Source organism: Bombina bombina, chromosome 4 (genome assembly GCF_027579735.1).
Source record: "Bombina bombina isolate aBomBom1 chromosome 4, aBomBom1.pri, whole genome shotgun sequence".
Classification (NCBI taxonomy): domain Eukaryota; kingdom Metazoa; phylum Chordata; class Amphibia; order Anura; family Bombinatoridae; genus Bombina; species Bombina bombina.
The window spans coordinates 107,873,130-108,017,308 of NC_069502.1; the positions used below are offsets into that span (position 1 = coordinate 107,873,130).

Consider the following 144,179-nt stretch of genomic DNA (forward strand, 5'->3'; position numbering starts at 1 on the left):
AAATCTATTAACCCCTAATCTGCCGCCGCCAACGTCCCTGCCATTATAATAAAGTTATTAACCCCTAAACCTAAGTCTAACCCTAATACCCCCTAACATAATTATTATTTAAATAAATCTAAATAATATTACTATTATTAACTAAATTATTCCTATTTAAAACTAAATACTTACCTATAAAATAAACCCTAAAATAACTACAATATAATTAATAATTAAATTGTAGCTATTTTAAGATTTATTTTTATTTTACAGGCAACTTTGTATTTATTTTAACTAGGTACAATAGCTATTAAATAGTTAATAACTATTTAATAGCTACCTAGTTAAAATAATTACAAATTTATCTGTAAAATAAAACTTAACCTAAGTAACAATTACACCTAACACTACACTATCATTAAATTAATTAAATAAATTAACTACAATTAGCTAAAATTAATAAAAAATAAACAATAAACATAAACAAAAACTTAAAATAAACTATAGTACAAAAAAACACTAAATTACAGAAAATAAAAAAATTACAAGAAGTTTAAACTAATTACACCTAATCTAAGCCCCCTAATAAAATAAAAAGCCCCCCAAAATAATAAAATGCCCTACCCTATACTAAATTACAAATAGCCCTTAAAAGGTCTTTTTACGGGGCATTGCCCCAAAGTAATCAGCTCTTTTACCTGTAAAAAAAGAAATACACCCCCCCAACATTACAACCCACCACCCACACACCCCTACTCTAAAACCCACCCAATCCCCCCTTAATAAAACCTTAACACTACCCCCTTGAAGATCACCCTACCTTAAGCCGTCGTCACCCAGCCGGGCACAAGTGGTCATCTGATCCGGGCAGAAGTCTTCATCCAATCGGGGCAGAAGAGGACATCCAGACTGGCAGAAGTCTTCATCCTATCCGGGCAGAAGAGGACATCTGGACCGGCAGAAGTCTTCATCCAAGCGGCATCTTCTATCTTCTTCCATCCAACGAGGAGCGGCTCCATCTTGAAGACATCCGACGCGGAGCATCCTTCCAGCACAACGACTACTCGACTAATGAAGGTTTCTATAAATGACGTCTTCCAAGATGGCGTCCCTCAAATTCCGATTGGCTGATATGATTCTATCAGCCAATTGGAATTAAGGTATGAAAAATCCGATTGGCTGATTGAATCAGCCAAACGGATTGAAGTTCAATCCGATTGGCTGATTGGATCAGCCAATAGAATGCGAGGTCAATCCTATTGGCTGATCCAATCAGACCAATCAGATTAAACTTCAATCCGATTGGCTGATTAAATCAGCCAATCAGATTTTTCCTACCTTAATTCCGATTGGCTGATAGAATCCTATCAGCCAATCGGAATTTGAGAGACGCCATCTTGGATGACGTCCTTTAAAGGAACCTTCATTAATCGTTAGTCCGTCGGCCAGGAAGGATGCTCCGCACCGGATGTCTTCAAGATGGAGCCGCTCCTCGTCGGATGGAAGAATATAGAAGATGCTGCTTGGATGAAGACTTCTGCCGGTCCAGATGTCCTCTTCTGCCCGGATAGGATGAAGACTTCTGCCGGTCTGGATGTCCTCTTCTGCCCCGATCGGATGAAGACTTCTGCCCGGATCGGATGACCACTTCTGCCCGGCTGGGTGAAGACGGCTTAAGGTACGGTGATCTGCCCGGATCGGATGACCACTTGTGCCCGGCTGGGTGAAGACGGCTCAAGGTAGGGTGATCTTCAAGGGGGTAGTGTTAGGTTTTATTAAGGGGGATTGGGTGGGTTTTAGAGTAGGGGTGTGTGGTGGGTTGTAATTTTGGGGGGGTTATTTCTTTTTTTAAAGGTAAAAGAGCTTATTACTTTGGGGCAATGCCCCGCAAAAAAACCTTTTAAGGGCTATTTGTAATTTAGTATAGGGTAGGGCATTTTATTATTTTGGGGGGCTTTTTTTATTTTATTAGGGGGCTTAGATTAGGTGTAATTAGTTTAAACGTCTTGTAATTTTTTTTATTTTCTGTAATTTAGTGTTTGTTTTTTTGTACTATAGTTTATTTTATTGTATTTAATTTTAGCTAATTGTAGTTAATTTATTTAATTAATTTAATGATAGTGTAGTGTTAGGTGTAATTGTTACTTAGGTTAGGTTTTATTTTACAGGTAAATTTGAAATTATTTAACTAGGTAGCTATTAAATAGTTATTAACTATTTAATAGCTATTGTACCTAGTTAAAATAAATACAAAGTTGCCTGTAAAATTAAAATAAATCCTAAAATAGCTACAATGTAATTAATAATTATATTGTAGCTATCTTAGGGTTTATTTTATAGGTAAGTATTTAGTTTTAAATAGGAATAATTTACGGCTAGATTTAGAGTTTGGCGTTAGCCGTCAAAACCAGCGTTAGAGGCTCCTAACGCTGGTTTTGGGCTACCGCTGGTATTTAGAGTCAGTCGGGAAAGGGTCTAACGCTCACTTTGCAGCTGCAACTTTTCCATACCGCAGATCCCCTTACGTCAATTGCGTATCCTATCTTTTCAATGGGATCTTTCTAACGCCGGTATTTAGAGTCGTGGCTGAAGTGAGCGTTAGAAATCTAACGTCAAAACTCCAGCCGCAGAAAAAAGTCAGTAGTTAAGAGCTTTCTGGGCTAACGCCGGTTTATAAAGCTCTTAACTACTGTGCTCTAAAGTACACTAACACCCATAAACTACCTATTTACCCCTAAACCGAGGACCCCCACATCGCCGCCACTCTATTAAAATTTTTTAACCCCTAATCTGCCGACCGCACACCGCCGCCACCTACGTTATCCCTATGTACCCCTAATCTGCTGCCCCTAATACCGCCGACACCTACATAATATTTATTAACCCCTAATCTGCCGCCCCCGCTATCGCTGACCCCTGCATATTTTTTTAACCCCTAATCTGCCGCTCCGTACACCGCCGCAACCTACATTATACCTATGTACCCCTAATCTGCTGCCCCTAACACAGCCGACCCCTATATTATATTTATTAACCCCTAATCTGCCGCCCTCAACGTCGCCTCCACCTTCCTACAATTATTAACCCCTAATCTGCTGACCACACTGCTACTATAATAAATGTATTAACCCCTAAAGCTAAGTCTAACACTAACACCCCCCTAACTTAAATATAATTTAAATCTAACGAAATAAATTAACTCTTATTAAATAAATTATTCCTATTTAAAGCTAAATACTTACCTGTAAAATAAACCCTAATATAGCTACAATATAAATTATAATTATATTGTAGCTATTTTAGGATTAATATTTATTTTACAGGCAACTTTGTATTTATTTTAACCAGGTACAATAGCTATTAAATAGTTAATAACTATTTAATAGTTACCTAGTTAAAATAATTACAAAATTACCTGTAAAATAAATCCTAACCTAAGTTACAATTAAACCTAACACTACACTATCAATAAATAAATTAAATAAACTACCTACAATTATCTACAATTAAACCTAACACTACACTATCAATAACTTAATTAAATACAATACCTACAAATAAATACAATTAAATAAACTAACTAAAGTTCAAAAAATAAAAAAGAACTAAGTTACAAAAATAAAAAAATATTTACAAACATTAGAAAAATATTACAACAATTTTAAACTAATTACACCTACTCTAAGCCCCCTAATAAAATAACAAAGACCCCCAAAATAAAAAAATGCCCTACCCTATTCTAAAATTAAAATAGAAAAGCTCTTTTACCTTAACAGCCCTGAAAAGGGCCCTTTGCGGGGCATGCCCCAAAGAATTCAGCTCTTTTGCCTGTAAAAAAAACATACAATACCCCCCCCAACATTACAACCCACCACCCACATACCCCTAATCTAACCCAAACCTCCCTTAAATAAACCTAACACTAAGCCCCTGAAGATCTCCCTACCTTGTCTTCACCACGCCGGGTTCACCGATCGATCCAGAAGAGCCTCCGATGTCTTGATCCAAGCCCAAGCGGGGGGCTGAAGATTTCCATGATCCGACTGAAGTCTTCATCCAAGCGGGAGCTGAAAAGGTCCATGATCGGGCTGAAGTCTTCTATCAAGCAGCATCTTTAATCTTCTTTCTTCCGGATCCATGGTCATCCCGCCGACGCGGAACATCCATCTTCACCGACGACTTCCCGACGAATGACGGTTCCTTTAAGGGACGTCCTCCAAGATGGCGTCCCTCGAATTCCAATTGGCTGATAGGATTCTATCAGCCAATCTGAATTAAGGTAGGAAAATTCTGATTGGCTGATGGAATCAGCCAATCAGATTCAAGTTCAATCCGATTGGCTGATCCGATCAGCCAATCAGATTGAGCTCGCATTCTATTGGCTGATCGGAACAGCCAATCGGATTGAACTTGAATCTGATTGGCTGATTCCATCAGCCAATCAGAATTTTCCTACCTTAATTCCGATTCGCTGATAGAATCCTATCAGCCAATCGGAATTCGAGGGACGCCATCTTGGATGACGTCCCTTAAAGGAACCATCATTCGTCAGGAAGTCGTCGGTGAAGATGGATGCTCCGCGTCGGCGGGATGACCATGGATCCGGAAGAAAGAAGATTGAAGATGCCGCTTGATAGAAGACTTCAGCCCGATCATGGACCTCTTCAGCTCCCGCTTGGATGAAGACTTCAGTCGGATCATGGACCTCTTCAGCTCCCGCTTAGATCAAGACTTCAGCCGGATCATGGACATCTTCAGCCCCCCACTTGGGCTTGGATGAAGACTTTGGAGGCTCCTCAGGACCGATCGGTGAACCCGGTGTGGTGAAGACAAGGTAGATAGATCTTCAGGGGCTTAGTGTTAGATTTATTTAAGGGGGGTTTGGGTTAGATTAAGGGTATGTGGGTGGTGGGTTGTAATGTGGGGGGGTATTGTATGGTTTTTTTTTACAGGCAAAAGAGCTGAATTCTTTGGGGCATGGCCCGCAAAGGACTCTTTTCAGTGCTGGTAAGGTAAAAGAGCTTTTCTATTTTAATTTTAGAATAGGGTAGGGCATTTTTTTATTTTGGGGGCCTTTGTCATTTTATTAGGGGGCTTAGAGTAGGTGTAATTAGTTTAAAATTGTTGCAATATTTTTCTAATGTTTGTAAATATTTTTTTTTTTTGTAACTTCGTTCTTTTTATTTTTTGTACTTTAGTTAGTTTATTTCATTGTATTTATTTGTAGGTATTGTATTTAATTAATTTATTGATAGTGTAGTGTTAGGTTTAATTATAGATAATTGTAGGTAGTTTATTTAATTAATTTATTGATAGTGTAGTGTTAGGTTTAATTGTAACTTAGGTTAGGATTTATTTTAGAGGTAATTTTGTAATTATTTTAACTAGGTAACTATTAAATAGTTATTAACTATTTAATAGCTATTGTACCTGGTTAAAATAATTACAAAGTTGCCTGTAAAATAAATATTAATCCTAAAATAGCTACAATATAATTATAATTTATATTGTAGCTATATTAGGGTTTATTTTACAGGTAAGTATTTAGCTTTAAATAGGAATGATTTATTCAATAACAGTTAATTTATTTCGTTAGATTTAAATTATATTTAAGTTAGGGGGGGTGTTAGGGTTAGGGTTAGACTTAGCTTTAGGGATTAATACATTTATTATAGTAGCGGTGTGGTCCGGTCGGCAGATTAGGGGTTAATAATTGTAGGTAGGTGGAGGCGACGTTGGGGGCGGCAGATTAGGGGTTAACAAATATAATATAGGGGTCGGCGGTGTTAGGGGCAGCAGATTAGGGGTACATAGGTATAATGTAGGTTGCGGCGGTGTACGGAGCGGCAGATTAGGGGTTAATAATAATATGCCGGGGTCAGCGATAGCGGGGGCGGCAGATTAGGGGTTAATAAGTGTAAGGTTAGGGGTGTTTAGACTCGGGGTACATGTTAGGGTGTTAGGTGCAGAGTAGGAAGTGTTTCCCCATAGGAAACAATGGGGCTGTGTTAGGAGCTGAACACTGCTTTTTTGCAGGTGTTAGTTTTTTTTTCAGCTCAAACGGCTCCATTGTTTCCTATGGGGATATCGTGCACGAGCTGGCCGCGTCCATAAGCAACGCTGGTATTTAGAGTTGCAGTGGCGGTAAATTATGCTCTGCGCTCCTTTTTTGGAGCCTAACGCACTGAAAACCCAGCCATTCTGTGAACTCTAAATACCAGCAGTATTTAAAAGGTGCGGGGAAAAAAAAGCATGCGTTAGCTACGCGGGTCGTTACCGACAAAACTCTAAATCTAGCCGTTAGTTAATAATAGTAATATTATTTAGATTTTTTAAATAATAATTAAGTTAGGGGGTTTTAGGGTTAGACTTAGGTTTAGGGGTTAATAACTTTATTATAGTGGCTGCGACATTGGCAGTGGCAGATTAGGGGTTAATAGATTTAATAGGCTATGTGGGCTATGGCGGTTTAAGGGTTAATACTAGAATAGGTTTATTGTGGTGTGGGCTATGGCGGTTTAGGGGTTAATAATTAGGCTTATTGAGTTGTGGGGCATTGTCGGTCTAGGGGTTAATACATTTATTATTAGGAGTGAGAGGGGGGATTGAGGATATAGGGGTATACGTGTTGGGCTTATTTTTGGGAGGCGTGTTAGACAGTTATGGGAGATTTAAAATTTTTGTTACTTTTCTTAAGTGCAGGCAGTTTCTAAAGTGCCGTAAGTCACTGGCGACTCCAGAAATTTGTATTTACGCTTATTTCTGGACATCGCTAGTTTATCAGACTTTAGGAACTGCCAGCGGGGTATATCTAATACCCGATGTGCAAGGTGAAATTACGGGCAGCGCGGGTTCCCTCGCTTGTGCCGAAACATGCGCCGTATATCAGATCGCGCCCCTGTTCGGCACTAATATTTGGTATAACTGTTGGCCAGCACTAATATTTGGTACAACTGTTGGCCAGCACTAATATTTGGTATAACTGTTATAACTGTTGTTCAGCACTAATATTTGGTATAACTGTTGGCCAGGACTAATATTTGGTATAACTGTTGTTCGGCAGTCAGCACTAATATTTGATATAACTGTTGGCCAGCACTAATATTTGGTACAACTGTTAGCCAGCACTAATATGTAGTATAACTGTTGGCCAGCACTAATATTTGGTTTAACTGTTGTTCGGCAGTCGGCACTAATATTTGGTACATTTGCTGTTCGGCACTAATATTTGCTTTAACTGTTGCCCAGCACTAATATTTGATACAACTGTTGGCCAGCACTAAAATTTGGTATAACTGTTGGCCAGCACTAATATTTGGTGTAACTGTTTGGCATTAATTTTTGGTATAACTGTTGGACACAGCACTTATATTTGGTGTAACTGTTGTTTGGCGCTAATATTTGGTATAACGGTTGGACAGCACTAATATCTGGTGTAACTGTTGGACAGAATATAACAGTGTTCTGCAATTCCATTTCCAACATGAACTGAAAAGCTCACAATGTCAAAATGGAATTACAGGAAAAGGGGCCAAAATAAATAATGAAAGTACATTGCAGAGGTTTTTTATATATATACAATTTATCATCATTTTATATGCGGTCTGGGAGCCATGGTATGGTTGTGTTAAGTAGTACTATTCTTAGCACTTTAATCCCTTTTACTCCCCCTATTGGGGGAGGTCTATATGGCCTGCCTGATTACCCTGACAAAATATAACAATAAGACATGCGGTCTGGGAGCCATGGTAACTAGGTTGTGTTAAGTAGTACTATTCTTAGCACTTTAATCCCTGTTAGTCCCCCTCTCGGGGGAAGTCTATATGGCCTGCCTGATTACCCTGACAAAATATAACAATAAGACATGCGGTTTTGGAGCCATGGTAAGGTTGTGTTAAGTAGTATTATTCTTAGCACTTTAATTCCTTTTACTCCCCCTATCGGGGGAGGTCTATATGGCCTGCCTGATTACCCTGACAAAATATAACAACAAGACATGCGGTCTGGGACCCATGGTAACTAGGTTGTGTTAAGTAGTACTATTCTTGGCACTTTAATCCCTGTAACTCCCCCTATCGGGGGAGGTCTATATGGCCTGCATGATTAACCTGACAAAATATAACAACAAGACATGCGGTCTGAGACCCATGGTAAGGTTGTGTTAAGTAGTACTATTCTTGGCACTTTAATCCCTGTTACTCCCCCTATTGGGGGAGGTCTATATGGCCTGCATGATTACCCTGACAAAATATAACAACAAGACATGCCGTCTGAAACCCATGGTAAGGTTGTGTTAAGTAGTACTATTCTTAGCACTTTAATCCCTTTTACTCCCCCTATCGGGGGAGGTCTATATGGCCTGCCTGATTACCCTGACAAAATATTACAATAAGACATGCGGTCTGGGAGCCATGGTAACTAGGTTGTGTTAATTAGTACTATTCTTAGCACTTTAATCCCTGTTACTCCCCTTATCGGGGGAGGTCTATATGGCCTGCCTGATTACCCTGACAAAATATAACAATAAGACATGCGGTCAGGGAGCCATGGTAACTAGGTTGTGTTAAGTAGTACTATTCTTAGCACTTTAATCCCTGTTACTCCCCCTATCGGGGGAGGTCTATATGGCCTGCCTAATTACCCTTACAAAATATAACAATAAGACATGCGGTCTGTGAGCCATGGTAAGGTTGTGTTAAGTAGTACTATTCTTAGCACTTTAATCCCTTTTACTCCCCCTATCGGGGGAGGTCTATATGGCCTGCCTGATTACCCTGACAAAATATAACAACAAGACATGCGGTCTGGGACCCATGGTAACTAGGTTGTGTTAAGTAGTACTATTCTTGGCACTTTAATCCCTGTTACTCCCCCTATTGGGGGAGGTATATATGGCCTGCATGATTACCCTGACAAAATATAACAAGACATGCGGTCTGGGACCCATGGTAACTAGGTTAAGTTAAGTAGTACTATTCTTAGCACTTTAATACGTGTTACTCCCCCTATCGGGGGAGGTCTATATGGCCTGCCTGATTACCCTGACAAAATATAACAACAAGACATGCAGTCTGTGACCCATGGTAAGGTTACTTGCTTTTGCACAATAGAGTACAGGTATGGCATCGATTTTAGAAACCCAAAGATAATTTTTAAGAACCGGGAGATGGAAAAAGATGCTTGGACACCCAGTACAGGTCTTTCTCCTTCAGCCTTTTTATATGAGGGTCCTGGACCCTCAACAGAAACAACAGCATGAAACACCACATATGCCATCCTTTTGCACAATAGAGTACAGGTATGGCATCGATTTTAGGAACCCGGAGATAATTTTTAGGAACCGGGAGATGGAAAAAGATGCTTGGACACCCAGTACAGGTTGTTCTCCTTCAGCCTTTTTATACGAGGGTCCCGGACCCTCAACAGAAACAACAGCATGAAACACCACATATGCCATCCTTTTGCACAATAGAGTACAAATATGGCATCAATTTTAGGAACCCAGAGATAATTTTTAGGAACCAGGAGATGGAAAAAGATGCTTGGACACCCAGTACAGGTAGTTCTCCTTCAGCCTTTTTATACGAGGTATCCGGACCCTCAACAGAAACAACATATGCCATCCTTTTGAACAATCCAGTACAGGTATGGCATCGATTTTATAAACCCGGAGATAATTTTTAGGATCTGGGAGATGGAATAAGATGCTGTGACACCCAGTACAGTTCGTTCTCCTTCAGCCTTTTGATGGAAAAAGATGCTTGGTCGGTCCTCCTACTTCAAATTTGGGGCACTGCGCGTGCAATCTACTGTGCCACCAGATATGAGTGGTGTGTTTCTCCACTGTACTGTTATCCTTGTACCCATGGGCAGTGCTGCGGAATCTGTTGGCAATTTATAAATAAAGAATAATAATAATATTCTTAACACTTTCATCAATGTTATGTGCCTTTTTTTTTGTTTGGGTTTTGTAGCCACAGTGCAGCACAAGAGGCCAGAAAAATTAGGCATGTCCAAATGCCTGAAAAATTAGGTACAGCAGCGGCCCGAAAAATTTATGTTTGTAAAACAGTTATAAAGTGCCCTAAAACCTTGCGGCTTGAACACTAGTTGTTGGCGGATAAGTCACGCAAGTCATCCGGCATTCGAAGATAAAATACAGCAGTGTGTGTACCATTTGTAGCCCAAGGCAGCTCATCTCATCAGGCCTTTTTTACTCAAATGTATCGCCCAGTGTCAGTCCCTTCGGGATCCATCCCTCATTCATTTTAATAAAGGTGAGATAATCAAGGCCTTTTTGACCTAGGAGACTTTTCTTCTCAGTGCCAAAACCTCCTGCTGCACTGAAGGTCCTTTCTGACAGGACACTTGAAGCGGGGCAGGCCAGAAGTTCGATTGCAAATTGGGATAGCTCAGGCCACAGGTGAAGCCTGCACACCCAGTAGTCAAGGGGTCCATCGCTCCTCAGAGTGTCGAGATCTGCAGTTAATGCTAGGTAGTCTGCTACCTGTCGGTTGAGTCTTTCTCTGATGCTGGATCCCGAAGGGCTGTGGCGATTCATAGGAGTTAAAAAGGTCCGCATGTCCTCCATCAACAACACGTCTGGAAAGCGTCCTGTCCTTGCCGGCATGGTTGTGGGAGGAGGAGGAGGATTACTTTCATCTCTTCCCCTGTTAGATTCCCGTTGTGCTGTGACATCACCCTTATACGCTGTGTAAAGCATAGTTTTTAATTTATTTTTGAACTGCTCCATCCTTTCCGACTTGAAGGAATTTGGTAACATTTCAGTCACTTTAAGCTTATACTGGGGGTCTAGTAGCATGGACACCCAGTACAGGTCATTCTCCTTCAGCTTTTTTATACGAGGGTCCCTCAACAGGCACGACAGCATGAAAGACCCCATTTGCACAAGGTTGTATGCCGAGCTAATCATGTCCCGTTCCTCGTCCTCACTGATGTCACTGAAGGTATCTTCTTCCCCCCCAGCCACATACAACACCATGGGTACCAGATAGGTGACAACAACGAGCACACTGGGATGCCTGTTGTGGTTGTCTTTCCTCCTCCTCCTCAAAGCCACATTCCTCCTCTGACTCCTCTTCCTCACAATCCTCTTCCTGCGTTGCCGCTGTTCCAGCAAGCAATGCTGATAAGGCTGTTTCTGGTGGTGATGGAGACCACAACTCTTCCTCTTCCTCTTCACGCTCATCTACGGCCTGATCCAGCACTCTTCGCAGGGCATGCTCCAGGAAGAAAACAAATGGTATGATGTCGCTGATGGTGCCTTCGGTGCGACTGACAAGGTTTGTCAACTCCTCAAAAGGACGCATGAGCCTACAGGCATTGCGCATGAGCGTCCAGTAATTTGGAAAAAAAATCCCCAGCTCCCCAGAGGCTGTCCTAGCACCCCGGTCATTCAAATACTCGTTAACAGCTTTTTCTTGTTGGAGCAGGTGGTCAAACATTAGGAGTGTTGAATTCCAACGTGTCAGGCTGTCGTAAATCAAGCGCCTCACTGGCAGGTTGTTTCGACGCTGGATATCGGACAAGTGCGCCATGGCCATGTAGGAACGCCTGAAATGGCCACACACCTTCCTGTCCTGCTTCAGGACGTTCTGTAAGCCTGGGTACTTATGCACAAAGCGTTGTACAATCAGATTACACACACAGTGTCACACCAGTGCAAGTCATATCTGCTAAAACAGTAGTGTACATACATTTAAAAAAACCCACCTTTTTTATTGTGAAATAATAGCAGTCAGTTTCCCTCACACGTGTGCGCTCCAGGTCCTGCCAGGGCACAGTGTCACACCAGTGCAAGTCATCTCTACTAAAACAGTAGTGTACATACATTTAAAAAAAAAACAACAACCTTTTTTTACTGTGAAATAATAGCAGTCTGTTTCCCTCACACGTGTGCGTTCCAGGTCCTGCCAGGGCACAGTGTCACACCAGTGCAAGTCATATCTGCTAAAACAGTAGTGTACATACATTTAAAAAAAAAAAAACTTTTTTATTGTGAAATAATAGCAGTCAGTTTCCCTCACACGTGTGCACTCCAGGTCCTGCCAGGGCACAGTGTCACACCAGTGCAAGTCATATCTACTAAAACAGTAGTGTACATATATTTAAAAAAAACAAAACCTTTTTTTACTGTGAAATAATAGCAGTCAGTTTCCCTCACACGTGTGCGTTCCAGGTCCTGCCAGGGCACAGTGTCACACTAGTGTAAGTCATATCTGCTAAAACACTACCTCAACGATACAACATCATACCTGATGTTTTAAAGCACGTTATTCTAAACAATTTAGGAATGTTAGGTGATTTATGCCCTTTATTGATTAAAACCAGACTTTGCATCAACTATGTAATTTTCCATGGGAGTTTGCCATGGATCCCCCTCCGGCATACCACAGTACAGGTGTTAGTCCCCTTGAAACAACTTTTCCATCACTTTTGTAGCCAGAAAGAGTCCCTGTGGGTTTTAAAATCGCCTGCCTATTGAAGTCTATGGCGGATCGCCCGGTTCGCCGGTTCGCGAACTTTTGTGGAAGTTCGCGTTCGCCGTTCACTATATGAAACCCAATTTTTTTTCTATCATGATTCAGATAGAGCATGTAATTTTAAGTAACTTTCTAATTTACTCCTATTATCAATTTTTCTTCTTTACATTTAGCCACCAATCAGCAAGCGCTGCCCAGGCATTGAACCAAAAAGGGGCTGGCTTCTAAGCTTACATTCCTGCTATTTCAAATAAAGTTGCCAAGAGAACTAGAAAAATTGATTATAGGAGTAAATTAGAAAGTTGCTTAAAATTGCATGCACTATCTGAATCATTTGGGTTTTATATCCCTTTAACTAATTGAGTTACTGCTTTTTGTTTTTCTTACTGTTTTATTTGGTATGTATTTTCCAGAAATACAATAAAGAACAATAAATACAATAAAAGTATTTAAAATTGTAAATTTAGGACGTAAAACTTATTTCTACTCATTTATTTTAAACAAACATTCTGCTAGATTACGAGTCTTGCAGCGTTGAGAGGTCCCAACGCTGCTTTTTAACGCCCGCTGGTATTATGCGTCTGGCAGGTACAGATGTGCCGCTCACTTTTCTTCCGCGACTCGAGCTTACCGCAAATCCCCTTACGTAAATTGCGTATCCTATCTTTTTAATGGGATTTTCCTAACGCCGGTATTACTACTAGTGAGCGGTAGACCCTCTCCTGTCAAGACTCCTACCGCATTTAAAAGTCAGTAGTTAAGTGTTTTATGGGCTAACGCCGTAACATAAAACTCTTAACTAAAGTGCTAAAAAGTACACTAACACCCATAAACTACCTATTAACCCCTAAACTGAGCCCCCCCCTGCCACATCGGAAACACATAAAGTTTTTAACTCCTAATCTGCCGACCCTAAAATCGCCAACACCTACCTACATTTATTAACCCCTAATCTGCCGACCCCAACGTCGCTGCTACTATTTTAAATTTATTAACCCCTAAACCTAAGTCTAAACCTAAGTCTAACACCCTGTAATGATAGTGTAGTGTTAGGTGTAATTGTAATTTAGGTTAGGATTTATTTTACAGGTATATTTTTATTTATTTTAACTAGAACGTTATTAAATAGTTATTAACTATTTAATAACTACTGTACCTAGTTAAAATAAATACAAACTTGCCTGTAAAATAAAAATAAACCCTGAGATAGCTACAATATAACTATTGTTCCAATCAGCCAATAGAATGCAAGCTCAATTCTATTGGCTGATTGGATCAGCCAATAGGATTTTTTCTACCTTAATTCCGATTGGCTGATAAAATCCTATCAGCCAATCGGAATTCAAGGGACGCCATCTTGGATGACGTCATTTAAAGGAACCTTCATTCGTCGGGAGTTGTAGGAAGAAGAGGATGCTCTGCGTCGGCTGGCTTCAAGATGGACCCGCTCCGCTCCGGATGGATGAAGATAGATGATGCCGCCTGGATGAAGACTTCTGCCCGTCTGGAGTTCCTCTTCTGCCTGGATCGGATGAAGACTTCTGCCCCTCTGGAGGACCACTTTTGCCCGGCTGGGTGAGGACGGCTCAAGGTAGGGTGATCTTCAAGGGGGTAGTGTTAGGTTTAATTAAGGGGGGATTGGGTGGGTTTTAGAGTAGGGTTGGGTGTGTGGGTGGTGGGTTTTAATGTTGGGGGGGGTATTTTTTACAGGTAAAAGAGCTGATTACTTTGGGGCAATGCCCCGCAAAAAGCCCTTTTAAGGGCTATTTGTAATTTAGTATAGGGTAGGGAATTTTATTATTTTGGGAGGCTTTTTTATTTTATTAGGGGGATTAGATTAGGTGTAATTAGTTTAAAATTCTTGCAATTATTTTTTTTATTTTCTGTAATTTAGTGTTTGTTTTTTTGTACTTTAGTTTATTTAATTTAATTGTATTTAATTGTAGTTAGTTTAGGTAATTAATTTAATGATAGTGTAGTGTTAGGTGTAATTGTAATTTAGGTTAGGATTTATTTTACAGGTATATTTGTATTTATTTTAACTACGAAGTTATTAAATAGTTAATAACTATTTAATAATTATTCTACCTAGTTAAAATATAAACAAAGTTGCCTGTAAAATAAATATAAACCCTAAGATAGATACAAATGTAACTATTAGTTATATTGTAGCTATCTTATGGTTTATTTTACAAGTAAGTATTTAGTTTTAAATAGGATTCATTTATTTAATTGTAGTTATTTTCTTTAGATTTATTTAAATTATATTTAAATTAGGGGTTGTTAGGGTTAGGGTTAGACTTAGGTTTAGGGGTTAATAAATTTAATATAGTAGCAGCGACGATGGTGGCGACAGATTAGGGGTTAATAATTGTAGGTAGGTTGCGGCGACGATGTGGGGCAGAATAGGGGTTAATAATTGTAGGTAGGTTGCGGCGATGATGGGGGGCAGATTAGGGGTTAATAAATATAATGTAGGGTTCGGCGATGTTGGGGGCATCAGATTAGGGTTCATAAGTATAATGTTGGTGGCGGCAGTGTCCGGAGTGGCAGATTAGGGGTTAATAATATAATGCAGGTGGCGACGATGTCGGGGGCGCAGATTAGGGGTTAATAAGTGTAAGATTAGGGGTGTTTAGACTCGGGGTTCATGTTAGGTGTAGACATAACTTTTGTCTCCCCATAGGAATCAATGGGGCTGCGTTAGAAGCTGAACGCTGCTTTTTTTCAGCCCGATCTGCCCCATTGATTCCTATGGTGAAATCGTGCATGAGCACGTTTTGCAAGCTCGCTGCTACCGTAAGCAATGCTGGTATTGAGGTGAGATGTGCAGCTAAATTTTGCTCTACGTTCACTTTTTTACGGCTAACGCAGGGTTTAAAAAAAACCGTAATACCAGCGTTGTCTTAAGGGAGCGTTGAAAAAATAATGCTCGTTAGCAACGCACCCCTGTTACCGCAAAACTTGTCATCTCGGTGATTGACTGTTAACTGATTTAGCTTAGCTTTATTTTGAATTTACAATTTTGTTTGTCAGGCATTGTGGCTGCCAACTACATAGTTAAATAACGTCTAAGGTTACATAAGATCCTAGTCAAAGGTGCAAGTCAGTGACGCATTAACTTTACAACATTATTTTCATCGATAAATGTATGGCTACTCTAATCAGAGGTTGTTTAGACTTAAAAGAGAGATCATTGCTGTACGGTAGATGCAAGTCTGTGATTGGCTGCATGTACAATATTGATGAAAAAAGCAAGTAAGGGGTGAGCTTACAATACATATACATTTTTTTTTTTTTGTTTAAGTAAAAAAATCAATAAAAGAAGCAAATAATGTTATTTCTTCCATGTCCTCATAGCTATTGGAACACAGTTCTAGGCTCACAGAGCAGGGATTCTCATAGACAAAGTTTAAAGGTGTTCACAAGCAAACACTCCATGTAAGTCATGGTCACATCACATTTATTTGAGCGTATTTTATTTTTGCTTACACTATGCTCAAAAGTGAGCTACAAAATTTGTTTGTCTCTTTGATTAGCACATTTTAAACTGAGCTATGAGAGATACTTGGGCGCCAATTTAACAAATAGCGGGCGGACATGATTTGCTGTAGCAGATCATGTTCGTCCGACATCGCTAAATGCCAACAGCATATGCTGTCGGCATTTAACATTGGACAAGCATTTCTGGTGAAATGCTTGTGCAATGCTGCCCCCTGCACATATGCAGCCAATCAGCCGCTAGCAGTGGGTGTCAATCATCCCTATCGTATCTGATGGAGATGATTGCATTCCGCCACCTCAGAGGTTGCAGATGAGTTAAGGAGTAGCGGTCTTATGACAGCTGCTTCTTAATTTATGTTTCCAGTGACCCAGAAACATCTGGCGGATCAAGCAACATCTGCTGCTTGATAAATCTCCCCCATGGCCTTGACATCAGACATGTGGGTCAACAATATGGTACTCTATACCCCACAATATTTAGAAATACAGCAATTCATTTAGCTGTTTTCCATTTGAAAATGCAATCTTGGATTAAATTTGTGCTTGTTAATAGCTCAAGCTTAATCCAAGATTACATCTGGTAAACCTTTATAAAACTGTGCTTTTAATTTATACTTTTTCAGGTTTTACCACTATGTACACATTTATTATTTTTTACGTACTACAATCTCTACAGAGATTTTTCTATGGATGAAGACTATGAATATTATATATGATTTTGTATTACTCATTAGGACACTTTCTGTATTGGAAACCTCTTTTGGACACATTTTTTACACAGCCTTTGACATTTTTCACACATTTCGGACATTCCTATTACTATATGCGCATATATGTTTAAGGTTTTCTATGGTATCGGTCCATACAACTATTAAAGGGACAGTAAAGTATCTGGCAAATATCTACTGTTAATTACCTTTAAAGATGATCTGCAAATGCCTTTGTAAGTTTTGGACATTCAACTATTTGATGCATGACTATTAAAATAAAATAAATAAATAAATACTAACTACCTGAGCAGTATGTCAGGTCAGTGCCCAAAACTATACATTGTGAAATGATCAGGTTTGAAACAATCACACAAACTTTAGATTGAAATAACTTAAAAGTTTAATATAAAAAATATTTTGATCTTCCCAAAGTCATTTTACAATTAATAATGATCTGAAAGAAGAAAACTGCAACAGTGCATGCTTACGATATATACATTTTTCTGTGTGTTTGTTTTTAAACCATGCTTGTACTAGAAACACTAAACAAGAAATATTGCCTTAAAACTTTATATCTCTGGAACTAATTTTTTTTTCACCAAATAAAAAAGAATAATTGAAAGTATCTAAAAAACACTTGATCCATCACATTGTGGGCTCCATTTATCAAGCAGTGGTTCCAGATTCAGAGGCCTATTGTACAATCAGGACGATTGACAGTCTCTGCTAGTGGCTGATTGGTCGCCAGTGAGCAGAAGGGAATTGTGAATCATGTCCATCATGTGCACATGCACAAACACACATGCGCCCAACTGCAACTTTAAAACTTGTTGCCCAGCATGGATTGCCTTGCCAGATCTCTCCCCTGTATGTGTTGGTCAAACATCAATGAAAAAATCCACAATGGCATAACAAAATATTTATTTTTATTTTTATACATTTTCTTCAATGTTCCATAATTCTGAGCAGAATCATAAGTCAGAACTATACAAATATCCAGTGTGAAATGATGTTTATACAAATAAAAGATTAAACAAAAAATAATATTTTAAAAATTACAAATAAAGCTTATAAATAAAAAAGTAAGGTAAGCAACTTTATTTAGGGCCAGATTACAAGTAGATCGCAAAACTGCTCATTTGCGCTCCACTTGTAATACCAGCGCGTGCAAATGTGTGCTGGTATTATAAGTGCAGTGCAATGTGAAGGCGACCACACCTTCGCATTCCATGGAAGCTTTGCGCTCACGAGATCGCGCCTCCATAGGCTCCAATGGGAGCCTCTTTCTGATGCCGATAGACACGGCACAGAACCTAGCACAGTGAAGTGGGTAAGTCGCGCAGCATTGGGCAGCTTATTTAAAATATATGTGTATGAATATATACATATATTTATGTGTTCATATGTGTATATACACATATTGACACATAAATATTTATGTATACAGGTAGTGCTCAGTTTTTCGCCGGGGTTAGTTTCCAGAAGGAATGGTTGTAATTAGAAACCATTGTAAATTGAAACCCAGTTCATAATGTAAGTCAGTGGAAAGTGAGGGAGTTAGGTTACAGGACCCTCTCAAAATTGACATAAGTAACACCTAATACATTATTTTTAAAGCTTTGAAATAAAGACTTTAAATGCTAAACATCATTATAAACCTAATAAAATAATCACATAACACAGAATATATCATCAAACTAAGTTTAATGAACAAAAACATTTGCTAAACAGCATTACAAACCTAATAAAATAATCACACAAAACAGAATGGATCATCAAACTAAGTTTAATGAACAAAAACATTTTTTTTACTTGCATTTTTCTGCAAACAGTTATCTGCATTGTTAGCATGTTAGATAATATTGGGTCTGCAGTTATTCTATGCATTCCAGTCTGGACTGATTTATAGGCACCCTGACCTTCAAGCAGCTGGGCAGGAAGTTAAAAGGGAAGTGGCTGCTAGATCTTGTTCCTTTGAAAGCTGCTCGATAGCTCAGGTCTAGTTACACTGATTAATTTTAGCCTGCTTGGCTTGCATATCTTTGCTGAAACACAAGCGTACAGCTCCACCTACTGGCCTGCCCTTATTTTAATCAATGCACTGCTTCTCAGTGCTTTTCAATAACAGTCACATGACTGGAAAAAAGGGCGTTATTCTGAAATGGCGCAAATTGAACCAGCGCAAAAATAGGGCCACCTGTATAAGTATATATATATATATATATATATATATTTACAGTTTCAACACAGTCCCCATAGACCACTATGTAAAGGCACCTTTTAGTGCCGTTATTAACACCCCACATCCGCTAGCTTTAACCACTTATAACAGCTTCATGCAGTTATTTAAAAAGAAATAAAGATGCTTATTTTAGGGGAAATTGGGGGACATTTATTTAATTAACCAGAGGTCTGGTTGGTTATTTAACGTGTGCCGGTAAACAGTCAAATTTGCCCCGTTACGGGCGTACATTAAATTAGCTCTCCACTTGTAATCTAGCCCTTAATGTGTATGCATTTTTACAAAATGATTACAAACTTGCTAATTGTTAACAAATTCTAAGTACGTGGCAAAGCGCATAACTGATATGGCTTTGGCCCTCTGGTAAACCCTTCTGTTGGGGTGAGCTCAACATCCAAATCACCTGGAGGTGGTTGGAATGTGAATTTTTGCAGCAGTCTTGTGAAGAACAGGAAAAGCTCCATTCTGGCTAGATTTTCCCCAGCACATACTCTTCGTCCTATGAAAAAAAAAATATTAATGTGTACATATTTAATATACTTGTTTTGGTCGTGTAACAGAAACTATAAGTTTATCTCATACATTAGAAATTAAAAAATAAATATAATTATGCATTAAATAACTTGGAAAAGTGAAGTAGAAATTTGAAACTAGGGGTGTTCATCCCGATGCTTTGGTAGCTCTTTTCGATTTATTCTTGTGAATAAGTGCAACACACTATACATGAGCATTTGGATCCTTCGTTAGGGCACGAATACGAAAGTATGCACAATAAGGCTTTTTTCAGAACCGGATTGATTCTTCTGCAATTATCACTACTTTAAGATCTGGTTTGATTTGCACGGATCTTCTTAACGTGGTGATCTTGCGCAAGAATCAATCTGGCTTTGAAAAGAGCCTAATTGCACATACTTCTGCATTCGTGTCCTAACGAAGGATCTGAATGCTCATGTCTACAACACACTAAGATCTGTGTAAATCCAGATCTTAGTGTGCTGCAGTTTCACAATAATAAATACTGCTCTGAAACGAGCTGAACGTCACAAGCGTTTCTTATTCAGATGCTACTGAAGCAACCGAACACACACCCCTATTTGCTTATTGGCTGATAGGTACTTTCTGGTAATGTTCATTGGCAGATAGGAACAAATTCTCATTATAAAAATCAGCTATTGAATTGAGCATTATCATTAAGTACCTATCAGCCAATGAGCCATACATTTCAGGATCAATAAACAGTTTTCACTTAACATTTTTAAGGCAAAAATAATTAAATTCTGCATTTTCATATGGATAGCATAAATGTTGAGTTATCTAATGTCCCCATGGGTGTCTACAAGGGAGGGGGGCATCTGCATGAGGTCACTCCCCCTCCTCATATTTGCTATGAGTCATGTAGGGGGATTTCCCCTCCCACCACCTTTTTAACAGCAGCAAAAAATAAGGTATCTCATTAATTCATTAATAGCACTTTTAGCATTTTAACACATAGCATTCTGGAATTTGAAGTTCACAATTACCCTCTAAGTATTGTGTCACTGCAGTTCTGAACTCTAGTTCCCAATATGCATTGTACAGGTGTGGGGAGTGAGCTTCCTGTATGGCAGAAAGTTTTTCATGCGGTCACTACCCCTCATGTGGGATATGAGTCATGTAGGGGGATTTCCACTCCCATACCTTTTTAACAGCAGCAAAGAATAAGGTATCTCATTAATTTATTAATTGCACTATGCTCTGAGTTAACACTTTCTTTCCTCCTACTAACATACTGAAAAAGTACGTTAGCAGTTTTAGGGGTTATATGTATAGGTTAACATATATTGGTTCTTTTGTATTTAATTTTGATTATGTTTTTTTTTTTCTTTATAACTGTATAATACAAAAGATCAAATAAATAAAGCACTAAATAATAAATAAAACTATATGCGCCTGTATTTTAATTTATAAGTTAGGAGCCTGGATAAAAACATTCATTTTATTACAACCAAAAAAAAAAGTTCAGCATATAGTGACTCCAAAATGTATCTGTGTGTGTGTTTATTGTCTGGGCATATTTCCCTTTATTGACCCCGCCCATGAATGTCCCTTTAACTAATAAGATTTATTTCTAGCATGGGTGCAGTTAAAGTATCATCATTTTGCATGTTGTTATAAATAGACATGTGAATGGACAAAAAATGAGCTTCGGATTAATTATTTGTCAAAGAAACAAAATGATTTCACTTTGTCCTATATCTAGTCACGGGGTTGTTTGGAAATTATTTGGTAACAAAAATACAATCAATTATTTACTATGGGGAATGGCATCAGGAGAAGGTCAGCAGCTTAAACTTAAATAAAGTTAAATGAGTAGGTAGCGCTACTGCACAAGTGTTTTAGCTGTTAAAACAGAAAACTGGAGAAATCATAAAAAAGATGCTAAAAACATAATTTATGTAAGAACTTACCTGATAAATTCATTTCTTTCATATTAGCAAGAGTCCATAAGCTAGTGACATATGGGATATACATTCCTACCAGGAGGGGCAAAGTTTCCCAAACCTTAAAATGCCTATAAATACACCCCTCACCACACCCACAATTCAGTTTAACGAATAGCCAAGTAGTGGGGTGATAAAGGAGCGAAAGCATCAAGAAAATAAGGAATTGGAATAATTGTGCTTTATACAAAAAAATCATAACCACCACAAAAAAGGGTGGGCCTCATGGACTCCTGCTAATATGAAAGAAATGAATTTATCAGGTAAGTTCTTACATAAATTATGTTTTCTTTCATGTAATTAGCAAGAGTCCATGAGCTAGTGACGTATGGGATAGTAGATACCCAAGATGTGGAACTTACACGCAAGAGTCACTAGAGAGGGAGGGATAAAATAAAGACAGCCAATTCCGCTGAAAAAAATAATCCACAACCCAAAACAAAAGTTTTAATCTTTATAATGAAAAAAACTGAAATTATAAGCAGACGAATCAAACAGAAACAGCTGCCTGAAGTACTTTTCTACCAAAAACTGCTTCAGAAGAAGAAAACACATCAAAATGGTAGAATTTAGTAAAAGTATGCAAAGAAGACCAAGTTGCTGCTTTGCAAATCTGATCAACAGAAGCTTCATTCCTAAAAGCCCAGGAAGTAGAAACTGACCTAGTAGAATGAGCCATAATTCTTTGAGGCGGAGACTCACCCGACTCTACATAAGCATGATGAATCAAAGACTTTAACCAAGATGCCAAAGAAATGGCAGAAACCTTTTGACCTTTCCTGGAACCAGAAACGATAACAAACAGACTAGAAGTCTTTCTAAAATCTTTAGTAGCTTCAACATAATATTTCAAAGCTCTAACTACATCCAAAGAATGTAACGATCTCTCCTTAGAATTCTTAGGATTAGGATATAATGAAGGGACAACAATTTCTCTACTAATGTTGTTAGAATTCACAACCTTAGGTAAAAATTGAAATGAAGTCCGCAACACCTCTTTATCCTGATGAAAAATCAGAAAAGGAGATTCACAAGAAAGAGCAAATAACTCAGAAACTCTTCTAGCAGAAGAGATAGCCAAAAGGAACAGTACTTTCCAAGAAAGTAATTTAATGTCCAGAGAATGCAAAGGGGCCTAGTTATCAAGCCGTCAACCTCAAATATGCTGGAAGCGTATTTGTGGCGAGGCTGATTCGCCTTAGTTATCAAAGGCTAGAGACCGGCAAAAGTAGAATTTTGTGACGTAAACTTCGATCCGCCGGACTCAGTCCGACACAGATCGATTCTTACGTCACTCCAGATGTTCCGCACACAAGTGCAGCACTATCTGACTACTTTTGCTAGTTATCAAAAAACTAGCAGGTACGCTCGGCACTTTTACGGCCCAGCGTACCTGGTTTTCAAACCGCCACCCTGGAGGCGGCGGATCCCATAGGAATCAATGGGAGTCTGACCATAGCGAAAGTACAAGTTCGCTGCTGCCAGATATCCCATTGATTCTTATGGGAGCTGTCTACACCTAACACCCTAACATGTACCCCGAGTATAAACACCCCTAATCGGTCCCCCCCAACACCGCCGCAACTAATTAAAGTTATTACCCCCTAAACCGCCGCTCCCGGAGCCCACCGCAAGCTACTCTATACATATTAACCCCTAAACCGCCGCTCCCTGACCCCGCCGCAACTATAATAAATGTATTAACCCCTAAACCGCTGCTCGCGGAGCTCACCGCAACTATAATAAATGTATTAACCCCTAAACCGCCGCTCCCGGAGCCCACCGCCACCTACATTATACCTAGTAACCCCTATCCTGCCCCCCCTATACCGCCGCCCTCTATAATAAAGTTATTAACCCCTATCCTGCCGATCCCGCACCTCGCCGCAACTAAATAAATAGTTTAACCCCTAAACCTCCGGACCCTGCCAAAACCTATATTAAATTTATTAACCCCTAATCTGCCCCCCTACACCGTTGCCACCTATAATACATTTATTAACCCCTATCCTGCCCCCCACTACACCGCCGCCACTGTAATACATTTATTAACCCCTAAACCTAAGTCTAACACTAACCCTAAATATTAATTAAATAAATCTAAATAATATTTCTATTATGAACTAAATTAATCCTATTTAAAACTAAATACTTACCTTTAAAATAAACCCTAATATAGCTACAATAGAAATACAGGTACAGGTTATTAACTATTTAATAGCTTACCTAGCTAAAATAAAGAGAAATTTACCTGTAAAATAAAAACTAACCTAAGTTACAATTACACCTAACACTACCCTATACTTTAATAAATTATTCCTATTTAAAACGAAATACTTACCTGTAAAATAAACCCTAAGATAGCTACAATGTAATTAATAATTACATTGTAGCTATCTTAGGATTTATATTTATTTTACAAGTAACTTTGTATTTATTTTAGCTAGTTAGAATAGTTATTAAATAGTTATTAACTATTTAATAACTACCTAGCTAAAAGAAATACAAAATTACCTGTAAAATAAATCCTAACCTAAGTTACAATTAAACCTAACACTACACTATCATTACATTAATTAAATAAATTAACTACAAATAACTACAATTAAATACAATTACATAAACTAACTAAAGTACAAAAAATAAAAAAAGTTAAGTTACAAAAAATAAAAAAAATAAGTTACAAACATTTTAAAAATATTACAACAGTTTTAAGCTACTTACACCTAATCTAAGCCCCCTAATAAAATAACAAACCCCCCCAAAATAAAAAAATGCCCTACCCTATTCTAAATTAAAAAAGTTCAAAGCTCTTTTACCTTACCAGCCCTTAAAAGGACCTTTTGTGGGGCATGCCCCAAAGAATTCAGCTCTTTTGCCTGTAAAAGAAAAATACAACCCCCCCAACATTAAAACTCACCACCCACATACCCCTAATCTAACCCAAACCCCCCTTAAAATAACCTAACACTAATCTCCTGAAGATCATCCTACCTTGAGTCGTCTTCACTCAGCCGAGCAGTGATGGAACCGAAGAGGAGACCCGGAGCGGAAGAAGTTATCCTCCAAGCGGCGCTGAAGAAATCTTCCATCCGATGAAGTGATCCTCCAAGCGGCGCTGAAGAAGTTTTCCATCCGGGCGATGTCATCTTCCAAGAGGCGCTGAAGAAGTCTTCTATCCGGGCGATGTCATCTTCCAAGCGGGGTCTTCAATCTTCATCCCGCCGACGCGGAACATCCTTCTTTACCGACGGACTACCGACAAATGAAGGCTCCTTTAAGGGACGTCATCCAAGACGGCGTCCATTCAATTCCGATTGGCTGATAGGATTCTATCAGCCAATTGGAATTAAGGTAGGGAAAATCTGATTGGCTGATTGAATCAGCCAATCAGATTCAAGTTCAATCCGATTGGCTGATCCAATCAGCCAATCAGATTGAGCTCGCATTCTATTGGCTGTTCCGATAAGGGGTGTCCGGGAGTGGCGGTTTAGGGGTTAATACATTTATAAGAGTTGCGGCGGGGTCTAGGAGCAGCGGTTTAGGGGTTAGTAACTTTATTTAGTTGCGGGGGGCTCCGGGGGTGCTGGTATAGGGGGTAGAACAGTGTAGTTTAGTGTGGGTGCTAAGTGACAGGCTAGCAAAAAAGCTGTAAAAAAGCAGAAGAGCAGCGAGATCGGATGAGTGATAACTCTCACAGTCCGCTGCTCATCGCCCCGTACTTGGTGCGCGGCTTTTTGACAGCTTTTTTGATAACTTAGGCAAATTTTTGCAGGTCTGCGGCAGTGATGTGAGGCGAGCTTAGGCGGGCATATTGGGCCGGCGAAGGCAGGAAAAGTAGACACGTTGATAACTAGGCCCCATAGGCTCAAACGGAGGAGCCTGTAAAGCTGACAAAACCAAATTAAGACTCCAAGGAGGAGAGATTGGCTTAATGACGGGTTTGATACGGACCAAAGCCTGTACAAAACAATGAATATCAGGAAGATTAGCAATCTTTCTGTGAAAAAGAACAGAAAGAGCAGATATTTGTCCTTTCAAAGAACTTGCAGACAAACCTTAATCCAAACCATCCTGAAGAAATTGTAAAATTCTCGGAATTCTAAAAGAATGCCAGGAGAATTTATGAGAAGAACACCAAGAGATGTAAGTATTCCAAGACTTAAATAAATTTTCCTAGATACAGATTTACGAGCCTGTAACATAGTATTAATCACTGAATCAGAGAAACCTCTATGACTAAGTATCAAGCGTTCAATCTCCATACCTTCAAATTTAATGATTTGAGATCCTGATGGAAAAAAGGGCCTTGAGATAGAAGGTCTGGCCTTAACGGAAGTGTCCAAGGTTGGCAACTGGCCATCCGAACGAGATCCGCAAACCAAAACCTGTGAGGCAATGCTGGAGCCACCAGCAGTACAAGTGAGCGCTCCATTAGAATTTTGGAGATTACTTTCGGTAGAAGAACTAGAGGCGGAAAGATATAAGCAGGATGATAATTCCAAGGATTTGACAACGCATCCACTGCTTCCGCCTGAGGATCCCGGGATCTGGACAGATACCTGGGAAGTTTCTTGTTTATATTAGAGGCCATCAGATCTATTTCTGGAAGACCTCAGATTCGAACAATCTGAAGAAAAATCTCTGGATGAAGAGACCATTCGCCCGGATGTAACGTCTGGCGACTGAGATAATCCGCTTCCCAATTGTCTACAGCTGGGATGTGAACCGCAGAAATTAGACAGGAGCTGGATTCCGCCCATACAAGTATCCGAGATACTTCTTTCATAGCTTGAGGACTGTGAGTCCCACCTTGATGATTGACATATGCCACGGTCGTGACATTGTCTGTTTGAAAACAAATAAACGATTCTCTCTTCAGAAGAGGCCAAAATTGAAGAGCTCTGAAAATCGCACGGAGTTCCAAAATGTTGATTGGTAATCTCACCTCCTGAGATTACCAAACCCCTTGCGCTGTCAGAGATCCCCATACAGCTCCCCAACCTGATAGACTCGCATTTGTTGAGATCACAGTCCAGGTTGGACGAACAAAAGAGGCCCCTTGAATTAAACGATGGTGATCCATCCACCAAGTTAGAGATGATCGAACATTGGGATTTAAGGATATTATTTGTGATATCTTTGTATAATCCCTGCACCACTGGTGCAGCATACAAAGCTGGAGTGGTCTCGTGTGAAAACGAGCAAAAGGGATCGCGTCCGATGCAGCAGTCATGAGACCTAAAATCTCCATGCATACCGAAGGGAACGATTGAGACTGAAGACTTTGACAGGCTGAAACCAATTTCAGACGTCTCTTTTCTGTCAGAGACAAAGTCTTGGACACTAAATCTATTTGGAAACCTAAAAAGGTTACCCTTGTCTGAGGAATCAAGGAACTCTTTGGCAAATTGATCCTCCAACCATGACTTTGAAGAAACAACACAAGTTGATTCGTATGAGATTCTGCAGAATGTGAAGACTGAGCAAGTACCAAGATATCGTCCAAATAAGGAAATACCGCAATACCCTGTTCTCTGATTACAGAGAGAAGGGCACCGAGAACCTTCGAAAAGTTCCTTGGTGCTGTTGCTAGACCAAATGGAAGAGCAATAAACTGGTAATGCTTGTCTAGAAAAAAGAATCTCAGAAACTGATAGTGATCTGGATGAATTGGAATATGCAGGTATGCATCCTGTAAGTCTATTGTAGACATATAATGCCCTTGCTGAACAAAAGGCAGAATAGTTCTTATAGTCACCATTTTGAATGTTGGTATCCTTACATAACGATTCAATCTCTTTAGGTCCAGAACTGGTCTGAAAGAATTCTCTTTCTTTGGTACGATGAATAGATTCGAATAAAACCCCAGACCTTGTTCCAGAACTGGAACTGGTATAATTACCCCAGCTAACTCTAGGTCTGAAACACATTTCAGAAACGCCTGAGCCTTCGCTGGATTGACTGGAATGCGTGAGAGAAAGAATCTTCTCACAGGCGGTCTTACTTTGAAACCTATTCTGTACCCTTGCGAAACAATGTTCTGAATCCAAAGATTGTGAACTGAATTGATCCAAACCTCTTTGAAAAATCGTAACCTGCCCCCTACCAGCTGCGCTGGAATGAGGGCCGCACCTTCATGCGGATTTAGGAGCTGGTTTTGACTTTCTAGAAGGCTTGGATTTATTCCAGACTGGATTAGGTTTCCAACCGGAAACTGTTCCTTTAGGGGAAGGATCGGACTTCTGCTCCTTATTCTGACGAAAGGAACGAAAACGATTAGCAGCCCTGTAATTACCCTTAGATTTTTTGCCCTGAGGCAAAAAGGCACCCTTCCCTCCAGTAACAGTTGAAATTATAGAATCCAACTGAGAACCAAACAACTTATTACCTTGGAAAGAGAGAGAAAGCAAAGTTGACTTAGAAGTCATATCTACATTCCAGGATTTAAGCCATAAAGCTCGTCTAGCTAAAATAGCTAAAGACATATACCGGACATCAACTCTAATGATATTAAAAATGGCATCACAGACAAAGTTATTAGCGTGTTGAAGAAGTTTAACAATGCTATACGTATTATGATCTGTCACTTGTTGCGCTAAAGCCTCCAACCAGAAAGTTGAAGCTGCTGCATCATCAGCCAAAGAGATAGCAGGTCTTAGAAGATTACCTGAACATAAATAAGCTTTTCTTAAAAAAGATTCAATTTTCCTATCTAAAGGATCTTTAAACGAAGTGCTATCTGCCGTAGGAATAGCAGTACGTTTGGCAAGAGTAGAGATAGCCCCATCGACTTTAGGGATTTTATCCCAAAACTCCAATCTATCAGATGGCACAGGGTACAATTTCTTAAACCTTGGAGAAGGAGTAAATGAAGTACCCAGACTATCCCATTCCCTAGCAATCACATCTGAGATAGCATCAGGAACTGGAAAAACTTCCGGAATTAACACATGAGGTTTATAAACCGAATTTAAACGTTTAGCAGTTTTAGTATCAAGAGGACTAGACTCCTCCATATCTAAAGCAATCAAAACTTCTTTAAGTAATGAACCAATAAACTCCATCTTAAATAACTATGAAGATTTATCAGTATCAATGTCTGAAGTAGAATCTTCTGAACCGGAAAAAACCTCATCAGAAACAGATAAGTCAGAATGATGGCGGTCACCTAAAAATTAATCTGAAGTGTGAGAAGTTTTGAAAGACCTTTTACGTTTACTGGAAGGAGGAATAACAGACAGAGCCTTCCTAATAGAATTAGAAACAAATTCTTTAACATTAACAGGAACATCCTGAACAATAGATGTTGAAGGAACAACAACAGGTAAAGGATTATTACTAACACACAATCTGCATTGGAAAGTTTATCATGACAGCTTTCACAAACTACAGCTGGAGGAACAGTTACCACAAGTTTACAACAAATACACTTAACTTTGGTAGAACCAGCATCAGGCAGCGTCTGTCCATTAGTGGATTTAGATCCAGGGTCAGGGTGAGACATCTTGCAATATGTAATAGAAAAAACAACATATAAAGCAAAATTATCAAATTCCTTAAATGACAGTTTCAGGAATGGGAAAGAATGCAAAAAATAAGCTTCTAGAACCAGAAGCAAAGAAAGAAAAATGTTTAAATAATGTGGGTAAAAAAGATGCCCACATTTTTTATTTTTTTTTTGGCGCAAAAAAATGTCTGAATACGCATGCGTAACAGAATACAACTTGCGGCGTAAATTACGTCACCGGAAATGACAAAATTTTTAGCGCCAAAAAAGTTTGCGCCAAAAATGATGTAATAAAAAGAAACATTTTCTGCCCCCGCGAGCCTAACAGCATGCAGGAAAAAATGGTCAAATGAAATTTTTCAAGGTAAGAAAAAATAATTAAATGCATTATCCCAATAATGAAACTGACAGTCTGTATTTAAAAAGGAATACTGATTATCCTGAATCAAGGCAAATATAAGTTTATAGACATATATTTAGAACTTTACATATAAAGTGCCCAACCATAGCGTAGAGTGTCACAAAAAATAAGACTTACCCCAGGACACACCTCTACATATAGCAGATAGCCAAACCAGTACTGAAACGAGAATCAGTAGAGGTAATGGTATATGAGAGTATATAGTCAATCTGAAAAGGGAGGTAGGAGAAGAAATCTCTACGACCGATAACAGAGAACCTATGAAATAGATCCCCTAGAGGTAGACCATTGTATTCAAATAGGCAATACTCTCTTCACGTCTCTCTGACATTCGCTGCACTTTGAGAGGAAAACCGGGCTTCAACCTGTTGCGAAGCGCATATCAACGAAGAATCTTAAGCACAAACTTACTTCACCACCTCCACGGGAGGCAAAGTTTGTAAAACTGAATTGTGGGTGTGGTGAGGGGTGTATTTATAGGCATTTTAAGGTTTGGGAAACTTTGCCCCTCCTGGTAGGAATGTATATCTCATACGTCACTAGCTCATGGACTCTTGCTAATTACATGAAAGAAAGGTGTTTTTTGTGGTTGTAATAACCCAATGTTCTTATCTATAGGAACATAATCAAATTCAACCTTATGAAGTTTCATGATACACAAAAATATATATATATTTTTTAATTTTAAAATTTGATTTTCACTATGGGGTCTGTTTTAAACTTAAAATTATATAAAACAGTCTGTTTCTTTGTTGTAATGAAAAAAGTTCTAAATAGTGGTTTATACTTAATAGAAATCATGATTTTAGAGTTTATTTCTTTTTTTCCCAGTTTATTTGTGAAGGGTCCATTACTTCCTGTCACTGCCCCAAAAGGGGGCTTTGGTCTCTACAGTAAGGCAAAGGAACAGATTTTCCTTTGAAGTGTTGCTAGTAGACAGCTATAATAATTGCAGTTAGTTTATTGCCCATGCTAAATAGAGACTTTTTCTGCAAAAAATCATATGACACTATGACAGTAGAATTTAAAGGTACATAAAACAATTTTTTTTTCTTTCATGATTCAGATAGAGCATGCGATTTTGAACAACTTTCCAATTTACTTCTAATATCTAATTTGTTTTGTTCTCTTGATATAATTTTTTGGAAAAGAGATCTAGGTAGACTCAAGAGGTGCTGATTGGTGGCTGAACATATATGCCTCATTTTATTGGCTAACCCAGTGCATTTGGCTAGCTCCCAGTAGTGCACTGGTGCTTCTTCAACAAAGGATACCAAAAGAATTAAGCAAATTAGATGATAGAACTAAATTGTAAAGTTGTTTAAAATTGTATTTTGTATTTGAATCATGAAAGAAAAAAAATTGTGTTTCATGTCCCTTTAAGTTCTGTAAGTGTAGTTAAAGGACCACTGTCTTTAAATGTATAACAGTGCATATAACAAAAAAGAACTATCCAATCCATGTCATTTAAAAACATTTCTTCAAGGGTTATTTTACTACCTGCTAAAAATGGCATAAATGCTTCATTTTTCACAAAATTTCCTTCAGCGTCAAGAAAGTGTTGAGGATAAAACTCATCTGGTTTTTTAAAGTAAGTCTTGTCTTTTAATGCAGATGCCAACATAAGAACAACGTTGGTTCCCTAGAGAAAAAATAAGATAATGAGTACTTAAGAACTTATTCATTTTTAATGTAACTTTAAAGCAATACAAAAATGTCAGATGACAAATATATCAATCATTACTCTTTTCTCCATAGTTTACCCTTATGAAACCACAATAGTTTTTTACATCATATTTGGCTATAGAAAGTGAAAAAGTATATTTCAAGGCAGCCCCGGGGGGACCATTTTCAGAACTAATCATACCCCCCCCCCCCCCCGTGGTTACTTTTGAAATAAATGTTGTCAAGTGGCCTTATGGTTGCCATCCGTTCTGTACTCCAAAACTGCTCAGCACAGAGGTGGAAATGGAAAAGCAGTTAGGGGTTAAAATGACTAGACACCTACAATAATACATGCAAAAGGAATAATAAGATATTTGTAAAAAATTAGATAAAAAAAGCATGACAAGGAACAAAACAATGACTTAGAGAAACAATGTTTAAGAGAAAAGCTATTTAAAGAAGGTGTTTTTAAACCTGTCCTCAGGCCTCTCTAACAGGCCAGATTTTTAGGATATCTGAATTGAGCACAAGTGAAATAATCAGCTAATTAGTAAACATGGTTATTAAACTACTCACACTCAAGGTAATCCAGAAAATCTGGCCTTTTGGAGAGGTCTGATGACTGGTTTAAAAACCCAAACGTGTCAAAGATGTAGCAGTACCAGAGTCTATTCAAAAATGTATTGAAGGTTATACATACAGTACATAGGCAAGTTTCAGAATTGCTCCCTTAATCATGCCATATTCACAACACAATTTCTCCACTTATTTATACCACAAGAGGGCGCTCTTCATCTGACACAATTCTATAGACACGGAGTAATTGATTCCTTGATAACAACTTCAATAAAGGAGATGTATGTGCACTATCAAATTGCAATATACTATTGTGATCTGTTGCCTTCTTGTATAAAGCTGTCTTTTACAACAGTAGTGTCTTATAAAAACAAGATGTTTACTGTCCCTTTAAGACATTGGTCAACTAAAGCTTCTACTTCTAACCAGGCTCTTTAATGTATGTTGGTAAAAGATGGTACTTTATTTACAAGCAATTTAAAATACAAAAGAGCACAGCAACTTTTATCCACACCTTGCTCTTGCTTTTGGACTTTGGGATTGGTATATTAAGTATTTGAGTATACCTGTGGGTAATCCCTATAGAGAACTCTGGTTTTCTTCCCTGGGTCCGGTGACGTTTTTGGAGGACGTGTTCCTGTTCAGCCTCTTACCAGAGTGTATTGAGTCAGCCGACCGGCTCTGAAGTCTCGGTCTGCTGATTATTGCACTAGATCTGCACCTGGGCTTGTGAGTATATTTGGATATTCGTACCTGTCCTCCTTGTCAGTATTTGCGTTACTACACCATCAGGCGTCTCTTTTCTTCCCCTCTTTTAGGACTTGGCATATACATAATACACATAGTTAAGCCATAGTCAGCCAAACGAAGCATTTAACCAAAAAAACCTAACAGCCCACACAAAATATTAACAAAAAACCTATCCGCGGGGGGCGTGTCCTAACAGCGATCCTGGTTGGTCGCACTCTCCTTGAGCTCCAGCTGAAACTCTGAAAAACCGCCGATTTTAGGAGACCAACAACAGCAAATATTATCTTCCCTGAATACTACTGGGCTGCGGCATACAGTGGTGTAATATTTACCTTTACCAACGCTGTATTTTTGATACTGGGGCGCAGGATTGGACAAGAGAGGCCTAGAGCGGCGGCTCATAGTAGGCAAACGTTACCCCCCTCGGTACCCCGAGGTATTCTGCCACTACCGAACACTTAAACCCAGAGCCTGGCCACAGTTGTTCAGAGGGAGCTGGGGGAAATACTGCAAACGTATAAACAGCAACCAGCGCAATAGATCTGTCTTGCCTAACAGACAATATGGCCGCTACACAAGGAACATTCACTGAAATATACCTGAGAGATTATATGGCTAAGTTTGAAGAGCGATGTCAACACCTTATAGAACGAGCACCTTTTGACTTCCTACTAAGCCGCCTGACTAGCATTGATACGGCGGAGCTAGTTTATGAGGAAGCGCATATGGCACAGTCACCAAACCCCCAGACTGAGAATGGCCTGCAGCCGGAGGCTCCATCTGCTTTGCCAACTGCGCACCTACCCGTAAAGGGGAACACGGGAGCATCACTCTGCCTTCTCGAGGAAACATTGGAACCAAGGCGTCCCTTAAAACCGAAATCAACAATTGAGGATCCATTCGGCATTCATGGCATTTCTCTACACATGAAAGGATATGCGACATCTGAGGTGGCCGAGTGGGAGTGTATGGGGGACCCCCAGGATGCTATACCACTGACCCAAACACCTTCCCTGCCTCACACCACCAAACCGGAGTTCAGGTACAGAGAAACTGTCTTACAGCTGGGGAACTCTCATGAACAGTTTCAGTATGCAAGGCTCCCGACTCTTTACAAAGGGACATCAGAAATGGTTGGTTGGAGGTATTGCTTGCCGTTGCATTGCCGTCTTGACCATTCTCAAAGAGACTTTGTTAATGGGACACCACCTATTCTCAGAGCAAAATCGTGGGGTTAATGTTTTTGAATTCATACAATCTGTTAATTTTGCCACTCTCCCGACAGTAATGGCGTCTTTGCTATTTGATGATGTGGTGCTCTCATTCTTACCATTCTGAACTTGTTATATATACCCAGATTAGTAGACCTAACCTTATTTCATCAATGTTTTCTGTTTTACTTAAGCTAGTACATAATATTGCTATTTATACACCAGGGGGGAAACGAATCAAATGCAAACTATTGGGTGGTTTTTATTAGAATCGGAAACATTATGAAGGTGCTGCTTGGTTTATTCCTCTATGTATCCTATATCGTTATCTGTATCCTTGTGTAGAAACAGACAGGGAGGAGTTCTCAGGGATAAATTGCCTTGCTGTATTATTTATATGTTGTCATAAAATAAGTTAGAGCACGTCACTTATAAATGTTTCACCCTCCCTCTTCTACAACAGTTCAGTGCCATGATGTCTTTCTCCATGTGGCTTGCGGCCGGAGCCGCGGGAGACTGTACTATTAGAATAAAACAGGGGACTGGGGACTGTTTCATTGTTGTAAGAGGCTCTGAATCCTATAAATTTAGAAGTTTTATGGGCATTCATAACCTACCTGGGGAATAAGAAAGTCATTTCTAAATAGCCTCACAAGCTCACTACTATGACTAATATATCACTTCTGTATGCATGGTGGAACTCCTTCTTGATCTACATATCTATTATTCTCTTGTTCTCATGCACCCAACATGATACCCACATATACATATACCTACAACCCCCTTAGGGAATTAGACATTTCATTCTTATTTTTCTCACTTGCTACCACTTAGTCACATATTTCAGTATGCCCAAGATAGCGACTTAACCTTGTATCCTAGGCAAGGTTCATTACTGGCGCATTGGTATACCTTCCCCCCCTCTTTCCTATATACTCATCAAGTCACACATTCTCATCTTCACTTCTTTACACCTTCTCAAATGTGTCTTCTTTGCTCCTTCTATATAAAAGAAATTTGTAAGTACTAGACTAGGCTCTGCATAATTTAATTTAGTTAAGCGTTATTAACAAAAAGGTTTGGTTTTGGCCTCTTGAGTATAAGCTATATACTCAATTGTTTGTATGTTTATTTTCTTTGTTATTTTAACTTAACCCCCGGATGTACATAAGAATAGCCTATTAGGTCCAAGAGTGACCTGCAATAGCAATATAAGGGGGGAATAATGAGGACTATAGCCATTTAAGTGCACTGTATCTCTAACACGATGTGTATATCTGACATTCTGTTACATATGTATTGTGTTTGTTTTCTATCCTCAATAAAAGATTAAAAAAAACAAAAAAAAAAAACCTATCCGCTGAAAACAAAGTATTAACAACAAAAAAACACCCGCACAAAGAAACACCTAACCGCCCACCCGAAGTATTAACAAAAAAAAAAACATAAACACCTGCACAAAGTATTAAAGGGATACTAACCCCACATTTTTTCTTTCATGATTCAGATAAAGCAAGCAATTTTAAGCAACTTTCTAATTTACTCCTATTATCAATTTTTCTTTGTTCTCATGTTATCTTGATTTGAAAAAGCAGTAATAAAAGGTTAGGAGCCGGCCCATTTTTTAGTTCAGCACCTGGGTAGAGCTGCTGATTGGTTTGCTACATTTAGCCACAAATCAGGAAGTGCTACCCATGTGCTGAACAAAAAATGGTCTGGCTCTAAAGCTTACAGTACTGCTTTTTCAAATCAAGATAGCATGAGAACAAAGAAAAATTGCTAATAGGAGTAAATTAGAAAGGTGCTTAAAATCTCATGCTCTATCTGAATCATGAAAGGAAAAAAATGGGTTTAGTATCCCTTTAACCAAAAAACACCTAACCGCCCACACAAAGTATTACCAAAAAAATAAAAATAACCGCCAGAAAGAAATATTAACAAATACCTAATGCAAAATGGACCTCTAAAGCGCCAACACCCACGTCGCAAAATAATAAAGTAATTAACCCCTAATCGGCAAATTAAAATATTAACCCTTAAACCGCCAAACCCCCACAACACAAATTACATAATTACACTATTAACCCCTAAACCGCAAAAACCTCCACAACGCCAACTACCTAATTACAATATTAACCCCTAAACCGCCAACCCCCTCAATGCAAAAAAATAATAATCTAATCACTAAGCCCCCTAACCTAAAACCCCATAAATTAACCCCAATTATTTTACAAGATTTAAGATTAAATAAAAAAACCCTATTACAAAAATTAAAAAAATCGAACATTACAAAAAAACAAACACTAGAAAAAATAAATGTAATAATCCAAAATAAAAAAATTTAAACCTAAACTAATACCCCTATAAAAAAGCCCCCCCCAATAAAAATAACCCCCAATCTAACACTAAATTACCAATAGCCCTTAAAAAGGGTTTTTTGTAGGGCATTGCCCTGAGTTAAACAGCTCTTTTACCTAAAAAAATTACAAAGTCCCCACTAACAGTTAAAGTCTAAAAAAAACCTGATTTGAACAGCCAATAGGATTTCAGTAGCTCTCATCCTATTGACTGATTTCAACATTTCAGCTAATAGGAATGCAAGATACCTAAATGGGGTACCTTGCATTCAATATTCAGTATGCGGCGGTGACCGCATGAAGAGGATCCTCCACGCCGGTCCTACTTCGCAACCGCCGGTCCTGCTCCGCAATTACTGGTCCAGCTCCGCGCTGGATGAAGATGCCGCCGCCTGGAAGAAGACCTTCGCCGCCAGACTTCAGGAACTGTGAGTACCTATTTTGGGGGTTAGACTTGGGTTGTTTTGTTTTCTTTTGGGGTGTTTTTTTTTTATATTAGGGATTTTTTTTATTGTTTAATGGGCAGCAATGCACATACAATTGTCCCTTTAGAGGCAATGGGTAGCTTAGGTTTTTTTAGACTAAGGTTTTTTTTATTTTGTGGGTTTGTGTGGGTGGGGGGGGGGGCTTACTTTTAAGGGGTACTTTGTAATTTTTTTAAGGGTAAAAGAGCTGTTTAACGTAGGGCTATTCCCCACAAAAGGCAATTTTAAGGGCTATTGGTAGTTTATTGTTAGATTAGGAAGTGTTTTTATTTGGGAGGGTTATTTTTATAGTGGAATTAGATTAGGTTTAATTTTTTTATTTTTGATAATTTTGTTTATTTTTTCAGTAATTTTAAATAAGAGTGCCCTCTGGGCAGGCTTATCCCCTATTTTTCAATAAAGCACAAACCTATAGCAAATTATTTTGAAAGGGGCGCACACTTTGGGGCCTATCTATCATGCTCCGAATGGAGCTTGAGGGCCCTTGTTTCTGGCGAGCCTGCAGGCTTGCCAGAAACAGCAGTTATGAAGACAGCTGCTCCATAACCCTGTCCGCCTGCTCTGATGAGGAAACAGGAATCGCCACAATTCAACCCGATCGAGTACGATCGGGTTGATTGACACTTCCCTGCTGGCGGCTGATTGGCCGTGAGTCTGCAGGGGGCGGTGTTGCACCAGCAGCTCTTGTGAGCTGTTAGTGCAATGCTGAATACAGAGAGCGTATTGCTCTCCGTATTCAGCGATGTCTGTCGGACCTGATTCGCACTGTCAGATCAGGTCCGACAGACATTTGATAATTCGGCCTCTTTATCTGACTTGAATACAGCTATTGTTATCTAAATATAAAGTTTAGTTCCACTTAAACAGTAAATCTGTCAATTTTCCTTCCTTTCCACAGTGTTTCATAGCAGACAAACTAGTAAAATAAAAGGACCAAACTGAATAGTATAAAGTGTAAACTGAAGCGGTGGGGTTAGGGGGGGGGTGAAGAGAAAATTGGAGAGAACCCCCTACCTGGCATGTGCCTAACTTTTGCCTTTTACTATAAACTGTTATTCAAATACAGCATAGAGGAATGAGCATAGATCCAGCACCTGAAAAGAATGTTTGCACAACTGACATATTTCTCCTGTTATAGGCTGCCCTCTCTTTCTACATTGGAAAACTAACCACCACTGCACTGCTATGTTTGCCAGGGGAGTTTTTCATTGGGCACACTAAAAACTGTAGTGATGATTGACTGTCACTAAAAAGCACTACAGGGAGAAGTGCAGTGGTTTAAATTACTCCTCAGTCAAAGTGCTAGCTATCTTCTGTTAGCAGAACTAGATTTACCTCTCTGGAGCCTCTAGTCCAGGGGTTTTCAAACCTGTCCTCAGCACTACCTAACAAAACAGATTTTAAGGATATCTGAGCTGTAGCATAAGTGAAATAATCAGCTAACTAGTTTACATGGTTATTAAAGAGACATTAAACACTTTCAGAAGGTTATATAAAATGACTCATCATATATACAAAAAAAACCTGCAATATACATTCATTATTTATTTTGTCCCCTTTTCCGGTAATTCCATTCTGAAATTGTGCGCTTTTCATTTCCTTTGGACATGGTAGTGCAGAAGACTGTTATATTCCACACAGCCATTGGCTGCACACTCTAGTGACCTATTTATAACTGTCCCTAATTGGCCACAGCAGAGAAGGTAACCTAAGTTACAACTTTACACTTATTTTGTCAATATTAAACAGCTAATAAACCTTTAAAAAATACACTCAATGTAATCCTGAAAAGCTGGCCTGTTAGGGAGGCACGAGGACAGGTTTTAGAACACCTACCCTAGAGTTATCTTAGGAAAGAAAGCTGTATCAAAGATATAAAGTACTGAGAACTGGGCCTACAGCTCAAGGCATAAGTAATATACAAATAACCTTTTTATTACTTAATCTTTCTCCCTATTATGACCAAACTAAAATAAAATAGTTCTCCTTGTGCTACTTTCAGTATAAATATTGTTTAATTGTAGACATTTGAATCACATAAATATGTTGACTAAATTAAGAGAAAATGATTTAAAATCGATAGTACACAACTGAATTATGAATATTTACAAATTAACAGTTATGCTGTATATAAATAGGGAATTATTAACAGGTGAATGTTATGAGCATATTGCAGAACTAGAGTTGCCAGGGGAGTTAGCTCTTTAGCAAGGTAGGAAGCTTTTTGTGTAAAACCCCACACCCTCCTTTATGCCTTTGTGTATGAGCCGTGTGCACACACTGAGGAAGACCTATTTGCTAACATTCCAAGCATAAGCATTCTATCATTCAGGGGCTATACCAGGCCTGTCATCTGTTTTAATGCAGCCCACAAGCTAATAACAGTTTTTACATATTTTAGATGCTTGGAAAAAATCAAAAGAAGAAACATATTTTGTGACACATGAAAATTCTATGAAATTCAAAGGTTGGTGCTTAGCTCCCATTTCATACATTCCAACCCCTATAACCTTAGTCAAAGAAAAACAAAATAATAAATAAAAACAGACACACAGAGCTGGGTAAAAGACCTTTTTTTTTTTTAGATGGGGTTTATTCAATAAATAAACCAAAATTAACTTTTCTTGAAGTCATTTAACTAGAAGTGGTGGCATATGAGGCCATATTAAACCCCAAACATCTAGAGGTCAGGGCACAGATTTACTTCAGTGCGAGTCTGAATCACAGCCCCAAATAATACAGTATCAGACGCCCTAAGGGTTCTTCAGCTTGCAGGCCCGTGGGACGGGGCAACACACCTGGGGGCCGCCCATTAGCTCGACTGTCACCCCTGCGGAACCTGTGCTCAAAGATTGGGCCTTGAACTTCCGCTGCTAGAACATTACTATTGTAATGACTTCAACCCATAAGGCACTGAGGTAATGTGCCATATAACACAAACTACTCCCCAGGAGCACTCTAACTTATGATTAGGCCAACTAACCCTTATCCTTGCCTACACCTATGCCAGCAACCCTACGGGAGCCATTATCCTCTATCGCCGCCACCTGTCAGATGTCATTTTCTTCCAAATGTCTCATTCTACTACATTTCTCCTTTTTCAGTTTTTTGTTGTTTTTCTTTAAACCTGGGGAGGGCGATTGGGTCAAACCTCTCCCCGGCATACAGAAGAAAAGAGGAAGAAAAGCCTTCTCCCTTCACTTAATGGAACATTGTACCCTAGATTGTTCTTTGCCTAAATGTTTTGCAGATGATCCATTTATATTGCCCATCTGGTAATGTTTTTGTAACAATGTATAGTTTTGTTTATTTTTTACTAACTTTGTGATGATTTTCAGACTCCTAACCAAGCCCCACAGTTTCAGATGTATACGCGAGTATACAGACTACTGCTGGCTCCTATTTATGTTAGCTGTCTTTTCATATGCAGGAAAGAGGGGAGGGGGGAGTGTCTGCCCTTCTTGTTGTCCCAGCCTAACATCATCAACAGTACTAAACTGGGAGATTCTAAGTAAGTTTTTAAAAGATTTTATACCGGATTTTTATATCAGTATCTGTGCATATTAATATTTATAGTAGTGCCTATTACATGCAGTTATATGAAAATGAGTGTATACTGTCCTTTTTAGTATGGTGAGTACACCCCCCCCCCACATACACTAACAAGCAACACAGTTGCAACCAGGGAAATCTCCCCAGGGGCTTACATGTCATCTAGGGCAGGGGTCAGCAACCTTGGGCCCCCAGATATTTTGGAACTACATTTCCCATGATGCTGAGACGCTCTTTAGACTGTCTGAGCATCATGGGAAATGTAGTTACAAAGCATTTGGGGGGCCAAGGTTGCTGACCCCTGATCTAGGGAGCCAGCCCCTTCATTTTATTTCTGGATACAAGATCTCTGCACTACCATAGTGTTGCTTTTCCAATAGCTTTCTTTTTTTGGGGATAATATAAGAAATAAATGTATTTATACACTAATACAATATAAATAAAACATTGTATATATTATTTAATAAGTCAGACATTTTAGTAAGATTTTTTTTTTACTAATATATATATATAGAAGGAATTACATTTCTACAGACCTTTGGAAGAACATGGCCTTTAAAAACTACATCCTGTGTGATCTCACGTGGAACACTGGCTGGTACAATGTTAGCAAATCTTTGAATTTCGTGAATCACAGCGTCAGTATACGGCATTTTTTTGCGGTGTTCCATATGAGGATGGGCAGATCCAATCACTTTTTCAATTTCATTTTGTACATTTTCTGTGAGAAATATATTATTCATTTTAACTTTTAAAATCCAGTGGTTCACATCAAGGCACTTTCAATAAAAATGGTTGAAACATAAAAACAGATAAGAACCAGGAGTCCCATCAAGTCTGCCCACAGTTATTTGTGAACTAAAAGCTTAAAGGAACATGAAACCCCAAATTGTTCTTTCATGATTCAGCTAGAGAGGCAAACTTAAAGGGACAGTCTAGTCAAGAATTGGTATTGTTTCCAAAGATAGATAATCTCTTTATTACCCATTCCCCAGTTTTGCATAACCAACATTGTTATATTTATATACTTTTTACCTCTGTGATTACCTTGTATCTAAGCCTCTGCAGACTGCCCCCCTTATTTCCGTTCTTTTTGACAGACTTGCATTTTAGCCAATCAGTACTAACTCATAAATAAGTCGACAGGAGTGAGCACAATGTTATCTATATGCCACACATGAACTAGCGCTTTCTAGCTGTGAAAAACTGTCAAAATGCACTGAGATAAGAGGCTTCCTTCAAGGGCTTAGAAAATAGCATATGAGCCTACCTAGGTTTAGCTTTCAACAAAGAATACCAATAGAACAAAGCAAATTTGATTATAAACGTAAATTTGAAAGCTGTTTAAAATTGCATTCCTTATTTAAATATTACAAGTTTAATTTATCATAGACTGTCCCTTTAAACAACTTTCTAAATTTCTTCTATTATCAAAATGTCTTCGTTCTCTTGTTCTTTTGTTTAAAAGCAGGGACCTATGCTTAGGAGTGTGCACATGTCTGGATCAGTATATGGCAGCAGCTTTGCAAGAATGTTATCAATTTGCAAGAGCACTAGGTGGAAGCACTATTTCCTGTCATGTAGTGGTCCAGACACTTACCTAGGTGTCTCTTCAACAGAGAATATCATGGGAATGAAGTAAATTTGATAATAGAAATAAATTGGAAAGTTTTTAAAATGGTATACATTGTCTGAATAACAAAAGAAAATGTTTGGGTTTCATATCCCTTTAAAGGGGCATTTAAGTCAAAATTAAACTTTCATGATTCAGATATAGCGTGCAAAGCAGACCTAGGTAGGCTCAGGACCAGCAATGCTCTTCTGGCTGGTGATTACACAGAAATTACTTTTGTCACTGGCTCACTAGATGTGCTCACAGCTACCGACAGAAGTGCATTGCTGCTCTGGAGCTGACTATAACTATGTGTTTAACCAATTGCAAGGCTTATAATTATATGCAAGCAATAGTGCAACAATTAAATGCTCTAATAATTAGAACGTTTAATTTTTGTACTTTGGCAGGCTACTTTTTCAACAAAACACTTACCATCCGAAGTAACATCCCACCACAAGACTGCAACCTTCCATCTCCACCCCCGACAACCACTCCACCACTCTCAGTACCTTCCCCCCAACCACTGAAAATGAAGTGAGTTCCCTAATGTCTCCCTCACACCTCACTACCTGCCCACTTGACCCTATCCCTTCACATCTAATACCTTCTCTCTCTTCTACCCTCACCCCAGCTCTTACTCACATATAACCTACTAACTGGTCTTCCTCTCTTCCACCTCTCCTCCCTTCAATCCATCCTAAATGCCTCTGCTAGGCTAATCTACATCTTCTGACGCTCTGTATCCACTGCACCCCTCTGTGAGTTCCTTCACTGGCTCCCCATTCACAGCAGAATTAAATTCAAAATTCTCACTCTGACCTACAAAGCCCTTACCAATACAGCCCCCCCCACACCTGTCCTCATTCATCAACAAATATACTCCAGCCTGTCCCCTAAGATCCAACAACGATCTACTCCTTGCCTCTTCTACCATTACCCCCTCCCATGCTAGACTGCAAGACTTTTCTCATGCGGCACCAACCCTCTGGAACACATTTCCTCGAGCTGTCAGACTTTCCCCCAACCTCTCCTACTTTAAACGCTCCCTAAAGACCTTCTTGTTCAGGGAAGCCTATCACCAAATCAGTAACTAATGCATTCCACTTGATTAATAATTGCCCTCATCTAACTCCACACTAACATCATTCCCACCTTTGCAGTCCCCACCTCCTGTTTCTCACCCCCCTACCCATTTAGATTGTAAATTCCCACGGGAACAGGGCTCCTAATTCCCCCTGTATTTGTTTATTACATTTTGTCTGGTGTCTCATATTGTAATGTCCTTTTATCTTTGTTACCCATGGACAGCGCTGAGGAATCTGTTGGAGCTTTATAAATTAAGTATGGTAATATTTACCTGAGCTTGCAACATTCTACAGAGTGATTGGTTAGATCATATGACAATCTCCTTTATATCCCTCCCTAATTTGCAAGACTAAAGGAAACCAGGAACATGGATACCACCAGCCTAGTCCAAAGAAGTATACTTGAACTACTCTTGAGTTGCAAAACTCTTGTAAAATTGTTGTCAGCAAGGCTGGCATCAGGGGATTAAAGGGGCCACTGGCATCAGGGCCAGTAGTTACTTTTTTTCCTTGAGGGAAATATTTTTTGTTGGTTACTGTGGCAGAGAAATGCACCCTAATCCAGGACGCTTTAACACAGTTACATGCTTTCCTGGAGTCTGACTGACACACTTTTTTTTATTGTGGCAGAGCACACTACTACAGAATACAAGGCAGGAGGGGCCCGGGGCCTCAGAGCCTCGATAATAAAGCTACTATGCAGCCCCCATATTTAGGCTACGTTATACAGTTAATGAATTGCTACCAGTCAAAAATGTTATGCATTTCAGAAGGAACAATAGGACTGTAGAAATTTGCTACCAACTTGAACTGTACATGTCTGTGCCCACTTTAACAATGGAATGGAAGCAGCAGATCAGTTCCCTTGTAGAGATTTGATACCTGCATCTGTGCATGCTGGTCATTACATAATCACATTCCACACATTCCTTTCAAACATATATGGAGTGTGATTATGTTACTGTTAGCATGTGCACGTAGAGGTAGCTAATCTTGACAAGGTAGCTTTTTTTCACAGGCGATGTGAGAAAGTAATAACCCTGAAGGAGGAGAGTGGAAGAAAGGGTTATGTGACCCCACTAGGAAGCAGGGCATGGGGTGAGAGAGAGGACAAGGGGTTGGGCTGAGTAGGGGTGGTTTATAAACCCACATCAGGAAGTGACAGCAGACATTTTATCAGGAGCAGCACGGTGGGAAAATTTGTTTTTCCTTACCTGAGATGGAGGCCTTGTTGTCAGAACTGATGCAGGTGGCCAGGCAGAAGGGAGTCAGCTGGATAAGGAAGCAGTTAAGCACGGCTGGGGAGGCAGCCCCAGGAGTGGAGATGGCAGTTTCCATACCCAGTGAGTCTGCTGACAGGAGGAGTGGACGGCAGGCACGGAAGTCGAGGCCTCCAGAACGTCTGAGTCTGGATCTTGGCGCCGGTAGGCCTAGGAGGGGAAGCAGAGGACCTGCCGGTGGTGAGCAGGCTGGAAAGCAGCGAATAGCGGAAGCGGAAGCAACGGCCAGGCCCAGGGCGGGCTTGCGGCCTAGTACAGAGGAGGAGGATGACGTCATGGCCAGGCAGCCTCAGCTGGGGCCCAACGTAGCCAGAGGGAGACGGAGGACTCGTCGATCCGGGGCACAGATGCCTGTGTCAGGTAAGAGGGTAGGGGCTGGGGAGGCCTACAGCGGCAGAAGCCTGGTAGCGGGGGAGCCGGGGTGGAGCTGGAGACGCCGGTCGGTGGGGAGGCAAGAGGGACCAGGAGGTAGGAGCGGTGAGCTGGATGTCACCGTGGGGCAGCAGGTGGATAATTTTGGGGAGGCGGGTGGTGAGGGATGTCAGGGGGGGGGGGTGATGCTGAGGTAGGAGTGCATGAGCCTGAGGGATAACAGGCGGGGTGGAAGGCTGGACTAGGAGGGGGCACAGGGGGAAACAACCTGGGCAACCCAGGGGGGGATCCTATAAGAATAAAGAATAAAAAGTAAAAAAAAAAAAAAAAGGAACAAAAGGGGAAAAGAGGAGATTTTGGCCATGCGTAGTGACAGCAATACACAGAAGGAAATAGGTAGGCAGTATGGGTATGTGCTGATGGGGGAATTGGGGGACTGCAAGGATATAGGTAGGGGCAAGGGGTCTGGCATTAAAAGTGGGTTTACAGGGCAAGGGGAGGCCCGGTGTGGAAGAGAGTAGGGTGGCAAGTGTTAAGGGGCAGTTGAACCAGCAAGCTGAGCATGGTACCTGCCCAATGGGTGTGGATGGTGGGGGTGGTGGGATATGAGGGTAGGGCCTGTGGGGGGGCTGGGGAAGAGGGGGGGCCCTGGGAGTGGCGGGGCACATAGAGGGATAGGGGGGTGGGGGGTTTATAAAAAAAAAGAAAAAATATATGGGACACAGAAATTATAATACCTGTGGGGAGGGGCCTGATAGGCAGGGGTGCAAGGGAGGATGGAGGTGAGATGGGAGCGTTGATGATTGTTTTTGTGTCTTGCAGAGGAAAGTGCCATTACGACTGGGGGAGAAATTTCTGGCGAAGCCAGGGATGAGGAAGTGGTGGAGGATCAGGAGCTGTGGACGGAGGAAGAGGACCCAATGGAAGGGACATCAACCGGAGCGGTAACAGCTGGCCAGGTAGGGGATATGTCTACTTTGGCGCAGCTTTTGAGTTTGTTGTCCCCGCAACGTGGAGGGGACAGGAGAAAGGGAAGGGGGCGGGAGGAGGGAGAGGGGGGCTGATGGGCAGAGGGGGAGGGATTTGATTGGTGCCTCTTCATCACAGGCTGCAAGCTCCGGACCTGGGACGGGGATGGATACTACCCCCCTGAGGAGACGGGACTCTTCTAGAGGGCGCAGGAGGTCCAGGTCGCCATGGAGCAGGAGGACTAGAGGAACTGAGGTGGTATCGCCAACATGGGCCAGGGTTGACAGGTCCAGGTACAGGAGCAGATATGGCAGAGGGAGGTCACCTGCTAGGAGAGGGCAAGTGAGACACCTCGTGGAGGCAGACAGAGAAGAAATGGTCAGTAGACCTGGGGGTCCCAGACGGGATTGGAGCAGTAGACCAGACAGGGGAGTCGCAGACACGGGAAGGAGAGATGGACCTGCAACAGCGGTGCAATTGACAGGTGAGGCGACTGAGCTGCTTCCTAGGGTGAATGATGGTTCGTCTTATGAAAGATAGGTGTTATTGGTGGGGCTAAAGGGGTTTATTGCCACTTTGGAGAAGTTGAAGGGGCTTGGGGGGTCACCAGCAGCAGCATGGGCCCAGACGGGAGGAGAGGTACAGGCTGTCCCCCCACTGCCGGGTGGAGGTGCGGTAGCTATGGGAAGTAGGGTGGCTGGCAGTGGCGGAGAGACATTGAAGGTGCCGGAAGGTGCCTTGAGGAGGCCTTGCTTATGTTCGGTGGGTCCGTTGGGGATCCACCTCCCCAGTGAGATGGGGGAGAAGATCTGGAAGAGGGAATTTTTGGAGATCCTGTCGCTGCTTCCCTTGGATCGCATGCTGGAGGTGAAGTAGGATGATAAGGAGAAGGGGAAGAAGGAGGACGAGGAGAGTAAGAAGTGATGGAGGAAGCTGCCCAAGACATTTAGGAACTGGTCGAGGGTGTTTTGCATACTGGCAAGCGTGGTAAGTGAGAAGTTTCCGGAGCAAGGGTCTTCTTCGTTTTGTTATTACGACGAGATTGCGAGTGTATATAAAACATACGGTGGGATGGCCTGGTGGCGGTACGATGATCGGATGGCGGTGAGGGACGTAATGCGTTGGGACAATAGGGACATGGGTATTTGTTTAGAGATTATGACGCCTCTGCGGGGGGGTCAGTCCTTTTGGTTGGCGAATCAAGGAAGGGAAGCGGGGGAGCTAGCGGAAACACCTTGACAGTTATCCGCAAAGGCCTCTGCTTTCAGTTTAATGAAGGGCAGTGACAATTTGGGGCATCGTGCAAATACAAGCACGAGTGCTCAGGGTGTGGAGGAATCTATTCCTTCGCAAAATGTTTCAAGAAAGCGAGGCATGGGGAGAGCCAGGAGATGTGGGTAATGCGAGCGCGGACCCCAGTGAGGGTAGAAAGGATGGTGCCGTTGTTAAGGGATTACGCCAGTAGGCGAGGGCACACGGCGAACGCCGAATTATTGTTGACAGGGTTTAGTTCAGGTTTTATTATTCCATACAAATAACAAGGGGTGGAGGTTTTTGGGGGCAATTTGAAATCAGCTAGGGAATTTCCCTCTGTGGTAAGGGAGAAGTTGTACAAGGAAGTTGGGTTGGGGAGGTTGGCTGGACCATTTGAATAGCTGCCGCTGGTGGGGCTGCAGATTTCTCCGCTGGGGGTGGTACCCATGAAGGGTGCAGGACAGTTTTGTATGATCCATCATCTTTCACACCCTAAGGGGTTGTCTGTTAACGATGGCATTGATCCGGAATTGGTATCGGTGAACTATACTTCATTCGATAAAGCGGTGTCACTGGTTCGGGTGGCGGGGCCTGGGGTGCTGTTAGCCAAGGTAGACGTGGAATCAGCTTTCCGGCTCTTGCCGGTCCACCCGCAGTGCCATAATTTGCTGGGCTGTTATTTTGAGGGTTTGTTCTTTGTGGACCTGTGCCTCCCAATGGGTTGTTCCATCTCCTGCTCATACTTCGAAAAGTTTAGATCCTTTGTGGAATGTGTGGTTAGGCGGAAGTCTGGAAAATCATCAGTAGTACACTATTTGGATGACTACTTATTTGTCAGAGCGGCTGGAACCGGCGATTGTGAGCACTTGGTGGAGGTCTTCGGTGAGGTGGCGCGTGACTTTGGGATCCCAGTCACGGCGGATAAGTCGGAGGGTCCGGTGTTTTCATTGAGTTTCCTGGGTATCCAGCTGGATACCATCCTTATGGAGTGCAGACTCCCAGAGGACAAACTGGAGGACCTTAGGAAGGTGTTGGGGGAGGCGTTGGCCTCTAAGAAGGTCACGTTGTGACAGCTTCAATCATTGCTGGGTAAGCTCAATTTTGCCTGCCGGATTATTCTGATTGGCAGGGTATTCTGCCATTGACTGTATTTGGCAATGGTGGGGGTGTCTGAGCCAAGGCACCATATCAGATTGAAGAAGGAGCTGAAGGAAGACCTGGGAGTGTGGCTAACGTTTCTGGATGAATTCAATGGAAGGTTGATTATACAAGTGGGTTGGTCTGATGAAAGCTTGTGTTTATACACGGATGCTTCAGGGGCCCATGGGTTCGGGGCATACTTGCAGGGTAGGTGGTGCACTGAGGCATGGCCTCCCAGCTGGGGGGAAGCCGGATTGATGAAGAACCTCACGTTCTTAGAGTTTTTACCTCTGGTTGTCGCACTACGGGTGTGGTCCCACATTTTGAGGGACAAGAGGGTCAGTTTTCACTCAGACAACTTGGGGGTAGTCATGGCTATTAACAGGCTTACGGCCAATTCTCCGCCGGTGGTGAGGTTATTGAGAGTGTTTGTGTTGGAATGCCAGCGCAACAATGTATCTTTCAGGGCTATTCATGTTCCGGGCAAGTTGAATGTTATAGCTGACTCTTGGTCCCATTTGCAGTGGGATCGGTTCCGTCTGGTGGCGCCGGAAGCAGACGAGGAAGGGGCAGCCTGCACGAGGGCCCTGTGGAGTTTGGGTGGCCCAGGGTGATCAGTTTGATTCAAGGGGCCCTGACTCATACCACGTGGAGGGCAAACGTCCGTGTGTGGAGAAAATGGTGTGAGTTGGAAGAAGGAAGACATTTGATGGGAGATGGGAGAATTCAGCTGGGGGTTTTGTTGTCATGGGTAAAGAGGTGAGGGGAGGAGAGGCTGTCGCCCTCTGAGGTAAGGAAAAGGGTGGCAGCATTAGCCTTTTTCTTCCCATTGTTGGGGTTGGAGGATTTAACAAAGGTGTTTGTAGTGAGGATGGCGATTAGAGGTTTGTGTCGAGGAAAAGGGCGGAAGGATGGCAGAAGACTGGTGATGTTTGTGATCTTGGCAAAGGTTACAGGTTGTTTGAAGGGTTTATGTTTTTCGGGGTTTGAGGAGATACTGTTTAAGACAGCGTATATTTTGGCCTTTTTTGGGGCGTTCAGGGTATCAGAGTTAGTGGGACGGAATAGGAAGGATGATGGGGCATCCACAGGGATGAGGTGGTCTTAAAGGAAGGGAAGGTGGAGATGTGGTTGAGGAGGTCCAAGACTGACCAGTCGGGGAGAGGATGTTTGATCAGCTTGAGAGAAATGGGTGGGCTGTGTTGCCCGGTTGCAGCTGTCCGACATTACCTCAGCCTCCACCCGGGAGGAGTGGCCCATTTTTGGTGCAAGAGGATGGGCCTGTATTGTCACAATTTCAATTTATATCAGAATTCCGGAAGGCATTGGGGGCCTTAGGGTTGGGGGGTATGAAATTTGGGTCCCATTCATTTAGAATCGGGGCGGTGACTGAGGCTGCTGGGTTGGGTCTGGATTTGGCAGTGATTAAGAGGATTGGTAGGTGGCGGTCTGAGAGGTTCTGGGGGTATGTCAGGCCCACGGATGAGGGTCTAATTAAAAAAGTGGTGGCAGCTGACACAGCTTTATTTTCTTGGCAGGGATGCAAGATGCTGGGTGATCGGGCATTCATACGTGTGTTGGGCCAGGAAGGCTGCCGCTGTGAAGGAAGATAGAACTCAATTGGGGCTGCCTAGGGAGCAAGTGGTGATGAGATGGTTTGGGGTTCGGGGTATGAAGTGGGGTCAGCTGGTTGGAATGGTGGTGGAGAATGCCAGACTGTTTTCTCCCCCTCAGATTCTGGTTATACATGTTGGTGGGAATGACCTGGGATTCATGTCCCAGAAGGAGTTAGTGGATGACATTAAGAGGGGGATGGACTGCTTACGGCAGCTCTTCCCTGGTTTGATAATAGTGTGGTCTGAGATTGAGAGTCGTTTGTTATGGAGGTCAGCTTGGGATTCAGGGAGGTTGGAGGCTTCCAGACGGAAGATTAACAGGATGGTGAGTGGATATGTGAGAAGGTTTGGGGGTGTGGGTTTGAGGCATGTAGAATTTGAGGGAGAATCGGGGAAGTGCTTCTATTTGAAGGATGGGGTTCACCTGAATGAGGTGGGCTTACACCTCTTTAATTTCACTTTGAAGGAAGGAATTGAAAAGGCCTTGGCTCTGGGTGGCGGTTCTCATATGGGGGGTGAGTGGTGGCGGGGTGCTTGCTCTGGTTGGTAGAGGCTTACGCCTGTAATGATGTGGATGGTACTAAATGTTTTATCAGCAGGGGGTTGGTTTAATGGTGGTAGCCCCTCCCCTGAGTGGGGCGGGACTTGTGGAGTGAATAGTGGGGGCAAACACTGTGATTGGTTGAAAAGTTAATGTTATTTATATTTATTTGTTATGTTAATAAAGGAGCTGTAGCCTTTCAATCCCATACAGAAAGTGTGATGTGTGTTTTGTGGGTTGGGTGGAATGACAACTTGACGATGTGGGGTCAAGCACAGACACGAACAGTGACAGGAATAATTTACAGCCAAAAGGAAACCAAGAAGGTAAGAGCTGTTTTTCTATTAAGCTGATATAAGTAAGGGACAGGGGACCTGTTTATAGTAGTAACATTTAAGCAGATTCTGTAATGTAGTTTTGAAGTTATATATGCAATACCACTGCATACATATATATTTCACCTCACTGGTATACTTTTTATGTGATTATAAATAAGGGGTTAAATAACATAAATATATTGGCACTGCATTGCTGCTCTTTTAGCCTGGTTGTAAATCAAGTCCTTGCAGCACCCATCCACATATTAAAGGGACATTAAACCCCAAAATGTTCTTTTGTTTTTCAGATAGAGAATACAATTTTAAACAACATTCCAATTTTCTTCTAATATTTAATTTGCTTCATTTTTCAGGTATTCTTTGTTTAAGAATCAGCAATGCACATGCATGAGCCAATCACACATGGCATCTATGTGCAGCCACTAATCAGCAGCTACTGAGCCTATCTAGATATGTTTTTCAACAAATGATAGCAAGAGAATGAAGCACATTAGATAATTAGATAATAGAAGTAAATTGGAAAGTTGTTTAAAATTGCATGCTCTTTCTAAAACATGAAAGAAAAAAATTGGGTTTCATGTCCCTTTAAAGGGTCAGTAAACATAGAAAATAATGTTATATAATTCTGCACATAGTGCAGAATTATATAACATTATACCAGTGCTAGAGTTATATAACCTAAAATTGCCTGCAAAGTTTTATTAAAAAATAGTGTTTTCCAGACCCGCTCTCTGTGCTCTTCTGAGGGTTTTGTTTTTATCACAGAGCGTATCTGGCCAGCTGTCTAGTCACAGCCCGGCCCGACCACGCCATTACACTCAGTGCAGCTCGCTCCCGCTGTCAGACAGAGCAAGAGCGAGCTGCACTGTGTATAATGGCGCGGTCGGGCCGGGCTGTGAATAGACAGCTGGCCAGATGCGCTCTGTGTAGAAAACAGACCCGCTCAGAAGAGCACAGAGAGCGGGTCTGGAAAACACTATTTTTTAATAAAACTTTTCAGGCAATATTAGGTTACATAACTCTAGCACTAATATAATGTTATATAATTCTGCACTATGTGCAGAATTATATAACATTATTTTCTTTGTTTACTGGCCCTTGAAGCTCAATTTGGCAGAGATAACCTTTGTAAAACTCTATAATGTCCACTTCACACTTCAAGTACTAACTCATTTGAACAAATGTGTGCAAAATAAAATATAACAGATTTTAAGGAAATTATGCTAACCATTATTAACAGCAGTTTTGGTATCAAATCAGGTCTGAGGAAGGGGAGTCTTGCTCCCCAAAACATCACCTAATACATTTTATTTAAACCTAGAGAGTGTGAATCTGTTGATATACATCCTTCCGGGCTTTAATAAATGGGGCCCAATGAATATTTAAAATTTGTTTTACATTCCTCCAAATTCAAATTGGCAAGTCTTGTTTCAAATCATCACCTCTCTCCATTCTATTCTATATATATATATATATGTAAAATAAAAATAATTTTCTTACTTTGAATTTCTGGGTATTTCATCATAATCAATAAACCCCATCGGAGAGTTGTGGATGTTGTTTCCATTCCAGCAGCAAATAAATCAGATACAAGATGCATTAGATTTTCATTGTGGAAATATTGTCCAGAAATTGGATTTTCCTGAAATTATATTTAACATAGTGAAATAAATGAGAGACAAATAACTACATATTAAAAATCGATTTCCCTTAGCCAGCCATGTACAAAACTATAAATGTGTGACCCAGATATTATGCTTCTACTATACCCCACTAGGGGCCCGATTATCTAAAGCTCTCTGGGTTTGTGAGATATTCTAAGAAATCTCGCCAGCACTATCAAGCCCCTGTCCGAATTCTATAAAGGCAGTTTTTACCTTGAGAACAGTGTGTCTCCTTGCTTTTAAAGGGACAGTCTAGTCAAAATTAAACTTGCATGATTCAGATAGGGCATGCAATTTTAAACCACTTTCTAATTTATCTTTGTTCTATTGGTATTCTTTGTTGAAAGCTAAACCTAGGAAGGTCTATATGCTAATTTCTAAGCCCTTGAAGGCCCCATCTTATCAGTACATTTTTACAGTTTTTCACAGCTAGATAGTACTTGTTCATGTGGGCCATATAGATAAAAACTGTGCTAACTCCGTGGAGTTATTTATGAGTCAGCACTAATTGGCTAAAATGCAAATCTTTCAAAAGAACTAAATAAAAGGGACAGTCAACACCAGAAATTTAGTTGTTTTAAAAAGATAGATAATCCCTTTATTACCCATTCCACAGTTTTGCATAACCAACACAATTATAATAATACACGTTTTACCTTTGTAATTACCTTGGGGTCAATTTATGATGCAGCAGATGCTGCTTCCGACCCACTCCACTTCAGGTCCGCCTGAAATGGAATTTTAGAAGCAGCGGTGGTCCGAGACCTCTGAGGCGGCGGACAGCAATCAGCCCGATCGGATATGATCGGGTTCATTGACACCCCTTGGCCGCAAATGTGCAGGGGGTGGCATTGCTCAAGCATTTCACAAGAAATGCTTGTGCAATGTTGAATGCTGACAGCATATGCTGTCTGCATTTATCGATGTGCGGCAGACATGATCTGCTACAGCAGATCATGTCCGCTCGCACTATAATAAATTGTCCCCCTTGTCTCTAAGCCTCTGCAAACTGCCCCCTTATTTCAGTTCTTTTGACAGACTTGCATTTTAGCCAATCAGTGCTCACTCCTAGGTAACTTCACGTGCGTGAGCTCATGTTATCTATATGAAACACATGAACTAATGCCCTCTAGTGGTGAAAAACTGTCAAAATGCATTTGTATTAGAGGTGGCCCTCAAGGTCTAAGAAATTAGCATATGAACCTCCTAGGTTTAGCTTTCAAGTCAACAAAGAATACCAAGAGAACAAAGCAAAATTGGTGATAAAAGTAAATTGTAAAGTTGTTTAAAATTGCATGGCCTTTTTGAATTATGAAAGGTTTTTTTGGACTTGACTGTCCCTTTAAAAAGGCAGTCTGCAGAGGCTTAGATACAAGGTAATCACCGAGGTAAAAAGTATATTAATATTATTGTGTTGGTTATACAAATCTGAGAAATGGGTAATAAAGAATTATCTATTTTTTTTAAACAATAAAAATTCAGGGGTAGCCTGTCCCTTTAAGTATGTGAAGGTGATATATACATTGCACTAGGGCTAACACAAATCCTTTTTTAAAAAAGGTATAAAACAAATAAATGAAATATTGAAATTAAAATACATAGTAAAAAAAAGTCTATTGTTTAATCACAATAAAAATTGTAACAACTTTGTTCTGCAAAAATTGTGTTTTATGGAAAAATGTAAATTTGCATTTAAATTATGCAGAAAAAAAACTGCTTAAAGGACCACTAATACATATTAGTAAATGCATAATAAGAATATAATGCGAAATATCTTCATTTGAACTTCAAATGAGTAGTTGAGTAGTAGATTTCTTTCTAGCAAATTTTAAGATTAGTTTCCTTCCGACCATATCAAGTGACAGCCATCTGCCAATCACAAAATGCATATACGTATATTCTGTGAATCTTGCAAATGCCCAGTAGGGCTTGGTGCCTCAGAAAGTGTGCATACAAAAAGATTGTGCACATTTAAAAAAACAGAAGTGAATTGGAAAGTTGTTTACAATTGAGTGTTCAATCTGAATAAGAAAAGTTTAATTTTTACTTGACTTCTCCCTTTAAGGGACATAGTAGAAATTGTAATAAAACGATGCTATACATGCAAACAATGCTGTCAAATTCATATTAATATACAAAATTCAATGCATTTTATTTTCCATATTGTAAAGTGCGTTCCCCAAACCTCTGTTAGTCGGCTTAACATGAGGTGTTCCATGGGAGTAGCTGAAATACAGACAAATTAATCAGTATTCATTTGTTTCATTTAAATTAGCTTAGGGGTTAGAAAAAACGTACTTCTAGCATGCGGATCACAGGGCCTGCACTAAAGGCGAAGGTCCATAAACACATGGGATCTGCCACGCTAAGCTACATATAAGCCCACCCCATGGCTCTGTGAAGAAGGTTCTGGATTAGCACGGCTCTCCAGTGCGCTAGAGGTAAGTATAAGGCTACAGGTGAACTTTTTCACCTGTAGAAAAGGAACATTCACTTTGATTTCAGTAGTGGACCTACTCAACAGAGGATGTTAGTGCTATAGGCCACCCAGCACCTGGGCCCTGGTGCCACTAAACCTGCTGCACCAATGATAGTTCTGCACCTGATTCACTTAACAAAAACTAATGTAATTGTTCCATGAACATTCAATATTCGTATCATTTAAATCTAAACAAATACTGAATAGTACGGCAGCCACATATCTGAGAAACTACATTTCTGAATATTTGGTGCAAAAGATTTGTACATACCAAATTTTTTGCCTGTGCACAACAGGTTTAGGATACATATGGCAACTTGCAAGGACAGACCCTTGTGCCATTGTGGTTTTCACATCTGGTCAAAACATCAAAGTTTTGAGTTAGGATCTAGAGTGACTTACCAGGTCATCCAGAGAAATCACAAGATTAGGCACTTAAGGATATACAACTCATATACATTTATTAATTTAAAGACATCCTTAAAGTCATTCCTAGCAGTAGTTTTTTGTGAGACACATGCACACACATGCATATATATGCGTGTTATATGCTTTTTATTAAGCATTTATGTACTGAACAAACTGTACCCCAGTGCATTCTATAGTTTAGTGCATGGTCAATGGAAGATTTCAATATCAAAGAACAGATTATGCTACGAGATAGGACCTGCCATCTTTCTTGGAAAAAAATCAGCTATGCTGATTTGCATAGGTAATCGTACATAATAACTCAAAAAATAAAAATAATTTAAAAAAATAATTTGTTTACATAGACATTTAACCATGATAGGGGGCTTATTTCTATATTTATTGTTTGTTTGTTTTTTAGACTGACCTAAATCTTAAAAATACAGGACACATCACAACATACAGGCTGGGTGGAAACCCTACATACAGTATGTGAGCTATTTTCTACAACTTTTTCTAAAATTCCTACATTTTCTCTTTATTACAATAGCATTCATTACTTTAACAATTACATTTTTCCTGGAAAATTACTTCTTTTTTTTACTCATTATGGCCAAGTGTCACAAACAGATTTACCAGATATTTGTATATTTTCCTAAAAATAATATATTCTTCTAATTGAAGATCATTGGAACTTGGAGTGTTCCTAAAGCATCTTCGGGTTAGCGTACAAGTGATAAATAGAAAAGGCTTTCTTTAGCACACCCATAGAAGTCTATGAGGAGAGGGAGTTAGCAAGGTTGCCACTTTTAAAGTCCTGAAGTTAGTGCTCTTGAGTGTTTTGCTCACACGCTAACTTTTTACTTTTAACTTATAATACCAGCACTAATCTGGAATCGCTAATGTATTACCTTGAGCGTAGTTAGAGCTCAAGAGTGATAAAAATATATATCACTATAACTGATGATATAATATGTTGGCTATCTGCTACATGATGAAGACAGCTACATAAAAAGAAAAATTTAGATTATGTTACCTCTTGCTGCTTGACGAAAAATGCATCAATAAGGTTCCTTTGGTCATTGGCATCCACTTGATCCTTGCTGTTTACAAAGGTCTCTCTAATAAAACTATGAAACTCATCTATATTTGTCTTAAATTTTTTGTGAGTTCCTGGTATCCATCGAATCAGTGACGGGTATGCGTTGTACAACTTGTAATACGTAAATAAAAAACAATTAGAAATACATTTTAATAAATTTAAGTTGCTAAAGTCATGTAAATAACATATTATCTAGCTCTGTGATTGCAAACTTCCTAACACCTGGGGGGGGGGGGGGCACAGATCAGTATTTTAGAAGCTTTAAGGGCTTCAAATCAATATTTTAGAAATCCAAGGACTGCAAATAAATGTATGGCTACTCACAAATAATAATATATTTCCTAAAACTTTCAGGTGCCCAAGGCCAGATTTAGGTCAGGTTGCAGGGTACCCTCTATCTTCTGTTCTCTCCTGGAGTTTGAATTTTGGCCACTTTGCCCAGAGTTCCCTAAAGAACACATTTTTAGTTTTGCTTTTTCCTGGGGCGCTAAAAACTAAGCAACACATTCCCTTTTTTTTTTTCCTTCTGGGGCCACACAAACTAATGTAGAGAAATGCATGAGGCCCATGGGCCTCCAGTTGGCCATCCCTGGTCTAGGCCATTGTTTGTTACAGTGTTCCATATATATCCTATGCCCACCTCAATATGTTCTTATGGAAGGAGCTAGGTTCCAACTAATGATACCCAGTGAAAGTATAAATGGAATTATAAGTAAATTGGAAAGTTTTCTTTTTAAATTGGACACATTATCTAAATCATGAAATTATTATTTGACTTCAATGGCATAATAATAAATGAAAAAGGCACAACTAAAAAGTAAAGGAAACTCAGGCAGCAGACGGGAAAGATGAACAAAATCAATATTACCCCAATGTTTAACAATAAGGATAGGTGAAGTGTATCACTAGAACAGGTGACCAATCCATTAATCTCAATGATACATATATTTTGATTAGAATAAAGGATTTTTGTGTTTGACAATAAAAATACTTCAGACTAATATAGGGTAAAACAGCTGATATTTGGAAATCTAGTGAAATAATATTTTAATGTTTGCTAAGTGCAGAATTATCTTCTAATCACATTCAAAGCAAGAACTTACCATGACCATTGGACTTGCCAAAAGCTTTACATTTTCATTTACTACTTTCATAAGCTTGTGCAGCACGGGATCCTCATAATCGTATCGATGATCAAGTAATATGGAAACAATGATGTTGGCAACAGCAGCATTCATAATCATGGTGTTTTCAAAAGGCTGTCCTGCAATTAATTAAATTAAATAATATTTAAGTGTAACTTAGTCACACTGCTTTAGGATATGTTGTCATAAAATATTTAAACTTATGAAAGTGTTAAAGGGACATTACAGACAAAATTGCAATTCACTTGGATACATTTAAGTTTTGAATAGAAGCATTTTTGTAATATACACGTATTAGAAAAAATGCTTCTAATAAAAGTTATAGCTGTTTCAAAAGTGTATTTAAGTATGCACTGTGCACCAGCATTTTAAACACAGCACTTGAAGAGAAAGCCTAAGGTGCTTGTACCATCTGGTAATGACTCCATTTGTTAATTGCAGACTTGATACAAGCCCCACTGACACTCTGCACAGCTGCAGAATTTAAAATGCTGATGCACTGAGAATATCAAGCTATGCTTCACATGCACGTGCAAAGAATGATAAATAAAATGATAACTTTTACTAGTAGCATGTTTGCCAATTCATGTATATTGCAAATATGTTTCTATCCAAAGATGCAGATGATCTATGTGCATTTAAATTTTGACCGGATTGTCCCGTTAAGGCTTCAAACAGTAAAATAACAAATGTATGTACCAGACTAGTACTCAGTTCTGTCACTGAAGCCACACTTTTAATTATTTAATGAATTATTCATGAATAATATTTTTGAAGACATAGATCTCTATGCCTTTTTCCTTTGGTTAAGATGAATAGTGCTAGCCTTAATCAACTTTAAAAAAGACCCTCATGACTATACCATGAGTGTCCAGGAAGGTGAATATATTAAGTTAGAGGTTTTCATGAAGCCTCTTGAGATTGCTAAAGTACAAAAGAGTCCAACAGCTCAAAAGGGTGGAGAATAATTGTCTCTGGGGTTTTTAGTGGTGGGGTATTCAGGTAATTTGAATATGACAAAAAAGGGATAATTTTTGAAGAGTTGTTGGCTGTTGCCTTAGGATGAATGGGGCTGAGGAAATTTTTAAGATTTGAAGGGGGTTGTTTCAACTGTGAAAAATGCCAATGATACATCACAATGTATTGTACATCTGCAATACCAGCCTTAATTATTAACAGGAAAAATCAAGTAACATGAACAAAATGTATTATTATTATTATTATTATTCTTTGTTTATAGTGTCAACAAATTCTGCAGCGCTGTCCATGGTTACAAATGGTAAAAGCACAATAATTCAATATTTGTAAGAGAAGACACAATTTATCAAACAAATACAGGAGGAATTAAGGGCCCTATTCCCGTGGGAACGTACAATCTAGGATAGGAGGGTGAGAAACAGGAGGTGAGTATTGCAAGGGTGAGAATGATGTTAGTACAGAGTTGGATGAGGGCAAATATTATGTGGAATTCATTTGTTACTGAGTTGGGTGATAGGCTTCCTTGAACAAAAATATATTTATGAAGTATTTAAAGGAGGACAGATAAGGGGAAAGTCTGACAGCATGTAGAATTGCATTTCAGTGGGTTGGTGCCACACAAGAGAAGTCCTGAAACCTAGTGTGGGAAGAGGTGACAATAGAAGATGCAAGGAGCAGGTCACTGTTTGACCTTAGGGGATGGGCTGGAGTATATTTGTTGATTAGTGAGGACAGGTGGTGGGGAGCGCTGTTGGTAAGGACTTTGTAGGTCAGGGTGAGAATTTTGAATTTAAATCTGCTGTGAATAACTTGCCAGTGAAGGGACTCACAGAGAGGGGCAGCAGATACAGGAAAGGTGGATTAGCCTGGAAGAGGCATTTAGGTTGGATTGAATGGGGAGAGAGGAAGGTAAGTTAGTAAGTTATTGCTGTAGTCAGGGGCGTAACTATAGAGGGGGCAAGGGTCGCCATTGGGACCGGTTCTATCATCTTGGAGGGCACGCAGTCACTGCTGCCTACTAGGAATTACTCTGTCAGCTTTGTTTTGCCAAGCTCAGCAAATGCACCACGCACTAAACATGGATAGTCACCTTGGCAAATAAATCTGAGCAGCCAGTTTTATCAAAGTGTTCAAAGACATTGATCAGTGCAGCTGCTGCAGCACCTCTCTAAAAGAACTGTTAGCCTCCCAGTGCGTGGTGAATTTGCTGAGCTCGGCAAAACAAAGCTGACATAGTAATTCCTGTACTATATAAGGCGCAGTCAAGGACTTCCAAGAATAGCTGTGTGTATGTACAGGTCAAGGGACTGCATGGTGGTTATTCTGATGGGAGCCGTTAGCGAGGCAATTGTATTTGTCACCTCGGCAAATAAATCTAAACAGCCTGTTGATCAAAGTGTGCACAAACATTGCTGCAGCGCCTCTCTAACAGAGCTGTGAGTTTATGGCTTGGCTGCCCTGCAGGATTATAACCGTCCATGTGGTGTACTGAGTTTGTTATTTATTGTGTGTATTGAGCTGACAGTCACCTCGGCAAATAAATCTGGGAAGCCTGTTTGGGCAGTTGATCTGTGCCTCTCTCTAAAAGAACTGTAAGTCGGGAACCACTTCTGGTAATTAACCCTCCTAATTCCAGTAGGGACTGTTAAACCAGCAGCTGTCTTATCTTCTTACTGAGAAGAGTTTTAAGACCATTTTTTTAAACCATTTCCTTCTTACTTGCTGTGGGTGGGTTCCTAATGTTTATAGCACACAGTCACACTGACATAAGCTGCAGTTACCTGAGTGTGTGTGTATATATGTGTGTGTGCATGTGTGTGTATGCAGACATCCCAACTCTCCCTGAAGTTCAGGGAGTCTCCTTGATTGTAATAGCAGCTCCCTGATGCCAGCAAATGGAATGCAATCTCCCTGAAACTCCAAGTACCATGATCCAATGTGGCCCAAATCTGGAAAAGTGTTTCTTTAAGGAATGCCTTTAGTTGCTGGGACGTTATAGAACCCTCAAAGCATGCACCAGTAACCAAAAAGCCCCCACTTATTCTAATAAAATAAAAACACAAATACTATATTATTTACTGAACGTAATTAAACTTTGCATTCTAAAATATTTAAGTATCCAACAAGCGTACAATCACTGGAAAACAGGTTTGTTGTATGTGGTTGTGCATTAAAGCTACTTTTTTTTAATGTGACTTTAGTGGGTAGCTACTTTAATGATAAGTCTTTATCTTATTTAGGGTTTCAAGGTGTCCAATATATAACTGGGAGGGGGGGTGGCAGTGCAGTTACGGGTGAACCCACCTCCCTTAAATGAGTTTTTGCAGGTTGGGATGTCTGATGTATGTATGTGCATGTGTGTATATATATATATACGAAACAAAGAAGGCACTCTCCGTTTACATCTGTCGTTTAATGGTCACCATTAAACGACAGATGTAAACGGAGAGTGCCTTCTTTGTTTTGCGTATATTGAATGCTTGTAAGCGCACCCCGGCAGTTGTGGAAGCAAAAAAGAGTGCTGGTTCCCTGTTTGTACATATATATATATATATATATAAACGTATATATATATATATATATATATATATATATATATATATATATATATATATATATATATATATATGTGTGTGTGTGTGTGTGTATGTTAAAATGTCAGGTTTATGTGATGTAAAAAAAAGAAACAAAGATAAAAAAAATTCAGAACTTTTTCCACCTCTAATGTGACCTATAAACTGTACAACTCAATTGAAAAACAAACTGAAATCTTTTAGGTGGAGGGAAGTAAAAACAAACAAAACTAAAATAATGTGGTTGCATAAGTGTACAGGTCTGGGCATCACAGAAACCTGACATTTTAGCAGGGGTGTGTAGACTTTTTATATCCACTGTGTATGTGTGTGTGTATGTCTGTGTGTATGTAGATATATATATATGTGTGTGTGTGTGTGTGTGTGAGTCTGTGTATGTATCTACATATATATGTATGTATATATATATATATATATATATATATATATATATATATACATACAGTATCTCATAAAAGTGAGTACACCCCTCACATTTTTGTAAATATTTTATTATATCTTTTCATGTGACAACACTGAAGAAATGACACTTTGCTGCAATGTAAAGTAGTGAGTGAACAGCCTGTATAACAGTGTAAATTTTCTGTCCCCTCAAAATAACTCAACACACAGCCATTAATGTCTAAACCGTTGGCAACAAAAGTGAGTACACCCCTAATTGAAAATGTACAAATTGGGCCCAAAAGTGTCAATATTTTGTGTGGCCACCATTATTTTCCAGCACTGCCTTAACCCTCTTGGGCATGGAGTTCACCAGAGCTTCACAGGTTCCCACTGGAGTCCTCTTCCACTCCTCCATGACAACATCACAGAGATGGTGGATGTTAGAGATCTTGCACTCCCCCACCTTCCATTTGAGGATGCCCCACAGATGCTCAATAGGGTTTAGGTCTGGAGACATGCTTGGCCAGTCCATCACCTTCACCCTCAGCTTCTTTAGCAAGGCAGTGGTGTGTTTGGGGTCATTATCATGTTGGAATATTGCCCTGCAGCCCAGTCTCCAAAGGGAGGGGATCATGCTCTGCTTAAGTATGTCACAGTGCATGTTGGCATTCATGGTTCCCTCAATGAACTCTAGCTCCCTAGTGCTGGCAGCACTCATGCAGGCCCAGACCATGACACTCCCACTACCATGCTTGACTGTAGGCAAGACACACTTGTCTTTGTACTCCTCACCTGGTTGCCGCCACACACGCTTGACACCATCTGAAACAAATAAGTTTATCTTGGTCTCATCGGACCCCAGCACATGGTTCCAGTAATCCATGTCGTTAGTCTGCTTGTCTTCAGCAATCTGTTTGCAGGCTTTCTTGTTCATCATCTTTAGAAGAGGCTTCCTTCTGGGATGACAGCCATGCAGACCCCCTACCCCTTCAACCTCTGTAGCAATGCTGGCAGCACTCATACGTCTATTTCCTAAAGATAACCTCTGGATATGACGCTGAGCATGTGCACTCAACTTCTTTGGTCGAACATGGCGGGGCCTGTTCTAAGTGGAACCTGTCCTGTGAAACCGCTGTATGGTCTTGCCCACAGTGCTGCAGCTCAGTTTCAGGGTCTTGGCAATCTTATTATAGCCCTGGCCATCTTTATGTAGAGCAGCAATTCTTTTTTTCAGATCCTCAGAGAGTTCTTTGCCATGAGGTGCCATGTTGAACTTCCAGTGACCAGTATGAGAGTGTGAGAGCGATAACACCAGATTTAACACACCTGCTCCCCATTCACACCTGAGACCTTGTAACACTAACAAGTCACATGAAACCGGGGAGGGATAATGGCTTATTGGGCCAAATTTGGACATTTCCACTTAGGGGTGTACTCACTTTTGTTGCTAAAGGTTTAGACATTAATGGCTGTGTGTTGAGTTATTTTGAGGGGACAGCAAATTTACACTGTTATACAGGCTGTACATTCACTACTTTACATTGTTGCAAAGTCTCATTTGAAAGATATAATAAAGTATTTACAAAAATGTGAGGGGTGTACTCACTTTTGTGAGATGCTGTATATATATATATAATTATATATATATAGTATATATATATATATATATATATATATATATATATATATTTGTGTGTGTGTGTGTGTGTGTATGTATATATGTATGTATTGCAAGTTGGGGGGGGGGGGGGCTTCGTGGATTCTTGCCCCGGGGCCCTGAGGCTTCTAGTTACGCCTCTGGCTGTAGTCAGGTATGTAACACTTCACTTATTTTATTATTTAACAAACACTGAATAGCTAAGACAAAACATGTACCCCAGGTTAAAATCCCAAATACACATGAAACAAATTAAATTTAAATAGCAGCCAGTAAACAATAAAGGGATAGAAAGGTACAAATTAAAATGTGCATGGGTGCATTTAAATATCAAACGGAAGCATTTTTGTAATATACGTCCTTTAACATAAATTATTCTAGTTAAATTTGTTATTGCTTTTCAACGGTATATGCATTTATGCTGTGAGTTCCCCATGCACCATCATTCACCACCACCTTCTTAGAGAGTCAGCAGTAGCTTGTATGACACAAATTGTGTCTTCGCTGATGCAATACACAGCACTAAAAGCCGCTGCAGCCGGTTTTTATGAGGTTTTTATGAGGTTTTGGTATCCAACATACAGCACTGCATATAATAGCGGCATGTATATTTCACCGGTCGGCCGCAATTTTTACTCCCATAAGCTAACATGGGACTGCGTCGCAAATCGGTATTCATTATTCAGCACAAGGACTTACTTACTCCATTTTCACCTCGCAACACAAAGGCAGTTGCAGCAAGCCTTGTGCTGAGTATGGGAGCACCGTAACGTCCGTAACTGCCTGAAAATATAAACTAATACCTAACGCATGCACAATATTTATCTACCTGTCAACCGCAATCCCCCACTGCAATAACTAATAAAGTATATTAACCCTTATATCCGCCATCAAACCCACACCGCAAGTAAAAACTAGAGTATTAACCCCTAAATCCGCCAACTCCAACATTCCAAACTAACTAATAAAATTATTAACCCCTAATCCACCATTACCCCACAACGCAATAAACCGCAAGTAAAAACTAAAGTATTAACCCCTAATCCGCCATACCAACACAACGCAAAACTAATAAATCTATTAACCTCTAAACCGCCAAAGAACACAATGCAAATAAATAAAAAAACTACTAAGCCCCTAACCTAACACCCCCTAACCTAACACCCCCTAAATTAACCCAAATTACCTACATTAAAAAATACTAAAGTTACTAACTATTAAAATAAAAAACCTAACGTTACTTCAAAAATAAAAATAAATAAATTTCAATTAATTTTAAAATGACGGAAAATAAAAAAATCTAATATTACAGAAAATAATAAATAATACATTATCAAAAATTTAAAAATTAAACCTTATCCCTATGAAAACAAAAAAAGCCCCCCCAAATAAAAAAACCCCTAATCTAATGCTAAACTACCAATAGCCCTTAAAAGGGCTTTTTGTAGGGCATTGCCTTAAGTTAAATAACCCTTTTACATTAAAAATAAACAAAAATCCCCCAACAGTAAAACCCCCCCACACACCGAATCCCCCAAAATAAAAAACCTAACACTAAAAAACCTAAACTACCCATTGCAATGAAAAGGGCATTTAGCTATTTTGCTGCCCTTAAAAGGTCATTTTTCTCTTTTACGAAGTGCCCATCCCTAATCTTAATAAAACAACCCCCCAATTTGTTTAAAAAAAAACCTATCTAACCCCCAGGTTGGTACTCACGGTTCCTGAAGTCCGGGGGAGAAGGTCCTGTCTTCTTCCAAGTGGCTGACCAGAACACTGGAACTGAAGACTGGCGACCCTGGAACTGAAGACCGGTGACCGCGGAGCCATGGAGTGTGGAGGATCCTCTTCGTACGATCTCCGCCGTACACTGAATAGGGAATTTAAGGTGCGTGATTAAAGAGGGCGTCCCTTGAATTCCTATTGGCTGATTTGATTCTTCAAATTCAAATCAGTCAATAGGATGAGAGCTACTGAAATCCTATTGGCTGTTCAAATCATCCAATAGGATGAGAGCTACTGAAATTCTATTGGCTGATTTGAATAGCCAATTCAATAGCAAATGACTATGGACCTAATGTAGGTCTGAAACATTGTTTTTTTGTGGACCATGGCACAATAAAGGTCTTTTATATCAAATTGCCAAAGCTGGAACACCCTTTCATTTGGAGTTTCATTGATGTAGATGAAGTGGCTGCCTCTTGGCTCCTGTGCCTAATTGTTTGGCTGCTGTTTCCTACCCTTTGTTTTCCTAAGGACTTCAGGAACCATGAGTACCAACCTGGGGGTTAGACTTATTTTATTTTTATTTTTTTTGGGGGGGGGTTGTTTTATTTAGATTAGGGATGGGCACTTTGTAAAAGAGCAAAATGCCCTTTTAAGGGCAGCAAAAGAGCTAAAATCCTTTTAAGGGCAATGCCCATACAAATGCCCTTTTCAGGGTAATGGGTAGTTTAGGTTTTTTAGTGTTAGGTTTTTTATTTTGGGGGGTTCGGTGGGTGGGGGGTTTTACTGTTATGGAGGACTTTATTTATTTTTAATGTAAAAGAGCTGTTTAACTTAGGGCAATGCCCTACAAAAAGCCAGTTTTAAGGGCTATTAGTAGTTTAGCATTAGATTATGGGGTGTTTTTTTTTTTCTTAGGGATTAGGTTTAATTTTTAAATTTTTGATAATTTGTTTATTATTTTCTGTAATATTAGATTTTTTTTAGTTTCCGTAATTTTAGATTAATTTAAACTTATTTTTCTTATTTTTAAAGTAATGTTAGGTTTTTTATTTTAATAGTAACTTTAGTATTTTTTAATGTAGATAATTTGGGTTAATTTAGGGGGTGTTAGGTTAGGGGATGTTAGGTTAGGGGGCTAAGTAATTTGACGGTTTAGGGGTTAATAGATTTATTAGCATTGCGCTGTGTGGGTATGGCGGGTTAGGGGTTAATACTTTAATAGGTTTATTGTATTGTGGGTTAATGGCAGATTAGGGGCTAATAGTTTTATTAGGTAGTTTGCGATGTTGGGGTTGGCGGATTTAGGGGTTAATACTTTACTTATTACTTGCGGTGTAGTTTTGATGATGGATATAGTGTTTAATAATGTAATTATTACTTGTGCTGTGGGTTTGATGGCGAATATAGGGGTTAATAATTTAATTATAACTTGAGGTGTGGGTTTGATGGCGGATATAGGGGTTAATAATTTAATTATAACTTGAGGTGTGTGTTTGATGGCAGATATAGGGGTTAATAGTTTAATTAGGAATATTGCGTTGTCGGGGGTTGTCGATTTAGGGGTTTAATACTTTTCTAAGTGGGTTTGATGGAAGATATAGGGGTTTTACGTGTCGGCTTTATTTTTGGGAGGCCGGTTAGATGCTTACGGGAGATTTTATTATTCATAGGCGCCGGCAGTTTCTAAAGTGCCGTAAGTCACTAGCGAAATTTGTTTTTACGCTCATTTCTGGACATCGCTAGATTATCCGACTTACGGCACTTTATGAACTTCCAGCACCCTATATGTAATACTCCAATGTGCGAGGTGAAATTACAGGCGGCGTGGGTTGCAGCATTTGCGCTGAAGCCTGCGCCGTATATGTACTCTCGCCCAAGGTATTTTAATCCTGAACCTATAGTTACAAGCAGCATATGTACATATGCAACAGAAACAGTACATTTACTAGAAGCGTTTTTGCTAATGGAACTAAATTGCAAAAAATGTGTGTATTTAAAACTGAAATGCATTCATGCACATTTCAATTTTTTACTTTCTATCCCTTTAAGACCCCCTTTCCTATGATTAGAAACTTTCTTAGGGAGTTAAGATACAAATAAAAATTTCAGAATTCATAAACGTACTTCTGCAAGTCATTTTATTGAAGTTAGCATTGTTCACATTTTAGCTCGCAAAATATCAAAGTAAAAATCAGATTACTATTTTATTATTACATATTAATAGCTGATTTTGACAAATATATAAGATTGCATAACAAAAAAATAAATAAGCATCCATTCAATTAAGCTGCTGGGCTTTCCACTGGTTTTATATATATATATATATTAATTTAAGTAACAATACTGCATGGTTAGTTTTGTAATGGTACCTGATTAATGCAATCAAGCAACAGATTGGATTAGGTTTTAGAGAGATCAAAATCATAACTTTCCCTTTTCTGTTGTAGAAATTTTTTTTTACAGGGATATTAAACACTAAATAAATTGTATTAGTATTGAGGCCATTCCCCACTTTCCTTTAGCTTTCATTACATTCCAGTGCTGACCTGTTTGCAGATATGCAGCAACTCTCCTTCAGATTCCTGCAGTGTAACCTAGGTTCCAGCATTGTGGCACGCGTAATTAGACTGAAGTGCCTGATATTTATTTCATGTTTAATGTCTCTTTAAACCTTCTGCAGTGTTAACTATAGGAACATTTAAGTGTTCTTTAAATTATACAGCAGACATTTATACTCAATGTAATGAAATCTTAAGAGCCAAATGCAATTACAATAAGACACAGATTGAGGAAGAAGCGTGAAAGATGAGGGTTAAGATAAAGGGACAGACTTGTGTTAAAAATAAATACAGATGGAGATAAATCTTGCAAGCCAAGAGGAAGCAGTCAATCACGCTCCAATCACTGGTCTTATCCTCTTTAGAGGGAGAAAGCGGATGCTCTGTAAGTGTCACTTTGCCTACATGCTGATCCCTTTTAAAGGGAACAAAACACATGATAAAAAGAGAAATACAAAAAAACATTCTTTAACAAAATAGAGTATTTGATTCTTTACACTAGAATGTTCCTTTAAAGTAAGAATTAGGAGGATGGATGGATATAAATAATGAAGTGATCATGGATAAATGAGAAATGCATAGAATTTGTCTTTAGTTTGGTAAAACTTGCTTGTAATAGAACCAGTTTATTTTTGTAAAAAGAGTACAAAAGTACAATCAGACACTGACCTTTATACGATTTAAACCTTTGAATTAAGGCATCAGACTCTTCGTTAATTTTATCTTCTATAGATTTTTTTCCCATTCCAAAATCTCGTAAAGTTGAAAGAGTAAATCTTCTCATGACTTTCCAGTTCTCCCCATTTGCAAAAACAAGGCCTGAAATAAAACAACAATGGCGCTTTAACTAACAGATGTGGACTGGGAGACATCTATAGAGAATCTGATAATTAAAAAAACAATAATAAATCTGATCTCAGATAACTATAATTAGTTACATTTAGTCTCCTTTACATATTAAATGTTCTTGGTGTTTCTTAAGTGCTCATTTTCTTGCCATTTTAAGTGGAGCGGATTATAAGTACCAAGGCACGGTGCTTTCACTTCATTCCTTAGTGGACTTTAGCAGGTTGCCACTTCCCTGAACTGCATAAAGTAATGATATTTTACCAATTGCTTCTATATTTAAAGAGATGTAAAACACCTTGAGATTGCAATATGAAGGTGTATATTGAAAGTAGCTCTCTAATGATAGCGTGCGATAACCAATATCGCTGGACCTCGATAATAGAAATGTGCGATTAGTTTCGGATCAATTCGGAAATTTGGCTGAATTCGTAAAATTCGGTATTCGGATCGATTTGAATTTCCGAATTAAAATAGTGCCGAATCTACCGAATAAATCCGAATTAGTTCGGATTTATTAGGATTTATTCGGTAGATTCGGATGGCCATGGATTACACTAGTATTGTACAGTATATTAGGTTATATCACTCTGCTATGGGTTACACCTAATATACAGTACATAATACTAGTCTAATAAACAGCACATCCCACCTAACACTTACTGAAATTCCGAATTTCCGAACCGAACTGAACCGAATCCAGCTGAATTTTTTCAAATCCGAATAAATCCGAAACAAATCCGAACCGAATTGATTCAAATTTTTCTGAATTCGAATCGATCTGAACCGAAATTCGAAAAAATCCGAATCGCTCCGAACCAAATTTTTTCGCCATGCACATGTCTACTTGATACCATTAGTGTGCAACTTTGATATTACAAGTCCATATAAAGCATGCTAACCAGAGCAGTGTTAATTTTGACAGCAAATTTCAATTTAGTCTTAGTTTTAGTCTTTTGACTAAAATGTCACTTTAGTTTTAGTCGTATTTTAGTCATTTGAATTGTTTTAGTTTTAGTCTAGTTTTAGTCGACTAAAATCTAAGGGGTTTAGTTAAAGTGTAATGCATTATTTAAGCATTTCTCTATAATTTCCAAACTGCTCATATACTCCAGGAGTAAAAATAACACCTGTTATTATTTATGGTATTAAGGTTTAAACATGCAATACAGACACAGATCTAGCCATTGTAATATATGGCGTCTTTATTAAACTTAAAATTAAATAAAACTAAGTTTCATAAACAAACAGAAGTGCATCTTTAAAATATAAAAAAAAAAAACTTGTGACTATTGGCTGTAACGCCATTGCACATATTACCCAATATAAAAACTTAACAGTTCTCTGTTTATAATTAAAACAAGTATCAAGTAACTCAACACAACAAAAAGTTTCTGCAGTTAGCACAGGCACAGCATAACTTAAACCTATAGTCGTGGGTTATGCTTATTTCTATAGGAAGAATCAATTGATTGTTCACAAATTCGAAAAAATTTCAGCAACAAAATTAACACTGCTCTAGAACTTCCAAACTCATTATATACTCCTGGAGTAAAGGTTTATTAACCTGTTTTTATTTTTGGTATTAAGGTTTGAACTTGCAATACAGATTTAACAGATTTAACTTTTGTGGTATATAACATGTCTTTATCTTAAAATTAAATAAAACCAAGTTTCCTAAATAAACAATAAGATAGCCTTACTTTATTCTTTTTTTTTTTTTTACAAAAGAGAAGTAAATAGATATGGATTGATTATAACAAATTGCATAACGTGTTCATTTTGACAGCAAATTTTGATTTAGTTTTAGTCTTAGTGTCTAAACTTAGTGTTTATTTTTTGTGTAACTTAGTGTTTCTAATTTTTTGTAACTTAGTTATTAGTTTTTGGTAACTTAGTAATTTTTTAGTGTAGATTTAAATTATTTGAGTAGGGTTAGGTATTTAAATATATAATATAGTATTTAATTTGTAGTTTAATGTAATTTTAGTATAAAAGTTAGGTTAGATTAATTTTTATTTTAATATAGTTTATTGTAATTTTAGTTTAAAAAATTAGGTTAGATTAATTATTAATTAAATATAGTTTAATGTATTTTTATTATAATAGTTAGGGTAGGTTAATTATTAATTTAATATAGTTTAATGTAATTTTATTATAATAGTTAGGGTAGGTTAATTATTAGTTTAATATAGTTTAATTTAAATCTAAAAGTAAGTTTAAATTTATTATAAAATAGGGATGAGTTAATATTTAATATAAAGTTAGCGGGTTGTTAGGTTTAGGGGTTAATAGGTTAATTTAGTTTACGACGATGTGGGATGCTGCCAGTTTAGGGGTTAATAACTTTATTTAGGTGGCGGCGGTGTCGGGGCGGCAGATTAGGGGTTAATTAGTATAATGTAGGTGGCGGCGGTGTAGGGGGCGGCAGATTAGGGGTGTTTAGACTCGGGGTACATGTTAGGGTGTTAGGTGTAAACGTAACTTTTATTCTCCCATATGAATCAATGGGATATCGGGCAGCAGCGAACATGAGCTTTCGCTGCTTTCAGATTCCTATTGATTCCCATGGCATCCGCCGCCCCCAGGGCGGCGGATTGAAAACCAGGTACGCTGGGCCAGAATAGTAGTCGAGAGCGTAGCTGGTAGGTATTTGTTAACTAGCAAAAGTAGTCAGATAGTGCTAAATTTGCATTCGGAACATTGGTCAGACTGAGTCCGGTGGATCGTATGTTACGTCACAGATTTCTACTTTTGCCGGTCTGTAGGGTTTGATAAATGAGGCGAATCAAGCTCTCCACAATTACGCAGCGGAATTCCAGCGTATTTGCGGTTGACTGCTTGATAAATAGGGGCCATAGTCTTTTGACTAAAATGCCATTTTGATTTAGTTTTAGTCATAAGAATATAATGTATATAACCATATACATATATATTTAAAAATGCTGCCCATCACTGCGCCACTTACACCCTTTGCAGCGTGAGGTTCTGATGCCGTCTCTGACGACATCAGAATGAGGCTCCCATAGGAGCCAATGGAAGAGAGCTCTTCTGAGCGTAATGCTTCCTAGCAATGGGAACACGAGCTTGAATTTGCATTGTGATTAACTTGTAATACCAGCGCACATTATCGTGCACTGGTATTAAAAAGTGTAGCGCTAATATTGCTTGAAGCCAGCGATATTTAGTGCTTTTCTTGTAATTTGGCCCCTAGATTGCAACATGGCAGTGCCCATCAGTTATGGACATTAAGCACATATTTTTTCAATTCTAGTAGAAATATAATTTTAAAAATTGCATCTACATATTTTTCTAAGTCTGTTTTTTTATTTGATTATATCAATCTGACTAACATTTATTTAGTGCGAGATTACAAGTCGCGCAGCAAATCTAAATTTTAAACTAGCAAAAACACCACTAGCTAAATGCTTTTTGTGCTTCTCAGGATCAGCTTGTATTAAAAGTTGAAAAAAATATGTTTTTTCGCTATCGGTAGCCCGAGAAGAGCAAACATTGCTAGTGGCGTTTTTGCATGCGAGTGCATGTGTTCTCCCATAGAAATCAATGGAGGAAAAAAAAGTGAAAAAACTAACACCCGACTTGCGAAAACGACAATAATAACAGCCTACCATAAGCCCCTAGCCTAATAACCCCTAAACCACCACCACCCCACATTGCAAAAACTAAATAAAAGTTTTAACCCCTATACCACCATCCCCCACATTGCAAACTATCTAAAAAAAACTATCAACCCCTAAACCACCAACCCCCCACATCACAAACTATCTAAATAAACTATTAACCCCTAAACCGCCATCCCCCCACAACACAAAGTAATAGACTAACAACTAAACCCCCTATCTTAACACCCCTTAACCCCTTACTGACCACAATGTACCCTGTATGTCACTAGTCGTTAAGGGTTTTTTCAGGACATAATAGCACAAGTCTAGCAAGAACACGCTATTAATGCACTCCCTCCAGCAGGCTTTGTGGAATAGAGCAGTCTCAACGCTGGTGGCAAGACCGTGCTATAAAACAATCAAGTCACAAAAAAAGGCCAGCGACATACAGGGTACGTCGCTGGTCCTTAAGGGGCTAACTTAACCCCAATTAAAATACCCATAAATTAAATAAAAACTATACTAACTACCTAAAAAAAGAAAAACTTACCTGTAAAATTAAATTAAAACCTAAGCTTACCCTAAAAAAAAAAACTAACATTACCAAAAAAAATAATTAAACCTACCATTAAAAAAAAATAACAAAACCGACCTTTACATAAAATAAACAAAATTATTAAAAATTAAAAAAATTGTTCTTATTCTAATACACCTAACGCCCCCCCCCCCAAAAAAAAACAATTCTACAAATAAATGACCATTAGACCTTAAAAGGGCCTTTTGTAGAGCTTTGCCCTAAAACAAACAGCTATTTTGACTAAAAAAAATGTGCCCCCTAGCATTACAACCCCCCACCCACCCAAAATAAAAAAATCCTAACAAAAAAAAACTAAATCACCCATTGCCCCGAAAAAGGTATTTGGAGGGATATTACCCTTAAAAGGGCATTCAGCTCCTTTTCTGCCCAAATAAAACTGAAATATCTCTAATGTTAAACCCCCCCCCCCCCCAACAAAAAAAAATCTTACCCCAAAATTGGTACTCACCAGTGATGATGTGCGGCACTCTATCTTTATCCCGGCGGCAATCCATCTTCATCCATGGTGGGTCTATTTTCTTCCATCAGTATTTAAAAAAGGTATAGTAGTGCGCCAAGGCTAAGTATATCATACCTCACAGAAAACAATTCCTTCTAATTGTTAATCAAATAGTTATGCAAACCTGTTAGTGAGGGCGCTATACAGCGGAATATATCAGTAATCACTTAGATACAAATATAAAAAGCATTTATTAGCAGCATAGAAATAGTATAAAATAACTTCTGTAGATAGGGACGTCTCCCTTTAAATAGATATACAATGTATCTTAAGAGATAATATGCAAGTAAAATGTTTAAAGGATTGAGAAAAATATAATTCAAATGTTACAAACTCAGATTATTATGCTTGTTATGCTACGATACAATTCTCCTTTAGATTTTTACCACCAAATTTAAGGATCTTAAACCAACTGTAGTCCGTCTTTGGGGAATATAGAAAATAAGCTCCTTATTAAGGAGGCAGAATTGATCTTCTATAAATTTAACATCCTATTCCCCAAAGGGTTAAACTCAGAATTAGATTTGTCACCTTTTTTGTATGAATAACTCACTCTTGAACGATTGGCTTTAGTAATTTGTAACTATGTAATGCAACATATGGTCTTATTTCTGTGTGTATCTATTTACTCATCTCTGTCCAAAAATGATTAATTGAATATATATTAATAATTGTAATTCTTTACATTTGGGGAATATAGCTATTTAAACTATATACCACCTTAATACAAAATTATGTTGATTCCACCTTTTGATACAGGCAGTTAATAAATTCACCAATAAGGATCTTAACCAATGAGAAGACAGAGGGTCCTTTTTAATATCTCATATACAACACTTATCTTGCTAAAGCCCTGGTCAGGATGAAACGCGTCGAAAGTAGTGGCATTTGTTGTGTTAATTCATATTATTTTTTTTTATCCTTTGGACTTTTTAAACCCAGGTTAATTCATTGCTGCTTTGAACGTATGTTAATTTATTTCTACACATTCCTGCATGCATTGCACTAAGGGCAGGACCAACAACTCTAGGAAAAAAATACAGCATACCAGTCTGGTTTTGAAATATCGCTATCTGAAATGGCTGTATCAGAGAGGTAATGATAGGTGACGTCAGATGCCATCGGTCACATGGGGTGAACTCGCATTGGGAGCAACACACTGAAGGAGCAACATGGTTGCCAACACCCTCCTGTTACTATAGACTGCCGTGTATCACAGAGGTACCGAATACTATGTTAAGAGACTATGTTATTAACTGCTGATCTTAAACTGAGACGGATATCAGTGTGTTAAGGATCCTTTAACTTTGGTAGTTTAACCTCCGTTTGCTAAACTCCAATGCCGGGACTATCAAGTTCCGAGCCACATGTTGATGGACTGTGTTAACTTTTTTCTGACCTCTTAATAAGACGGACTACAGTTGGTTTAAGATCCTCAAATTTGGTGGTAGAAATCTAAAGGAGATTTTTATTGTAGGATAACAAGCATAATAATCCGAGTTTGTAACATTTGAATTATATTTTTCTCAATCCTGTAGTTTAAATATTTTACTTGCATATTATCTCTTAAGATACATTGTATATCTATTTAAAAGGAAGACGTCCCTATCTACAGAAAAGTTGTTTTATACTGTTCTAAGCTGCTAATAAATGTTTTTTATATTTTTATTTACAGTAAGTGATTACTGATATCATCAGCTCTATAGCTCCCTCACAAACAGATTTGCATGACCATCTTCTTTCATCTTCATCCCGGCTGTGGTCCATCTTCTATCTTCATCCCGGTGGCGGCAGCGAGGTCAGCGGCTATGCTTTTTCCTTTCATCCTATTGGCTGATTTGAATTTGAAGAGTCAAATCAGCCAATAGGAATACAAGGGTACCCCTATATAAAAGGGGTACCTTGCGTTCAATCTTCAGTGTGTGGCTGGAGACTGCATGAAGAGGACCTCTGTGTTGATAGTCTAAAGAAGAGGACCGACGTAGTCACTGACCTTGCCGCCGCCACTGGGATGAAGATAGAAGATGGACTGTGGCCGGAATGAAGATGGAAGAAGATGGAGCCGTGATGGATGAAGATGGAGCGCCGCCGGGATGAAGATGGAGAGCCGCCCAACACCATTAGTGAGGACCAATTTTGGGGTTGGATTTAGTGGGGTTTTTTTGGGGGGGTTTAAGATGAAGGATTTTTTTATTTATAAGTTTATTTGTAGAATAGGGTTTATTATTTTGGGGTGGTTTTTTAGGGGTATTAAATTAGGAATATTTTTTTTTATTTTTGGTAATTTTAATTATTTTTTGTTTTTGTAGGTTTTTAGATTTTTTTGATAAATGTTCGTTTTTTTATTTTTTTTGTAATGTTGACTTTTTATTTTTGGTAATGTAAGTTTTTTTTAAGTAATGTTAGTTTTTTTTAGGGTAAGCTTAGGTTTTAATTATATTTTACAGGTAAGTTTTTCTTTTTTTAGGTAGTTAGTATAGTTTTTATTTTATTTATGGGTATTTTAATTGGGGTTGTTAGGAGGTGTTAGGTTAGGGGGTTTAGTTGTTAATTTATTACTTTGCGTTGTGGGGGAAGGCGGTTTAGGGGTTAATAGTTTATTTATATAGTTTGCGTTGTGAGGGATGTTGGTTTAGGGGTTAACAGTTTGTTTTGTTAGGTTGCGATGTGGGGGGATGACGGTTTAGAGGTTAATAGTTTATTTTGTTAGTTTGCGATGTGGGGGGATGGGGATTTAGGAGTTAACAGTTTATTTTGTTAGTTTGCGATTTGGGGGATGGCGGTTTAAGGGTTAATAGTTTATTTAGATAGTTTGCGATGTGTGGGTTGGCGGTTTGGGGTTAATACTTTTATTTAGTGTTTGCAATATGGGGGATGGGGTTTTAGGGGTTAATACTTTTATTTAGTGTTTGCAGTGTGGGAGGATGGCGGTTTAGGGGTTAATAGTGTAGTTTATCTGTGTAAGTGTACTTTATAATGTATTTTTATTGTATTTTGTGCTACTTTTTTTATTTCGGAAAACAGTTTACCAGAGCAGTATGGATTAAAGCGGAAAAGACTATTACAAAATGGTGATTTCTACCGACTTGTAATATCAGCGGCAGAAAAATGTATAGTGAAATTGCCATTGCGCTAGCGCGAAGTCCATTGTGCTTTACTTGTAATCTCGCCCTTAGTGTTTAATTCCCTTTACCGCCGGGATAGCGCACTCGATAATATGCTATCGGGTTGGTGTGAGAGTTGGGTGTTTTTTTTCCACTTTTTTGCTCCATTGATATTGCGTGATATTTTAGGTTTGGCGTTTTACACTCATCGGGTTAGCAGTTTACTTTCTACTGGTAATATGAGTAGTACCTGGCGCGCGCAAAAAGCTTACTTCTAGAGGAGTTCATGCTCGAGCAGGAGCATTAAAAAACTATCTACTTGTAATCTGGCCCTTAAATAGATATGAAGCCCAAATTTTATCTTTCATGGCTCAGACAGAACATGTGATTTTAAACGACTTTCCAATTCAATTCTAATATCTAATTTGCTTCATTCTCTTGGTATATTTAGTTAAAAAGGATACCTAGGGAGGCTCATGAACAGCAATGTATTACTGGAGCTAGATGCTGATTGGTGGCTTCACAGAAATGTCTCTTTTCATTGGTTTACCAAGGATACCAAGACAATGAAGCAAATTTGATAATGTAAGTAAATTGGAAAGTTGTTTAAAATCACATGGTCCATCTGAATAAATGAAAGAAAAAAATGTGGGTTTCATGTCCCTTTAATGGTCCTTTAACCATGAAAAAATTATAAAGATTCTTAGATTTGAATAAAAATATAAAGCAAGATTAAAAATCTCAGATTTTTTTGGGTAGATTTAATACTATGTGAAATGTTCAACAGTGTTTTTCAAGAAGTATTAGAAACATTTTTGCAACATTGATTTACCACTGATCTAATTGTCACTGGTTATGTTATCCATGACATCTTAAAAACAGAATCCTTGCAAAAATATTTCTGGTGGTATTAATTAATTTATCGTAGTAGTACCGCTTGGGACCCACAGAGCGCTGCTGTTCCCAAGCGGAAACCGACGCTAATCCGACTAGCGCAGCTAATTGGGTCTGTATTTCTACTGTGTATTTAACCCTTTTGCTGGGGTTAAATATACAGTAGTGCAGGGTCACTAGTCTTAAAATGAAATGCATCTAATGTAATAGAGCGTCATTTTTGTTACTTTTATGGCTCTTTAAATGAACATTGTAGTGCAAAAATGACATGCACAAATTTTTTAGAACATGTAATTTTAGCACTACCTACCTTACAAATCTATATTTTTAACCCTGTGTGGGAGCCACAGAGAACTGCCAGTAACAGTTGCATGACCCAGTCGGATAAATAAAAAAGCTTACCATGTCCACTTGACCAATCTTTAAAAATTGGTGTTTGCGCTCTCCAGGAAAACTCATCAGCATAGTTTACTAGAGCTTCCTTTAGTGTCTCATAGCCACAGAGTACAACAACTTTCTGGATTCCCATTTGGATGCTGTACACAGGACCATATGTTTCAGATAGCTGAAAAGAAACAATTTATTACATTAATGATCCTAATTTTAACAACTACGATTTGATAAAATACCAGATGTAATAATAGAGTTTCTGATTATCCTGAAATTTGTGAAATGCTCACAATTTTGGACATATATCTGCCCTCCATGTAGTTATTATGCACATTTTCTTTCAGGGAAAACTAAGACTGTCCCTGCCTCTTCCAAAAATGCCAAATTCTCACATTTACTAACCAGCCTCTTCCCCTGGCCTATATGTAGGGATGGGCGAATGTGTTTATATCCGAATTTGAATGTTAGAACGAATGTTATTGTAGAAATTCGATTTACATAATAGAATGTTGATAAGAACGAATATTCTTAAAAATTCGATTTTCAAATGTTATTTACAGTTTTCGAATGTCACATTCGAATTCGAATGTCACATTTGAATTCGAATGTCACATTCAAATTCGAATGTTACATTCGAATATCACATTCGATTCGAATATTATATTTATAAAACACAATTGTAGACTAGAAACACTATTTTGAATGTCACATTCGAATCGAATATCACATTTGAATCGAATGTCACATTTGAATTTGAATATTACATTTATAAAACACAGTATTAGACTAGAAATACTATTTCGAATTCGAATGTCACATTCAAATCGAATATCACATTCGAATCGAATATCACATTTCAAACACAGTATTAAACTAGAAATACTATTTCAAATTCGAATGTGACATTCAAATTCGAATGTAGCATTCAAATTCGAATATTACATTCATTAAACACAGTTGCAGACTAGAAATACTATTTCAAATTTGAATGTTACATTTCGAAATTGAATGAATACATAGCTAAACATTCTATTATTCGAACGAATATTTTCAAATTTTATTGAAAAATTCTAAAACGAAAATTCGAAAATAGAATGTTAGAATGTTATATAAACATGTATCAAAATTCGTTTTAAATTTCAAATTTTTAGAAACATTCGCCCATCCCTACCTATATGTCTTAAATGACCTTTTATAAATTTAAATAACAAAAAATTTTTTTAAAAATAGGTCTTTTGTTTAGAAACAGACATTGGGGTCCATTTATCATTGTGCGGATGGACATGATCCGCTATAGCGAACCGTGTCCGCCGCACATCGATAAATGCCGACAGTACAGTACACGCTGTCAGCATTTATCATTGCACCAGCAGTTCTTGTGAACTGCTGGTGCAACGCCACCCCCTGTAGATTTGCGGCCAATCGGCCATTAGCACAGGGTATCAATCAACCCAATCGTATTGGGCCGGGTTGATTTTCGGCGATATCTGTCTGCCGCCTCAGAGAAGGTGGACAGGTTATGGAGCAGCAGTCTTTAGACCGCTGCTTCATAACTTGTGTTTCTGGCGAGCCTGAAGGCTCGCCAGAAACACAGGGCATCAAGCTCTGTTCGGAGCTTCATAAATAGACCCCATGTACTAAAACGTTGGTGAACAAGATTCCTGACATTGAAACCTGTCGGCCCACCCTCGCAGAGAATGGGCTGCCAGCATGTACCATTGGAATGCATCCCACTACTCTTGCACAACTGGCCTGTCAATCAACTGTCAATGAACATGTTTCAGGGGTTTTATCTCCACCATCTCAGAGGCAACAGAGAGGGTAAGAAGCAGAGCTTGTATGACTGCTTCTTCTTACACTGCGGAAAGCAAGCCTGCCCAACAAGGCCTCAAAAGCAGCATACGCTGCTTAGTACATTGATCCCATTCTTTTATTACTGGTAAACTAGCATTGATGCAACTTATCAATGCTGTTATGATGCAACAGTATGAGGTTGTCAGAATGCAGAAGTGCTCAGCTATTTTATCTAGCCTGCAAGAGGGAGGGAAGGTCTAATATCGTGGTCTTGCCGCCACGCTTATATACCCTGGCAATCCCTTAACGGCCAGCAGTGTATGGGGTACGATTCGGTGGTTAAGGGGTTAAAACTGATTACATGTAAATTGAACTAACAAAAAAGTAATCTGTACAACTGTTACCTCTGTATAAAAGTTCACTGGCAAAAATGTTTTAATGATGTAAAGAGCTAAAACCTCTCAAGGGTAATTAATAGCAGTGATATTACAAGTTCAAAGCAAAAAGAAGACCATGAAATATCCCTTTCCCCATGGACTTCTATGGAGCGTTTCTCTCTTTTACTTAAGGGCTAAAACAAGGGTGTGCTTGGAGAATTTATCTAAATCCGAAGATGCATTAAGAATATTTTTGTAATACTGTATATATATATATACAGGGGTTGAAAAACATATAGTGGTACCGGACGACCTTGAAATTTGTTGGGACGACAGAAAAATGGGCTGCTATTTTCAACATGTCTGTCATATAAACTTTTGTTTTTATAAAGATTTCTCAAATTAGGTTATTACTACTTTTTTTCTAATACTGCCCCACACAACAAGTTTCATATAAAAAATAAAGGCATTGTAGAGGCTTTTGTAGTATACTCACAGTAACACTGCACTTCTCAGGTCTATATTATCAAATGATAGGGGGATATATATCAGAAAACAAGGTGTCTATAATACATAAATAATTAATCCCCTAATCTAGTCAGTATAAAATATGCCAGACCTGAAAAAGATGATGGTTAAAAGTTTGTAGAGGTGAGTTCTACACTTTAATGTCTTAGTTTTTTTAGCAACCTTACGGCTAGATTTGGAGTTTTGTCGGTAACGACCCGAAAAACTAACGCCGGCTTTTTTCTGGCCGCACCATAAAAATAACTCTGGTATTGAGAGACCACATAAAGGCTGCGTTAGGCTCCAAAAAAACGGAGCGTAGAGCATTTTTAACGCAGCTTCAACTCTCAATACCAGAGTTGCTTACGGACGCGGCCAGCCTCAAAAACGTGCTCGTGCACGATTCCCAAATAGAAAACAATGGGGCTGTTTGGGCTGAAAAAAAACCTAACACCAGCAAAAAAGCTGCGTTCAGCTCCTAACGCAGCCCCATTGTTTGCTATGCGGAAACACTTCCTACGTCTGCACCTAACACCCTAACATGTACCCCGAGTCTAAACACCCCTAACCTTACACTTATTAACCCCTAATCTGCCGCCCCCACTATCGCTGATCCCTGCATATTATTATTAACCCCTAATCTGCCGCTCCGTAAACCGCCGCTACTTACATTATCCTTATGTACCCCTAATCTGCTGCCCTAACATTGCCGACCCCTATATTATATTTATTAACCCCTAATCTGCCCCCCACAACGTCGCCTCCACCTGCCTACACTTATTAACCCCTAATCTGCCAACCGGACCTGAGCGCTACTATAATAAAGTTATTAACCCCTAATCCGCCTCACTAACCCTATCATAAATAGTATTAACCCCTAATCTGCCCTCCCTAACATCGCCGACACCTAACTTCAAACATTAACCCCTAATCTGCCGACTGGAGCTCACCGCTATTCTAATAAATGTATTAACCCCTAAAGCTAAGTCTAACCCTAACACTAACACCCCCCTAAGTTAAATATAATTTATATCTAACGAAATTAATTAACTCTTATTAAATAAATTATTCCTATTTAAAGCTAAATACTTACCTGTAAAATAAATCCTAATATAGCTACAATATAAATTATAATTATATTATAGCTATTTTAGGATTTATATTTATCTTACAGGTAACTTTGTATTTATTGTAACCAGGTACAATAGCTATTAAATAGTTAAGAACTATTTAATAGCTAAAATAGTTAAAATAATTACAAATTTACCTGTAAAAGAAATCCTAACCTAAGTTACAATTAAACCTAACACTAGACTATCAATAAATTAATTAAATAAACTACCTACAATTACCTACAATTAACCTAACACTACACTATCAATAAATTAATTAAATACAATTGCTACAAATAAATACAATTAAATAAACTAGCTAAAGTACAAAAAATAAAAAAGAACTAAGTTACAAAAAATAAAAAAATATTTACAAACATAAGAAAAATATTAAAACAATTTTAAACTAATTACACCTAATTATTTTAACTATTTTAGCTATTAAATAGTTCTTAACTATTTAATAGCTATTGTACCTGGTTAAAATAAATACAAAGTTACCTGTAAAATAAATATAAATCCTAAAATAGCTATAATATAATTATAATTTATATTGTAGCTATATTAGGATTTATTTTACAGGCAAGTATTTAGATTTAAATAGGAATAATTTATTTAATAAGAGTTAATTAATTTCGTTAGATTTAAATTATATTTAACTTAGGGGGGTGTTAGTGTTAGGGTTAGACTTAGCTTTAGGGGTTAATACATTTATTAGAATAGCGGTGAGCTCCGGTCGGCAGATTAGGGGTTAATAATTGAAGTTAGGTGTCGGCGATGTTAGGGAGGGCAGATTAGGGGTTAATACTATTTATTATAGGGTTAGTGAGGCGGATTAGGGGTTAATAAATTTATTATAGTAGCGCTCAGGTCCGGTCGGCAGATTAGGGGTTAATAAGTGTAGGCAGGTGGAGGCGACGTTGAGGGGGGCAGATTAGGGTTTAATAAATATAATATAGGAGTCGGCGGTGTTAGGGGCAGCAGATTAGGGGTACATAAGGATAACGTAGGTGGCGGCGCTTTGCGGTCGGCAGATTAGGGGTTAATAAGTGTATGTAGGTGGAGGCGACGTTGTGGGGGGCAGGTTAGGGGTTAATAAATATAATACAGGGGTCGGCGGTGTTAGGGGCAGCAGATTAGGGGTACATAAGGATAACGTAGGTGGCGGTCGGCAGATTAGGGGTTAAAAAAAATTATTCGAGTGTCGGCGATGTGGGGGGACCTCGGTTTAGGGGTACATAGGTAGTTTATGGGTGTTAGTGTACTTTAGAGTACAGTAGTTAAGAGCTTTATAAACCGGCGTTAGCCCAGAAAGCTCTTAACTACTGACTTTTTTCCTGCGGCTGGAGTTTTGTCGTTAGATTTCTAACGCTCACTTCAGAAACGACTCTAAATACCGGAGTTAGAAAGATCCCATTGAAAAGATAGGATACGCAATTGACGTAAGGGGATCTGCGGTATGGAAAAGTCGAGGATGAAAAGTGAGCGTTAGACCCTATTTTGAGTGACTCCAAATACCGGCGGTAGCCTAAAACCAGCGTTAGGAGCCTCTAACGCTGGTTTTCACGGCTAACGCCAAACTCCAAATCTAGGTCTTAGCTTGTACCCTATCAATGGCTGCACAGTGGAGACGGCAGAGGGTATCATAATTACTTATTCCTACTTTTCTTATTTATCATTCTCCTTGTCTTGCTGTAAAAGGATGTGTAAAAAAAAAAACCTTGTAAAGGTATGCCTGAAGACTCTTGCGGAAACAGGGGCATACGGAGCTTGATAAATCGGCCTGTAGTCTTTTTTTCTGTCCTTTGAGTTGTTATAAATATATATATATATATATATATTATGCACCTTTATTACACAAGGTGCATAACCTGTCCGCCTGCTCTGAAGCCGCGCACAGAAATCACAATACGATCGGGTTGATTGACACCCCCTGCTAGCGGCTGATTGGCTGTGAATCTGCAGGGGGCGGCATTGCACTTGCATTTCACAAGAACTGTTGACATTTATCGATGTGCAGCGGACATGATACACTACATTGTATCATGTCTGCTCGCACTTACATAAATCTACCCCTACATATGAAAGTACCACTCCTGAGGATAATTTTGCACAAAAAATATTGTGTCTTTTACATTTTTTAAAAGCATGTTTATACCAAGGTTAATCCCAGACATAAAACAGTCCACTTTTAAGTTAAACTAGAGATATTTTATTTTTGTAGCAAAGTAAAGCAATTATTCACTACAACTCATAAGATATATCATAAGATATGAGATGATGCTATTATTCTAAAGTGAAATAATATACTGGCGAGTATTATAGATGCACCAAATACTTATTCTAATGAATGATTGCTTTACTTTGCTGTAAAAATAAAATATATTTAGTTTAACTTAAAGTGGACTGTTTTATGTTTGGAATTAACCTTGGTATACACATACTTTTAAAAAATTATTAAAAAAGATTATCCTCAAGAGTGGTACTTTCATATGTAGGAGCCAAATTATCATAGTGCGAGCGGACATGATCCACTGTAGCGGATCATTTCCGCCGCACATCGATAAAAGCCGACAGCATACGCCTGAAATGCTTGTGTGCAATGCTGCCGCCTGCACATTGGCGGCCAATCGGCCACTAGCAGGGGGTAGTAATCTACCCCATAGTCTTTTTTTCTATCCTTTAAGTTATTATAAAAATATCTTACTACAGTGCCTTTTCCTATATGTAAGGGTAGAGGATAATAGATATAAATTATATGCCACCTAATTGACCATAATTACAATTTTAAAAATAATAGAAGTCCTTTGGAGACTCATGTAGCAACAATTGTTTAAAACATTATAAATAAATATATTTATATCTATATATATGTGTGTGTGTGAATACCTATAGTTTTATATATATATATATATATATATATATATATATATATATATATATATATATATATACAGGTCCGCCACTAGAAAGTTGGGGCCCTTGACTTAACTATTAATCAGGGCCCCCCTTCCCCTTGACAATTTTTTACCAAGTGACTAAAACGTATATGCACTTTATTCTTAAGTGTCTATTTAAACTTGGAAATGTTGTAAAGGTAGTAACATACAAACACACAGACACACTCATATACTGAAACACACACACAAACTCACATATAAGGATTCATATTTAGACACTCTAGCAGACACGCAAAGAAACACACAAACACACTCAGACACAGACATCCAAACAGACACTAAGCACTTTATTACATTGACAAGTAATGAGGTAGACTACAGTTTTGTAAAAAAAGGAGATTTAGAAAACAAAATATGGAGATCTGATTATCTTTTTGTAAAGGAAGATGCCAACTAAATGATGACAACAGCATGCAGTGGCTGAAAGGAAGGGCCCTGAACTGCCTAAACAATAATTTAAAGGTTAAATGGTGGATTAGTGACTTCCGTAAAGGTCTCATTAGTCTCAAAGTCTGTAGAAAGATGTGAATAATCAGTAGTAAGATCAAAATGTCCTAAAAAGGAACAGACAATGGACACACACACACAAACTCAAACTTGCACATACACCCAAGGAAACACAGACAGAGACAGCCTCAGAAAACACACAAAGACATATATACAAACAGAGAGACACCCACAGAAAACACACAAAGACATATACACACAGAGAGACAGCCACATAAAACACAGAAAGATATACATACACACACCCTCACTGAGACATCCACAGAAAACACACAAAGTCATACACACACCCTCACAGAGACACCCACAGAAAACACACATCCTCACAGAGACATCCACACAAAACACAGACATACATACACACACACACACCCTCACAGAGACATCCACAGAAAACTCAGACATACACACCCACCCTCACAGAGGCATCCAGAGAAAATACACAAAGGCAAACATACACATACCTTCGTAGAGACACCCATAGAAAAAGCTCAAAGACATATGCACACACCCTCACAGACATCCACAGAAAATGCACAAAGACATACACACTCACCACACAGACATCCACAGAAAATGCACAAAGCCATACACACCCACCCTCACAGAGAGACCTACAGAAAAAAAATACATACACACTCATAGAGACACAAACCAAAGCACAAAGACATAAACACAGACACCCACAGAAACACTCACAGGAGGAAACATTTATGCCCCTAAATCAACAGTGTATGACATGCATGATAAAAAAAATTGCAGAAATTAAGAGATCACTTTTTAAAGAATCATATTTGTAAATGTGTAAACAAAAATAATTCTGTGAATTCAAAATTGTACACTAATGATCGGGTAGATGGCTAGATGAAGAAAAGTACTTTTAAAAGGTTGACATATGTTTGTTTATTTTTTCCCCATTTTCCCCAACCAAGAGCACCACTTCAAATATAGTGTACACATGGTCCCATCTGTCAGCTGTACTTATGGATTTTGAAAATGCTGTACTCTATATGGTCTTGGAGGAACCATAAGCTGTGGTACTCATACCATAATATCTGGTTAAATGCAGGATTTAGGCTTGTTGGTATGTATTTCAAAATTAAGTCAGCTGTAGTGTAAACTGAACAGTTTTAAGTTAACCTGTCTCATTTCAAACACTGAACAATCTTAGTCTGAGTGTATAACATTTTATGCGGATGTAAAAATCTTAGCTAAAATGCCTCCTTGCATCTGGAAAGTCCTTGCATAAAGGGGCAGTAAACTGGAATGTTATATATATATATATATATATATATATATATATATTATATATATATATATATATATATATATAAATAAAAATAAAAAAATGCATATCTGCCAAAAGGGCACCTACCATTTGTGTATTGAGGAGGAAACATTTCTGCATGGTTTTAAATATAGAATTTCTACAGCTTTGTCAAATAATCATAAATACAATGCTGCCACACCATACAACTACTACCACACTGAAGTTACAATCCAAAATTGCACAAAGAAGTAAAAAACATTTGCTAAGTAAGTCCTACCTCCTCTGCAAATGAAAGTGATCTCAGGAGCACACTGAGTCAGACTGTCTCACACTGTGCATAGTGCTTTAGTGCACACTCAGAAATCCTCTCAAATGCTAATACTTTACTCCTTGTAATAACATTTCCCATGCTCAATTAGCACCCTGCTGTAGTACCCACTGGTGGCTGCCAAAATTTAAAAAAATGTTTTTTTTTTTTTTAGTTCTTGCCCCATGGGGCCCCCCTGGCCAATTGGACCCCTGACAGGAGTCACCCCTGTCACCCTCTGATGGTTGCCCTGTATATATATATGTATATATATATATATATATATATATATATATATATATATATATATATATACATATATATATATATATATATATGTATATATATATATATATATATATATATATATATATATACATATATATATATATATATATATATATATATATATATATATATATATATATATATATAAACAGGGGTTTAAAAACCCTGTCGTCCGGTAGTCCGGGATGACTGCAAAATAAGCCGGGGTGACTTGGGCAAAGCTGACCCAAGAATATTGTAATATTTTCTATTTTACTAATATTACATGTATTTTATTTAAATGTATTACCCGCGCACAGGCTGTTTGCAAGTACTGTGTGCGGGCTTCTCAAAGATAAAGTCAGAGGTGGGTGCAGATGAGCTGCCATACAGCTTGCTGTTGCTGAGCCATGCGTCTCGCCTGTGCAGGGAACCGGCGGTAATTACTGAACAACAGTTAATGGCAGCAAAGCAGCATTGCTGGTAACTACCAGTAGAGCTGTGATTCAAGCTCAATAACAATTTTTGCCCACTTCAAACCAACCAATAGAGTTTATTATTTATGTTGTGCTGTGGTGTACTGGGCAGGGGGCTAAGATCATATACAGGAAACATGCAATAATGCACCATTGTTTCTGCTGCTATTTATTTTGTTTAATGACTGGAGAAATGCTTTAAAATTACAGCCGACACAGGAAAACACACAGTAACAGCGTGTCCTTGTGTGCCCCCACCCCATCATTTTTTAAGAGTCTCCTGAGTCCTACCTCAAGAATAAGCTGTCAGGATTTTTCTGTTAAAGTGATTGTAAATCTGAGCTTTTAAAAAAATGCTAGGATTTATCATCACTAAAAATAAACTGTAGTTTCAGTCATCCATTATTAAAAAAGGGTGTTAAACTCACCCTTTCTGTCCCGGGGCAGTTTGCTAAAGTCAGCAGATTTGGCTGCCCATGGTACAGCTCTGTTTATCAATGAACAAGTATAAAAACACGTTCTGCGCTAAAGATCCCCAAAGACAATAATATAGATAATAAATATAAAATATATATTAACAATTGAGAATCAGTGATAATGGGAAGTTCTCATCAAAATAATGTCCAATATGTGCCACAGAATAGATTAAAATGAGATCCGGTGTTATACCGGCACAATACCTCTCCCCACTTGGCTCTGCTTTGTGTCATTTTCTGACTGTGTATTATGATAATGCCGACTGAATCTTCATCTGTGGTGACGTTCCTCCCAGTAGTATACACGCTGAGTCAAAACTCCACAGAGGAGTATGGTGTGTTGTTCGGCGTATGAACCCAGGTATCCAGATGATGACATCACTCAATAGCGTGTCCGATATCTAGGTGCTGCTCCACTGATGCTGAGTTCTTTTTCTCTCAGCCAACAAAGACATGAAAAATTCACAGCAATCCCACAGGGTGAAGTCTGATACAGGGAGCAGGAAGGAAATTTAAAAATTTGTCAGAAAAATCTAATGCTCATATGAAATTCAAAGTACCACCCGACAGTCTAAAGAGGCAGAGGTGCTGAGCGTGGACTACAATTTTATTAGTGTGGATGCGTTTATGGAAATAGAGAAAAGTGGTGCCCTGCTAGAAAGCGGAACTTATGAAGGCCATTGACATTGGGGTCCATTGACATTGGGGTCCAGACTTCAGCCTGTGGGACTGCAGTGAATTTACTTGGCGGATGACCTTGGTTTCTGTACACCTGCATGTATACCTTCTTATGCTGTTTAACATTTTTATCCTGTAAGTGCATTATTGTTTTTTGCGCTTTATGTGTAACTCTAATAAACACACTTGAATCGAGGTTGCGCTCTTGTTCCCTTTTCTGTTTTTCTGTTTATCAATGAGGTGATAGTGCTTAGGTCTGTAAGAAGCTGCCGGTGTTCTGTCGATTTTTGCTACCCGTCAAATTTTGCTACTCCTCTCATTACGCATGCGCACACTTTAAGTCACTGCATTCCACATATGTTGTAAAGAATGTGTGGAATGCAGTGGTGTACAGTATCTCACAAAAGTGAGAACAACCCTTAAATTTTTGTAAATATTTTATTATATCTTTTCATGTCACAACACTAAAGAAATGACACTTTGCTGCAATGTAAAGTAGTGAGTGTACAGCCTGTATAACAGTGTAAATTTGCTGTCCCCTCAAAATAACTACATAGCTATTAATTTCGAAACTGTTGGCAACAAAAGTGAGTACACCCCTAAGTGGAAATGTCCGAATTGGGCCCAACTAGCCATTTTTCCTCCCCGGTGTCATGTGACTCATTAGTGTTACAAGGTCTCAGGTGTGAATGGGTAGCTGGTGTGTTAAATTTGGTGTTATCGCTCTCACACTCTCTCATACTGGTCACTGGAAGTTCAACATAGCACCTAATGGCAAAGAACTCTCTGAGGATCAGAAAAAAAGAATTGCTGCTCTACATAAAGATAGCCTAGTCTATCAGAAGATCGCCAAGACCATGAAACTGAGCTGCAGCCCGGTAGGCAAGACCATACAGTGGTTTCACAGGACAGGTTCCATTTAGAACAGGACTTGCCATGGTCGACCACAGAAGTTGAGTGCACGTGTTCAGCGTTATATCCAGAGGTTGTCTTTGGGAAATAGATGTAAGAGTGCTGCCAGCATTGCTGCAGAGGTTAAAGAGGTGGGGGGGTCTGCCTGTCAGTACTCAGACCATACACTACACGCTGCATCAAATTGGTCTGCATGGCTGTCGTCCCAGAAGGAAGCCTCTTCTAAAGATGATGCACCAAGAAAGCCTGCAAACAGTTTGCTGAAGACAAGCAGACTAAGGACATTACTGGAACCATGTCCTGTGGTCCGATGAGACAAAGATAAACTTATTTGGTTCAGATGGTGTCAAGCGTGCAACCAGGTGAGAAGTACAGACAAGTGTGTCTTGCCTACAGTCAAGCTTGGTGGTGGGAGTGTCATGGTCTGGGCCTGCATGAGTGCTGCCAGCACTGGGGTGCTACAGTTCATTGAGGGAACCATGAATGCCAAGATGTACTGTGACATATTGAAGCAGAGCATGATCCCCTCCCTTCAGAGGCTGGGCCGCAGGGCAGTATTTCAACATGATAACGACCCCAAACACAGCTCTAAGACGATCACTGCCTTGCTAAAGAAGCTGAGAGTAAAGGTGATGGACTGGCCAAGCATGTCTCCAGACCTAAACCCTATTGAGCATCTGTTGGGCATCCTCAAACGGAAGGTGAGGGAGTGCAAGGTCTCTAACATCCACCAGCTCCAGGATGTCGTCATGGAGGAGTGAAAGAGGACTCCAGTGGCAACCTGTTAAGCTCTGGTGAACTCCATGCCCACGAGGGGTAAGGCAGTGCTGGAAAATAATGGTGGCCATACTAAATATTGACACTTTGGGCCCAATTTGGACATTTCCACTTAGGGGTGTACTCACGTTTGTTGCCAATGGTTTAGACATTGATGGCTGCGTGTTGAGTTATTTTGAGGGGACAGCAAATTTACATTGTTATACAGGCTGTACACTCACTGCTTTTCCTTGTAGCAAAGTGTAATTTCTTCAGTGTTCACATGAAAAGATATAATAAAATAATTACAAAAATGTGAGATACTGTATGTGCGCACATGTGCACAGAGAGGGTAGCAAAATATGACAGATAGATAGCAAATCTTGCGCAGCTTGCATGCATAGAAAAAGCATTGAGATATGCTATCTACCCATCAAATTTATCTACCCCTCTCAGTGCGCTTGTGCACACATACCTCACTGCATTCCACAATGCTTTACAACATATGTAGAATGCAGTGACGTAATCTGCGCGCATGAGCAATGAGAGGGTAGCAAAAATTGACAGAACACTGGTTTGACTACAAATCTCCTGCACGGCACTGCAGCAATAATGTGATAGAAATCAGCCTGTGAGTCTGTTGCTAGAAGTTCTAATTCTATAATAAAATACTAAATATAAATATGCACTGTGACACTTTTTTTTCTGAAGAAGAAGGTTTACTAAACTGTTTCAAGTTATATCAATCTATCGTCAGTCTTTAGTGGTGTCTTTCAGTCATAGGAAACAAGTGGTGTGCAAAAATGCTTTATATCAAGCCAATTCTGCTATCACATGATTTAGGATATAAAATAATAAAATATGGGGGGGCGGAGCTAACCACCGTTGAGAGCGGTCACATAAGATAGGAGCTCCGCTCATAAATTAGACAAAAAAGCCTTTTTCTGCCTATAAAGAGGGTAAGAAATTAATCCACAGATACCTCAGGGCCCCCTGCATTACGGGCATTATTAAGAAAGGACCAAATCTACTCTGAGAGGATCTGTTTGATTCTCCCCTCGCTACCCAGGGGCTCCAGCTTGCCTAGAGTCAAGCACCTTACGCCTGGCTGGTCAAGATTCTCTCCCTCATACCGGATCCTTCTGCACCGGTGAAGAACCTACTCACCCTGCCCAAGGGAACCAGTAAATTCAAAGACAAGGAGACCGCTGAGGACAGCTTCCTGGATTCATCTGTCACCATCACTACGGATCACATACCTGAGGAGGGGAGACCGGCACAGACATACAATAGCTACAGAGCGGTTACATTAGAAGAACTGACCACCACACAGATCGGAATCCGGTGCAGAATGGTCTGGATTTGTCAGTGCTGGAGAGCCCAGCAGCCTGCTGGGTTCACATTATACACTATTTATAATTATGGCACAGGCTATGAAGAAAAAACAAAAACATCAGGAGAACCCTAAAAGGACTCTGACAGATCACTTTAATAGTAAAAATACTTCTGATCAAGAAGTTTCAAATGATGATTCCAGAGATTCCACTGCCTTCTATAGCAGAAATACCAAACCTGATAACATACATAAAGACCGCTCCACCCTGTCACAGTCAACTTTCTTAGACTCCATTAAAGCTCTCTCCAATAAGATGGACACCCACTATACATCCCTCCACCAGGATCTGCGGTAATCCGTTGGTGAACTCAAGCGAGATATTTCCTCGCTTGGTGAGCAAACTGAGGCACTGGAGAGGAAACATGAAGATCTAACTGTAGACCACACCAATCTACTCTCCTACTCTCAGAACCTGGCGGAGCAAATCTCCGATTTAGAGGCTAAGCTAGCGGACATAGAAGATAGATCCCATAGAAACAACTTGAGAATCAGAGGGATTTCGGAAGATATAGGTATGGCGGGGCTCATGGAATATCTACATGGTCTGTTTAAGGAATTATTCGGGCCATCTCCAGCCCAAGAACTCCTGATAGATAGAGCCCATAGAGCCCTCCGCCCTCACAACTCGACCTCTGACACTCCAAGGGATGTCATCCTTAGACTCCACTACTACACTACTAAGGAGAAAATCTTGAGAACCTCCTTTACCAATAAACCCTTTAAAGAGCCATACCAAAAAATAAAAATGTATCCAGATATATCCCCACACACCCTTGCCAAAAGAAGGACTTTTCAACAATTCACACAAGTCTTACGGCAGCATAACGTGAAATATAGATGGGGATTTCCTGTGAAGATCTTCTTCCAATATGATGACCATTCCTACATGATCTCATCGCTGGAGCAGGGCTTGAAAATGCTTGATACCCTCGGGCTGTCCTCTTCCTCAGATCTGAATCATAGGCCTGCAGAAGGCCCCAAATCTTTGAACACATCTGCCTTGGAATGGCAGCCACAACAATTAGCTAATACCCAACAGGCCAAAAGAAAAGACTGCTTACAACCGAAGGACATCACCTAATATTTCACACCATAGTATGTTCCATCCACGGAACTCTATTTCAGACTATGAGTAAACTGAGCTCACGCACGGGTACATATCTTACCCAAAAATAGCTCTGCATGACCTGATCACTCTCCCACTGACTCCTCGAGGCAGACCTTTAACCATCTGAAAAATCCCCATATGGGATCTTACGTCTTCGTTTTTTTACTGGACTGAGCTCCTCACCCATTATAAATAGGAGCCTACGTACGGTTACATAACTTACCCCTTGACTGCTCCTTTGTCCAGAGATTCTTCAGCATACATTTCATCAAGAGGAAACCAATCTACAGGTACATGTGGAGCTCACATACGGGTACAAATCTTACCCCCTAATAGCTCTTATGTAGATTTTACCTCATTGTTATGTTATATCTGTATCCTATAAAAATAGGGGTTTAGAAACCCTTACCATACACAACCTATTTAATATGTTTTAAGATGCTCTATAGTTTTAGCATATGTATGGGAAAATCTCTTAAGCTTATTTCAATAGAAACAGCTAAAATAGAATTATATATCTAACACTATAGAACTCGCTAGCCTTATTCAAATGTTAATTATCTCTTGTCACTTCACTGTTAATATGTTATTATTTACGATGTTTATCTTATTGTATGGTTTATTACACTTTTTCCTTCTCATACTAAACCCGCAGACCAAGTTTACTAGTGACTAAGTTCCTTTACCTTCTCAAGAAGCCCCCTTAGCAGCTAACGGCATAAACACATACCCTTCTATGAGATATACTATACCTTACGAATTCCCCCTCTTCGAAATCACTCAACCTTCACTTCATTATAATTGGAACCAAGATATGTACTCTGATACCTCCAAGTTCTAACTTTATGACTCCCCTCTATGTAAGAATTAGCTTTAAACAGTTTACCAATTTTATACAACCTCTACCTTCATCTCCTAAAGCACCTGACAGACAACACTCGCTTCACCCACTTTGGTCTGCTGGTTTGGGATTACCCCCCATACCCAATCTACCCCACTTATTCATTTTACTGATGGTTACTTTACTTAAGTTCTATAATCTACTTTTTGGAGTCATGTACATTACTTTTATCCCATGGACATTTCGGCCTACTCCCCCCTCTTCACACCAAAGGTCTCCTTTCAGACAAACTTGAGATCCTGATATCTACCAAAAATTATGGACTCACTCCCCCTGTAAAGACATCTCCCACCACTATCTCTCATTATAGGTTCATCAGTATACTTGGACAATGCACACTAGTTGAAATAAAGGATTAGGATTCTGGGAATACACATATTGACGACTCCATACATAGGAATTCATATATGTTTTAGTCAGAACTGATATCTAGATAGTTTACACTCTATATCCGCTTTACCCATATGTGGATTTAAGATAATCCCCAAATCGGGTCTTTACTCTAGATTTCCTTAACTTTATACTACACCTTTTCTTATTTGGGGGAAATCAACTTCTCCGGTACCCTTTACCTTCCCCTCATTCACTACACATTACACTTAGAGGCATATTTAAGAAAATGTCTTGCGGACCTGATCCGACAGTGAGGATCAGGTCCGCAAGACATTGCTGAATGCGGAGAACAATACGCTCTCCGCATTTAACATTGCACCAGCAGCTCACAAGAGTTGCTGGTGCAACGCCACATTCTGCTGACTCGCGGCCAATGGGCCGCCAGTAGGGGGTGTCAATCAACCCAATCGTACTCGATCGGGTTGAATTGTTGCGATTCCTGTCCACCTGCTCAGAGCAGGTGGACAGGGTTATGGAGCAGCTGTTTTTGTAACCGCTGCTTCATAACTGCTGTTTCTGGCGAGTCTGAAGACTCACCAGAAACACGGGCCATCAAGCTTTCGGAGCTTGATAGATAGGCCCCTTAGAATTCACTTTGAACATATCTATTCTCCTGTCAGCTCTCTACCACCTTACAACATCTAGCCTTATATAGGTTAGCCCATTAGTTCTCCGCCCCCCACACCTGGTTCTTGACCTTCTTTTTATTTAAAGTGGCTCCTGACCGCTAAATATTTCTAATTCTTTCTTATAAGTCACAATATAGTTATATATACCCTTTATCATAGCAGAGGGTGCCTACCTGAATCTCCACATCACCCTTTTAGCCTTCTGAGACCCAGGGAGAGGATCTCCCCCCTCACCTCCCACCCCCCCTTTTTTTTCTCCCTCTCCCCTCTCTCTCTTCCCTCTCTATTTAATATCCCCTAGGTCTCCACCTTTATCCCCCCTAACATGGAAGGTTTGCACCTTCTCTCGCTAAATGCACAAGGACTTAACTCCCCTACTAAGCAGCCTACTCTTTAACCACCTAAACAAGACCAAAACGGATGTAGCTTTCATCCAAGAGACCCACTGCACTGCCACCTTAGGCATCACATGCACCTCCAAAAAATATCCTATAGTCATTCAAGCCCCCTTCCAATCTAAATCTAGAGGCGTAGCCATTTTTCTTAGCAAAAATATTACATATGATCTCATATATGAGGAATCTGATCCTCAAGCCAGATTTATTATTCTTGTTTGTAAGTTAAATAGCCATCTGGTTACTTTAGTGAACATTTATGCTCCTAATTCTAAAAAAATGCATTTTCTTCGGAAACTCCTTGGATCGGTGTCAGCCTTGAAACAGGGGGAACTCATTTTGGGGGGAGACTTTAATCTTACATGGGATCATACCCTAGATAGAGCAGATCCCAGGATTTCAACACCTGATAGATCCACACAATCCCTCTCTAGGGCCTTCCGGACTCTTATTGGTCAATACAACCTATATGACGCATGGAGATCATTTCACCCACAAGAGAAAGACTTCACTTTTTACTCTCCACCACATAAATCACACATCCGCAATGACTATTTCTTCACGAGCTCCCAGCTCTTAGACAACATCTCTTACATCAAAATCTCTTCTATATCCTGGTCAGATCATGACGCCCTAAACCTATTACTTGGCCCATACATAACAAATACCTCCCCTCCCTCATGGCGCCTACAAGATTGGATCCTCACGGACCCTATCTTTAAATCTGAACTCCAAGAAAGGATATCAGAATTTCTCAGTATAAATGATAACTTCCAAACTTCCACAGAGAACTTATGGGCCATACTTAAGGCAGTCTTGAGAGGACATTTTATTCAGATTGAGACAGTGGCATGTACAAAAAGAGGGGCTTCCCTGGCTGCGCTGTCTATTCAGTTAAGAACCCTGAAGAAGAAACTCCACGCCTCCTACTCCAGTTCTATTAATGACGAAATCATAGCTGTTTCTAAGCGAATTTGAGAATTAGAACTACAGAGAGTACACACAATGCTAGAGAAATTCAAGAGTATAGATTACCACCAAGACAATAAAGCCTCCACCCTATTAGCGCAGAAACGTAGACACCGTACAGCCCAATCCAAAATCTTAGCAATTAAAAATGAAACTGGAAATTTGATATACTCCCCTAAAGATATAGGAGATACTTTCAAGCACTTTTACCAGGTACTTTATAACATAGAGTCTGACCTAACCGTCCCCTCTCTCCCCTCAGTAGAAATATCTGAATTCCTTGACACTCTGCAACTACCTAGATTAGAAACCAATGACACATCCGCCCTAACAGCCCAAATTAGCTTAGAAGAGTTACAGAAGGTCATCAAATCCCTGAAATTGGGTAAATCACCAGGCCCGGGTGGGTATACAGCCAGATTTTATAAAACCTTTCTGCCCTTATTGGCTCCCATCTTATCCCGAATGTTCCAGGAAGTCATGAATAGAGGCTCCTTTAATACAGAATTTTTGGAGGCCACTGTTGTGACGATCCTGAAACCAGAAAAACACCCAGAGGAATGTAGTAGTTACCGCCCAATATCAATTTGGATACCAAATTGTACGCTAAATTATTAGCTAACAGACTTACGAAAGTTATCCCATCTTTAGTTCACACAGATCAGATGGGATTCATCCCACATAGAGAAGGCCCAGATGTTACCAGACGTATTCTGGGTGTTTTTTCGGTGGCCTCTAGACAGGGAACTCCGTTTCTGGCCCTGTCGTTGGATGCAGAAAAGGCTTTCGACCTGGTCAGATGGGATTATCTATGGCAGACCATGAGAATATTTGGACTCCCAAACTCTTTCATTCAAGCCGTACAAGCTCTATACACACACCCTACCACTAAAGTCAGAGGAGTAGGCTTTCAGTCCACCACTTTCAGTATATCCAATGGCACTAGGCAGGGCTGCCCATTATCTCCCCTCTTATTTGCCCTAGCTATTGAACCCCCTCGCTCAGGCCATCAGATTAGACCCTTATATTAGAGGTCTATCCCTGGGTAATTGATCCCATAAGATCTCACTTCATGCAGATGATGTCACTCTCTTCTTGACTTCTCCCAAGGAGTCCTACCTGCTGTATTTACTACTCTCAGAACTTTTGGTCTGATGGGTTACTACAAACTCAACATCTCTAAGACGGAAGCCTTGTCCATAAATGTGCCTACCCAAGACCTCACTGATCTCCAGAGATTATATAAATTTCGTTGGAACTCAGATTCAATTAAAGTCTTAGGGGTATTTTTAAGTCCGGACCCCACAATCACTGTTGCCCTAAACTATACAGAAAGATTGCCAAAATTCCGTAAATTGCTTAATACGTGGGAGTTCAGAGAGATCTCCTGGTTGGGAAGAATTGCGGCAATCAATATGTAATTCTTACCCAAGATAACCTATCTATTTAGATGCCTACCACTTAATATCCCCAGACCCATTCTTAATAGATTACACAGCCTAATCACTACATACGTCTGGAAAGATAAACGCCCCAGGACATCCAGACATACATTAGAGAGGCCAATTGCTCAAGGAGGCCTATATCTTCCTAATCTTATCCTCTATTATAATGCTGCTAGGCTATCACACCTCCTCGGTTGGAACAATGTAGAAAGATCTCCAGGCTAGTATTACATTGAGACCTCCCTTCTTCCACCACACCTCTCACCCCCTGATCTTATCTGGATAACCCCCCAGGAACTCCACAAAATACACCCCATTTTACAGGATACCTTTCAGTTTTGGGATCAAATCAGGCATACCCCGAATATAGCCCCTCATACATCCCCGGCCCTTACCCTAGCCAGCGCTTTACACTGTCTTCTGGACTCCCACCCGGAATTTTGGCAGAACCTACAGATTCACTTTGTAACGGACTTCTATGAAAACGATTTGTGGCTCTCACACCCTCAGTTCTGCAATCAATTTTACCTCCCGGCTCGACTATGATTTGAAGCATTTCGTTTGAGCGCTTGGTTACGTTCTTGGGGATATCCTAAACAAACACTCAGATCCCTGTCACATTGGGAAAATAAATGGACTCAGGCTCATAACATTAAACACTCCTTATCTTTTCACTATAACCTACTTCTTAACTCTCTTACACAACAGAAGATTTCACAGCATCAAGCATGGGTAAGGGAAATAGGTTTTACGGTTGACATCGGTACCTGGAATGAACGAATCTCTCTAATCAAAAAACTTCTACATTGTGCCACATGGGAACTATTCTATAAAATTCTGGTTAGATGGCATTTAGTCCCAACCACCTTGCACAAAATTTACAATACCCATTCCCCTAAATGCTGGAGGCAATGTAACGGCACAGGTACAGCTTTACATATATGGTGGTCCTGCCCCAAAATTCAGCCACTATGGAAGAAGCTTTATGAGGTCCTCAATGAACTTGATATTAGGCCCTTTTTCTGCCAGAAGTATCCCTATTACACATGCAAACAGCACATTTAAGCCCACCAACAGAAGCTCTGACGATCTACCTCTTCATGGCTACTAAACTAGCCGTAGCTAAGTCCTGGAAAAATAGAGAACCACCATCCTTTTCACAGATTCTATCCATTATAAAATGTATCAGACAAATGGAGCAATACTCTCACAGGGTCTTAAACAAAGTAGATTTCTTCACAGCAACCTGGGCCCCATGGCTCACAAAATTCCCAGAATAGACTTTAAAAATGGAACCACAGCCTTAAGGATAGTTATTGTCCTTCTCTTTTTTTTTTTCTTTTTTTTTTCCTTTCCCTCCTCCCTACCTCCCCCTGGGTCATATCTTCTCAGGTTTGAAACCTCTACACCCTATGCAAATGATAATGACTTAATAAAGGGACAATTCTGACCTCTCTATATAATGGATATAACTATCCATGATATAATATTTTATGCCTTATATATAGAAAATGAGACAATGAAGTCTTATATAGAAGAACCTTATTTTCATACTTTATGCCACATTCTCGGTATAACTTACATAAAAGTCCTTTTATTGCTTATAATGTTTATATTTGCAAGAACTCTGTACACCTATATTGATTTAAATTGTGATGTAAACCTATTTCCATAGGTTCTTAACTGTACCGTTTGTTTGTCTCAATAAAAAACTTTTGGGGAAAAAATAAAATAAATAATAATAAAATATAATAATGTAAAATAATCCAGAAGGTGTTTTGGACAATTGTGAGTGCAAATAGTAAAACATTGTGACCGTGGGCGGACATGATTCGCTATAGCAATATATTTTCAAACTGTTATAATTCCCAACAAACCTCAAGTTCACGTTGTTATCATTAAGGAATCTGGTTAGCCTTTGAAACTCTATTTCATTCATTGATATATCCACAATAAAGATAAGATCAACAATAAATCTGGCTATTCGCAACATTTGATTGGGTGTCTAGAGGATATCAAGTGGTAGGATGGTTTCAATTGGATAGTTGTGGATATAGCTTCATTATATACCTCCATACCCCATACAGAAGGTATTCTGGCAGTACGTTATTTTCTAGATAAATTCTTTAGTTATAACATGGATATCAAGGTTTATTTATGTGCAGTACTTTAATTTTTGTTGACTGCTAATTTTTTCATTTTTGACATTATTTAATACCTACAGCGCTGTGGCACAGCGGTGGGGGCGAAATATGCCCCATCCTTTGCGAACAGGAATGTTATGTAATTTCTTCTTACATTAAGTATCATAGAGGAGGAGGGATATGTAAATGTATGCTGTGTTGATCTGTATTTTTTTTAAATGAATTCACATTTACTGCTTATTAATATCAGGTGTATACATGCTGTCCTATTTAAGGGGACTAGTAACCTACCTGTGTAGTCTATGATTAAGTGCTACTACAGGGCACGAAACACGTCAGACTGTTTGCAGCCTCCATGTCTGTCTGTCACAGTGTTTCCATTTTTATTTTTCACTCTGTGGTGCACTCCGGCTCCTTTTTCAATTGCCACATACATGCAGTTATTCACACTCACAGACTTATACACATTTATACACACATACACACACACATTTATACACACACACACACATGCAGTTATACACATTTATATACACATACATGCAGTTATACACACCCACACACTTATACACATTTATACACATACACACACACACACACACACACACATGCAGTTATGCACACACACACCCATTTATACACACACACATGCAGTTATACACATCCACACACTTATACACATTTATACACACATACACACACACACACACACATACAGTTATACACACACACACATTTATACACACACACACATGCAGTTATACACACCCACACACGTATACACATTTATATACACACACACTCACACACACACACATATATGCAGTTATACACATCCACACACTTATACACATTTATACACACATATACACACACACATTTATACACACATACATGCAGTTATACACACCCACAGACTTATATACATTTTAACACACATATACACATTTATACACACATACATGCAGTTATACACACCCACACACTTATACACATTTATGCACACATATACACATACATTCACACAAACACATTTATATACACATACATGCAGTTATACACATTTTTCTCACACATATACACATACACACACACACGCAGTTATACACACACACACATGCAGTTATACACACCCACACACTTATGCACATTTATACACACATATACACACACACATTCACAGTTACACACACTTAAACACATTTATACACACATGCACATATCTTAAATAAGCCTTGTGAGCTAAGTAACGCAAGGTAACAAGCAGTGAACACTATTAATTTACCCATGGGACTAAAATATTTACCCCTAAAAAACAATAGGTGATACTTTGAGAGCAACAAAACTACAAGTGACATCAATTACCAATTACATATGATTCATTCACCATCACCAATCTCAACAGGTTCTCTCACCACCCAGTGACCCAGCAGCCACAGTCCCAATCCCAGGCACCAGTCATTCATTCTCACAGAGAGAGAGACTTAACTTCTGTACATCCAATTCCTATATCCTTAAGCTTTGCTTAAAACATTTTTTTTACATTTGCTCAAATCAAATATTATGCGCCCCCTGATGTGGGAATGGGGGCTATCCCTTAGTTACAGAAACAGGTGCTTAGGGGTGTTAAAAAGGCGGGAAGCAGGAATAAGTGCCAAGTGATACAAAGAGCCTCCTAGTGTTGCACAATAAGACACGTAGAATTCCCCAGTGATTGCAGGGTCTGGATTTTGGGTTACAGAAAGAAATATCAGACCTGCCCACATAATACCCATTTCAACAATCTGGTGTCCTAGCGCTAGCTGTCACAGATGACCCATCCATGATTTTCCTACCTGCTCCCTCTCGAGACGAGTACTCACTCTCGACTTCATTCACTTCACAGTCTCTTCTGTCTGGTCATTTGATCTGCGAGACTGTCTGCGACTGCGGGCAGCGACTGCGAGCGGGCTCACACCTCCTCACATGGCTCAGATGGTGGCAGCTGGCTAGTATACTGGCTGCAGAAGAGAGTGACTGTGAGCGCCTGTGACTGTCACGTAGAGACATTCCCTCGGCTCTCACTCAGAGTGAGTGATGTGACGTCATCAGGTAGGCAGCCAGTCAGACTAGAGTCAGCCACTCACTGGTAGCAGGCACAGGTGGCAGGCCAGCGCTGCGCTGCGCAAGGCAAGTGAGCTCCGCCTCCCTCGTCATCTCCACCAGTGCTCCACTGAGCTCCTCTGACCATCCGTCGCAGTGTGTGTGATCAATGTCAACAGTCACTGTCAATCACATCACAACACGCACGCGCGGCGTCAGCGTGCAGCACGGCCATGAACTAGACTACTAACTGACTCTTTAATGATAGTGTTATAGGGCTATAATTAAATGCTGCGCAGGCTAGGCTAACTTAGCAAATCGAAAAAAGAAAAAAACAAAGGCGCCGACATGGCCTAGTAATGCAAAGATAAGTGGATACCCAGAAGATGTCCCTGAGGGGATTGATAGTAGATATCCTATGTGGACACAAAGTATATGCACATAGCCCAGTATTGTTAAAACAGAGAGACAAGTAAGTAAAGAATAAACTTACAACATCCAATGCACCTCCAGGTGCATTAACAGCAGGCTGGGACCTAACAGTCGCCCAGCAGACTGGAAAACTCCCAGCAGGTCCTGGTCTTCCTCAGGTGGCTAATAGCAGCACAGCCCAATTATGTACTCACAAAAAAATACACCAAAGGGCAAGCAAGTGTATTAAAATGTATAAAACTTTCATAAAAAGCGACGTGTTTCTCAGCTGACTAAGAGCTGTTTCCTCAGGCTAAAAAATATATTTCATAATGAAAATACACTTGCTATTTAACAGGATACACTTCAAAATCAATGGATGGGGGGGGGGGGGTTGGCACACAGAAGAGATCACATTTAAAAAAAATAAAAAATACTTTTAATTTTTTTTTTCTCATAGGGCAGCAGGTCAATTAACACCCTAGTATGCTTTTAATTAGAGAAGTAGAAAATGGAAAGCAGCTATATATTTGTTGCCTGTAATGCATTGCTTGTGTGTGTATGTATATATGTGTGTATGTGTATGTATATACTGTATGTATATATTTGTATGTGTGTGTATGTGTGTTTATGTATATATGTGTGTGTGTATGTTTGTGTGTATGTGTATATATGTGTGTGTATGTGTTTATGTATGTGTGTATGTGTGTGTGTTCATGTGTCTTTATATGTGTGTGTGTTTATATGTGTTTATATGTGTGTGTGTGTATGTGTGTGTGTAAGAGAGAGTGTGCGTCTGTGCGTGTGCCTATCCCTGTTTCTTCTTGCTGCCATCTGAAAAAAATGTCATGAGATTACTAGCTCTTGGGCTCAAAAGTGTGTTTGTGTATATATATTATTATCAGGTATTTGTAGAGCGCCAACAGATTCTGCAGCTCTATAAACAGGCGGTATAAAAGGTAACATTTATAGGGATCAAATGAGTAGAGGGCCCTGCTGAGAGTTGCACTGTTGTAGTCAGCTCTGACTGTGATCTACAGACAGCTGGGCTCATAGGCTTACATACTAAGAGGTTCAAGGGGATAGCAATGGAATTAGGAAAGGTTAGTGTAGGTTGTATGCATCCCTGAACAGTAGAGTTTTTAGGGAGTGCTTGAAGTGTTCAAAACTAGGGGAGAGTCTTGTGGAGTGAGACAGAGAGTTCCACAAGATGGGAGCTAGTCTGGTGAAGTCCTGTAAATTGGAATGTGAGGAGGTAACAGGAGAAGAGGAGAGTAGGAGGTTGTGAGTAGAGTGAAAGGGATGGGAGGGAGAGTATCTGGAGACAAGGTCTGAGATATAGGGGGGAGCAGTGCAGTTTAGGGTTTTGTATGTCAGAATCAGAATTTTGTGTTTAATCCTGGAGGCAAGTGGAAGCCAGTGAAGGGAGGTGCAGCAGATGAAGAGCGATGTGTAAGGAAGATGAGCCTGGCAGAGGCATTCATTATGGATTGTAAAGGAGCTAGGCGGCAGCTAGGGAGACCGGAGAGGATTGAGTGGCAGTAGCTGAGGTGGGAAAGGATGAGAGAGTGGATTAAAATCTTATCTTAGCTGTGTCTTGTGTAAGGAAATGTCTAATTATAGAGATGTTTTTAAGGTGGAAGAGGCAGGATTTATATATATATATATATATATATATATATATATATATATATATATATATACATATATACAGTGTGTATATATATATATATATATATACAGTATATATATATATATGAGTGTATGTAAATATGTGTATAAATGTGTATATATGTGTATGTATGTGTATGTAAGTGTGCACATACATATTTACACATATAAACTCATAAACAAATACACATGGATACATGGCACATATATACATATTTATATACATATTAACACATACATGTACACATTTGAGCCCTTCCCTCAATTTTTTTTATGTTTTTAAAAGAAATACTCAAAATTCCTATATACTTTACTTAGAAGAAAATGATTTTTTATTTAAATATATATTTCTATATATACTATATATATATATATATATATATATATATATATATATATATAAAAGAATATGGGGGTTATTGAGGAGGTTGTTGAAGCAACTGACTGGTGTGCCCCCATTGTGCCTGTTGTGAAGAAAAACGGGAAGGTACGCATCTGCATAGACTTGAAAAGGCTGAATGAGGCGGCGAAGAGAGAGAGATATGTGCTGCCGACACTTGAAGACATAGCTCCGAAATTGGCTGGGGCGAAGTTCTTCTCTATATTGGATGCTTCTAGCGGCTTCTGGCAGATACCTCTAGATCCAAAGTTCTGCAAACTGACTACCTTCATTACACCGGTAGGTCAGTTTTGCTTTTGCAGACTCCCCTTCGGGATATCCTCTGCTCCTGATATCTTCCAAAGAGAAATTAGTTCTCTCCTAAGAGACCACGTGGGCACGGCAGTCGTCATGGATGACATCTTAGTGTATGGGTCTACATTGGAGGAACATGATCAGAGAGTCCGGGCTGAAGCTAAACAAAGAGAACTTCCATTTTAGGAAAGCTGAGTTTTGTTACTTTGGGCATATCATCAATGGGGATGGCATCAAGCCAAACCCCGAGAAAATTTGTGCTTTTGAACAGATGAAAAGTCCTTCTGATGTACATGAGTTGAGACAAATATTGGGCCTTGTAAATTATGTGGGCAGGTTCCTTACAGATTTATCCACAATACTACACCCTATCACAGAGTTGCTAAAGAAAGATGTGGCCTGGGTCTGGGGACCTTCACAGGAAGAATCTTTTATGCAGGTCAAGTCCCTGCTGGGGTCTGCCCCAGTGTTGGGGTTCTACGACCCTTCCAAAAAGACTGTGGTTAGTGCTGATGCGAGCAGTTATGGATTGGGGCCACCCTCCTGCAGCTGAATGAAAACACCTTCAGCCTGTACCTGAGAGTTTGGAACTGGATGCCTCAGTACCACCGCCAGTGGTATCCCCTGTTTTAAAAGGGGTGCCTTCCCCTCAGCAAGATCACAGTGGGGATATGTCTTTGCCTCCATCAGACTCTCAATCACCTTCTTCTGTATCAGAGGACAGTTCATGTAGAGTTACATCAAGCGGAAGAGTGGTGAAACTTCCAGCCCGATATCGGGATTAACTTTAGTTAGAACAGTGACAGGAAGTATGAGCAGAATAATCCGATAGTCACTGTGGACTAGGGTAGTCTACCCTGTTCAAGTCATGATGTAATTCATGTTGTTTATATTTTCTGTAACTTGTTATTTGTTATATACTATACAAAACTGTTGTTGTATACCTTGTTATTTCTTATATTCAAATGAAAAAAAAATGTATGCTTCGTCCTTTGAAAAGGGGGAAGATGTGATATGAGTGGGAAGTGATGTAACCAGTTTGGGGGCGGTGCTTAGGTGCGTTTCTCGGTGTTGCAGTTACTTAGTGAAATCAATGCTACCAGATGTGTGTTCCCATGCTCTACAATAAAATAGAGTTGTACCATCTTTGCTGTGTCCTGCATGTGTCCTGCACCTCATGACACTTCCCATGCGCAGCTTCCGGGCTGATTAATGCAAATTTTCCTCCAGTATTTTTTGATTACAAACTGCATTTATCTTGCCATCAATTCTGACCAAAATTCCTGTGCCTTTGTAGCTCAGACATCCCCAAAACATCAGCGATCCACATCCGTGTTTCACAGTAGGAATGGTGTACCTTTCATCATAGGCCTTGTTGACTCCTCCATATGTAACATTTATGGTTGTGGCCAAAAAGCTCAATTTTAGTCTCATCACTCCAAAATGACTTTGTGCCAGAAGGTTTGAGGCTGGTCTCTGTGCTGTTTGGCATATTGTAAGCAGGATACTTTGTGGCATTTGTGTAGTAATGGCTTTCTTCTGGCGACTTGACCATGCAGCCCATCTTTCTTCAAGTGCCTCCTTATTGTGCATCTTGAAACAGCCACACCACATGTTTTATGAGAGTCCTGTATTTCACCTGAAGTTATTTGTGGGTTTTTCTTTGATTCCCGAACAATTTTCCTGGCAGTTGTGGCTGAAATTTTAGTTGGTCTACCTGACCGTGGTTTGGTGTAAACAGAACCCCTCATTTTCCACTTCTTGATTAGAGTTTGAACATTGCTGATTGGCATTATTAATTCCTTGGATATCTTTTTATATCCCTTTCCTGTTTTATACAGTTCAACTACCTTTACCCGCAGATCCTTTGACAATCATTTTGCTTTCCCCATGACTTCGAATCCAGAAAGGTCAATGCAGCACTGGATAAAAGATGCAAGGGTCTGTCAGAAATCCAGAAACTCATTGACCTTTTATACACACACACTAATTACAAGCAAACAGATCACAGGTGAAGATGGTTACCTTGAATAGCCATTCAAACCCCTTTGTGTCAACTTGTGTGCATATTATCAGGCCAAAATCACCAGGGTATGTAAACTTTTGATCAGGGTCATTTGGGTAGTTCCTATTGTCATTATGATTTAAAAAGAGTAAACACAGTTGATTGATAATAAATGGCTTCAGCCAAACACTAACCATGAGTGAAAGAAAAGTTTTTGTGTTATCATTCATATTCTCTGAAAAATTGCCAATAAATCATAAATTCTGCCAGGGTATGTAAACTTATGAGCACAAATATATATATATATATATATATATATATATATATATATATATATATATATATACGGTATATATATATATATATAAAGGAGCTTCACACTTTTAAACAGGCTCCAAGACATAAACAGTCAATCAGTGCAAAGACATATCAATTTCAGTGTTGTCGACTTGATTGGGAGCAGCAGCAATAGTGAACAGCGTTATGAAGGAGTGCACAGTCTTTGCAGCAAGTAGATGATTAACATCAATCCTACCGGAGGGCAAATTTTTCTGATCCGATCAGAAAAGGCTCACCTCCTCCGTGTCCAGTAACTGCCAGTCACTAAGGGATAGTACAAATTCTTCTGCATCCTGACCCGTATTCTCAGCTGTGTAGGTGTTTTTTGCTGCTTGTATTCTTCCAAATGATCTCCTCCGCTGTGACAACCAGCTGCTTTCTCTTTGTGCCTCACAAACACGTTTGCTGTTATTGTGCCAAACTGTCCAGGTAAACGTGTTCAAATATAAGAGTTGCCCAGTGGGAGAGGAATCCAGAATGAGAGCAAAATTACGTACCGGCACACTCTCAATGTAGCTAAAAACAAGAAACTTTTATTGTAACAACATTAAAACAGCAGGTAAGCATTTAACATGTTTTTGCGTATATTCTTACTCATAGACATAACCTCCATTAAGAACTGGAACTCTATGTTTAGGTGGATGATCATTATGAAGGTGATTGTACCCAAAAGGGGTGGCAGTATGATAAAACTTCTTCACAAAAGAGAAACATAATGGATTTTCCCTCTGTGTACCAGGGTACCTAAAGGGTACAATTCCATATACGATATCATAAACTACTGGGAGTAAATTGTCCATATATTCTGTGTAACATAATTAGACTTACTAAAAGGCATAATTTATTTGTTATTATTGTTTTTGATAGGCAACTGGAAGATTTATATATGTGTTGATCCACCTCATGCATTTACCTATGTGTCTATTTCGATCAAGTATTTATTTACTCATCACCCTTACAGTTAGAATCCTGTAAGAATTGATACTCTAAGGAGCAAGCACGCAGTTGATCTGACTTAGTGCACATAACAGGACATATATTTAGTATCCTTGTACTCTCATTAGTTTTAGAATAATATCAGAGACAGTATCATATATAAATATATATATATATATATATATATATATATATATATATATATATATATATGACTTACTAACAGACATCATTTATTACTATTTTTGTAAGGCAACTGAAAGCTTTATACATGTATTGATCTGCCACATGCATATTTGCCATATGCATTTGCATATTGATCTGCCACATTTGCATTATGTAACTCTTCTTATCCTAAACACTGACAAAACTGTCACAATGATCTTTTGAATGGGACCTAAACTACACAAACTACAAAATTTCCATCTATGCATCAAATCAAAATCAAATTGCACACTGACCGCAGTCCACTCTTTTAAATACTTGGGTATGTTGTTAGACCCCAATCTATCTTTTGGCCTCCATATAGAAAAACTGGCATTTAAACTTTATCCAAAAATAGGTGCCCAGTACAGAAACAAATCCTGCCTCAGCCCTACTGTAAAGGAAAAGATTGTACAGCAAATGCTGATGCCAATCGTGGATTATGGGGATGCAGTATATGCACCTGCACCACAAACTCACCTTAATAAACTTAATAAGTTGTATAACTCGTTCTGCCGCTTTGTGCTACAATGTAACTACAGGACCCACCATTGTGACATGCTAAAAGAGCTAAACTGGCTGTCGCTGGAATCCAGACGCACCCTCCATCTTTCCTGCCTTGTGTTTAAAAGCTTTTCTGGGAAGCTCCCACCCTACCTGAGCAGTATGCTCTCACCGGTTATTCCCACCTCCAATAACCTCCGATCCAGTACCAGCACATTATTTAGCTTGCCTCAATACAAAAAGAAAGCAGCTCGATCCTCCTTTTCCTACAGAGCACCACAATTATGGAACGACCTCCCGCACACTTTCAAACCTTCCCCATGCCTAATATCCTTTAAGAGATCCCTCTCTACATATCTCAAAACAGAATGCACCTGTCATTGTTGATTATATATTTCCTACCTGTTCTATGTTAAATTTTTGTGCATATATTGTGTATTATTATTGTTTTTTGTATTTTATTTTACCCATTGTATCAATGCAATGTTTTGTGTACCCAGGACATACTTGAAAATGAGAGAAATCTCAATGTATCTTTCCTGGTAAAATATTTTATAAATAATAAATAACAATAAATAATAATGTGTTTAATTTGATCAAGTTTTTATTTACTTATCACCTTCACTGTTGGTATCCTTTAAGAATTGCTATTCTAAGGAGCTTATCCAGTGTTAAACTGATTTAGTGCACATAATAGGACATATTTATTTTAGTATCCTTAGCCTATTATTGTTTTTAGTATGATACCAGAGATAGGAATTGTTAATGCCATTATTAACATAGACAGTATCATATGTTCTAATTTCACCATTCCTCCTATACATAGGTATAAATAATTTGTTTCCTATGCGTTTAAAAAGAAATATATCGGGGAGTGTCTAAGCAGCGGCCATGATAGGTCGCATTTTCTAAAGCTCTGGAATAATTCTACCCAATCTACTGCATATAAACTAAACTATACAAAATCCTTCTTTTCCGAGCTCATATACAGATTTGTGGTTCCAAGCTGCACAAATTCATAAGAGATTTACTGTATCTACATTCTTCCAATACCGACCTAGACTGAAGAGACATCAAGCTGCGGCCTACCACGCATTACTCCAGATCCCCCCAAGCACGGGGCTAAAATAGCTCAGTATGGCGATACTACACAGGGAGGAATTTCACACAATGCTGTACATCCTCTTTGCTGATCTTGAACGACAAATGCAACATAGCTTTGATGACCTGACTTTGCTAATAAAAGGAAGAGAAATAGAGGGCCCACCATTAAGCTATATCACCCCGAATCCATGCACTTCAATAAATAACCAGAGGCATGCGGTTGGGACTCTACACTTTCCGCTGCTAATAACCATACACCCTAATGACTGATCTGTAATAATAGAGAGACAGAGTATAGCAACAACTTCCCTGGAGACAGGTGCATCTGCAGCAGTGCATTGTCAAGCAGTTTGGCTGCCCAACCATGGTGAGCAATACTCTGTCACGCTAGCTGTCAACAAAACACAACTACCCTGACCTACACCTACCTATTACATCCCGACAGTGGAGGGGGATCTGCTCTCTGCACTTTCTTGGAGGGATGAGGCCGACCCACGGGGGGGGGCCTGAGTGGCTCTCACCATCTGCATTTTCACACTCTCCTTAACAGTCGGTATACATGGAGCTCTGGAGCTTCACACCCTGCGACAGAAGAAGCAATCGGACCTGCTGTAGTTATGGCAGCTCCTGGTTCTCACGGACATCAAGCACAGCTAGCGGAGCCACCGAAGAAGTCTAACGCACCATACCGGAGGGTGAGAGTTTCAGCCCTGCTACCTAGAGCTCTGGAGCCCACAGTTGATCATTTCAACGAGGTGGGATACTTACGTCATCCAGCTCCGTATACAACACATATCCTCAGTGATATGTTGGCACTTGCCTAACAGAACAATACTAATAAGCGAGGTGTGGGTTAGAAGCAGTCTCACTTCAGACTCTGTGGAGGACATTTCACAATATTTTTCCTTCCCAAAGGTATTGTTTGCAAAACTCTGAGTGGTTCTCATTTACTATGTTGAACAGTTGTTTAGGTAGATAGGGAACTATCTATCTTTAATTCATAATATGAATTGTTCTTATTTGTGTTTTGTATTATACTATATTTTAAGGCTTAAGTTCACATCCCAAAATACCTTGGTTTGCACAAAACCAAAGTAGGCTAAAATATTTAAGGTCTAATAATAGTTGGGCAGCTTTTCATGTGTGCGACATATTATTATGCAGATTAGAGATATAAGACCCCTACAAGGGATATCATAGAAGCGGCCTGACCATTACACTTTATAAAATGCCTTCATAATAACAACTATACATTTGTCTGTTATGCTTGACAACTCAGGTTGATTATTTAATCTCACTTGGTGTCTTTTAATCAGTGGTTAAGGTTGCACCTGTATCTTTATACAGGTAGATTGATAAATTATTTGCAACACAGAGCTCCTACACTTAGTTGCTTGGTACCATTTATAGCCTGATGACAATTTATTTACCATGTAAGGGTATTTCATGGCTGACCGCAACGCTCAACTACATAATACCTTCTATAATCTATTAGACCTTGTGTTAGAGGACATATTAATTCCAGAACCCATTTTCTCTATTTGTGTTATACTCAAAGTATGTATCATTAATTGCTATGTAATACACAGAGGTACCGTAGCGGTATTAGAGGTATATTATCATCTTGTTGTCCTCCTGGCTCCCATGATACTTGCTTATCAGCCTGTACCCCCCCCCCCTCAATTCCAAGCGGTGTCCGCCCGCTGATAATATTTCTATCTACATACCTATTAAGTACCATCAGTCACAATAGGGTCTTCAATTGGACTAATATGTCTAACCAGTATTCCCAAGATCAAAGGGCACATAAGTGGCCAGCTCATTAGTCACTCATAAAAGCAATCATAAATACACAATGGAGGTCTCAGATGGTTATAATTTAGCATTAATATTGTCTTCTATATACATCATGGTATTGTTTTCCATGTAAATGTTGTCATCTATGTCATGACATTATTTGTTAACTATCCATTTTTGGGGACCACTATGTTATGTCAGACATCAGCTGTTAAGTTTGTTCCCTATAGCAGTGATTTTCAACCTTTTTTGTGCCATGGCATATTTTTTTACATGAAAAAATCCTGCGGCACCCCCCCATCCCAAAATTTTAAAAAATCACACATTGTAGCCTAATACAGTATATATATATATATATATATATATATATATATACACACACACACACTGTACTGTGCTGTCATGCCATGCCTCATACAAACTATACAGATGCAACATATTTTTTTACATCCGTTTTTTATGTATACACATCATGCACTCACACAATTCTTCACAATTTCCTTGCATTCTATCCAATGCTCTCCCTTGCTTGTTCACCCTCTCTTGTACTAAATTGCAATCCTCTCCCTCACTCATAAAGTTAGGTTGTTATATTCCAAACTTGAGCCCCAGCCCTACTGCTATGAAGCTTTGATCTTTCAGGCTGTCTTCTGTTGTCATTTTGGTCTAAGAAGAATCTTCATGACTGCTAAACAGGACTGCACATTCCATCTTTTCAGGCCAGTAAGGGAAAAAATAAATTGGGAGGATTTTCGCCCATGCATAGTGGATTTGCCTCATTAATTTCTGAAGTAATGTAAAATGGATATTTGTGCATCTGCGACACCAAATTTGGTAGAACATTTCTGCTTAATGTTTTGGTTTTTAAAATCAATTTTTTCAGCATGAATTTCATGGTAAGTTTTATTGTACTTACTGTAATTAGCTGCATATCATGGCTTGGTTCCCGGCCTAGCAGTAGTCACAAAGCTTACTTATTTCCTATTTTCATTCCGTGCTTTTTACATAAAAATGCTGTCCAGTATTGTTTGGGGGTACTTCTATTACTTGAAAAAAGGGGGAATGTTGGGTTTCTGTTAATTAGCTTTAAAGGGGGACAACTCTTTGTTGAGTGCATCTGAGGAGAGTTGACATGGAAATTATTTATTTAGTACAATTTACTTTCTTTTTTTAGGTACATCGCTATCCTTGCTGAGTTTGTTTTTTCATAAAATACTTAAAATTACAATATGACTGCACTACAAATATAGGTCAATCTGTTTTTATAAGTAACGTAACATAAGCATACATGCTCAGTTAAAGGTTATGTAATATTTGTGAGTTCGTATTGGTTTGCGATCTGGATTTTTGTTTTTTATATTCTCCAGAATGAGACAAAAAGCATGGGCACACCTATAGCATTCAGTGAGAGTGTTCTACCTAGCACTTTATTAAATTAAGGACATTATCATAATGGGTTAATAGGCCCTGTTAACCTCACCTGGTTCCCAGCAAGTAGTAGACGGGAGAAGGAACCCGCGGAGAGAGCAAGCCAATGTCAGCCCTAAATTCGTCCCTTCACCAAGCTGAACAAATTAACATGTTTAAGCAGAATCAACTTCCACCTGTCAATAGCATCATCGGCGTCATGACTGCACTGCCACCAGCATCCTCAGTCTACTCTGCTCAAAGCAGGGCAGCCGCTCACCTAATGATTCATTTACAATACATGACATATTGACAAATAATGATTGTTTGTGAATGAGTGTAAATATATCATGTTGTAAATTATGACGTCTGCCTGATGAGCCTGTCAGTCTGCCTCTGCGATGGCAGCACACCTGACAATCTCTCATGGCACACTAGTGTGCCGCGGCACAGTGGTTGAAAATCACTGCCCTATAGGATGGCATCTATCTCTGTACAAGCAGTTGGATAAACTATCTACAACATAGCACTCTTGTACTAAGTTCCTTGGTACCATTGGGAGCCTGATGACAAATTATTTACCAAGCAGGAGTACTTTGTGGTTGACCTATGTGCTCAGATATACAGTACCTTTATAGATCGTTAGACCCATAGTTAGAGGACGTGTTCATTCCAGGACCCATTTTCTTTATTGGGATTATAGTCAAAGTATGTATCTTTAATTGCTATGTAAAACACAGATAACCTGTTTATCAATATGCCCACCGCCTATTTCTTCCAAGTGGTGCCTACCCGCTGATAATTTTCCTATTCCTATACTTATTAAGTGCCATTAGACCCAAAAGGGTCTTCAATTTGACTAACATTCCTTACCAGTGCTCCCAATATCAATGAGCCCATAAGTGGCCTGCTCATTAGTCACTCTTAAGAGCAATCATAATTACATAATAGAGGTTTCAGATGTTTATATTTTAGTACTCATTTTGTCTTCTATATGCATCATTGTAATGTTTTACATGTAATTGTTGTCACTTCTCCCATGACATTGTTTGTTTATCTTTTCTTGCGCACAACCTCAATAAAAGATTATTTAATAAAAAAAAGAAATATATCTTCTTAAAGCAATTTATCCGGCAATCATAAGCTTAGTAACATTATAGCTATGGATAAAACATATACTAGTTGGTGACACTTGAAGATTATAATGCCATTTCATAAATAACTAGGATAGAAAATCTAAAACAAATGTTCTACTTGCAATGTTTAGGTATGATCATTTATGAATGGCGACCAGTATCACGACTATATACATGTATCAAGTTAGTATATAATTAAAAATAATACTAAGGATATATTATATCACCCATACGCTTGTAAATATGTTACAATTATGTATCAATGTATCTATATTTCAGGAAATTGCAGAACCAGAACCTTGTTAATTAAGTATTTATTATTGCATCTGAGTTCTTGTAATTGTCTATGTAGCTTTAAGAATTCTTGTTTTAAATGTCATATGACCAAGCATTGACCAATGAGATATTAGCATTTTGTTTAAAAAGCAACCAGTTCTTAATGGAGGTTATGTCTATGATAAGGCTATATGCCAAAACATGATAGATAGTGATGTCGCGAACCTAAAATTTTGCGTTCGCGAACGGCGAACGCGAACTTCCGAAGAAAGGTCGCGAACCGGCAAACCGGGCAAACCACCATAGACTTCAATAGGCAGGCAAATTTTAAAACCCACAGGGACTCTTTCTTGCCACAAAAGTGATGGAAAAGTTGTTTCAAGGGGACTAACACCTGGACTGTGGTATGCCGGAGGGGGATCCATGGCAAACTCCCATGGAAAATTACATAGTTGATGCAGAGTCTGGTTTTAATCCATAAAGGGCATAAATCAGCTAACATTCCTAAATTGTTTGGAATAACGTGCTTTAAAACATCAGGTATGATGTTGTATCATTCAGGTAGTGTAAGGGTTTTTTTTTTTTTAAATGTACACTACTGTTTTAGCAGATATGACTTGCACTGGTGTGACACTGTGCCCTGGCAGGACCTGGAACGCACACGTGTGAGGGAAACTGACTGCTATTATTTCACAGTAAAAAAAGGTTTTTTTTTTTTTTAAATGTATGTACACTACTGTTTTAGTAGATATGACTTGCACTGGTGTGACACTGTGCCCTTGCAGGACCTGGAGCGCACACGTGTGAGGGAAACTGGGTGCTATTATTTCACAATAAAAAAGTTTTTTTTTTTTTTAAATGTATGTACACTACTGTTTTAGCAGATATGACTTGCACTGGTGTGACACTGTGCCCTGGCAGGACCTGGAACGCACACGTGTGAGGGAAACTGACTGCTATTATTTCACAGTAAAAAAGGTTGTTTTGTTTTTTTAAATGTATGTACACTACTGTTTTAGTAGATATGATTTGCACTGGTGTGACACTGTGCACTGGCAGGACCTGGAGCGCACACGTGTGAGGGAAACTGACTGCTATTATTTCACAGTAAAAAAAGGTTTTTTTTTTTTTTTTAATGTACACTACAGTTTTAGTAGATATGACTTTCACTGGTGTCACACTGTGCCCTGAAGGAAACTGACTGCTATTATTTCAAATTAAAAAAAGTTTTTTTTGTTTTTTTTTAAATGTACACTACTGTTTTAGCAGATATGACTTGCACTGGTGTCACACTGTGCCCTGGCAGGACCTGAAACGCACACGGTGTGAAGGAAACTGACTGCTATTATTTCAAATTAAAAAAAGTTTTTTGGTTTTTTTTTAAATGTACACTACTGTTTTAGCAGATATGACTTGCACTGGTGTCACACTGTCACCTGGCAGGACCTGGAACGCACACGTGTGAGGGAAACTGACTGCTATTATTTCACAGTAAAAAAAGGTTTTTTTTTTTTTTTAAATGTATGCACACTACTGTTTTAGTAGATATGACTTACACTGGTGTGACACTGTGCCCTTGCAGGACCTGGAGCGCACACATGTGAGGGAAACTGACTGCTATTATTTCACAATAAAAAAGTTTTTTTTTTTTAAATGTATGTACACTACTGTTTTAGCAGATATGACTTGCACTGGTGTGACACTGTGCCCTGGCAGGACCTGGAACGCACACGGTGTGAGGGAAACTGACTGCTATTATTTCACAATAAAAAAGTTTTTTTTTTTTTTAAATGTATGTACACTGCTGTTTTAGTAGATATGACTTGCACTGGTGTGACACTGTGCCCTGGCAGGACCTGGAACGCACACGGTGTGAAGGAAACTGACTGCTTTTATTTCAAATTAAAAAAAGGTTGTTGTTTTTTTTAAATGTACACTACTGTTTTAGCAGATATGACTTGCACTGGTGTCACACTGTGCCCTGGCAGGATCTGAAACGCACACGGTGTGAAGGAAACTGACTGCTAGTATTTCAAATTAAAAAAAGATTTTTTTTTTTTAAAATGTACACTACTGTTTTAGCAGATATGACTTGCACTGGTGTCACACTGTGCCCTGGCAGGACCTCAAACGCACACGTGTGAAGGAAACTGACTGCTATTATTTCAAATTAAAAAAAAGTTTTTTTGTTTTTTTTTTAAATGTACACTACTGTTACACCAGATATGAGTGGTGGCACTGGGCAAGTGGGCACAGTATACGCTGTGAGCCTGAGCTAGCAGGCAGGCTTCAATTAGATTACACAGGGAAAAAAAAAAAAAAAAAGCAGACTGATGATCTAGCCCTAAAAAGTTCTTTTTGGGTTGCTGTCCTTACAGCAGAGATCAGATGAGTCCTTCAGGACTGTAGTGGACACTGAATACACTAGCCTAGCTATCAATTTCCCTATTAAATCAGCAGCAGCTACACTGTCCCTCCTCTCACTAACAATGCAGGCTCCGAATGAATCTAAAATGGATGCTGTCCAGGAGGTAGGAGGGTCTGGGAGGGAGGGTCTGCTGCTGATTGGCTGGAATGTGTCTTGCGACTGTGAGCTACAGGGTCAAAGTTTACTCAATGATGACGAATAGGGGGCAGATCAAACATCGCATATTTTCGCCGTCCGCTGCGAACGCGAACATGCTATGTTCGCTGCGAACTATTCGCGGCAGAACTGTTCGCAACATCACTAATGATAGGCGCTTACCTGCTGTTTTAGTCTTGTTGCAATAAAATTTCTTGTTTAAAGCTACATTAAGAGTGTGCCGGTACCTAATTTTGCTCATATATATATATATATTTAAAATGAAAGTGAAAAACATAGGTATATGAAGTATCCTTAACACACCTTTTGGCTTTATTACAGTAGTCCTAGCGCACCTTCAGGTTAGCTATCAAGAAAAAACATTAGAAGGCTTATTTTTAGCTCCCCATAAAAGTCTAAGGAGAAAAATAAATTTCGCCTTAGATGGATACAGATGTTAGTGTACCCGGGTCTTTTGTTCGTGTGCTATATTTTCACTCTCAACTTGTAATATCAGAGATAACATACCAGCACTATTGATTTACCTTAAGAGCAAATAGTGCTCAATAGAGCTAAAATTTTAGCGCTCCACTTGTAATCTATCCCATAATTAGACATTTCTCAAACTGTGTGTTTACTGTCCGTTTAATATTAGCCTTAATTTGTCAGAAGCTGGAAACAGTTAAAACATTCCAAAGCCGTTAGACATTCACAGCACTTTGTTTTCATGCTACCATAAATATTTCAGAGAAACAACAATAAATCACTTGTCATATATAACATGCCAACAATAATAGTGATAACAATAGTTTTGGTTACTAAAACCCAGTGGGGTTGATTACAATCCTATGAAAAAAAAATTCCTACAGAAAACCACCACCGAAGTCTATGGAGATTTTTATAGATAAATAATTTGACATTTTTCTAAACGTTTGTGATCAGCTAAATATTATTTATTACATTTAAATTTCAATTTATATTTAAATAAATTACCTCCATAAAAGTTTTAAAGGGTTCCTTCTGGTTTATGAGATGCAAACTTCCAATTAATGGCAAAGGCTTTGGTCCAGGAGGGAAGTTTTTGTAAACATTGTTATTCCAGCCATACAGAAGACATATCAAACATAGGCAAATAATAATAGATAGGACTAGTGTGATTGGATCAGTAAAAAACATGTCTGTCTTCAGCAACACCTGCAAAAGGAAACATTTTTTTAATTATATCTAAGATATCAAATAATTAACTGTTTTTTATGAAAATGTATTAGTAAAAAGTCCCCATTCTGTAGCATGTAGTATACGAGAAAGGGTACATGGTGATACTGATTCATGGTAAAAAAGAAATACGAATACACAAAACAGACTAAACGAAACAAGATGAGAAGAGCCCTATTGTGAAGGTTTTATAATCTACAGGTGTATTGAGATTATTCAGATGTGGAATTTGACAGCACTATAAAAATAAATTATGATAATAATAATAATAATAATAATGTGTTATATACACAAATAATATAGCAATGTTCAATTTCTAATTGAGATCTTATTAAACTCATATGTTGCAAGCAAATACAACTAGAAAGACTAAGGTGTTATTAAAAGAAGATATTGCCAATGATTTGTTTGCTGAGAGGTTCTAAAGATATGGGCTCAAGGCCAGAGACAGGAAATAGGTGAACTGAAATTAGAGTCCAACAGTAGTCAGACGAGCAATCATTTGTTGACAACTTCTGTACCACAAGGCAGATGGTTAGCTGATTGATAATGATTAGCAGGTGATATCACAGGTTATTGCTAACACAGAGTACAGGCAGGTTATGACCAACAGATACTATAGGCAGTGTGGCTTACAAGTTCTCTAGACAGTTTATGATGGAATCGACCTATAGACAGGTTATTGCTAACAGCTACTATAGGCAGGTTATAACAAACTGCTATTAAAGCCAGGTATTAAAGGCAGGTAATGGCTGATAGCTACTATAGGCAAGTTATGGTAAACTGAATCCATAAGCAGGTTTTAACTGACAGATGCTTTAGGCAGGATATGACTAACAGGAGCATTAGGCAAGTTATAGCTGACATGTACTATAGGCAGGTAATGGCTAACAGGTACATTTAGCATGTTATGGCTATGAAGTACTATATGCGGCTTTTGCCTTACAGGTACTATAGGCAGCTTATGGATAGCAGGAGTTACATGCAGGTTATGGCTGACAGGTACAATAGCTAGGTTACATCTAAGAGGTACCATAGGTTGATTATGCCTAACAGGTACTATAGACAGCTTATGGCTAGCAGGAGTTACATGGTTACATCTAAGAGGTACCATAGGTTGATTATGCTTAACAGGTACTATAGGCAGCTTATGGCTAGCAGGAGTTACAAGGTTACATCTAACAGGTACCATAGGTTGATTATGCCTAACAGGTACTATAGGCAGCTTATGGCTAGCAGGAGTTACATGCAGGTTATGACTGGCAGTTACAATAGCTAGGTTACATCTAAGAGATACCATAGGTTGATTATGCCTAACAGGTACTAAAGGCAGGTAATGGCTGATAGCTACTATAGGCAAGTTATGGTAAACTGAATCCATAAGCAGTTTTTAACTGACAGATGCTTTAGGCAGGATATGACTAACAGGAGCAATAGGCAAGTTATAGCTGACATGTACTATAGGCAGGTAATGGCTAACAAGTACATTTAGCATGTTATGGTTATGAAGTACTATATGCGGCTTTTGCCTTACAGGTACTATAGGCGGCTTATGGATAGCAGGAGTTACATGCAGGTTATGGCTGGCAGGTACAATAACTAGGTTACATCTAAGAGGTACCATAGGTTGATTATGCCTAACAGGTACTATAGGCAGCTTATGGCTAGCAGGAGTTACAAGGTTACATCTAAGAGGTACCATAGGTTGATTATGCCTAACAGGTACTATAGGCAGCTTATGGCTAGCAGGAGTTACAAGGTTATATCTAAGAAGTACCATAGGTTGATTATGCCTAACAGGTACTATAGGCAGCTTATGGCTAGCAGGAGTTACAGGCAGGTTATGACTGGCAGTTACAATAGCTAGGTTACATCTAAGAGATACCATAGGTTGATTATGCCTAACAGGTACTATAGGCAGCTTATGGCTAGCAGGAGTTACATGCAGGTTATGACTGGCAGTTACAATAGCTAGGTTACATCTAAGAGATACCATAGGTTGATTATGCCTAACAGGTACTATAGGCAGCCTATGGCTAGCAGGAGTTACATGCAGGTTATGACTGGCAGGTACAATAGCTAGGTTACATCTAAGAGATACCATAGGTTGATTATGCCTAACAGGTACTATAGGCAGCTTATTACTAACAGGAGCTATAAGGAGGTTATGGCTGACAGATGATATAGGCAAGGTATGGCTGAGAGGAACTATAGGCAGGGTTTGGCTGACAGGTGTTATGGACAGGTTTCTAATAACAGGTACTATAGGCAGATTTTGGCAGATAGATGCCTTTTATAGTATCTGTGGCATACAGAGAGAGCACCACATTTGCAGGAAGCGAAATTGGTGCGAGATTCTACACAGTGGCTTCAATAAAAAAACATCTGATTTCTCTTTTTTAATTTTAAAAATGTTATTTGATTTCTCTATTTTTATTAAAAAAGTTAGCTTTTTTGGATTATATGACATTGCTGCCCTTTGTTACCTAACACTTACTACAGCTTCCATACTTGTCCTTGTAAATATGACATAGAAGCCAATTGTGCTTTCTCCTTCTTATTTAACAATAAATGTTCTGTGCGTTATAACTATTCTGGGTGTACAAACATGCTGGGTTGTCAAATGATCTTGTCTTCTGACAATCTATTTGCTGATAATGTACATTCTGCACTGTAAAATCATGGAGAGTTTTCACTGTAAAAACAGAAAAGCTTTATAATGATATGTAAACAGCGATAATCATATAATTATATTATGCTATAAAATAATAACAGGTATCTATGCACTGATAAGAAACACATCAAGCTACACAATAATACTGTTTACTTTCTGGTAATTTATAATGATGTTGAGTATTTAAACACTAATACCAAACTTGCTACTCAATATAAGAATGCAATGTATCTAATCACTAAAAATGAACATGCTGAATTGTTTAACAGTGAGTATTTATACTTAATGAATATAGTGTGCTATATACTGATGATGAGTATGTACACAATTAAAATAAATATGCAGCTCTATACATATGTAACAAATGTAATTTATGCCCTGGAACAAAACATTTTTTTTTGTGCGGAATTTTACTGTGCAATACAAAGAAATGTTAATTATAATAATGAAAATTGTATTGCAGAACATAGGTTACAGGAATGAATTAAATAAGAATGGGAGAATGATATCACACAAAAGATTTAATAATAATAATAATAATAATAATAATAATAATAATTAATTTTACAATGTCTATATTGTTGGAAACTATGTTGAATAAATTCATATATGTACATGATTTTGATAGTGGGTAGACAAAAGATCTTTTTGACTTTTATGTTATTACAAAATTGTTATTCTGTCTGTGGAGCTATCAGACAATCGACATATTTATTTTATATTATTCTGCAATCATTTTTTTAAAAAAAAAATATAAAATTATAGCAAAAAGAATATTATTAATGAAAATAATAATAATTCTACAAATATGCACACAAGAATGATATAATCAGAAAGCAAATATCATTAATATAAGTTTAATTTTAAATGCTAAAATGTTAATTATAATTAGTTCAATATAAACCTATGTAAGTACAAAAATAACAGCTGGAAAGGAATCCATTATAAATGCTCTTACCCAGAGTATATCCTGCTGCTAATATTTTCTGGACTCCCCTTTACTGTGATAAATGTAAAGCTCTTTTTGAGAGGACATATTTATAATACAGATGAGGTGGGTGTTGCACATAGTAGTATAGCCTCATTCTATAGCTAATGCTCCAATAACACTGTGTGTAGCTTTGTGAAATCAAGCAGAACAGTTCATGTGAGTTTAAAAATCAATACTTGTAAGTTATCTAATACATAATAATCTTAGTTTTTAAAAGGACATTGCACTTTTTTTTCTTTTTTTTTTTCTTCTTGGCAACATTCCAAACCCAACAATCTAACAGCTTTGTGTGCACTTTCCATGACAAAGGTTCAAATTATACAGTTCAAGCAAGTTTATGGATTCAAAAACAGGTCATTTCCTGCATAACAATCTTAGGTGTCTATTTCAATCAAATAGTAGAAATGTGTCAGGCTCTCCACATTGGCTTTCAATGGCTTAGATTTAGAGATTGGTGGTAGCCGTGAAAACCAGCGTTAGAGGCTCCTAACGCTGGTTTTAGGCTACCGCCGGTATTTGGAGTCAGTCAAAAAAGGGTCTAACGCTCACTTTTCAGCCGCGACTTTTCCATACCGTAGATCCCCTTACGTAAATTGCGTATCCTATCTTTTCAATGGGATCTTTCTAACTCCTGTATTTAGAGTTGTGTCTGAAGTGAGCGTTAGAATTCTAACGACAAAACTCCAGCCGCAGAAAAAAGTCAGTAGTTAAGAGCTTTCTGGGCTAACGCCGGTTTATAAAGCTCTTAACTACTGTGCTCTAAAGTACACTAACACCCATAAACTACCTATGTACCCCTAAACCGAGGCCCCCCCCACATCGCAGACACTCGATTAATTTTTTTTAACCCCTAATCTGCCGACTGCCACCTACGTTATACTTATGTACCCCTAATCTGCTGCCCCTAACACCGCCGACCCCTATATTATATTTATTAACCCCTAACCTGCCCCCCACAACGTCGCAGCCAGCTACCTACACTTATTAACCCCTAATCTGCCGTCCGCACGCCGCCGCCAGCTACATTATAGCTATGTACCCCTAATCTGCTGCCCCTAACACCGCCGACCCCTATATTATATTTATTAACCCCTAACCTGCCCCCCACAACGTCGCCGCCAGCTACCTACAATAATTAACCCCTAATCTGCCGACCGCAAAGAGCCGCCACCTACATTATAGCTAGGTACCCCTAATCTGCTGCCCCTAACACCGCCGACCCCTATATTATATTTATTAACCTCTAATCTGCCCTCCCTAACATCGCCGACACCTAACTTCAATTATTAACCCCTAATCTGCTGACCGAATCTCGCCGCTATTCTAATAAATGTATTAACGCCTAAAGCTAAGTCTAACCCTAACACTAACACCCCCCTAACTTAAATATAACTTTAATATAACGAAATTAATTAACTCTTATTAAATAAATTATTCCTATTTAAAGCTAAATACTTGTAAAATAAATCCTAATATAGCTACAATATAAATTATAATTATATTATAGCTATTTTAGGATTAATATTTATTTTACAGGTAACTTTGTATTTATTTTAACCAGGTACAATAGCTATTAAATAGTTAAGAACTATTTAATAGCTAAAATAGTTAAAATAATTACAAAATTATCTGTAAAATAAATCCTAACCTAAGTTACAATTAAACCTAACACTACACTATCAATAAATTAATTAAATAAAATACCTACAATTACCTACAATTAAACCTAACACTACACTATCAATAAATTAATTAAATACAATACCTACAAATAACTACAATGAAATAAACTAACTAAAGTACAAAAAATAAAAAAGAACTAAGTTACAAAAAATAAAAAAATATTTACAAACATAAGAAAAATATTACAACAATTTTAAACTAATTACACCTACTCTAAGCCCCCTAATAAAATAACAAAGCCCCCCAAAATAAAAAAATGCCCTACCCTATTCTAAATTACTAAAGTTCAAAGCTCTTTTACCTTACCAGCCCTGAACAGGGCCCTTTGCGGGGCATGCCCCAAGAAGTTCAGCTCTTTTTCCTGTAAAAAAACACATACAATACCCCCCCCCCAACATTACAACCCACCACCCACATACCCCTAATCTAACCCAAACCCCCCTTAAATAAACCTAACACTAAGCCCCTGAAGATCTTCCTACCTTATCTTCACCATACCAGGTATCACCGATCCGTCCTGGCTCCGATATCTTCATCTAAGCCCAAGCGGGGGCTAGACATCCATCATCCGACGGCTGAAGAAGTCCAGAAGAGGCTCCAAAGTCTTCATCCTATCCGGGAAGAAGAGTAGATCTGGACCAGCAACCATCTTCTTCCAAGCGGCATCTTCTATCTTCATCCGATGAGGACCGGCTCCATCTTGAAGACCTCCACCCCGGACCCATCTTCTTCCGACGACGACTTCCCGACGAATGACGGTTCCTTTAAGGGACGTCATCCAAGATGGCGTCCCTCGATTTCCGATTGGCTGATAGGATTCTATCAGCCAATCGGAATTAAGGTAGGAAAATTCTGATTGGCTGATGGAATCAGCCAATCAGAATCAAGTTCAATCCGATTGGCTGATTCAATCAGCCAATCAGATTGAGCTCGCATTCTATTGGCTGTTCCGATCAGCCAATAGAATGCGAGCTCAATCTGATTGGCTGATCGGATCAGCCAATCGGATTGAACTTGATTCTGATTGGCTGATTCCATCAGCCAATCAGAATTTTCCTACCTTAATTCCGATTGGCTGATAGAATCCTATCAGCCAATCGGAATTCGAGGGACGCCATCTTGGATGACGTCCCTTAAAGGAACCGTCATTCGTCGGGAAGTCGTCATCGGAAGAAGATGGGTCCGCGGTGGAGGTCTTCAAGATGGAGCCGGTCCTCATCGGATGAAGATAGAAGATGCCGCTTGGAAGAAGATGGTTGCTGGTCCGGATCTACTCTTCTTCCCGGATAGGATGAAGACTTTGGAGCCTCTTCTGGACTTCTTCAGCCATCGGATGATGGATGTCTAGCCCCCGCTTGGGCTTAGATGAAGATATCGGAGCCAGGACGGATCGTTGATACCTGGTATGGTGAAAATAAGGTAGGAAGATCTTCAGGGGCTTAGTGTTAGGTTTATTTAAGGGGGTTTGGGTTAGATTAGGGGTATGTGGGTGGTGGGTTGTAATGTTGGGGGGGGTATTGTATGTGTTTTTTTACAGGAAAAAGAGCTGAATTTCTTGGGGCATGCCCCGCAAAGGGCCCTGTTCAGGCTGGTAAGGTAAAAGAGCTTTGAACTTTAGTAATTTAGAATAGGGTAGGGCATTTTTTTATTTTGGGGGGCTTTGTTATTTTATTAGGGGGCTTAGAGTAGGTGTAATTAGTTTAAAATTGTTGTAATATTTTTTTTATGTTTGTAAATATTTTTTTATTTTTTGTAACTTAGTTCTTTTTTATTTTTTGTACTTTAGTTAGTTTATTTCATTGTAGTTATTTGTAGGTATTGTATTTAATTAATTTATTGATAGTGTAGTGTTAGGTTTAATTGTAGGTAATTGAAGGTATTTTATTTAATTTATTTATTGATAGTGTAGTGTTAGGTTTAATTGTAACTTAGGTTAGGATTTATTTTACAGGTAATTTTGTAATTATTTTAACTATTTTAGCTATTAAATAGTTCTTAACTATTTAATAGCTATTGTACCTGGTTAAAATAAATACAAAGTTACCTGTAAAATAAATATTAATCCTAAAATAGCTATAATATAATTATAATTTATATTGTAGCTATATTAGGATTTATTTTACAGGTAAGTATTTAGCTTTAAATAGGAATAATTTATTTAATAAGAGTTAATTAATTTCGTTAGATTAAAATTATATTTAAGTTAGGGGGGTGTTAGTGTTAGGGTTAGACTTAGCTTTAGGGTTTAATAAATTTATTAGAATAGTGGTGAGCTCCAGTCGGCAGATTAGGGGTTAATGTTTGAAGTTAGGTGTCGGCGATGTTAGGGAGGGCAGATTAGGGGTTAATACTATTTATTGAAGGGTTAGTGAGGCGGATTAGGGGTTAATAACTTTATTATAATAGCGGTGCAGTCCGCTCGGCAGATTAGGGGTTAATAAGTGTAGGCAGGTGGAGGCGACGTTGTGGGGGGCAGATTAGGGGTTAATAAATATAATATAGGGGTCGGCGGTGTTAGGGGCAGCAGATTAGGGGTACATAGGGATAATGTAAGTAGCGGCAGATTAGGGGTTAAAAATAATATGCAGGGGTCAGCGATAGTGGGGGCGGCAGAATAGGGGTTAATAAGTGTAAGGTTAGGGGTGTTTAGACTCGGGGTACATGTTAGGGTGTTAGGTGCAGACGTAGGAAGTGTTTCCCCATAGACAACAATGGGGCTGCGTTAGGAGCTGAACGCGGCTTTTTTGCAGGTGTTAGGTTTTTTTTCAGCTCAAACAGCCCCATTGTTTCCTATGGGGGAATCGTGCACGAGCACGTTTTTGAGGCTGGCCATGTTCGTAAGCAACTCTGGTATCGAGAGTTGAAGTTGCGTTAAATATGCTCTACGCTCCTTTTTTGGAGCCTAACGCAGCCATTCTGTGGACTCTCAATACCAGAGTTATTTTAAAGGTGCGGCCAGAAAAAAGCCAGCGTTAGCTACGCGGGTCGTTACCGACAAAACTCTAAATCTAGCCGAATGTTTTTTCAAATGTAAAGCAAATCTAATTCATTAGAAAACCCAACAATTGAGAAGTTTCCCAGTGGCTTTGCACAGTCGGTATATATTACATGAACACAATTAGACAAATGGGGCGCGATCCGATATAGATCGCAGTTTGCGGCGCAAGCGAGGGAACCGGCGTCGCCCGCAGTTTCAGCTTGCAACTCGAGCTATCCCATATATGGCGCCGTCAGATGCTAACGTGCCGTAAGTCTGACAAACCAGCGATGTCCAGAAATCTGCGCAAGTACAAATTTCTGGCGTCGCCAGTGACTTGCGGCACGTTAGAAACTGCCGGCGCCTATAAAACCTGACTAAAGTCTAAATCATCCGCACTGTCTAACACGCCTCCCTAACATAGCCCGACACGTCTAACCCTCTATCCGCTATCCCCCCTCACTAGCCTAACAATAAAATATGTATTAACAACTTAACAGCAGCTACCTAATAAAGTTATTAATACCTAAACCGGCGCCAGCTATATTAAATCTATAACCCCCTAAAGTGAGCCCCTAACACCGCCGCCATCTACCTTACCTACCCCCTAAAGTGAGCCCCTACCCCGCCGCTATCTATTTTAAAATTATTAACCCCTAATCTAATCCCCCTACCTCGCCGCCATCTATATTAAATTATTCAACCCCTAAAATACTAAACTATCCCTACCACTAAACCTAAGTCTAACCCTACAAATAGCCCTGAAAAGGGCTTTTTGCGTGGCATTGCCCCAAAGTAACAGCTCTTTTGCCAGCCCTTAAAAGGGCTTTTTGCGGGGCATGCCCCAAAGTAACAGCTCTTTTGCCAGCCCTTAAAAGGGCTTTTGGCGGGGCTTTGTCACAAAGTAAACTGCTCTTTTGCCTACAATCTACATCCCCCTACACCGCGGCCACCTATAATACATGTATTAACCCCTAATCTAATCCCCCTACACAGCCGCCAGCTATATTAACTATATTAACCCTAATTATATTAGGGTTAATATAGTTAATATAGTTATTATATTATATATATTAACTATATTAACCCTAATTATATTAGGGTTCATATAGTTAATATCGTTATTATATTATATATATATTAAGTATAATAACCCTATCTAACTCTAACATTCTAACTAAACTCTTATTATAATAAATCTAAGTTGGATATCCGGATGTGATGTCACGAATGTGCGTCACGTCCCTTACGCATTTCGTGAGCGTCTCAGCTCACTTCTTCAGAGGAGTGCAATCTGATGACATCCATTTAGCCCTAAAGTAGTCTGTTAATTGCCAATCAGTAAAGTTGATTGTAGCAATACGGACTAATTTATGCGATGAGTATTTACCAGCTTAAGTTTTATTTAAAGTGCAAACCGATGATTGTGAGTGAATTTCAGAATGGATCAAAGGAAGTTGTGTAAATTGTGTTTGTAATTTTATTGTATTAAAAAGACTTATTGTAAATTATCCTTGTGTCATCAATTATTAGCCTTATTACATATGATTGTAAATATGTGTTTTAAAAACAGCGGTATTAGAAAAATTTATACTTTTTACTATTTTCTATGGTAAATTGTCAGTCTTTTAGTGGAATTAGATTCAAGACGGTCTGTCACGTTTGTATGGTTACATATTATATATAATGTTTAATGATACATCTATTGGGGAGTAAACTATACATTATGAATATACACTGAAAAACGGTTTTGTGCTTTCATACTTTTTTGCTATTTGAGAGACATTAATTTTAGCATACTTTAAAGAATAGATAGGTTAAATAATATATATATTATTCTATTCATATTGTTTTATATTATAAAATAATGGGAACATGTTATATTTTTTTAATTTTAGTACAGGGAGTGCAGAATTATTAGGCAAGTTGTATTTTTGAGGATTCATTTTATTATTGAACAACAACCATGTTCTCAATGAACCCAAAAAACTCATTAATATCAAAGCTGAATAGTTTTGGAAGTAGTTTTTAGTTTGTTTTTAGTTATAGCTATTTTAGGGGGATATCTGTGTGTGCAGGTGACTATTACTGTGCATAATTATTAGGCAACTTAACAAAAAACAAATATATACCCATTTCAATTATTTATTTTTACCAGTGAAACCAATATAACATCTCAACATTCACAAATATACATTTCTGACATTCAAAAACAAAACAAAAACAAATCAGTGACCAATATAGCCACCTTTCTTTGCAAGAACACTCAAAAGCCTGCCATCCATGGATTCTGTCAGTGTTTTGATCTGTTCACCATCAACATTGCGTGCAGCAGCAACCACAGCCTCCCAGACACTGTTCAGAGAGGTGTACTGTTTTCCCTCCTTGTAAATCTCACATTTGATGATGGACCACAGGTTCTCAATGGGTTCAGATCAGGTGAACAAGGAGGCCATGTCATTAGATTTTCTTCTTTTATACCCTTTCTTGCCAGTCACGCTGTGGAGTACTTGGACGCGTGTGATGGAGCATTGTCCTGCATGAAAATCATGTTTTTCTTGAAGGATGCAGACTTCTTCCTGTACCACTGCTTGAAGAAGGTGTCTTCCAGAAACTGGCAGTAGGACTGGGAGTTGAGCTTGACTCCATCCTCAACCCGAAAAGGCCCCACAAGCTCATCTTTGATGATACCAGCCCAAACCAGTACTCCACCTTGCTGGCGTCTGAGTCGGACTGGAGCTCTCTGGCCTTTACCAATCCAGCCACGGGCCCATCCATCTGGCCCATCAAGACTCACTCTCATTTCATCAGTCCATAAAACCTAAGAAAAATTAGTCTTGAGATATTTCTTGGCCCAGTCTTGATGTTTCAGCTTGTGTGTCTTGCTCAGTGGTGGTCGTCTTTCAGCCTTTCTTACCTTGGCCATGTCTCTGAGTATTGCACACCTTGTGCTTTTGGGCACCCCAGTGATGTTGCAGCTCTGAAATATGGCCAAACTGGTGGCAAGTGGCATCTTGGCAGCTGCACGCTTGACTTTTCTCAGTTCATGGGCAGTTATTTTGCGCCTTGGTTTTTCCACACGCTTCTTGCGACCCTGTTGACTATTTTGAATGAAACGCTTGATTGTTCGATGATCACGCTTCAGAAGCTTTGCAATTTTAAGAGTGCTGCATCCCTCTGCAAGATATCTCACTATTTTTGACTTTTCTGAGTCTGTCAAGTCCTTCTTTTGACCCATTTTGCCAAAGGAAAGGAAGTTGCCTAATAATTATGCACACCTGATATAGGGTGTTGATGTCATTAGACCACACCCCTTCTCATTACTGAGATGCACATCACCTAATATGCTTAATTGGTAGTAGGCTTTCGAGCCTATACAGCTTGGAGTAAGACAACATGCATAAAGAGGATGATGTGGTCAAAATACTCATTTGCCTAATAATTCTGCACTCCCTGTATACATTCATATTGATATATTAATTAATTATTATGTTCCAAATGCCAAAGTCTTATTCCATAGTGTGTGCGCTATAAAGACTATTCCCTTTAGATTTTCCACAATTAGGAAAGGAAGGCTGCTAAATCTATATCTGTATTTAGCCCATATGGTTTTCTGGTTCTGAGCTTGTATATCCAGAAGGTCTCTCTTTTTCTTAATTGTAGTAGTCTATTCATACCTCCTGTATGTGGTATATGTTCAACAGCTTTTATTTTTAGCTCCTTTCCATTTTTATTATGAAATTCTTCTAAGTGGGTCCCTATTCCTTATTCGGGTTCGTCACTAGTAATATTTTTTATATGTTCAAGGAACCTAGTTTATAGGGTTCTCTTTGTCCTTCCTATGTAGAATTCATTGCAGCTGCAGGTTAGTTGATAGACAACATACTGAGATTTACAATTCATGAAACTTTCTATTTTGTATTTGTTATTTTCCCCATCAGTAATCCATTTATTTTCTTCTTTGTTCTTGCTGATGTGTTTACAGCATACACAGTTTTTTCTGTTGCATTTATAGAACCCTTTTGTGTTAGTTGTTAGCCAATTTTCTTTTTTCTGTGTTTTATTGGTCTTTAATTAAGCGGTGCTTATATATTCTTAAAATTCAGATTTTTCTTATAAGTGATTTTTGGTCTTTCTGGTGATGATTCCTTCAATAGGGGATCTCTTTTTAAAATGTACCAATGCTTGTTCAGTATTTTTTCAATATCTTTGGTGCCACTGTTAAACATGGTTATAAATCTAGGTGTCTGGTTTGAAGGTAAAGCTGTTGTTTCACCAGTCTTTTTCCCTAATTTATTTTTGTTTTTGGCTATAAGTAATTCTTCTCTTTCAACCAAGTTTACTCTTTTATAGGCCATATCTACAGTTGATATTATTATATTTCTTATATTTCTTGCTGTATAATTTCTGTTTTAAAATGACTGTAGCTTGTTCGAAATCATTATTTTTTGAGCAATTGCGTTTAATACACTGAAATTTGTGGTATGGGATGTTGTTTATCCATCTCTTGTGATGGTTACTGGTGGCCTGGAGATAACCCTTTGTGTCTGTGTCTTTGGTATAGATTTTGGTTTCGATCTTGTTGTTTTCAATGAAGATAGGGACATCCAAAAAGTTTATTTCTGTTTTGTTTCAATCAGCCAATCAGATTGAGCTCGCATTCTATTGGCTGTTCCGATCAGCCAATAGAATGCGAGCTCAATCTGATTGGCTGATCCAATCAGCCAATCAGATTGAACTTGAATCTGATTGGCTGATTCAATCAGCCAATCAGAATTGTCCTACCTTAATTCCGATTGGCTGATAGAATCCTATCAGCCAATCGGAATTCGAGGGATGCCATCTTGGATGACGTCCCTTAAAGGAACCTTCATTTGTCGTGTAGTCGTCGGGAGAAGAGGATGTTCCGCGCCGGAGGTCTTGAAGATGGAGCCGCTCCTCGTCGGATGGATGAAGATAGAAGATGCCGCTTGGATGAAGATGTTTGCCGGTCTGGATGTCCTCTTCTTGCCAGATAGGATGAAGACTTCGGAGCCTCTTCTGGACTTCTTCTTGCCGGATAGGATGAAGACTTCCGAGCCTCTTCTGGACGGATCGGTGATACCCGGCATGGTGAAGATAAGGTAGGGAGATTTTCAGGGGCTTAGTGTTAGGTTTTTTAAGGGGGGTTTGGGTTAGATTAGGGGTATGTGGGTGGTGGGTTGTAATGTTGGAGGGGGTATAGTATGTTTTTTTACAGGCAAAAGAGCTGTTTTCTTTGGGGCATGCCCCGCAAAAGGCCCTTTTAAGGGCTGGTAAGGTAAAAGAGCTGTAAACTTTTTATTTTAGAATAGGGCATTTTGGGCATTTTGGGGGGCTTTGTTATTTTTTTAGGGGGCTTGGAGTAGGTGTAATTAGTTTAAAATTCTTGTAATCTTTTTTTATTTTTTGTAATTTAGTGTTTGTTTTTTTGTAATTTAGTGTTTGTTTTTTTGTAATTTAGGGTTTGTTTTTTTTTCTAATTTAGTTTAGTTGATTTAATTTTAGATAATTGTAGGTAGTTTATTTAATTAATTTATTGATAGTGTAGTGTTAGGTTTAATTGTAACTTAGGTTAGGATTTATTTTACAGGTAATTTTGTAATTATTTTAACTAGGTAGCTATTAAATAGTTCTTAACTATTTAATAGCTATTGTACCTGGTTAAAATAAATACAAAGTTGCCTGTAAAATAAATATTAATCCTAAAATAGCTACAATATAATTATTCGTTATATTGTAGCTATATTTAGGTTTATTTTACAGGTAAGTATTTAGCTTTAAATAGGAATAATTTATTTAATACGATTTATTTTATTTTGTTAGATTTAAATTATATTTAACTTAGGGGGTTGTTAGGGTTAGGGTTAGACTTAGCTTTAGGGGTTAATACATTTACTATAGTAGCGGCGAGGTCCGGTCGGCAGATTAGGGGTTAATACTTGAAGTTAGGGGTTGGCGATGTTAGGGGGGGCAGATTAGGGGTTAATACTATTTATTATAGGGTTTTTGAGGCGGGAGTGCGGCGGTTTAGGGGTTAATACATTTATTATAGGGGCGGCGAGGTCCGGTCGGCAGATTAGGGGTTAATTATTGTAGGTAAGGTAGCGGCGACGTTGGGGGGGCAGATTAGGGGTTAATGAATATAATATATGGGTCGGAGATGTTAGGGGCAGCAGATTAGGAGTACATAGGTATAATGTAGGTTGCGGCAGTGTGCGGTCGGCAGATTAGGGGTTAAAAAAAATTATTAGAGTGGCGGCGATGTGGGGGGACCTTGGTTTAGGGGTACATAGGTAGTTTATGGGTGTTAGTGTACTTTAGAGCACAGTAGTTAAGAGCTTTATAAACCGGCGTTAGCCCAGAAAGCTCTTAACTCCTGGCTTTTTTCTGCGGCTGCAGTCTTGTCGTTAGATTTCTAAAGCTCACTTCAGCCAAGACTCTAAATACCAGCGTTAGAAGATCCCATTGAAAAGATAGGATATGCAATTGATGTAAGGGGATCTGCGGTATGGAAAAGTCGCGGCTGGAAAGTGAGCATTAGACCCTTTCCTGACTGACTCTAAATAACAGCGGGCGGCCAAAACCAGCGTTAGGACCCCTTAACGCTGCTTTTGACGGCTAACGCAGAACTCTAAATCTAGGCGATAATCTTTAAAGAGTGATACATATTGGCCCTTTGAATGATTTAGATAAAACACAGACTTGGGTCTAAAGTTACTCTGTTTGATTATTTTATCTTCTTCTATTGTTTCAAATGTTTCTAGATCTCTTGACTGTAAAAGACTTAATGTAGGTAAGTTACTTTGTGTTAGTGAAACAATGTTATTTGTTTCTATATTTGCTGCTGATTGGGAGGAAGTTGTTAAACTTTATTTTTGTCCCTTGTCATTCTTTTGAAAGTGTCGTTGTAGGATTAGTTTCCTGTTATATTTTTTACAGTCAACAAATAATGATAAGGCATCTGTTTTTTTGCTTGGGGCAAAAGAAAGACCTTTCTTCAGGAGGTTTTCTTCTCCCTCTGTTAGCTCTCTATTTGATAACGTTTTTTTTACTTTGGTTAATTCATTTGAAATCAAACTGATCCCTGTCTTGTTTGCCAATTTTCTCTTCTTTGCTTGTTTTTGTTTTCCTGCTCTACATCCTCTTCCCCACTTTCTTTTTATCCTTCTTGTGGGGTTGATCTCTGTAGTGTTTGGAAATTGTGAAAGACTGTTTCTTGTCTTTCTGCCCTGAATCTTGGTGGAATGTATGGTTTCTGTATTGATTCTCTCCTTTCTCTTAAGCCTAAAAAATGTGTTTGTTCATGATTGTTTTGATTGGTACTGGGTTTTTGGAATCTATTAAACTCTTGGTGTCTATTTTCAAATCGCGTATCCCCTTTATGATTATGAAAGTCGTTAGTATTAGAATTAAAGTGATTTGCATGAGTTTTAGTGTTTATAATATAAAACAATATATATAGAATAATATATATATTATTTAACCTATCTATTCTTTAAAGTATGCTAAATCTAACGTCTCTCAAGTAGCAAAAAAGTATGAAAGCACAAAACCGTTTTTCAGTGTATACACATCATATTTATAATGTATAGTTTACTCTCCAATAGATGAATCATTAAACATTATATATAATATGTAACCATGCAAACGTGACAGACCGTCTTGAATCTAATTCCACTAAAAGACTGACAATTTACCATAGAATATAGTAAAAAGTAAAAATTTTTATAATACCGCTGTTTTTAAAACACATATATTTACAATCATATGTAATAAGGCTAATAATTGATGACACAATTTTAATGCAATAAAATTACAAACACAATTTACACAACTTCCTTTTGATCCATTCTAAAATTCGCCCACAATCATCGGTTTGCACTTTAAATGTAGCTTAAGCTGGTAAATACTCATCGCATAAATTAGTCCGTATTGCTACAATCAACTTTCCTGATTGGCAATTAACAGCCTACTTAAGGGCTAAATGGATGTCATCAGATTGTACTCCTCTGAAGAAGTGAGCTGGGACGCTCACAAAACGCGTAAGGCACGTGACGCACGTTTGTGATGTCACATCCGGATGTCCGACTTGCCGCCAGGCACCTACTCGCTAGCGGTCAGTACAGTAGCATCTTGCACTGTTTTTGCATCTTTTTAGTATATTACTATTAATATATATCTTCAGCATTTTAGCAGCCCCAATATATCAATATGTTCTTAAACATATTTTTTATTATTTATATATTTTTATTCCTATTTTTATTTACCTTTTTTTTAAATTACTAAAAAAGTCTATTTTTTATTCAAACACACACATCAGCTCATAGTAAATTGGAAAACCCCTTCTATCTACCCTCTGTCCACACATACAGAGTGGAAACAGAAGGGGAGTCCAACACTACCACCCCAGTCTTTAATTAGACTGCTCAGTCTTCTTATTTATAAACAAGAGGATGATTTCCACCTGGGAAGAAAAACTGCACCTGGATGGGAAACTTTTAATTACATTTCATCATTGATCATTGATCCCTGTGATCCTACAGGTGAGCAGATTAGTAACAATACTGCTACTCTTTAAACACAGTTCACTCATTTGGGTATTTTTAGACACAATGAGTTTCTTTTGGAAGGCGATGTTGGAAACACCCCTTCTACTATATATATATATATATATATATATATATAGACCCTTTATTAGTTTATGTATTTGTATATGTATTTATGTGTGTGTGTGTATATATATATATATATATATATATATATATATATATATATATATACAGTATATATAACTATATATACATGTACAGTGTATGTATGTATGTATGTATGGGGTACCTGTAAAGCGCGGCTAATCACCCATCAGGGTCATATGCCATATACCTGTTAACCCTTATAAAAAAAATTATATTTATATGAATATTTTTTATCAGATAGTTTAGATATGAGTGTCTAATTTTATTTTAATGTATTTTTGTTGTGTTTAGTGCACATTTTGTTTACCCTTCACACTAGAGGGTATATTTAACAAGCAGCGGATGCTGCTTTCAACGCCCGAAGTTTCAGGATCAACTGAAATGTAAGTTAAGAAGCAGCTGTCGTAAAACCGCTACTCCTTAACTTCTCCACCACCTTTTAGGCTGCAAACTGCAACCATCGAGATCTGATCAGGATGATTGACACCACCTGCTAGGGGCCGATTGGATGCAAATCTGCAGGAGGGAAGATTGCACAAGCATTTCACAAGAAATGCTTGTGCAATGTTAAATGCAGAGAGCGTATGCTGTCAGCATTTAGCGATGTCGGGCGGACATGATTCGCTACAGCTAATCATGTCCCCCTGGCACTTAAATTGACCCCTAGGTCTTCATTCACAAAAACTCAACACATATAAACTTAGCATGGTCGCAATATTGGTTATTGTGAAGCCAATTAAAATCTAGCACGCTATCTCTCTGTTTTCAACATTAAGTATGAGGTAAAACAATTGAGGGGTCTAATACTGTTATATAAGTCTATTATGTAACTTGTCTATATTTCTTGCTCCAAGGCAGATCAAATTTCTAGATAAATGTCCTTAAAATTGTAAAGTCAAGTCCAATGTTCATAACGGGATCCATGAGTAGTTCCCTAGTTGTCATAGTAGGAAAGAATATTATAGGAAGATATTTGTTCTACTTAAAGTGAAGGTAAAGTTCGCTATTTCTCTTTATCTATTTTTACTTGTCCCCCTAAATGAATTAGAAGTATAAAGTGAGTTTTCGCCGTTTATACTTAACTTTTTTCTAGCCGTAAATTCAACCCAGTGTTTTCTTCTTCTTTATTCTTGCAGGTCACGTTTTTTTATCAACCAATTGTAAATCTGGCCGTTAGGCAGCCGTCAATTTATGTCATCCGGCTCCTGGATGATCTGCGCATGCGTTTAGAATTTGTTAGTCTTGTAAGACAAGCATGATTCAGTTTTGCGCATGCTTATTGGAAATGTATGTAGGATATCTATAGCTGAGACGAATGACGCCTGCCCTTTGTGAAAAACAGAGGATTACCGCATGCGCCTTGCTAACAGTAGACGACTCTATGCGCATGCGCAGTTCATTGTATCCTCATGAACACGCTTTAGAGATGGATATAGAGCAGATTGGGCTGCTCTATATGTCATTCAGGCAGAAATAAGGAAATAAGGAAATTACTGATGGGAGGAGTCAGGAGCGGCACGGTAGGGAAATATAAAACATGATTACTTTCTAAATATATAATTGTTTGGGGAAAAGAAGTTAGCGATAATATTGTTTAAACTGGGAATAATTAATTTGTGTATAGAGATAGGTAAAACTTTACCTTCACTTTAATGTGATATGGAGTTACTATTATATCTCCAGTACATTACATTATATAAAAATGGGGTTCCTCCAATTCCATGTACGTCTTAGTACCAGTCAAGCACTGTTGATAAAATCATTCTAGTTGAAAATGTTATACTTGATACTTACTATATGCCTCATTATGTTACTGAATATGTTAATACTTCTGTTGCAGATAATGCAGTTTGGAAACTTTTATAAAGATTATATTGAAAAAAAAAAAGATAAGTGCTTGCTTACATACATGTAAATATTCAAATTTGTGTTTTGAGCTAAAAGTAATAAAGATTGTGAAACTTACAAATCAAGAGATAGGGAGTTGGGACATTCCTGATATACAACTTCCATGCAAGTCCAAGGTAAAGCGCACTGCGGTAAAGAAACCTGGATCCGCTCGTACTTAAAAATCCAAAAATGTATTTAGCAAAAATTAAAAGCATGATACAGCACAGATAGCACACAGATAAAACCAACCTGTTGTGCAAACAAAAGTCAGACACAGACGCATTTCGTGAGCATGCTCACTTGGTCACTGCTTGATTACTGACCTGTTCAAACCTTAATTTATAGCTTGAAAATTTAAAGGCATATTACTCATATTTGAAAAACAACCGCTTGACTGCTCAATATAGAAATTAACTCAAACATGGATTGTTATGCATTATTGGGGCAATTTGTTTTGATACATTAGTAGGTACAAATAATTTACAACAGAGAAAACAGTGATTTAAAGCATCATAAGCATTTCATGATTGTAAATATAGCGCTAACAATGGAATTCTGAAGCGCTTTGCATTTAAAGGTAAAGACTCAATGAATAGTGGATTATTTAATATTTTACAGAGAATTAAAGCAAACTAAACCTATACAAAACTAATAAACATGATAATGCTATTTTAAATAGTCATTTGAATAGGACTAATCTATTCAAGTTATGTGATATTAAAGAAACTGCTTGTAAAAGCTTAAATATTCTAAACATCACCTAAGTTAGCACTAATTTTAACCTGAATGTAATTATATTCAAAAATTGAGAAAACATTCTATATTCAAATAACACTCTGATTTAACTTGTATATATACAGAATACATGTCACAATCAGACAATAGGTGCATAAACTTAAATCGTACCTAATGGATGTATTATTAGGAATAATTTAAGTGACAAATACATGTAGGTTTCATATACAAGAACTTATATTCCAGCTTTTACAGAGAAAGACAACCCCAAACGAGAATCTGTGTAATATGTATGAATAACTGAATGAAAAAGGGGTGGGAAAGGGAGATAAAAGGAAAATATACTGTGTATTTTTAAGTAGAGAGATCCAAGTCTCTTCTCAAATTGAGTCCTTGAAGACTACTGGTTTTCAAAGATAAAATCCAAAAGACCTCGTTTTTTTAACTTTTCCTCCCTGTTACCACCCCTCTTCCAAATAGGAGCATGGTCAATCCCTTGAATAGTTAGCTTTGTAATGTCAGAGTTATGTAGAGTTTTAAAATGTCTGGCCACAGGGGTATCAAAGAACTCATCTTCAATTGACCAAAGATGTTCTAAAAACCTGTCCTTTATAGGGCATTTCGCTTTTCCTACATACTGTTTTTCGCAAATTAAACATGTTAATAGATACACCACATGAGTGTTTATATAAAAATTGATTTCATGTTCCTTTTGTGTAGTGCTCGATCTAAACCTTTTGCCCTCCGTTACATGATTACATGTTTTACAGATAATTTGTCTGCGTTTGAAAAGATTCTTTCTTCCCTTTAACCAACTTTTGTTAGTTTTAATTGGTAAGTCTGGATGGAGATAAATAATTGGCTAAGGTTTTTCCTTTTTTAGATACAAATTCCACCCCTTTCTGGACAGTTTATTTAAGGATCGGGTCAGAGTATAATACTGGAATGGTTTCCTTAATAATCTTACAGATTTTATTGTAATCAGTACTGTAGGTAGTAATAAACTTAGGTTTTTGTTTATTTATGTTTTTATTATTTTGTTTGGACCTTTTGTTCTTATACTCTAAAAGTTCTTCTCTAGGCATTTCTTCAATACTATCTCTAACTTTTGTTAATGTTTGTTCTTCATAACCCCTCTGTTAAAGTTTTGTGGTAATTATTTCCGATTGTTCCAAATACACATTGTTATCAATACAGTTTCTCTTGGCTCTAATATATTCCCCCTTCGGGATTCCTCTTAGAACATGTCTAGGATGACATGAATCAAATTGCAAAATGGTATTGCCTGCAGTAGGCTTTCTGTAAAGAGTTGTATCTATTGTACCTTTTACTTCATTTGCATAAATGGTTAAATCTAAAAAAAATGAATAGAGTTTGAATTGTGTTCTCCTAGAAATTTAGTTCCAAATGTAATATCATTCAAATATTCACAAAATAGATCAACTTCAGCAGAATCTCCATCAAAAACAAAAAACAAATCATCTATATATCTGGGATTATTATCTCCAAAGACGTGGAACAGCTCCCACCAACTCATAAAAAGGTTGGCGTAGGAGGGGGCAAACTTGGCCCCCATGGCTGTTCTATGTCTCTGGAGATAATATTCATTGCCAAACATAAGAAATTTATGTGTAAGAAGATATTCTATCGCTATTAATAGAAATGTTTTAGTAGCTGGTTCTTAATTACTGTAAGAGTAAAAAAAGAATTCAAGTGCTGTCAGACCCTCGTCGTGCTGAATGCAGGTGTATAATGAGGCAATGTCTACTACTAAGAATCTGTAGCTCGATTTCCATTTTACTTATTTTAATTTTCTTAATAATGCAATAGTATCCTGTATATAACTCAACGGGCCCTTCCCTGGTGGTTGTAGAAACATGTCTATAAGATCAGAAAGAGGCTAATTTAATGAGTCTATTCCTGCGATTATTGGTCGCCCTAGTGGTGTTACTGGGTCTTTATGCATTTTGGGAAAGTAATGAAAAATGGGAGTTACTGGATTTGATGGTATAAGAGCCTCTTTAGTTGATGTAGTAATTATGTTGTTGTGTTTTGCTATGAGAACAATTCCTACAATTTCATTTTTGTATTGTTGCGTGGGGTTATCTTTAAGTTTACAGAACACCTCTATATCACTGAGTTGTCTTTTGGCTTTGGCAATGTAGTCTGCTTTATTTAAAATAACCACATTGCCACCCTTGTCTGAAGGTCTGATTAAGATTTTCATTATCAGTTAATTTTTTAAAGCTTGCTTTTCTTTGTGTGTTAAATTAGAATATTTCCTAGTTTTGCTCAAGTTTGAATCACTAAGTATTATAAGTTTATCCTCTACTGTATTTTGAAAAATGTCCATAATTTTGGGACGTGTATGTATAGGATAAAATGTGCTTTTCTTTTTTCGGTGGCCATGTTTAACTTCCTTTTCATCTACCCTAGTTCTTGTAGGTCTTTCACAGAACAGATTTCAGAAAAAGATAATGTCATTAGATTTATCACTTATATCATTATGCCCCTCTAGGCAATCCTGTTGTTCTTGTGACATCTGCCCATCCAAACCATAAAAATGTTTCTGCAAAGTAAGTTTGCGAACATATTTGTTTACATCTAAAATTGTTTCAAAAAGTTTGAAATGTGGTCCGATCCTTAAAGAAATTGTCCAGGAAGGGGTGGAATTTGTATCTAAAAAAAGGAAAAACCTTAGCCAATTATTTATCTCCATCTGACTTACCAATTAAAACTTACAAAAGTTGGTTAAAGGGAAGAAAGGGTTTCTTCAAATGCAGAAAAAATATCTGTAAAACATGTAATCATGTAACGGAGGGCAATAGGTTTAGATCTAGCACTACACAAAAGGAACATGAAATCAATTTCTATATAAACTGTTTTACCACTCATGTGGTGTATCTATTAACATGTTTAATTTGTGAAAAACAGTATGTAGAAAAAATTAAACCCCCTATAAAGATCAGGAACATCTTCAGTCAATTGAAGATGAGTTCTCTGATACCCCTGTGTCCAGACACTTTAAAACACTACATAACTCTGACATTACAAAGCTAACTATTCAAGGGACTGACCATGTTCCTATTTGGAAGAGGGGTGGTAACAGGGAGGAAAAGTTAAATAAACTAGAAGTCTTTTGGATTTTATCTTTGGAAACCATTATGAGAAGAGACTTAGATCTCTTTACTTAAAAATACACAGTATATGCTCCTTTTATCTCCCTTTCCCACCCCTTTTTCATTCAGTTATTCATACATATTACACAGATTCTCATTTGGGGTTGTCTTTCTCTGTAAAAGCTGGAATATAAGTTCTTGTATAAGGAACCTACATGTATTTGTCACTTATATTATTCCTAATAATACATCCATCAGGTACGATTTAAGTTTGTGCACCTATTGTCTGATTGTGACATGTATTCTGTATATATACAATTTAAATCAGAGTGTTATTTGAATATAGAATGTCTTCTCAATTTTCGAATATAATTACATTCAGGTTAAAAATAGTGCCAACTTAGGTGATGTTTAGAATATTTACACTTTTACAAGCAGTGTCTTTAATACCACATAACTTGAATAGATTAGTCCTATTCAAATGACTATTTAAAATAGCATTATCATGTTTATTAGTTTTGTATAGGTTTTGTTTGCTTTAATTCTCTGTAAAATATTAAATAATCCCCTATTCATTGAGTGTTTACCTTTAAATGCAAAGCGCTTCAGAATTCCATTGTTAGCGCTATATTTACAATCATGAAATGCTTATGGTGCTTTAAATCACTGTTTTCTCTGTTGTAAATTATTTGTACCTACTAATGTATCAAAACAAATTGCCACAATAATGCATAACAATCCATGTATGAGTTAATTTCTATATTGAGCAGTCAAGCGGTTGTTTTTCAAATATGAGCGATAGGCCTTTAAATTTTCAAGCTATAAATTAAGGTTTGAACAGGTCAGTAATCAAGCAGTGACCAAGTGAGCATGCTCACAAAATGCGTCTGTGTCTGACTTTTGTTTGCACAACGGTTGGTTTTATCTGTGTGCTATCTGTGCTGTATCATGCTTTTAATTTTTGCTAAATACATTTTTGGACTTTTAAGTACGAGCGGATCCAGGTTTCTTTATCGCAGTGCACCTTACATTGGACTTGTGTATCTTCTTTAGCGTGTGGAGCAGGATCCGTCTTAGGCTGCATAGTGGTTTGCCTTTTCACCTTCATTCACCCACTCTCCATTGTGCCGCAACGGCAAACAAGTTAAGTGCAATTTTCCTGCTAATTTATCTATGTGGTTACTCTTGTGCGTTTCAGCTACACAGTTTCCTTTTTTTTTGTATGTATACAACTTCTTTGTCCTGAAAGGCAGTCTCCTACCTGCAAGCATTAAGGGTTTACAAATTGTTCTTCAATTCCTGGATAAGGTATCTTATATTCCAATCTGTGCCATTAGAAATTCCAATACAACAGACATATTGCTTTATTTTTATGTATTAATTATAAACAAACTAACAAACAACCAAGACAAAATATGGAGAGTTTTTATAATGTTACCATCCCATGCATACCATATTGTTTAAAATATTATAAAGACAGATCAGGAGTTATTTTCATTTCCATGAACACCTTACTGTTACCCATGAGCGGGGCTTACTTGCATAGAGTTTATTTGAACAGTGAGGATAAAGTAATATTAATAATATATATTAATAATGTTATGGCTGTTTGCTATCTGTATTATAAATGCAGAGTACATGATGAAAGAGCTACATGCCTCACTCAATGCAATGACTAATGTTATGCAGAACTTACAGGCATTTTAGCCAGAAATCCTCAGACGATGAGGCCTATCTAACAAAGTGTCAACCACAAATACGCCGGAATTCCGCATCGTAATTGTTGCGAGATTGATCCGACCTAGTTATCAAAGCCTCAAGACCGGCAAAAGTTGAAATTTGTGACGTAACATATGATCCACCGGTCTCAATACAATGCAGATCGATGCTTACGTCATTATAGATGTTCCAAATACACCTTCGGCTCTATCTGACACTTCCCATTTATCAAACTTTAAACAGGTACACTCGCGGCTATTTGGACGCAGCGTACCTGGTTTTCATTCCGCCACCCTTGAGGCCGCGGATGCCATAGAAATCAATGGGAGTATGAAAGCACCGAAAACTTATGTTCGATGCTGCAAGAGAATGAAGCATACCCCATTGATTTCTATGGTAGGAAAATAGTTAAGTTTACACCTAACACCCTAACATAAACCCAGAGTCTAAACACCCCTAATCTGCTGCCCCCAACGTCGCCGACACCTAAATAATGTTATTAACTACTATTCCGCCGCTCCCCGACCCCCCCGCAACATAAATAAAGTTATTAACCCCTATCCCGCAGCTCCCCTACCCTGCCGCAACCTAAATAAACTTATTAACCACTAAACCTCTGGCCTCCCACATCACCACCACTAAATAAACCTATTAACCCCTGAACCGTCAGCCCCCCCACATTGCAAAAAAACTAAATTAAGCTAGTAACCCCTAAACCTAACAACCCCTTAACTTTAAATTAAAGTTACAACATCCCTATCTTCAAATAAATTAAAACTTACCTGTAGAATTAAAAGAAACTAATTTTAAACTATTTTAACCTACCCTAACTATTATACTACAATTACATTAAACTACCAATTAAATAAAATAAATTACAAATTAAAAAAACCCAACCCTACTAAAATGATTTAAATCTACAATTAAACATTATTACAAAGTCCTAAAGTACAACAAAAAAAAAACCACTGTTACCAAAAAAAACCACTAAATTACAAAAAATCACTAACCAAATTATCAAAAATAAAAAAAATGTACACCTAATCTAATAGCCCTATCAAAATATAATCCCCCCTAAATAAAAAAAACCCTAGCCTACAATAAACTACCAATGGCCCTTAAAAGGGCCTTTTGTGGAGCATTCCCCCAAAGATATCAGCTCTTTTACCTGTAAAAAAATACAACAGTAAAACCAACCACCCACCCAACCACCCCCCTAAATAAAATAACTATCTAAAATAACCTAAGCTACCCATTGCCCTGAAAAGGGCATTTGTATGGGCATTTATCTCTTTTACTGCCCAGGCCCTAATCTAAATATTACCCACCCAAAAAACCTTGAAAAAAAAACTAACACTAACCCCCGACGATCCACTTACAGTTATTGAAGTCCCGCTTGAAGGATCCATCCAGCCGGCGAAGTACTCATCCAGGCGGCAAAAAGTCTTCATCCATGCGGCATGAAGTCTTTATCCAGACTGCATCTTCTATCTTCATCCATCCGGCTTGGATCGGTTCCACCCTGAAGACATCTGTCACTGAGTATCTTCTTCATACGGTCGCCGCCGTACAATGGAAATTCAATGCAAGTGACACCATCAAAGATGGCGTCCCATGCATTCCTATTGGCTGAAAGATTTCAATCAGTCAATAGGAATTAGAGCTGCTAAAATCCTATTGACTGTTCAAATCAGACAATAGGATTTGAGCAGCTCTCATTCTATTGACTGTTCCAATCAGCCAATAGGATTTACGCTCTCATTCTATTGGCTGTTCCAATCAGCCAATAGAATGAGAGCTGCTCAAATCTTATTGGCTGATTGGAATAGCCAATAGAATGCGAGCTCAATCCTATTGGCTGATTGCAACAGCCAATAGGATTTTTCTCCCCTTTATTCCTATTGGCTGATAGAATTCTATCAGCCAATCGGAATGTAAGGAACGCCATCTTGGATGACGTCATTTAAAGGGAAACTTCATTCTTCAAGAGACGTTGGAAGAAGAGAATGCTCCGCGATGGATGTCTTGAAGATGGACCCGCTCCGCGCTGGATGGATGAAAATAGAAGATGCCGTCTGGATGAAGACTTCGGCCTGCTTGGATGAAGACGTCTGCTGGCTTTGATGAGGACTTCTGCCTGTAGAATTAAAAGAAACTAATTTTAAACTATTTTAACCTACCCTAACTATTATACTACAATTACATTAAACTACCAATTAAATAAAATAAATTACAAATTAAAAAACCCAACCCTACTAAAATGATTTAAATCTACAATTAAACATTATTACAAAGTCCTAAAGTACAACAAAAAAAAACACTGTTACCAAAAAAAACCACTAAATTACAAAAAATCACTAACCAAATTATCAAAAATAAAAAAATGTACACCTAATCTAATAGCCCTATCAAAATATAATCCCCCCTAAATAAAAAACCCTAGCCTACAATAAACTACCAACGGCCCTTAAAAGGGCCTTTTGTGGAGCATTCCCCCAAAGATATCAGCTCTTTTTCCTGTAAAAAAATACAACAGTAAAACCAACCACCCACCCAACCACCCCCCTAAATAAAATAACTATCTAAAATAACCTAAGCTACCCATTGCCCTGAAAAGGGCATTTGTATGGCATTTATCTCTTTTACTGCCCAGGCCATAATCTAAATATTACCCACCCAAAAAACCTTGAAAAAAAAAACTAACACTAACCCCCGACGATCCACTTACAGTTATTGAAGTCC

The 144,179-nt window shown here is 38.6% G+C and overlaps 1 protein-coding gene across 2 annotated transcripts; it reads right to left on the reverse strand.

Annotated features, from left to right (window-relative positions):
• Window positions 1–17,603: 17,603 nt before the first annotated feature.
• LOC128655962 (cytochrome P450 2K1) lies at window positions 17,604–120,702 on the reverse strand. 2 transcript variants are annotated; one of them, XM_053709572.1, is made up of 10 exons: window positions 120,565–120,702; window positions 116,711–116,911; window positions 76,822–76,984; window positions 67,525–67,674; window positions 56,915–57,075; window positions 55,746–55,922; window positions 51,659–51,800; window positions 40,485–40,669; window positions 30,853–30,994; window positions 17,604–19,440 (listed from the first exon to the last, which is right to left on the reverse strand). In XM_053709572.1, exons 2-10 carry the CDS (start codon window positions 116,891–116,893, stop codon window positions 19,259–19,261), a joined length of 1,485 nt encoding a protein of 494 aa, XP_053565547.1. In that variant the 5' UTR covers window positions 116,894–116,911; window positions 120,565–120,702; the 3' UTR covers window positions 17,604–19,258. The 2 variants fall into 2 exon arrangements, with proteins under 2 accessions (XP_053565547.1, XP_053565548.1); XM_053709573.1 differs by lacking the exon at window positions 116,711–116,911 and having other exon boundaries at window positions 120,565–120,651.
• Window positions 120,703–144,179: the final 23,477 nt, after the last annotated feature.

Coding starts and splice junctions, on each gene's coding strand:
- LOC128655962 (XM_053709572.1), bottom strand. CDS start 116,893: ATGTTTTTTACTGATCCAATCACACTAGTCCTATCTATTATTATTTGC. Junction 40,670..51,658: donor GAAATACCCAGAAATTCAAA/GTAAGAAAATTA, acceptor TATTTCTCACAG/AAAATGTACAAAATGAAATT. Junction 19,441..30,852: donor ATTTATGCCATTTTTAGCAG/GTAGTAAAATAA, acceptor TTTTTTTCATAG/GACGAAGAGTATGTGCTGGG.